The sequence below is a fragment of the Melospiza melodia genome, chromosome Z (assembly GCF_035770615.1).
Source record: "Melospiza melodia melodia isolate bMelMel2 chromosome Z, bMelMel2.pri, whole genome shotgun sequence".
Lineage (NCBI taxonomy): Eukaryota > Metazoa > Chordata > Aves > Passeriformes > Passerellidae > Melospiza > Melospiza melodia.
In genome coordinates, this window is record NC_086226.1 from 50,434,651 (window position 1) to 50,578,829 (window position 144,179).

At 39.2% G+C, this 144,179-nt stretch overlaps 1 protein-coding gene across 1 annotated transcript; it reads left to right on the forward strand.

Annotated features, from left to right (window-relative positions):
- Nucleotides 1–19,512: 19,512 nt before the first annotated feature.
- SH3GL2 (SH3 domain containing GRB2 like 2, endophilin A1) lies at nt 19,513–108,331 on the forward strand. Its single transcript, XM_063180936.1, has 9 exons — nt 19,513–19,617; nt 89,215–89,283; nt 91,492–91,564; nt 96,132–96,275; nt 98,146–98,279; nt 99,350–99,508; nt 100,913–101,016; nt 104,296–104,426; nt 106,855–108,331. The coding sequence occupies exons 1-9, from the start codon at nt 19,573–19,575 to the stop codon at nt 107,052–107,054; spliced, it is 1,059 nt and encodes a 352-aa protein (XP_063037006.1). The 5' UTR covers nt 19,513–19,572; the 3' UTR covers nt 107,055–108,331.
- The last annotated feature ends 35,848 nt before the right edge of the window (nt 108,332–144,179 follow it).

Below are 144,179 nucleotides of genomic sequence, written 5' to 3' on the forward strand. Positions count from 1 at the left end.
TTTTACAATTTCCCAAAACCAACAAAATAACTGGCTGCCATTAAAGGCAATGATCTCTCTGTTATTTCCCTGCTTTGGCTGCACGTCCTGCTACTGTCTATGGCCTGGTGCTAGCAGCTATCTAGATAAATGAAAACTCCACCTTTTTTCTTTTCTTTGGCACTTTTTCAGCTGCGTAAGTTTCCTGATCCAGACTGTTGTACAGATGCAGAAATCCAGCCTGTCATAGCAGGCCTGGGGAGAGGAAGAAGTGTCAGAAACTTTAGGTCTTAATCTTCTCACTAGAAATCTATTTACCTTGTGTTCACCTTTTACAGCAACATGCCCCATCCAGATTCAGATGTAATACAGAGCTTTTAAATTTCAGGATTTTCTATGTGGCAAGAATGAGAAAATGGACCAGATTCTTTTGACAATGGATGTAAAATATCTTTTGATTTCAATATAATAAAGGTTTCACTTTGTGCAACACAGAAATCAAAGTAGTCCTTGTTGGTTGTTGTGTGCCTAACATCTTTCAATCTGTTTGGGCATGTTTAGACTGTGAGAGTGGGAGATGATCTTGCAGGCAGAATTAGGAACCTGTAAAAAACTAATTAGTTTGTATGTGACAAAAAAAAGTAGTACAGGCAAACAGGTTCCATTGTTAAAATACTGAGGTTTATAAACATAGCCCTCAGTTTAGCCTTTGATTGTGCAGATGGCTCCACCTCTGATTCAGACCTTGTGGCTATGTCTACATTGCAGATTTTATAGGTCACCTCCCAGCAATGCAATGGTGTGCTGGGGGTTGACTCTTCGTGGATACCTGGTGCCCTCCAAAATTGCTACATCACTCCCCCTCTTCAGCTGGACAGCAGAGAGAAAATATAAAGAAAGTCTCATGGATTAGGATCAGGATGGAGAGAGATCACTCACCAATTACTGTCACAGGCAAAATGGACTCAGCTCAGGGAAACTGACTTAATTTGTTGCCAGTCAAGTCAGAGTAGGATAATAAGAAACAAAAAAAAAAAATCTTAAAACACGTTCACCCCATCCCTCCCTTCTTCCCAGGCTCAACTTTTCCCCACTTTACCTCTCCCCAAGAGTAGCACAGGTGCACTGAAATGGAGATTGTGGTTAGTTCAAAACTCTTCTGTATGGCTCCTTCCTCCTGTCTCTTCCCTTCCTCCAGTGTGGTGTCCTCCCCATGGGAAACAGTTCTCTATGAACTTTTTCAACATGGATTCTTACCACAGGCTGCAGTTTCTCACCAACTTCTCAGTGTGAGTCCCTCATGATTTGCCATCCTTCAAGAGCAGGCTGGGCCAGCATGAGTTCCCTGCGGGGTCAACAATCATGCTGCATACCTGCTCCAGGCTGGGCTCCTTCCCATGGGGTCACAGCTTTGGTGTGGGCTTTTGCATCGGTTCTAGCTGAGTATCTCCTCCACCCTGGAGCACAGCTGCCTCATCGTGGTCTGCACCATGGGCTGCAGGGAATCTCAGCTCCGGTGCCCAGAGCACCTCCTGCCCCTTTTCTCCACTGACCTTCGTGTCTGCAGGGCACCTTCTCTCACAGGCTCTCACTCCTCTCTCCAGCTGCAGCTGCTGTTGCACAGTTTGATTTCACTCCCTGCTCTGCTCCTCTTCCCACCACTTCTTAAACAAGTTATCTCAGAGGTGCTGCCACTGTCACCAGTGGGCTGGCACTGGCTCTGTCACACAGGGACAGCTGCTGACTGTTCCTCAGAAAGTCAAAAAACAGCCAAAACCTTGCCAAGACAAATGGCAAAAGTACAGCAGGAGCATCACAAAACCTTTCATGTGCCTTCTGCAAATGTAGCATCACGTAGAAATGCCCTGTGAGCTCCTAGTTCACAAAAGACAAATCTGTCTTAAATTCAATAGGAAAATTGCTGTCTCCAGGAAGTTTTAGATTAAGTAGCACCCAAAGTGCTATTTCAGTAAGTTCTTAAAATAGTGACTGGATCATTTCATTAAAACAAAGAAACAAAGAAACAAACAAACAAACACAAGAACAAACCCCCCCCATTGTTGCTACAGCAATGTTAAAAAGTACTTTGTGACACAGAGTTTCAAAATGTTTTACTCTTTTTACTTTTTTTTTACAAAAAACCCCTCTGTTTTTATCAGAAGAACTTTTCTTCCTGTCAAATCCATTTTCAAAACACCTAAGGAGTGCATTAATAAGGATATTAGAGTGCCAGGGACGTATGAAGAATTCACACCGTCACTGCAAAGATCATGACACAAAGGAAGAGTGTGCCCTGAGAGTAGTTAATGATGTTGTAACTGTTCTTAACTCAGCCAGATGTTTTAATTTGAAATCTGAACACAGGACACTGCTGCAGAATTTGTAAGTATACAGGGAATCAAAATGAAGGAAAACTATTCTTCATATAATTGTTAAAAAAGGCAGATAGAAATGTTTTCTTTCTCTATTTCCAGCTGAAAACAAAGATGCTTATCCCCTAATGACTAGTTCCTAGTGGATTCAAAGTGCTCAGTTTTTTTTCTGGAAACTTCAGGCAGATTATGATCATGATCACTGCACTAACCAAAGAGGAGACTGCTTTGGGAACCATCCTATAATTCTGTCTTTCCTTTGGAAATTACTCACTCTCACAGAGATAATATTCTATTTCTTATATTTAACAAAAACATTTTGTAGTATTCAAAATATCTCACTACTCTTTCTCTCATCCAAAATAAGGTAATCTGTGAATTTCCATCTGAAGCCTCTCCATACATTGGCTTTTATACTGAGAATTAAAAAATATGTTGATAACCATATCTGACAGAAGCACATACATTATAACACAGGCCATTATTTTTAAGATATTTGTTTGATGACTTGGACATTAATTTTTCTAGTTTCCTTTCTACTTACCATCAGAAGAAAAGGTATCATCCCAGGTGCATGTAACTTCCTTCTGCATCCTCATGACTGAAGAGAAAGAAACAGAAATATCCAAGATGGCATATAGATAAAGTAAAACATATACATTGGAGAGTAAAATAGCTGGCAAGAAGAATCAAGAAAAAAGTGTAACAGTGCACCAAATAGATAAAATATGCAGGGAAAGAACAATTATGAAAGAACAAAGAAAAAAAGACAGTTAGAAAATAGTTTATTGAATGAGGGTCAGGAGGAAAAACACAAGGGAAAACAGATTTCATGGTTGTGAATTTGTCAATGACTGCTTTGTCTGTATGTGAAAGACTGTTCCTTGAATGATTAATACAAGTTGGGTATCTGATATGATGCGCATTTTTATCCTCTTTCTACAGTGGCATAACTGAAACTATCTAAATGTGACAAAAATAATGTAGTAGATCAATCACACAGAATAGGAATTGGAAAGATTTGGATTTGGGCCTCTTCTAAGTACTCCATAGAATAACATTTGTACTTGGTCTTTTCCCATATGCTATGAATAACTTTTGAATGCACGATGTCCAGATTTTGGAAGTGATCTAAAATAAGGGTTTGTTAATAACTGTAAGAACAAAGCTGAAAATTTTTAGCCTAATGTTCTTGGAGCACAGAATCACAATATACAGTTTCAGTACTTAATTGCTCTGTGACAGTTATTCTATACTGGTTTTTGCTTTCCAAACTTGTCTAGCAATTGTGATGATAAGAGAGTTTAATGCACTGAGGTTTTTTTACTGTTAATGCTAATCCACTGGCCTTAAGCAGCTTGAACTGAAGATATTTATAGTTTGGCACTGTCTGAAGTCTTGGATGTTGAATGGGAAAGCAGTAAGTGCTTCCTTCAATTGTTTGTTTCTGACTATCAGCTTAGACTCGGCATTCCGTCAACATCTAGGAGCAGGTGGTCTGTTTTGTCTTGTATTCACTAATGTTGCTGAAGTATTTAAAATTACATTCGTGAGAATGGTGTGATGACAGCACTGTGCTACATGACCTGTGATCCAGGGTCAGTTTCCAGTTTTAAAGCATTATGACAGAGGCAAGTGCAGAGCAGTTCTGCTTTTAGCAGTTCTGAAGACCCTAGGGGGCTCTGAAAGACTAAACAATAGATGGAAAGGAGCATTTAGCATTTCTCTTTATAGCAGGCCTAAGGCAAGTCTTCTTATTCTTTTTCATTGTTCTTCTTCAAAGAATATAAAGAATAAATTTTTAATACTTGGATTAATTTATTGAAAAATCTGTGGAGTTTTTTTTCGGTTGGTTGTTTTTGTTTCTCGGTTTTTTACATTTAACTTCATGAAACCAAATGAAATTTTGGGAGATAAAAGTGATTCTGCACAATTTCTATCTCCTTTGCAGCAGGTCTGGTTCAGTTTGCAAATGAAACTGTGCGCAAAAATAGGGATTCTTAAAATACATCTTACTTTTAATATGGATGATTAATTTAAGGATAGACCAAGAAGTAGTAGGAGAGTTCAGGGCAGAATGTCAGCAATACGTTATAGTTAATGTACTGAGCAAGGACTGCACCCCTGAAAGTTTAAAATAATCTTTTAGAAGGTTCTTCAAGTCTGCAGGGAAAGATATCCCCTTATATTGGATCTCCAGACTGGAATACTTGGAAAAAGAAGCCTTCTGCAGAAGTTATGGCCAAAAACCTGCCTGATTTTACCAATGTTATACTTTGTTCTAACAACCTACCTATAAAATATGGTCTGTGTGCATTTTCAAAATATTACAGTTTAATTTTCTGTTTACATACATGTCTTATGGAAGTTTCTTTGGGACTTCAGCAAAGCATGCCTCTGTTTGTTTACCTGGGAGACGAGATACCTCCCATGTTATCCAGATCTCTCCTTCCTTCCTCCTCCCATGTTATCCAGATCTCTCCTTCCTCACTCCCACATAATATTTCCTTTAGAAAATATTTACAGAATAGTTTCCACTGTTATAAATTATCAAATAGGAAACCAAGTGTATAAGAAAATTTAGCAATGATTTTTTGGATCGTTAACAACATAGAATTTCAAGAAAAAGCCACCACAGCCAAGGCAGCATCAACCCCGGGTGTCGGCGCTGGGTGAACCCAGATCCGTCTGACAAAGCGTCAGGGCTGCCCCATGGGTTCACCCCGGCTGCTTCACGCAGTGAGCTTATACACAGTTTATTCTGCCTGAGGCAGAGATGACCAAATGTTCCTTTGTGTCCCTTCACATGCAGAACTGGGGCCATACATGCGCAGGGATAGACAAAAGTTGAGTCCAGGTGTCCAGATGGTTGTCTGAACACTTTGGAAGAGTCCGTATTCACATGTAGCAGAGTGGTGCCGGTAGGTGGAGATCCCTCCTGAGTGGTTCTGACATTCTAGGGAAGTCAGTGATCATGGCCCGAGAAGGTTTCATTCATATGTTAACGACACTTAATATTATCTTAATGTTGTCCGGGAACTAATTGAATAAACATAAAACTCTTCTCCCAGCTGGGGTGGTCAAAGACATAGCTTGGATTTTACAATATTTTATACATAAATAGCATGAATTATCTCTACCATATACTAAATCCACCAAAATTATTTTTTAAAAATGCCAAATGTTTATACCAGCATATATGTATTGAATCTGGGGTATTGTTTTGGCAGTTTAGCGAAGCCTCAGTGTAAATTGCTGCTACATTTAAAAGACAAATTGACTGATTGCAGTGAATGTGGCATTACTAGCAAAGAGGTTATATTGCAAACATAATAAACGCACAAATGATCTTTCTTTGAAACCATGAGGAAAATACATGATTAGAAAAAGGTTCTTGCTTCAAAAAGTGTCATAAATTTTTAAGTTATTGCCTTATTTCAAGAGTTTTTTTCTTTTAGAAGACAGCTTCCAAGACCTGCCCCTCTAAACTTACTATTCAACAAAAAATAAAGGTCACTTATAAGTGAAAAAACACCAAACAAGTGATTTTTTTCAACAATCACCTGCAGTCTTCTACTGGGAAATTATTAACAGTATCTTAATTAGATGCAAACTAAAAAAAAAAGGAAATGTTAATGAAAAGGGGATAGGAAATTTCAAATTACAAGGATTCCTCAAATATTATGAGAGAGGCAACTCAAAATGTTTCTGCCTCTATTTCCATAATTAGCTCTTCAGTCTCTTTCTTTTCCCCTCCATCATGATGAGGTTTCAGGTTATTTTTGTAATGTATTAAATAATCTCTTTATAGCAGTTTGCATTCTCTTTAGGAAAACAATAGCATTGGGAAAATCCTGTGGACTTAACAGGTAAGCAGTGAATTCTGTGTCTTGAAAACCTAACATTTTCTGCTATGTGAGTGTCAACGACTGGTTTAGTTACACAACCTTCAGTTAGTAAGAAGTGGAAATATCTGACTATATCTATCCCATTGTAACACTCTGTCTTCTGCATATCTTTTGTATTTTTAATACAATAAACGAATGTACTTCCCTCCCTCTACACAAGACTCTACTCTTCTACTCTGCCCCCAGTGTTATAAATTATCAAATTGGTAGCCAAATTTATGAAAAAATTTAACATTGATTTATTAGATCAATGACAAAAATAGAAGTTTTGTGAAAAAAAAGCCACCACAGCCAAGACAGCACCAGCCCTGGGTGCAAACGCTGGGTGAACTAGGGTTCTGGCCAACAGAGTGACAGCATTTCCCCAGGAGCTCACCCCAAGTGCTTCCAGCAGCCAGCTTATATACAGTTTATTCTGCCTGGGGCAAAGATGACCACACGTTTCTATACGTTTCTTCACATGCAGAGCGGGATCCATACATGTGCAGGAATAGACAAAGACAAATCCAGAGTGTCTGAGTACCCAGGCAGAAGCTGCATTCACATGTAAGAGTGATATCAGTCCCTGAGTGCTGCAGATATAATCAAGTCCAGGTGTGGGTCTTGTGAGATTCTTGAGACATTCCATTATTCATGTTCCAGGAAGGCCTAGATGTTATCTCCCAGGTGTAGATGCCAGGGAAATCATCCATGATTGTCCGGGGCTGTCCCATTCATATGGTAACAGGCCTGATAACACTGTCCAGGAACTGGTTACAATTAGAACTCTGCTCCCAGCCAGAGTGGTCAAAGGTATAATTTCCACAATATTTTATACACACACATATCTACTTATATATCATTAATTATCTCTACTATGTATAACACCCAGCAATACTAGAAGTAGCAAAATGCCTAATTTTAGGCATTTAATTACTAAAGGGTCCCCATCTAAGGTGACAATCTAGTTATCCTTTAGAGACTATTGACAGAATGGAAGGTAGTCCTGTCATTCGAAAACAGACAGATGAATCAGCTAACTTCTGATTTCGAAGTAGATTTATCTCTTAATTAAATAGAGATAGTTAGTTAATTAAATAGAGAGATACAGAGATAGGTTAGATGTATCCTTAGTGACTTTGCAGATGACACCAAGCTGAATGATGTAATTGATACTTTAGAGGGAAGAGATGCCATCCAGGTGTACAGTGATAGGCTTGAGAGGTGGGCCCACGTGGACCTCATGAAGTTCAACAAGGACAAGTGTAAGAAACTGCACCTGTTGGGGCAAACCCAAACACAAATTAAGACTGGGAAATAAGTGGGTTGAGAGAAGCTCTGCAGAGGACTTGGGCTTTTGATGAGCACAAAACTGAATATGACCTGTAAATGAGCACTCACAGCTCAGAAAACCAGCTGTGTCCTGGGCTGTATGGACAGCAGTGTGGGTAGCAGGGCCAGAGAGGGAACTCTGTCCCTCTGCTCTGGGGAGACCCCACCTGGAGCAGTCTCTTAATTCAGCTCTGGTGCCTCTGGCTTGGAAAGGACATGGAGTAAAGGACATCTGTTGGAGTGAGTACAGAGGAGAGCCACCAAGCTGACCAGAAGACTGGAATGCCTGTCCTGCGAGGAAGGGATTCAGCCCAGAGAACAAAAGGCTCCATGGAGGCCTTTTAGTAACTTCCCAGTTCCTGAAGGAACTGGAAAGTCCCTGTAAGGTGGGTTACAAGAGAGCTGGGGGGCCTTCTGACCAGGGCATGTAGTAGGTATGACAAGGGGGAGTGGCTGTTGTAGATTAGATGTTAGGAAGAAATTCTTTACTGTGAGGGTGATGAGGCCCTGGAACAGGCTGCCCAGAGAAACTGTGGATGGCACATCCCTGGCAGTGTTGGGCCAGGCTGGCTGTGGTTCTGAGCAACCTGAACTATGGAAAGGGATTGCTGCCCATGGCAGGAGCTTTGGGAAAGAATTATCTTTAAGGTTCTTTTCAGCCCATGTTATGATTCTATGTCTCTGTTGTATGTATCTAGACTTGGGTGAGGAGATTATTATTCCTCAATATTTACAATTTGTTTTTTCTTGTTTTCAATGCAATTTGCAACAGGAATCAAGAAAGTTCATTTAGTTCAAAGTTCATTTTGTTCCACCTTAGGGATTTCCATAGCCTCATATACTGCACCAGTTTCATGTAAATCAGAGTTGTTCTAAAAATATAATGTGGTTTTAGCTTTGTGACATCACACTTGAACACAATGTAGAGGAAGGCTACTTTTATTGAAAAAACTGGGAAAATGCTCATGAATTTGCTAAATACTGTCTCCTGGGAGTGTATAATGCACCAATGTCTTGTAAAAGACACTTTTCCCCCTAATTTTCTTTTGTTTTTGTGCAAAGCTTGGTGGTTCAAATATCATACACAAGACTACAAAGGAACAGAGAAATGTGATAATGGTGTGAGGAAAAAAATGCATAGTTTTCAAATAACAGGGGAAATGGTTGTGAATTCCTGCAACAGTTGGATATTAAAGCTCTGGCATAAGCATATCCATGAGAACTAGTTATTTTCTGAATTGTTCTCAGAAATAGCAGTATCACTCTCTAGGATAAAGACGATTGTTGTGGGTCTATATGTTGGAGATAAAACAGGAAACAAAAAAACCTGTAGCTTTTGGCTAGAATGTAGACAGGAAGGAATTAAAAGAGCTAGCCAGTGCTTCAAAGAAACGATCGCAGAATCCCAGAGATGATGTAATATTATAAAATATTGTCTAGGCAACACTGATGGCCCCTTTAGGCTACTCAGAAAGAGAGATGAGTTGAGGAGTTTGGAGAGGGCTCAAGATTTATTCTTTTCTCATTGATATTCTGCTCCTACTTCTTGTGGGGTGTTTACATTTATTGCATTTTAAATGCTGAAAGGCTGAAGACTTGATCCTTTCTGAAAAGATATTGTGCTCTGACAGGCATCTGCTGCCTGCTGTTATGATGCTTGGTCTTGCCTACAATGCAGTGCAAGCTTAGAAGAAACACCAGGAACTTTGCTGGTTTCACCTTGTCTTGCCTCCTGAGGTTGCATTGAGCTCCTCATGCAGGTATAGAAAAGGTTGTGAGAAAATACAGCCTGATAATCCCACTACCGTTTTGTGAGTTACTTTGTCATGTTTTTTGGGAAAATGCCTGAAAGGCCCTGCAACAAAGAAGCACAAGCAACAAAAAATAGACAAGTAATCTTTGTATCTGCAGGGTAAGACTGGTTTTTGGGTTTTTTATAGTCAGTGGAGCAGAGGGACTTGTTTGTTATCTATTTTGTGTTTGTAGAAGCAGAAAATTAATTCCTTTTTCTTCTTCTCTCTAGTTTAAGCCTTGAGGTTAGTCTAAATAGTGGTTCCTAATCAATTAAAATAAGGCAATTTCATTAATTGTATGACTTCACTTTATCCACTGGAGATGTCGGCAGTCGATTAGGCACTTTCTGTACAACTGTACAAACTCTGTTACAACTCAAGCCCAGTCATACAAATGATGGACAAAAAAACTACATGGGAATTCTGAAAGCCCCTCTTGTGTAGGGAAGAGACAGAATATGAATCATCTTGATAGCTGACAGAAGTGTACCGGTTACTTAATTAACAGAAAAGAATCTATAAAGTGAAGGCTGTGTGGGTGATGCCAAGCTGTGGCTTGGATGCTCTCCCTGTTTCAGCTTCTCTTACTCACTGAGGGGATGGAAACATAAGGCTGGGAACCTGGAACCTTCTATGCTCATATTACCAGTGGTGCTTGTACAGTAGCAAGCCTAGAGAGTGTAAAAGAGTCCACTTAATGAGGGCATGATGTATGCTGAGTAACAAAGGCTTCTTTCTTTCCAGCTTGAACATCAAGGCTAGAGAACTGAAGGCACGTGTTTTTGATTGAAGTCCCTGGCACAGTTCTTACCACGGATCAGGTACATGGTGCAGTATTATTATTAGGTGATAATTATTGCAAGATTTTTAGTGAAGCTCTTGATCTTTACATTACTGGTGGAAAGAAATAAACAACACAAGCTCAGAATGGAGGAACAGGGATCTGGATGCAACATCCAAAGCAACAGGTCAAAATCCAGATATTCAAGGATCATCTTATTTCAGCTGAAGCATTTGAGTACACCAATCACTCTTGCATTGTTTTTTTTGTGTCCATTGTCTGGCCTTTTTGATCCATTCAAAAGTCTCAGAAATTATCTTTCTGCAATTAGGTCAAACTCATGTTTATTTCAAGCTTGTGGAGCCATGGACTTGCTTTAGTGTCTTAGCATTGTTCTTTCAGTAAGGACCACTGGGAATAGCTCACAATATCTGTGAACTTTGTTGCTAATCTCTGTCAAGGGTGGCAGATAATTCTTCTTAGTACACCAAATAAGCACAGATGGGGTAGCCTCTAAATCCATGGACAGCAAGATGAACAACTGGGCACAAGACTGATGTTAACTGTATATTCGATAGTATAGTAAGTCCAGTTGGTGCCCAAATATCACACAGATTTTGGGTAATTGAAACACAAATATCTGGGCAAGAAATTGTCATGACAGACGTTAATGGCACATCAATGAATCAGAATTCATTGCTTCAGTGACTGCTGCAAACCTGAAAGATCTCTTTGTGATTTAAAGCTCATATTCGAATATCATTTGTTGTAAAACTTTGTTTGTTTCATGCTGACTGCACTTGTAGAAAGCGAAGGGAGACGACCCATCCTCTGATCAGCATCGAACTCCGATTTATTGATCCAACATGCACATTTTATAACCGTGTTAATTAAGTTCATACATATTGCAAAACCCGAGCTCATCATTGGTTACAGACCGCACACCAATCCCTCCTTTTGTTTTCAATACCTGTGGTTTGTTATTGAGACCAAGACTTGTTTGTCTCATCCTGTTATGAACTGTTCTCAAGGCCTCCATGTTTGTCACTTTGCTTTCCCATAACTATCCAAGGACAAGATATTTACTTGTTATTAAAAAACAACCTGAGAACTTCTGCTGTTTACAGAAACGTGCCTGAGAATTTTGTTGTTTACAGGAACAGGCTTTGAGAATTTACAGCTTACAGCTGCCTTTTACTTTTCAATCAGTTGTATATGATTATGGCATGTCTGAACAAAACTGTATAAGCCATGTCTGAGCAAAATTCTCCAACATGCACCGGTTATTTGAATCTCTGAATATTATTTTCACTGTAATGAAACCCCTAAAAAAGGATACATTGGAGGATTCTGCAGTTTCATTTAGTATTTCTGTGATTCCCTCCCAACACAACTTGGCTGTAGTGTTTTGTCCTTACTAAACAAGGTATGTCTCCATAAAAGAAAAGAAATTTGAAAAGTGAGCAGAATCATAGATTCTGTTTGGATTGGAAAGGACTTTAAAAATCATCTAGCTCCAAATCCCCTGCCATGGGCAGGGAAACCTTTTGCTAGACCAGGTTGCTCAGAGCCCAGTCCAACCTGAACTTGGAACCTGCAGTAATGGGGCATCCAAAACTTCTCTGGGAAAGCTGTGCCAGTGTCCCACCACCCTCATAGCAAAGAATTTCTCTTAAATACCTAATCTAAATCTACTCGCAGTTTGAGGCTATTTCCCTTAGTCCTCTCACTACATGCTCTTGTAAACAATCTCCATGTTTCTTGTAGGTTCCCTTCCTGTACTTGGAAGACTGCAGTTAGCTCACTTCAAAACCTTTTCTTCTCCTGGCTGAACAATGCCAATTCTCTCAGTCTTCCCTCATACAAGAGGCACTCCATCCTTCTGATCAACTTGGCGGCCCTTTCTGGACTCTCTCCAACAGTTCCATGTCCTTGCTGTGCTGGGACCCCAGAGCTGATGCAGCCCTGCAGGTGGGGTCTCACCAGAGCAGAGCGGAGGGGCAGAATCCCCTCCCTGGCCCTGCTGCCCACCCTGCTTTAGATGGACACAGTTGGCTGTCTGGGTCATGTCCAGCCTCTCATCCCTCAGCACCCAAAGCCCCCCTGGGTAGGGCTGCTCTGATCTGTTCATCCCCAGCTGCGTTGACACCAGAGGTTGCCCTGACTGAGGTGCAGCACTTTGCACTTGGTCTTGTTAAATCTCATTAGATTATTTACCTTGGATCCACTTCTCAAGGTTGTCCAGGTCCCTCTAGAAGGCACTTCTAGTGCCCTAAGATGTTTTTTCTAGCAAGCTGAGAAGAAATGGCCCATCACTGATTCTCAGGCCTAATAGTCTCAAGAGCCAGAATCTTCTTTAGAAGGTATGCATCGGCTTGTGTTAGCTGCTTGTGCATCATAATGAGACAAAGACAGTGGGCTAAAAGTATCTGAAATTTTAAATACTTAGAAACATCTCCACTGGGATTAAAAATAAAAGTAAATATAAAAAGTCATTTCAGTAAACTGGAATTACAACACCGAATTGAAAACCTGAGTTAGAATTTTTCAACATGAATATAATTGCAACAACTTCTCGCTCAGTATGATCTGTATCTGAACATGTCGTTGTTGTACATCTATATGTAATAAAGCTGTAAATAAGCAAACAGATGAAATATCTCACTATGCCCACATTAGATTAAGTCATTGAAATATGTCTATCCTTTCTGCAGTGCTTTGTTTATGACAATCTTGCTGATATGGCGTTGCGGGGAACTGCTTACCAACACAGAGATCAGAAGGAGCACTCATTAATTTAATGAAGAACAAATTATGCTTACCTTTTCATGTGCTGGGTTTCCCTGGAGCTGGGGATGTGGCCGCGCTGGCATCTGTGCAGCTGTTATGGTTTGGGCCTGGCAAAGCCAGAGCCCCCATGAGTACACCTACTCTCAGGTGTCTGCTGTGAGATGTGGCCAGGAATAAGCAAAGCAGGCTCCAACTTAAACATAAAGAAAAGTTTATTAACTAAGCTACACACAAACAATTACTAAACTACACACAAAAGAAAAAAAAAACACGAGGAAAATGAAAACCTCAGAAAAAAACACCCTCCCCCTCCTCCCCCCTAAATTCCCAGTACAATACATCCTCCAAAATCAGCAGTTCTGGGTCCAGCACCACCCTTTAGAATGCTCAACTTTCAGCTCCTCAAGAGGAGAGGGAGTCCTTCCATGTGTCGTGGTGGCCTTTTCCGTCCTTGTTCCGGTGCTCTCACCACCGAACAGGGATCAGGACTGCTTCCAGGGTTGTCTTTTTAAGGATGCTTTGTCCAGTTCCAGAAAAGCACAGTATCTCACCTTCCCACCTTTGGGACATCTATCCCCCCCATATTTTATATACCCCCTGGGGCCGAGGGGTCCCCACACTGAATCTTCTCTGGCACTGGGACATTTCTCCCCCTGGACTCAGTCTCTGTATCACATGGAAACATGGCTCTGTCCATGGCTACACGAAAGAGTCCAGCATAAAATGCCACTCCATCTTCTCCATTCTTTCAACATCTCTCACTCTCTCTCTCTCTGGTCCAGACCTCCATCACTCGCTCATTTCCTTTGTCCTCCTCCACTCTTATCCCTCGTCTAGGAAGGGTTAATGTTCTGTAAGGTTTTCATTGTCCAAAAAGGGTTAAAAACTCCTCCAGGCGGCTGGACTCCTGGCTGCACCCCCCCCCCCCATCTCCTCAGCTGGGTTGCCTGCTGCCAGCACATGTTTACTGAATTTCAAGGTAATGACACAGGCTGCACACTTTCTCTCTCTCTCTGTCTGTCTCCAAGGGGGGGGGGGGCGGGGGGGGGAATGGCTGCCCGATGTCTCTTGGGGCTCCTCCACCCTTCCATTCTCCAAGGCCTCCTCACCCCCATCTCTGTCCAGGCCCAGGCCTACCACATGGCTGCCCCTCCCCCGCCCAGCAGCAGCGGCTGGACAGGGGAGAGCTCCGACCTCCCTCGAAGTCCCAAGAGAGACTACCAGGGCCGAAGCTCTGCTTTTAACCCCTGTGTGTTCTCGGAGGTGTGTCCAAAATCTCACTGGCTACACCAGGTGCCAATATCAAAATCCAAGCACCCATTGGTTTGACCACAACATCCCAGAATTCCCACTTCTTCCTGGTCAAACCACCACAGCAGCTTAGTAGCTCATCATCTGTTGCAAAGAGACAAGGGACAGAACATGAGCAATTTAGTCTAACCGTTCTCCTGATCAAAATTTTTGATTCAGAAATCTAAGTTAGCTGATCACCTAAGGCATGCTTCTTGCTCTTCTGTATGCACACAAACACGGGCATATGTGTGCATGCATCTTGTCTGCACTAGAAACAAGGTGAAGATGTCCAAAATCCACTTTCAAAATCCACTCACAAAATCCACAGAACTTCTGGCCTAGTAAGACAACAATGCCTAGACAATGCATCAAGTACATAAGCAACTGTGTAAGGTCATCCAGCATCTCTGAAATTGATCCAGCTTATTCTGTGCTGCTAGGTGCCCTAGCTGTAAACTGGTGCTAAAATTATTGGCCAAAGACTCTGCCTTGTCTGCAGGTATTTTTCTGATATTTCTTGGCTGTTATGCTGAAGTGGCTGCTCCTACAAAACATAGCTAATAATTCCTGTTTAAAGAAATGAAGGTGGCTGAAAATTACTTTTAGATGAGATTCTTAAAGATCTATTTATTATCCAGACTAGGCAGTATTCAGTAAATGAGAGATTTAACTACTTATTTAACTTCTTGCAAAATTGAAATTAAAGGAAATCTGAAGCTTGAAAAGAACCAGTCCATGCTCTTTTCCTAACTAATGGAGCAATTAACAAGAATTTACTAGCTTACTGCTGGTGGTTAACCAGAAAGACAAAATTCATTATTGCAATGTCCTGTATTTTTCAAGTATCTAATCATAATGGACATGGTACGACATTCACACAGGACAGCAGGATTAATAGCACACCTCATACAACATGGACTAGAAGTAAATATGTATCTTTGGTAACAGGCAGGACAGAGCTCAGCAATGATTTTATTTAAAAAAGTATCCAGTCAGAAAAGGCTCTCATCAATTAAAACAAACAAAAAAGTGCTTGTTACTAGGGTAGATGGAAAACAACACAGACCTTGTTTTCTTTTGATCATTCAGACAAAAGAACCTGTGGAGCTTTAATGAACAGTGTTTGAGGAAGAATACCATGAGAGCAATGGTATTGTGTCAAGATTTTTCTACCTTTATAAAGAAGAACTCTTGGACATTGTAGGAAATCTCATCTCTTGATCATCTATTAAGAAAAAAAAAGACATTGTAAATTCATGAGGCTGGAAATAGATGACTGGGAAGGGTGAATCTACCAAACCTGGATAATCTATGTCATGCTTGAAACACACAAAAATTCAGCTATTCAATCTATATCTACTGTGGTTAGAAGAGTAATAGTACTTAACTGATAAGAACAACACTGTTAATCCTTCTTAATTTTATTGGTTTGTGTGAAATGAAATTAAAGGGTTCTTGTAATTCAAAAAAAATGCTAGGGGTTATTGATATTTTTCTGCCTTGATTCATTCCTTGTTAGGCGTTTCCATCTTCCCTTGCTTGTAACTTATTGCCTATGTTTTGTGCACATTTTTATCTTAATAAGTTGACAAAATATTGCCTAATCAGTGAAGGAATTAATTTTTTAAAGAGATAATAACAGATTTTTTTTGTTTGCTTCCTTTATGTCTCACACTTACATGGCCATCTTTCACCATTTTTAGAAGTAAGCATTATTTTCATCTTCATGCAATTATTAATTTCCTGCTGTTTTACACCGATTGGATTTAGATGTCTTTGCCTCTGACGTGTAGTAGTGGGGCCCAGATTAGATTTCAAATGAGGGTTCTGATTTTTAATTTCTGGCATAATTTCTGACTGAGATACACAGTTCCTGATCAGTTGTGGGTGGTTAACCAAACCTTTTGTGGAGCCTTTCCTGTCAATAAGGATGTTTTTCTGTCTTACTCAAGTATAGTGAAAATATAAAAAAATATTTCATGTACAATTTTTGACATAGCACCATACAGAACTCAATACGGCTATTATGTAACTTAAGATGTAATTTAATTTGGGTATTAATAAATATCCAAATTCTTCCCCAGTAAAATATGAATGAATGCTCTAAGAATATTAAGGGTTTTTTTGGTGTTACTTACCTGGAAAATTTTGTATTCATGATGCTGTCTGGTTTCCTTTTTTAGGTTTATTATATTTACCTTTGGTTTTCAATGTGATTTTATTACCAGAGTGATGAACAGAGTGATTTGCTTCCACAGCAATTTCTGCAAGGACTTAGCATCCATGCCATCTTCTCCTGGAATTAGTTTTTTGGTTTTGCAAACACTTTTTACTAATGTTTTAATTGTACTTTTTGCATTTTATTTTATTTTGATAGGCATCTTATCAAGTGGATTTTATTATGCTTTACATGACTTTGTGCAGTTGAAATATTACCTACCTGATTTTTTAAGAGAAAAAAATTTGAAAAAGGCTGTATTAATTGAAAGATGAATCAAATTCTTGAAGGCCTATTGAAGTGAATATTTCCATTTTTCATTTAATGAATCATTTCACTAAATGACTGTCAGAATGAGAATGCAGTTCTAAATTTGCAGATTCAACTTTATGTTATGTAAGAACTATAGTGATTCACAACCTTATGGCATAAGTCCATGAAACAAAAGGATTAGGCTTGCACCTACAAAAGTCTTTGTCTTTCCTGCACTTGATTATTTCTTGCAGCTGCAACAATGGCAGTATTCTTAGGTTATTGTTAGAATTTTTCTTTCCATATGAAATAAAAAGAAGTGTTTAGCCTATCATAATTATTCATTTTAAAATAGGATTTGGACTTACAGATATAGATCTCATAATTACATAAAAATATTTTAGAATCAGATGTGATACATTGTAGGCAAACATTTGTTGTTTGCTATAGTTTATTAAAACCAGAAGTTGTCTCAGTAAAGCAGATTTCAAAGTATTATTTAGATTCCTCCAAGAGAAGAAATCACAAATGACATGATATACCAAAGAGCAGTCACTAAATTAATTTCTCTTTTTCCAAGAAATGTCACTATTTAGTTTATATAAAGGGGTTTTAAGTCCATTGACACTGATACACAGGAACTATGCTTTAACAAAGATTAATAAAAATTTCCACTCCCAGGAATATAGATATTCTAGAAGAAAAAGAAAAGAAGTGTGAGCAGAAGTAGAAGTATCAGATAAAGCTGTGAGAATACACAGACAATAATATTGCTGAGTCAGGGCATTCAACTACGATTTAGGTAATGATTTATAGCCAGGTATCATTTTAATCAACAGGCAGTGGGAGCAGCGGGGTTTCTAATACCCTTGAAAATGAGGGATACTTTATATCTCCAGCTCATCACCTGGATACTGAATTTGGCAGACATTTAAATGTCCATTTATTTATTATTTATTTATAACATTTTCACATTAAATTTGTAGTGGACAGGAATGTACTCTTTTGAAATAGCCAACAAAAGTTAGATCCTGAAATGTTACCTGAAAAAGCCAGTTATCTAGTAATATATAAACACTGAAAGACAGCTATTTAGTAACATACAAATATACTCTTAATTTTATAAAAATAATTCAAAATTATGTTGCATTTATCATAGGTTTACTTTTTACCTCTCACTGTGTTTCCAGACTGAAGCGCCCGTTCCCAAGTACTAGGTACAATGGGAGTTTTCTATGAAAAGCACAATGGCTGGCACAAGAGACTCCCACTCTCTGCCTAGTATCTCCATATGGTCTTATTTTTCGTCCTTTAAAACAGTATTACTACTAGAGTGGATGGAAGTGTTTCTGTGGGGCCCTGGGACTAGGCCAGAAAGCAGTGCCTCCTACTTGTGCTCAGGATAAGGTTGTTACCATCTCCCACCCTCCAGTGAGAAGAAAGGTATTCTTATTTTGCCTTTCTTGACAATGAACAACTTTGATAATGCTTCCAAAAGTGCCCACAGGACTTCCATTTCAGATCCTTTTCTTTGCCGCAAGTAACTTCCAAGAAGGGCACTGTGTCAGTGATCTGGAGGCCTGGCTCTGCCTCTGGGCACCCAGAGGTGTGCTATCATCCCTTTACCCATATCTGGTAAGGCTGAGATGGTACACGTGCCTCGAGACTGCAGCAGTGCAGCTTGGTTAGGTGCAACAACCCTGCGTGGAGCACCATGGCAAGCCCTCACAGGGTTTATAAACAGCTTTAGGTGCTTCTGAAAATGCTAACTAGCTTGAGCGATGAGTGTTTGTTGTGATGGAATCAAATGCCAATGTAGCATGGCTGCCTTCAAACAGCTGAGGAGCTGTGAGTGTGCATCTCCGTTGTGCTAATTTGCAGCACACATATGCAGTGACTGGTTCAGCCTGCAGAGAAGGATCATTGTGTTTGGATCACATTGCTCATGTTGTTTAGTCTTTTGCTGGCAGAGCCTAATAATTGCTAATTATTGCTCTGCTAGTATTTGCAACACTGAACTGCTAAAGTACATGACTTTTATCTGGGTTCTAGGCTTTTACTCTCCAGCCAACAGCCACACCAGAAGGCTGGAACAGGCAAAATTTAGAAGTGCTTTTCTATGCATCACTGACAATCTGACGGGAGAAGAAAACAGCGCTTGTTGAGAGAATCCCAATTAGCCACGGTTTGACTACCAACTGTGCTTCAGCGAGGCACGATCAGGCCCAAATAAACTGGCCTGGGCAGAAACGTCTTTTCAGAAAATCGGCCAACATTGACATTCTCTCTGCTTTCCTCTCTTGCCCCCGTTACTGCTCCGCCAATTTTTTTTCGGGTTCATTGCCGCGGATGATATCCCGCGGGGACGAGTATCCCGATCCCCGCCGGGAAGGCTGCTGAGGCGAGACCGAGCTCCGCGCAGCGCGGAGAAGACCCACGCCCGTGGCCGGGACCGCGGCGGCGGGGGCCGGGTGCCCATCCCGGGGGTGTCCGCGCCGGACGAGCGCTCTGTCCGCGCGGGTGCGAGCGCCGTCGGCCACAGGAGGGGGCGGGTGCGGGTCCCGGGCCGGCGGCCGTGAGGCGGCGGTGGCGGCGCTGCGGCGGCCCCGGAGCCCCGCGGGGCCTCAGCCGGCGCACCTGCGGGGCGGGGGCGGCGCGTCCCGCCCTGACGTCACAGCGCTCCCGCGCCGCCGCCGCCGTCTGACAGCCTGCGCCGGGCGCGGTGCGGTGCGGTGCGGGCAGGCAGAGCGCCCCGGCGGCTCGGCTCGGCTCGGCTCGGCTCGGCTCGGCTCGGCTCGGCTCGGCTCGGCTCGGCTCGGCTCGGCTCCGCTCCGCTCCGCTCCGCTCGGCTCCGCTGCTCCGCGCTGCCCTCGCCATGTCTGTGGCCGGGCTGAAGAAGCAGTTCCACAAAGCCACGCAGGTACCGAGCGCTCTCCCCAGGCGCGGAGCGCGCTCGGCTGCGGCCGGCGTGTGCGTGGGCATGCACGGGTTTGTGCGCGGGTCTTCACTCGAGTGAGAGCGGGGCGAGTGGGTCTGCGCGGATGCTGTGCCCGGCCGTGCGCGATGAGCGAGCGTGCGGGGCGCCGTGTGTCTGGCCGGGTGCGCGCAGGGATGGATGTGCGCGGAGGGCGGGGGTCTGCAGGGGTGTCCATCTGCCGAGGGCCGCGCTCGCCGCGCCTCCCCGCTCGGGGCTCGGGGCGCGTTGCGGCAGCGGGCAGCGGCTCCCGGGGTGCCCTGACCGCCGCGCTGGGAGCCGCGGGGCAGCCGCTGCCGCAAGTACCCGCCCCGGGTCGGACCTTCCCTGCCGAGGTCTGTGCGCCGTGTTGCGTAGGCGCTGTTTGTTTTAGCCTGACTATGGGAAAACGGCAATAAACGTGACCTTTTTGTTTCGTGGGTCTAGACCGCAGCTGAAATCCGAGTAATGAGGTTTGGTTCTGTTGCTTTAGGCATGGTGTGATATTGCAGGAAGGTCAGGGTGAGTGTTTCACCAGTAGTTGAGTTGTTTCATAATACAAAATCTGTGTGTTAGAGTCTGCGAGGGTACAAATTCTGACTTAGTGACTTAGTGTGCTTTAGGGCTAAATCTAAAATGATTTCATGTAAGTCAGAGGAATTAATTTAGATCTAGAGAGCTGACACCAAGACCTGTGCAGTGTAGGTGGGGGTTTTTTTGTGATTTTGGGGTTTTTATGGATTTTTGTGTGTGTGTGTTTTGGGGGTTTTTTGGTTGTTGTTGTTTGTGTGTTTTTGTTTTGTTTGGTTGTTTTTTCAAGTTTTGTTTTGTTTGTAACTAAATACTAAATCTCCAGTTATTTCCAATTGCTTGCCATTGCAGGCATCCTCAGCTAGGAGTCTTGGTCACTGCAAGCAATCTGTAGATCCAGGCACACAAGATACATTCCACTTTTTGACTTTTCAACACCCATGTGTTTCCCCTTCTCATGCTTCTCATCTCTTGAGCACTATGGGGAAATATTCGCCCGAAAAATGATCCTTAATCCAAATATTTGTCTAAATTCTGATTTTCCATACCTTGTAGCTGCACCAGTACACACTATAACTCTGAATGCAATGGTTTTATACCAAGTCCTGAGTGGGTGCATGAAGACATTGAATAACACTGTGTCTCACCTTTCATGCCACATTGTTCTGCATCATTGGTAAAATAAGCCTTGCAAGAAAACGTCTGCACTCAAAACAGATGGCATAAGGAGCAGGTAAGTGTGCCTGAGCCCATCCAGCAGTGCCCATCTGCTGCTGCTTACTTTGCTGTTTCTTCCCCTGCTGCCCTTGGTGCTATGAGCAGCCTAGGAATCATCATTATGGCAATTCTTATTTTCTGATACTGAAAATAAGAATTTCAGTGTCTCTGCTGTCCATGTTTTAAGAAGCAGGCAAGATGAAGTTCACTTTTTAGTATTAGAAATTTCAGTTCTCCATTTTTGTAAGCTAATGAGAATGCATCTGCAGCAGCAGAGGTAAACATCTTTTTTTGAGGGAGCATGGTGTGAAAGGTCTGTGCCTGCTGTTTTGTCCTTCAGATGACACTCTCACACTGATTGTCAGCAGTACTGTCATTTAGAAGGAAGGAAGAGTTTTAGCTGTCTGGAACAAAAACATTTAAGTCTCTGATGCCAGATTTAGCAGCCTGACATCTGATGACCCAGGGATTTTTGGCCCCAGCCTTGACTTTCGCAGTTTGTTTTCATGCAGGCCATGAAGACACATTCATGTATGAGAATCACTCACAAGTATGTTGAAGAGTGATCTGCTTATTGGATTGTGTGCATTATGAGTGAGAAATCTGCGACATAGTTGTGCTGACCTTGCTCCAGGGAGTAATCCTTTTGACTAGCGGTTAAACACCAGGTGAAATACAGATTGACATTGCTGGCATGAATGAAGCTTTCCAGATAGGAACAGACAAATAGGAAGTGTTTAAAAATTCTAAATTATTCATTTGGTTCTTACTCATGTTTATTTATATGATGTGCTGTTTAATAGAGTCCTAGGTCATATCAAGAGCACATCTAGATTGTTTTATACAATGCAAAAACTTTATTTCATTTCCTTTATTGTTTTCTGACTTGTGAAATGTCAAGCTAACCTGCATGAAGTACTGCCAGTTTAGCAGTTGTGCTGAAGAACTTAATGCCTGGCAACTTTCATGGAACACCTGCAGCAGCAGTGAGACATTGACGAGCAGGAGGACACTTTGTACCTTCTGGAATGAGTCGAGTGTTCACCCTTTTGCCTTTCAGAAAAACTAATGGGTTTACCTCTGTGCAGCAGATAAATAAAGTTTAGAGAAATCTTCCTGAGTTTGTAAAAGCAGGGTGAGTCTGGAAGCCCTGGTATTAATAGAGAATTGCATTAATACAGATGTTAGACTGACCATGTGGAGCAGGTTAGGTTGTTCATTTACTTCTAATATTGACAGAGCACCTAAGAAGGAGAAATTACCCCATTTGAATGTTAACATGGTGCTGCAGATCTGTCATACATCCTGAAGCTGGGAAGAGCTAAAATGTTTTTTCCAGAAATGGGCAACAAAGTGCTGTGCCACCAAATGGTCCCTTTTTCTTTAGGCATGCAGACTCCTTTGCCAGTAGTGTTGTGCCAGTGTGACTGACAGAATATGGCTTCCTCCAGGTTTATGTACAGTTATAAAACTACCACAGTCACTTTGGGTGATACAGATTTGACAGTCTGGGGCATTTAAACACATTTGTTTTAAAATAGCGTGAGCTTTGTTTCCACATGACTGCATTCATTGCATAATATGGCTCTTGTGAGGCACAGTCAAAACAGCTTTCAGAAAGTAATAATTTCTTAGGGAAAGAGCTTAACACAAATTCTGGGAATGACCACATCTGATGTTCCATTTGAAACAACTGAATAAATGTGACTGACATTTAAATAGTGTTTAAATATTAATGTGGTGATTTGAACCAAAAGCCTGCAGTATGGTTTATTTTCTACCACTGCATTCTGCTTTCGTGATTAACTTTGTCTCAATACCCAGACCAAATAACCCAATTTACACATTTCTATGTATATGTTTGAAAAAATGAGAAAAAAATGTTTGATATTGGAAGAAACATCTGAAGAAATGACTTCCACTCCATTCATCATTGTCAGTAGATTGTTAGATGCCATTACTTTAGGTGGAAACTACTATGCTTCTGTCTTTAACAAGGCAACCTGTGAATGGCACAGTAAGAGAATGACTGCTGGTGAATAAGAAGCAAATGAGACTCCTGCCTAGCTATGCTGTTGTCCACAAAGTTCTGTGGTCTTCCTAGGCCTTCTGTGCTAATTCAGAGCCTGTCTACACAGGTTCTCATGTGAAAAAGAGAATATTTGGGTTCATCTGCCAGAATGTTTTTTTTTAATTCCTTGGTCAGAAGTATGTAAAATGTTTTTCTCTGTAATGTATGACTCAGTCCACTTACTAAACAAACTGCAACTAACCAATTTTTACTGTTCTCTGTTGATATTAATATTTTCCGTAATCGCTAGCACACTCTGTATTCATAACATGTTCCTGACTGTCCTGCAGTGTTCTGTGGCAGCTGTGTTTGCTTTTCCAGTGATAGGCCATCACCTGTCTTTTCCAGCTGACTGTGGTTGAATCTGTAGCAGTGGGTCTGCTTTTCTCCTTCCATGTTTCCTCACATGCAAAGGTACATGTGGGAATTCGCCTGGAAAGCTGGGCGGCGTTATATTTTTCTTAGTGCAAACGCTGCACCGTGTGTTGCTTTTGTGGAACTTAAAGATCTCCCTTCTCATGTAGTGTAGAAACTTGTGAGCAGTGTGAGGATGGTGGAACGAGGGTAGTTTGCAGGGTGGTGTGGCTCTGAGGATAGAGCCCAGACAGGCTGCTAGAAACCTCTGTTTGAGAGGCAGGCCCCGCTGGCAGGCTGTTGGCTTCTCTCAGTGTGGAGCACTACCTTTTGGGATTAAGGAAAGGGAGCAAAATTTTGATCTGGAAATAAAGACTATTTTTAGAAAACAATACTCAGCTGCAGAGGGGATTATTTCCGCAGCAGGTAGGGAAATTCCTTCTCTTTGTGTGCTCTAGCTGATTGCCAGATACATTATTCACATTTGGCATGATTCCCGTGCGTCCTTTTATTGATATTACATAATTGAAAGGGTGAAAATTGACTTTAATCTAAATTGCTCTTTAGTTGGATACTGTGTAACCCTTCTGAGTTGCTGATGGCTTAAACAGTCTGCGCCAGTTTTAAACCCTATTTCTAAATCGGATTGGAGGAACTGCTGCTTTTTGTACTAAAAAGATCATGACTTTTTTTTTTTTAAGATTTCTCAAACATCTGGAAAGTTCCTGTAGTAGCTTTCCAACTGATTGATACACTTTCCATTTTTATATATGTATATAAAAGTTGGAGCACTAAATGACACCCATCTCTAAGTTTTCTCCCAGTGATGTCTGGAGGCAAAGAATACCCATAGATGCTGTGTTCAAAACACAGCATGCACCAAATTTTTGTTTCATATCTTGACTCCCATCTTAACTGGAATTATTGCATAGCAAGGAAGAACTGGACGCTCTTGGTCACTCATGCAAAACTGTCTTTGAGTTTTAAATGTGTCCTCATGACTAGCATACTGATTGATAGCATGCTGCATAAAGTGCTGGAGCAGCATAACCAATTCTAATTGAAGAAGATTTTGCAGAGGTTACTGTGCAGAAAATTCTGTACTTTTACGTAGCTCCTAATTGCAAATGGAAGGGAGGTGCCGAGTTGGTCTGACATATTTCTTGTGAAGGATAGAGGCTTGAGGAGCTGGAACATTGACTCTCATGACCTAGTAGTGTACCAGTGAAGTCTTTGGCTTTTAAAAGCTCGACAAGAGGGACAGAGTTGAAAATCTGCTTTGTGGGCCCCAAGGAGCTGCTGCTGTTCTGTGAGAACATGTGAAGAGAAGCTGTATGGGCAGCATTTAGTGGGATGTGCCCTGACTCATGGCCCTCTTACCAGGGAAAGTCTGTGGTATGTTCAGGGACAGCCAAAACATCCTCCAAACCTCTTACCTTAGAACTAAAAGGTCTTCCTTCTGCTGCTTTCCAGAAACTTCTGTGGCTCTGATTTTCTTCTCAGGCAGTGGCTCCTGATGGACAATGGTGGTGCTTATCCTTTCTTAAGTATATGTAGATAATCAGACGAAGGAAAATTGAGCTACAGTGTGGCATTATTGCGATGATGTTTGCCACAGCACAATTACCTTGCTTTCAGTGCTTATCTAATCCTGCACTTAATCTTGGAGACAAAATAGTAGCGTTTTTATAATCTGAGGTTATAGCACATCACAGGAATCCATCCAATCTGTCATAGAAGTGCCAGAAGTTAAAATTAATTAATTTTTCGCTCCCCAAGCAGAGAAAAAAGAAATAGCTATTTACTGTGCTTACATTTTTCATAAAATTTCCCTTTACAGAGGCTCTACAGACCTGCATGGTAGAAAATTAAAAATTATAAGTGGTTGTTTGAAATTCAGCATATTTTCAGTTTGTCTGTAGATGGAAATCACTGTGATGGACCTGTAGAGAGTGATCTGTGGGTATGTATTTGCACTTGATGTAATAGTGATAATGTTCTTGTGTCCGTGATGGAGGACGTATCTTTATAAATAAACATATTTAAATTTTTTTTTATTCTGTAGACTGAAATTGGACTGACGTAGTTGTTGCAGCGTCATATGGTTCACACTGAGTGCAGCAGTTTGCGCTCACCTTCTTTTCCCATCATCATTTCTCCACAGAAAGGGAGTGTTATTTGATCCCAGCAAAGGTGCTGCTGAGGCAGCAGCAGCATAACCTTGTGGTTTGGTGTGATGCCAGAGGACCTTCTGAAAGAACAAGAAATTCTCATTTGGCGATTGCACCTCTTACTAGAGGAAGGCTGGAGAATGGAATGCATATCTATTTCAGAGTAGATAGGTCCCACTAGCTGAGATCCTTGTCAGCATTTATGTGATTTTCATCAGGCTGTGTTTTGGTCTTGTGTTCCTTGGATTTGTTATCACTGTCAAAAGGGGTTGCTATGCTGAATTCTTTGTAAGCAGAAATTTTAAAATAGAGAAAAATTACTGGTTTTCCCTGCCTTTTCCTCCACAATTCTATGGCAGCAGACTGTTAAAATATTTATATTCCCCTCTGCCTCCATCATATTTTTTGTGGATTTCAGTTTGATGTTTTTAATAACTTGTGTTATTTATACATCAATTGTTACTCTTTTTGATTGCCTAATTTCCAGTTTCTATTGGCTGCAAAATGTCTGCATGTGAAGAGTTTATCTAAACATTTTGATATAGAGCTTGTTTTTCACCTTTGGGATATGAAATTCAGTGGCTGTTGTGAAGAAACACCAGAGATACTGTTTATCTTTCAATTTAAAATGCCATTAAGCACTAGACATCACTTTGTTCTGCATCTTTGCGAAAGAGTGCAGGAAACAGGTTGAAAGGAGAGCAAGTTTCGTTAGAGATAAAAACTGGGGTTTTTTTCTCTAGAAAGAAAATTTTCCTGCAAATGTTCATTTAGTCTTTTATGACTTTCAGTAGACTAACAGGATTTGCTCTTTTAAGCAACACTTAGACAGATAGATATTACTGCTGAGTTCTTTTCCAATCTGTACACTTTTCAGCTTTAAGGTCTGTGCCAGAAATTCCTTTTCATGCAAAATCAATCTAGATGCAGAAAACCAATTAATAATTCATAAGGTATAAATGTCAAAAATAAATGGTGTTTGCCTTTCCAGATGAGTCACTTAGAGCTTGTCTGCCTTGGAAAGTTATGGCATCGTAATCTAAGGGCTGAATTGGAAATGCTGCAATTTTACAAGTGTAACTCTGCAATGGATGGGTTTCTTTCTGCTTGTAGAGGAACAGCTTTTCAACTTAACTGGGTTTTTTTGAAAAGGGAATTGAGGGCATCAGACTAAGGCCTATCCTTCCACTGCAATGAAAGTGTTTGCACAGAACTGGCTAAAGCATGAGAGACAACCAACTAGTGTATTTTTCTCTACTGTTTCACCATATAATTTTTTTCCCCCTGGGAATGTTATCTTTGTCATCCAAACGCAGTTAGCTAAAACTGTTGGTTGCTTCATCCCATTTCTTGCACTGGTCAGTAATGGATGGAATTTAGTTTTATTTTCTACTGTTATGAAAGGAATTAAGAACTTTTAAAACAGAGCTGAGGCATGAAGAATGTTCTAACCAAATGCAAACATTTTTAGGAATCAGAATGTTTGAATGTGGAAATGTGCCTTGATGTGCACAATAACCATGAGTGCACATTTACTGGCTAGACTCCATCATCCAAGGAGCCTTTCACTAGTATTAACAAATGGAAGTTTGTCTTTCAGGAAGAGTGGTTGGATCTTATGTTATTATTTGTAGTCTAGATTTGGGTTTTAAATATGCACATAGTATTCTGAGGCTGGCAGGGAATCTTCCTTTCTTACAAAATTGCTGAAAAACGTATTGCCAAATATGAGACGAATTCACCACTCTCGGAAGTGGATGTGACTGCTGCAAGTTGTAAACGTAATATACCTTTCTTCTAGACTGCCATAAGTATAAATAGGCAAAATATGAATTTTTGAAGGTGTAATTGTCTCAGCTGAAAGCTGAGGGAAGCTTAGGTAACTTATATAAATCTTTAGCTTTTCAATGCAGAAAAAATATTTTTTTCCTCTATTAGACTCTTTCTGTTTTGTTTCACCTATGTAAGGTGCTGCAAAAAAAGGCATACAGGAACAAAAGTTAAGCTTTGCATGGTAGCAATGGAATTTTCTTGCTAGAGAGAGTCAAAAATATGTATGACATCAAAACATATAAAATACCAAAAGAATAATAAGGGGTTTTTTTGTTTTATAATATTGTCATTCAGAATGTGTAAGTCAGGGTGGTTTTGGACCTGTGACTTTTCAAAGGCCTGAACTGGCATGTTTTAGGAAGGCTGCTCTTTTATAGCCAAAAATCTGTAACACTTGAAATAGAATAACAAAAGCTCTACAGCTTCTGGAAAGTATCCTATTTTTTTATTTAACAGTAGACTTGGGCAGAAGTAAAATACTAGAAAGGAAGATGAGTGAGGATGAAAGACTGGAGAGGTCCACAACAGGGATCCTTGAAAACTGAGCAGAGGTGCACTGTCTGGTCTGGTATGTACGGGTGGTGACTGACTGGAGGGAGAAGGAATGGCAGATGTTCCTGAAGGAAGCTAACACTTGCTGTTTCCTGCTTCATTATCCGGCTAGCTCCAGGATTCCTGTTCCTGATCTGGACGCAGTGATAACGTGTACTGTTCCAGCCCAGGAGCAAAGATAACTGTTCCCAAAACACACACAGCTTAAGTATCACCAATGGGTTAATGAAGTCAACATGAATTTAATGGTGTCCGTCAGTATAGGTGGAATCAAATGTCACTAACGAGGGAAAAAGGTAACATTGTTTCTAAGCTGACAACCCCAGCTGTTACAGATTTCCTGTCTCACAGGGAGAAAGAATAAGGAAGAGGCAATTGTCCTCTGCTGCTCTGATTTCAGGATGGTCTTTTAACCAGAACTGCTGGACAGCCACTGAAAAATAAGCTTTCCATGACTTAGTGCTTTTTTCTTTCCCTAGGGAGAGTTTGCTGTTCTGAGTAGACTGACAGAGCCTTTATATTTTGTGTGTGGAAAGTTTCCCCAGCGCTGGCTGCCAAAGGTTCTGCTAGGTTTCTGCTGGATCAGCCAAGTCGCTGCATCAGGCCGGTGACTCATTGGAGCAGTGCGGTGCAGGCCCCGGCCCTCGCGGGCAGAGCCGAGCTCCGAGCGCCGGGCCAGCGTGCTCCGAGCTGCGGCCCAGGGGCTCCCGGTGACCCCAGTACCCGGCCGGGCTGCAAAGTGCACTAACACATACTGGCTATGCAGATGTATAGCTTTTTGAGATGAAAGGCAAGGTCCCAGTGTGTCTTCCTTGTCCATAACCATAAGGAGGGGAATGAGCCTTGTAATTCAACATGAGAAAGCATTGTTGCAGACTCTTGAGGTGAGTTTCAGTATATCTGCAAAAAAGGAGCTATCCTTCTGCTCTGTGCTGCTAAGTGACTAAACCACATATGATCTTTTTGACAGAAGAACATAAGTCTCTGGACATGTGTGCAGTTGTGGCTCTTGAGGCCCAGAGAGTCTCGAGGGCAGAGCTGGTGTTTAGCTGTCTTGTTTCTTGATGCACAGCCTGAATGTATTAGCCAAGAAAGGAGACGAGCATGCTTGGGTTGAGCTTCTGACTGGAGCTTGCTGGTTCTACTCCAGAGTCTATTCTAAGAATAAAAATAAGTTTTTGAGATTAAAACAAGTCGAAGTGTCGACGGACTTCTATTTGAAAATGTCTGCCAGACTATACGAGAAAATTTATGCGGTGCCTAATGGCTGACCTTACACTTATGTCTTTTGGGCTGATAGGATAATTGCTCATTTACCCTTCTCATCTTAAGAACAAGACCACTTCCCAAATTATGTATTTAAATCAGCTATATAAGATTTCTAGCAACTTTTATAAAATGTAGGCTGTCTTCCTGAGCAGCTTTGAAAGCTTCTCTAGAGACATACAGATATGGTGCTGTTATATCTTGCTCTTTGTAAAAGACTCTTTCTCTCTTTCCTTCCACAGCACATTGGAGCAAGAGAGATTTGAAAATTTAATGAAGCTGCAATAAAACAGTCTATTCTAGTTCCATATTTTTCTCATTTCTGTTTGCAGATTAACTATATGTGTGCTCAGGGAAACTTCTTGATCTATAAACAGATTGACTGCTGTAGACTTTTTTCCCCTGATTTCCTCCTGATATTTCTTTAAAACCTTTGGAAAGTATTGTTACAGTAAATTGCATTTCCTTTAAATGCTATATTAATTTTCTTGCAGTAAAATTAAAGTTGGGAAGGTAAATTAAGCAGCTGAGGGAGAAGCCATGGATGTCAAATGAGCTGTTTGTTAAAGAATGAAGATCAGATCAGGAGTATAAGTGACAGCCTTCTGGATGGCTGAGCCAGAGGGCTCTGGGATAGGAATTTAGGGCTCTTGGAAGCCCTTTGGAGCATGTGATGGAGCAGGTAGCAGGGAGCTGCAGTAAGTGGGGAGAGTGGGATCAGGTGTTATCTTTGTATGCTGTGTTTTAGTAATTTTATTAACACTACACTGAGGACTTAACAGAAGAGAATGGGATTTTTTTCTCCTATTCGCTATTGCAAGGTCATGAATTTAGTCATGGTACCACACCACCCCGTGGCTGTATCACTATCTGAAGTCATCAGGTGTTTGGTATGTCCCTTGAAAGTGACTGGGTCTGTGGTTATAGGTTTAAGATGTGAAATATTAAGGCTTTAGAAGCATTAACAAATATGGACAAGATAATGCCAGCTTGCTCCTTAGTATTCCCAGGTCAGAAATAAGAGTGCTTTAAAATGCTGTTGCCCTGTTTTTGCTTTTGAGATTTCTTGCTATACATTGAAGAAGAAAGTAGTAATGATTTCTGGTGCCTGTGCTAAGCTACAGAGAAGACTTGAGAGAAAGGTATAGGAATTCTGTTCTGTCATATCACAGAGGAACCTAAGTCTGACAGAAAGTCCCAGGGAAGAGTGGAAGTGGCAGGACAAAAAGATAAATTAAAGTGTGTTTACAGATACTTTGGTTTCCTGCCACAGCCCTCCTGAGCCTGAGCCAACAAGCAAAGCTCTGCAGTGCCCTCTTCTGCAACCATTTCTTTTCCCACATCTCTGCTGCCAAGTGACCAGGAGGGCAGGAAAAGTGACTTTTTGCTCATTTTCTGTGCCATTCTTCTATATCTGAGGAATTTCTGGTAGGATTTGTGGGCCTAGTTTCCTCTGCAGCAGGTCAGGGTGATCAAGGAACTGAGACTTAAGCAATTAATTTATTGTTTCTATTATTGTGAGTCCTTGGCTCTACTGAAGTAATGTGTTTGGTTAGCAGGCTGGAAAAGGTTGGGTTTTGTTTTGGTACCTTATTTGTTTTTAAACAGCAAGAGTCCTGGCATTAACTATTGCTCTAAATTATAAAACAATGCAGTGTAGCTCTTAATTCTTTAATGTAATATTTTAAAAGATGTATAAATCATTTAAGGAAAGCAGAAAGCATTTATGTATTATCACAGGTTTTGCAAGCAAGCAGTGCATAGTCAGGATTTACAAAAATTTTCCCAGTATTTTGTTTGCAAAGGAGACTTTATACAAATGTACTATGGAGGTGACCTTGTTTTTAGTATGAAACATTCACTAATGCATGTGCTATATGCCTTTACTCAGCAGCAAAAAACATTCTGCAGACTAAATTCTGCTGATCTGCATATTTTTGCTCATTTATCTTAAACATTCAGAAATAATTTTTATCCAAGATTTTCATTATTATTATTAATAACAGTGTTTTAGCAGCCTATAATCCCAAAAATTAAGGAGAAATTACAGAATCCAGGTGTTTTAAAATTAGTAACGCAAGAGAAAAACCTAGGGTTTCGTTATAACTACATGGTTATAAGACTTAAGAGTTTTGAGGGGGAAACCACACATAACAGCAGACAAATGACAGGCACTGCAAAGAACCATCAGTAATTCCTCTGAGCCATTTTGTCTTCAAGTTTACCTCCTTCGAGAGCTGTTCCAGTTTGAAATGTGTTCTAGATCTTTGACAGTGTGTGATTGTGCCCCTCCCTCTTGCTTTCTTTCAGACAGAGTGAAGTAGCAGCTGACCTAAACTTCTGAGGCAGTGTCTATATTGGAAAGTCACACAGTGCAAAAAGCTTGTGAAAATTGCAGGAAATATTCCAGTTTTAGATAGGTTTTTCTATGTCATGTGAATATTTAAAGTTTTTTTTCAGACAGTTGTGAAGAGCTCTCTGTTCAGCTGATGGGTTGACTTGAGTTTTAAATTTAGTAAATTGATTGACTACTACTAACTTCCTTTGCAAGCAAGGTGGTGGAAGATGTCAGAAGAAAAGTAACATCATCCACACAGAAAAGAAATCATGTGAATTTATGAATCAAGAGGGCATTTTAAGAAATGATGTAATAAATTAACGGATGTGGCAGAGCAGGTTTCTTTACCTTTATCTCATTTTAAAGAACTAGATTGTCCTTTTTGAGACACAGAAAACACGGGACTTTAAAGAGATGAGGATGGAACTCCTGAAACACGCCCTGTGATCTCTGGTGATCTTGGTAGCACTGCTGAGTTGCCATCTAGGAGTGTCATCTTCTGGAAATCTGAGCTACTGGGTACCCTGCTGCAGCCCTGATTGTTCACATCTCCAAGGTTTGAGTAACGCAAACCAGGAGGCTGGTGATGAACCACTTCTGTGCTCCATCATGAGTTTTGATGTCTGCCATAGACGGCCTTCACTAAGAAGGTGAAGGATCCTTAACCACTTTCTTTCTGTGCACCCAGACATAAGCCAGGCAGTGAATGGTTGTAGTAACCAAGGGATCTGCACTGGCAGTGCAAGCTTTGCTCAGAATTCCTCTCCCTGCTTTGCAGCACTTTTGTCTCACCACTGTGCAAAAGATGTGATAGAGGAAAAGCAGCTGTAAACTCATGAGGAAACTGTGAATTCGTGATCTCTGGGTATGCCAAAGAGGGTAGCTGTTGTAAACGTGTCCCTGATGGCAAATGTCTATTTATTCTGCTTTTTTTGCTTTGTATTTTTTTTTGTATTTTCTGATCTGAGCCATTGCTACCATGCAACCAGAACCCAATGACTAGAGTGGTGTATGATCTTGGCTGATGCTGCTCTTGCTGAAGATACATACTGCATAGATCTAACTTGCTAATTTAGTGTGCAGTTCTAGTGAGTAATGGTACTGCCATACCTGTTTATTGTCAGGTTTGAAATACCTGGTTTTAAAACCTCACTTTGGAGACAAAGATAGACTTGTGATTTCTCCTTGACATGAAAACTTTGGTTTTGCTGTTGATCAAGTAATCAGTGGGACTGGAAGATCTGAGGACTATAATCCACACTCAACAGGCGAAGCTCATTGTAGCTCACTCATTTTAGGTGAGTGTGGGGAGACGCTGGATTCTGCATCCCTCTGAAGAGTCAAGAATATGATGCCCCCTGGCTTCTGGAGGCTTATCTTTCCAGATACTTCCAGTAAAGCAATGCACTTCATCAGAGCCATGTGCCATGAATTTTGGTCACCTTCAAATTCTTTGTTTCCACCTCAGTCTTTTTTTGATGAGTGGTAGGAGAAAGATGTATATGTGTATATATATATATATATATATATATGTGTGTGTGTGCGTGTATATATTTATATGTATATGTTCATATATATATGTGTATGTGTATATATATGTAAATATGTATATTTATGTTAATTTTAAGGTATTTTATTTAATTTCTTTGAAGCGTTGAAGATTTAAATGAAGAAAGTATTGGAATGGTATTGGAAAGGTAAATTTTAAGCACTGATAATGAGTTGATCATAATTCATCATCTTTTTTAAATCTGGGCTATTCAGCTACACTTCCTGAAGTTCACACAAAAGCTTGATAAATTGTAATAAATACCGTTTCTCATGAATAATAATTGAATCAATCAGGGAATTTATAGTTTTGCTAATATATGTGGGTGAGAGCCATTCTATATTTAAACTGATTGGTGTACCCCCTATTTAATCATAGCTTTGCTCATGTCATTATGTTTCTGTCTGGTTCTGTAGAGTCATTGTGATCTCTGCAGTCTTGCTTGGTAGGGGCATGTGCATGGCAAAACTTCCATGCTGCATGGACTTTTGAAGTTTTCAGAAAGCCCTCTTTGTTACAGAGAGCCATCATGTAAAGTGGATAGTCTGGCTTTTTTCTCTTTAGATCTTCCTAAGGCAAATGTCATCATTGGTGTACTTTACTGTCATGCTGCAGAAAGAATGCTTATCTGCACTTACGCAAACAGCCTTTGTGAGAGCTCTGTTCCTTCTGGTAACCTGTGTTTCTAGGGCTGTTACAACTTTTATTCCCACAAGAACTAATGACATCACTGAGCGGTGTTACAAGTGATTTCATCCTTTAGTATGAACTAATCAGTAACACAGAGTTGTCCAAGGAGTAGATCACAACCTGAATAACCTGTGTTGTATTTTTTCGGCGGATTGTTCAACAGAGTTGCACACGGCAAGATCCAAGATCATACATCTAAATAACAACACAGAGATTGCTTTGCCTTCAAACTGCTGCAAGGGACTGTAAAGATTGGTGCATCCCAGTGGAATCCTACAGCCCTCTACCTGTGTCCTTACTGCGGTGAGGACAAAACTAGATGGTGACAGACACTTTATACACTTCCTTCAGACTGAACATACATGTACACTAACGTGGTATGCACAGTTTTATATTTTGATTTCTTGAGTGACATCATGAAAAGCTGCTGTCCCCCTGGGACTAACCCAGTTCTGCCTGTGTTCAGATGACTTTGTGTTTGTCTGCTTCTGGAGTGATGTGTATGTGGCAAATGCTCTTCCTCTGTTCTGGTCCTCACCCTCTCTCAGGCACTGTGAAACTCTTAGGAGCCATATAAATACATTACTTTTACTTGCTTTTTTACACTACAAATGTATTTGGGTTTATAGCATTTCTTCTACCCACATAACCTGAATTTTTCCTGCTAATTTCACATATTCATTCTCTATGGAAAGACCTGTGAGTCAGTCTTCGCTTTTCTGCATTTGGAGATGAATTTGAAATTCTTGAATCCAATTAGAGTCTCCCCGTAGACATGCAAGCCTTTTTCATTTCATGTTCTTCTGCTTCACTTGTCCTTGTGGAACTAGCAGTGAAATTATTATGGAGCATCCCTATTCACATATCTGTATATGATTATGTATCAAGCAGTCCCAGCTATCAGGAATGTGAATGTAGCACTCAGACAAAGGAGATAGGTTATTTTGTGTGTATGTCCATATTATTTATGTATCAGCATAGGAGATATTTAGATATAGACACCGTACCCCAGTAATCCGAAGTTCCTCTTTAGGCGATGAAGTGGTACGTCAGAGAAAATGACTAGCTATTGTTACCATCTGACCAGAGCAGAATACTTGAAAATGGTGCAGCCACTGTATATATGTGTGCTGCAAACATAAACACAAGGGCAGATGTGGATACTAATAGAAAAGGTATCATCAAGCTTTTTGTAGCAATCTTAAGCTTGAGCATTCAAATTGAGGGATGAAAGTGCCTTCTGAAGCGATAATTAATATTTTATGTTTTATATCCAAGTAGAAAATCATGGTAGTTTAATGAGACAAGCAGTACTATTTTTACATATATAGTGTAATCAGCTGTGAACATTTTAAAATCTTTAGGAGGGCCATTATGATACTGAGAAGCTGAATTAAAAGCATGATTTAAAAAAATATACCAGACTGAGTTTGCATTGTTCTTGATTTGAAACTTTGTGTTTTGACAATTCCAAACCTTTCAAGAAATGCAGGGGCTAAATGTTTAGTTTAAAACTCCATTAAGTAGATATTTTCAAGTAAATTGTTTGCCTCCAAGTTCTGAAGCTTTTATGAAAATAATAATTAAAATTGCAGGATTTAAAAGTTTAAAAATCACAGACATTTCATAATCAAAGTGAATTCCTCCATAGACTAAGTGTAATTATGTGGTCTTTTCTTCCCAGTGTTGGCATTGGGATAATGACCTTCCCAATAAGTGACATCAGCCGCTCACTGTAAGTCTCTCTGAAGATCTTGCACCCCCTTGGTCACCTCCCTCTGGACACGCTCCTTGAGCTTAGCTCCCAGAGCTGCACACAGAACTTGAGGTGAGGCTGCACCAGCACAAAGAGGGACAATCATTTCTCTTGCCCAGCTGGTGATGCTGTGCCTGAGGCACCCCAGAACACTCCAGTTGCCTTACTGGCTGGCAGGACAGTGGTGGCTCATATTCAACTTGCCATCTATCCAAACTCCCTCTTGTTTTTCCATGAGGCTACTTTCCAGGCTCTTGTCCCCCAGCTTGTACATACAACCTGGATTACCCCATCACAGGTAGAAAATCCATCACTTGCTCTTGTTCAGTTTCATGTAGCTGATGATTGCCCACCTCTCTAGTTTTATCCATATCTCTCTGTAAGGCCTCTCCACCTCTGAGGAAGTTCACAGGTTTTCCTCCTTTGGTAACATCAGCAAAGTACTTAACAGACTTTCAATTTCTGTGTCCAGGTAATTTCAAATAAAAACATCAAAGAGCACTGGCCCTAAAACTGAGCCCCATGAAGCCTACTGGTAACTGTCTGCTAGCCTGATGTGATGTGATTTAGTACCCATCTACCCATCAGTCAATTTCTCACCCAGCGTGTTATAGACTTTCCTAGCTGTGTGCTGGACATTTTGTCCGGCAGGCTACTCTGAGAGATGGTATTTCAATCATGCATAATGAATCTTTCATTAAGTGCTGTACATTGCATCCTCTCCATTATATAACATGTTTTAACTATTTCTATTCACAACAGAGCGTGAAACTTCTTTATTCAGTACTTAAGACTGTGAAATAAAGTTTTCCTGAGTTGTCTATAAAATTTGCATTAAATCTCACTTCTTATAGTTCTACTCTGTGAATTGTTTTCCTATGTCTAACACTGCAGAGATGACTCACCTGTGCTGGGTGATAATCTTGACCCCTATGAAGTAGTTTTATAAAAACAAAAGTATTTCATTTATTTTCTGCGCTGAGAGACAGACAGCTGCCGATGCTCTGTCTGTAGGGTTTTGTTCAGTGACAGAGGAAAGGGGAGGCTCTAGCAAATGAAGGATCACTGTACCAGTATGGAAATATTAGCATGTGGCACTGATAAATAACTGTGATTGCTGTATTAAAAACATGCTGGGATTAAAGCCATTATGAAGCTCTTACAAGTAAAATCAACTGTAGAAGAAGAACTTGCTTTGCTGCTTCTGTGTGAATGGCTTCTTTTGGCAGAGGTCTTCTGATCCAGAGTCAGGTCAGTTCCCAGCTAACACTTAACTGTGTTAGGGCAAGTATGCAGTATAGATCTGCCTGAATGGAGGGTGTGAAAAAGGAAGGACAAGAGTGTAGTCACATAGTGTTACACGTGCTGGCCAAAGAGCCTGAAGCAATAATGAGTTACGAGACCAGGCTGCAGGAGGCTGCTGAGTGCTGTAGTGCCAGCCTGTGTCATGGGGATCAGCACAGATCCTCAGGTTCTTGGAGGATGCAGGGCCTGGGCATCGGGTACTGTGCAGTTAACAAAAGAGGAAGCTTTCCGAAACATTCTGTTATGCTTTCAGATTTCTCATTTAGGTTTAAGGTTTTGATTTAAGGCTAGGATAAAACAATGAAGCATAACAGGTGCAACAATGTAGAAGCTTGTGGCTAGATATTTATACATAACATATCAACGATTTATGTATAGGCACTTTCTCTAGCTTAATTAATTCCAACTACAGAAAACATGCGGACGTTTTAAGTTCTTAGTATCCTAATTTTTATTATTAATTTATTATAACGCATAATAGGAACTTCTGTTTTACGTAATTGGGGAAAGAAAATACATTATTTTTCTGACTCAAGTTCTGCGCATTGATTTTCTTTGAACTTGAATTCTCCAGTAAGTGGTTCTTAAGCTACTTCAGACGTGTTAAAGAACATTCAACATCCAAATACTTTCAAAATTTGGTAAGGACATGAAATAATGTATCCAGTAATGATGCCAGCTATTGTGATTGTAATAGAAATAACTGTCTATGGTTCTGACAGAAAAGTTATACAGAAAGGTTTATGACACTTTCACTACTTAGTGATAATTGAACCATAGATCAAGCCTTGTTATCTTGTGGTATATTTAAAGCACAGATATGTACACGAGATTAAGCATGGTTTTTTTATGTCTGTATGAAATACAAGTTGACTGTTAAGTTCCTTATTCAGTGTTTCTTTTTCTGGTGGAGCCATTGGCTGATTTGTCTTGTAGAGATGATTCTTGCTAGTGACTAATCCCATGATACAGGAGTAATGTTTTAACACCATCTATAGAATGTAGCAGTTTTGCTAAGAAATACAAATTTTCACAAAATTTTTGAAAATTATTGATAAACTGCAATATCTATCAATGAGATGTAGAGGATGTAGAATAAAATCTGTACAAGAATTTTATTGGAGCGGAGCAGAAATTTCTGTTTGTGTTTCAAGCAGTTTGTAAGCCAATGTTTCACCAATTTTCTGCTCTTCTTTCTTAAGCAACTTCAGTTTCTTAGAGTAGAAGAGGTAACTTATAAGTGAAAGGCTCTGAAAGCAAGAATGATCTCCAGTGACGCAGCCTACCTGTGAGCAAGTAGGGGTGTAGGGTGTAGTGTTTTAAGAGAAAAGAAGCTTACCTGCTGAAAATTTCTGTCTCTTTTCCACATTTGCAAAGAGGACTATATCATCTGTACCTTTGCCTTCATGCTGCTGCCATCAGCAAAATCAGTTTTGCTTCAGAGTCCAAGTGAGGCACCCCCTCACCATTAGGGATGCAAGTGGCTGCTGAATCACCATTGGGAGAAAAGAAGGAGAAGGCTTCATGGAGTATCATTCTGGAAAACACTTGTCAGGAGACAAATGAGGTTAATGATGAGCAGAACAGTGAGGATTAGTGGACAAGGCTGGTAAGTTAAGCCTCACTGGATTTCAAACTAAATAACAGTATTTACTATCCTTCTTCTCAGCGCCTCGTGGGGAAGCTCTCTAGTTGTGCAAATAGGAGAACTAGGGATTTAATTCTACTAAAAAAGAGATACTGAGTAAGCCCTTTCATGTAAATAATGGCTTTTTCATAGGAATGGAAAAAAGACCTTTTTAAAATTTATGTTTCCATTCTAAGGTGACTAAAAGGGCAACACAAACATTCTAAACACAAATGCTGAGATTAAAAAATACATTTTTTTCAGTTGTTTTGAGGGGGGAAAAATGCTGATGCATTTCCAAATAGGGATGCAGTTTTTATAGGAACTTCTGACACACCACAATAATCCCCTTAGTGTTCCATTCACGCAAGTAACTTTAGGAAATGGTAGTTAACAATTAGTTAAGAAATGAGTAATGTGTGGTGAATAGTTTTGACTGTATAGTCCAAACTGTATTGATAACAATTAGTCTTTCAATAAGAGTCTTCTTTTGTGTGATAAGAGTGCCTTTGTAATGTGATGATGGCTAAAGTTCTGACACATACCTTTGAGACAGTCAGTGATGCTCATTATCAAAATGCCACAGCACAGCTAAGCCACAGTGACTGTTGTACATTTTACTCTGCAACAGGCCCAATCCAACTTAATTTGGTAAATTAATGTAAACTTCCTTTGAGTACTTTGCAGAATCAAGCACTGTCAAAGGGATTGTTCAAGGCTCCACTATGCAGAGGAAAATTCTTCAGAGGAAATCTGAAGAAAGCAGATAGATCTGGATGGGAGATTCAAGATAACTGTGTTTTGTAGGAATGGCATATCTAATTAAGACATAAATGGAAATATTTTGCAGGGAATTTTGAATGTTCAACAACATAAAAGAGTAATGACTTTGTAATTGAACTATATATATAAAATTCCATTTGACATTTCAGTCATATTCAAAATACCTGATTCTCAGTGTGCATACTTGAGATTTAGGTACTTGCTATGCCAAGTAAAGGAATTACCAGTGAAGTAAAAGTGAAATGAGCTCTGATTTATTGCAGTCCAAAGGTAGAGGAACACTAGAAAAGGTTACCACATTTGTCACAGGAGTTTTCAAAGAGACAGTAAAGTAATGTACATTGATTTTTGGCTTTATGGACAAGACTATGAACATATGAGCTTTTTATTTTGGGCTTTGGCAATTGAGAAATCACCGCAAAAGATATTCAGCAGAAAAGCCAATACTGGCTTTAAACTTGCACCATTATGCTAATGATTCCTGTCTGTGGTACATTTCAAGAACACTTTTCTTCTAGGATTCCCCAGAACATTGCTGATCTGAAAATTGAGTCTTCCACTGTTTTTTGTTTTCTGCTTGCTTGTGCAGACATCAGTGACATTGGAACAGTGATGCCTGTTCTGGCACTCCCATCAAATCCGTGGTTTTCAGAATAGAATGTGCTATGTATTGGAGTCCCAGATCATATTGCTCCCCTGTGACCTCTCCTTCAAAGAAGCTTTGCTTACTTTCAGCTCTTGCTTTTGTTTATTTCAGCCTAAGGAAAAGTTCTCTGTGGAGAAGTTTGTCTTTAGTCTACTTTTTCCTTCCTTCCAGCAGAACATTATTTTACATTACTTTTCCATTCAGATACATTTAGAATGTCCACTAAAAGAGGGACACTCAAGGAGCTGCTTTCTTGTTTTTCTCTGCTCCATCTTTCCTTTGAACTCCCTTGACACTAATCATGAGGAGGCGGTGAAAAAGTACTGATTAGCAGGAAACATCATGCACTAAGAGAAGAAAAGTCAAACTTTTTGAGAAGTCTATCTAGACATAATAATGTTGTAACAAACTGGAGCTAACTACAAGTGTGGCTAGTGCTTTGGACAGCTGTGTGAATTGGGGCTTCCTGAGGGAAACAGTGACGTGGTCAGTGTAAGTGAGTTGTTCAATATTATTTTCCATTCTAACTTCACACTCTTGCAAAGGCATAGAAAGTTAAAAACACTTTGCTGTTCAGACATGGAATTTTCAGGATACAGAGAAAACATCTACAGGGCCTTATCTTTGCTATCTCTTGATCTGCTTGAAAGCAGAAGCATTTGGGAATTTGCAGTTATCTGGTTCCAGCAAGATGTCACTAAAGTGAAAGGAGTTCTTTGCATTACTTTGCCTCTCTTTGCCTTTCTGGCTATAAATGGATGAACACCACATTCAAGACTACATTTTGAAATGAAAATATCACTTTATCAGTGTTAAGTGGTCAATTAATTTTATATGCATCTAAACAGAAAGACTTATTACAGTCTCAGCCAGAAACCTTGGCTCTGACTCCTGCTTAAATGGTGATTACTGTTGTGGCTGACTGTTGGGTGACTAAATGAGGAACATCCGTCGCTAAAGGTGCAAGAGGGTTTAGGTTAATCTTGGATCTGTAGGCCCCCTGTCTGGGTTTATTGTCAGTTTGCATGATGCAGAGATAGAGGATAGGAAGGAGCCATTATTATTGGATCAGAGCTGATTCATTCTGTTCATCCCTTCAAAAAAAATTTGTACTCTTTGTGGCTGGCTCAAGCCAGGATGCTGACAACAGAAAAAAAATTGCCATTGTGTTTCTAAGAGGCACAAGTCATTCAATTCCTGATGAGCTGTTCTTAAAACATATTTCTGCTGTAAAGAGTTTGTCAGCATCCTTATCTCCAGACAGTCAGATATGCTGTTCAGGCTGTGTCAGTAGCCTAATTAACATATTTTCTCCTGCTAGGAGTTACAGCAACCATTCTGAAATATTTTAAACTCATTTCTCGAAGACCCACATTGGTCCATTTTTAGAGTGTTGAGCAGCACATCAGCATTGCTAGGAAAGTTTTAAAGATGACACCTCTGGTGCCTGCAATGTCTGTGCCTGTATAAGCTTTATTTCCTGTGTCTTGCACTGCAGTTTTGCCCGTGTTTGTGAGGTGAGGCAGCAGGGAGCAGGGGCTGATTGATGGGGAGTGGCACTGCATTGCCTGGCAGCTGGGAGCTGCTTAGTGACTTCAGCACAGCATCGGTTCAGGCCCCCACTTAACAAATTTCAGTTACCATCAGTTACGAGCGCTGAGGGAGAAGGGGGGCACAGGAGACACACTTCACCCTGTGCCTGGCCTTTTCCAGTTCATTTAAGAGTATTACAGTGGTTATATAATGCAGTGTCCCAGGAGGCATGGGCAGCAGATAGCGTGCAGGAGGTTTCCTGACCGGAGAAATTCTGGCTTATGAGCCATTATTGGGCAGCCTTGTCCCCTTCCCTCCTGAACTGATTTATTGTCAGATCACAAAGCAGCACAAGCTACTTTTATTCTCTTGATTTTTCTGATAGGATGTTAAGATTGTATTTAGTCACAGGGCATGATAAGCTCTATATGGTTTATCTGTAGGTTATGTAATGCTCCACAAACACAGGCTGCGGTCTTGGTTGGTCCTGGGCTGGCTGTGCAGGGCTTGTGCTGTAGCACTATTGCCATGGCCCATATTTATCCATTTGTTTAGAAACAGCTCATCCATTTCCATGGTCTTTATAAAAGGTGCTAAGGACAACTCTTAAGAAGCCAAGGCATCTGGAATAAGTCCTTTTTTCCTTTTTTATTTTTTAAGCTATAATGTTACATACATAGAAAGTGAAAAGTGAAAATGAAATAGTTGTTATCAGTGTTTTGCCATTTCTAAACTTTCATGTACCTTGGTGAGACCCATTTTAAAATATTTAAAATCGTCTTTGTTACCAAAAGCTGACACAGTATTCAGTAATAAAAACCTCAAGCAGCTGAATTCTCGGAAAGCTGAACTTAAAGATTATTATTGAAATTTAACCCTGACTGAATTTTTAAGCTGTTTTCTTTGTGCTTTATAAGCACTGCTCTTTGACAGTTAAAAAATCTGTTTAATAAATGTGAACTCAAACCAGATATTGTTGTAGGTATTTATAAACTTTGTATTCCTTCTGCAGTTTATATATCTCATTTTCTTTGTGAAGCACTAGTTTTTAAGGCAACTTTAGTATTTCCTTAAGGTACTCAAAGGCTGCTTAGAAGACTTTTGCTCCTTATTAAAAGAAAGAAAATAATAGGTATGGAAAGAGAACAATAGGTAAGATTGTTTAAGATATTTTTCCTGAAAGAAACTTGTATATGGAAATGTTTTTCAATATGTGTTTTTCTTCAAGTTGATACAAACTGCCTTATGATTGTATACCTTTTGTAATATCACTGTTTCTGAAATACGTTTCTTGTTAACACAACATCTTATGACCTAGCAGTACTATAATGATGATGAGGAAGAGGCTGTGGATATTGTGGATGTTGTCTGCCTGGCCTTCAGCAATGTCTTTGACACTGTCTCCCACAGCACTGTCCTGGAAAATGACAGGTGCAGCCTTCATTTTTTTAAGGTGACCAGGCTGGATGGCCAGCCCTAGAGGGTGCTGGTGAATTCAGTCTGCATTCAGTTGGCATCCAGGCGCTGGCAGCATTTCCTAGGGATCAATGTTGGGCCCAGTCCTGATTAATATCTCCTTTGGTGATCTGGATGAGGAGAGTGAGTGTGTCCTCAATAAATTCACAGATGACACCAAGCTGGGCAGTAGCGTTGATCTGCTGTAGGGCTGGAAGGCTCTGTGAGGGGACCTGTTTAGGCTGGAGACCAGCGCCAAGGCCAAGTGCTGAGATCTGCTCTTGGGCCACAACAACTCCAGGCTGGGGCAGAATGACAGGAAAGTGGCCCAGCAGAAAAGGACCTGGGGGTGCTGGTGACAGCAGCTGAACGTGAGCCAGCAGTGCCCAGGGGGCCAAGAAGGCCAATGGCATCCTGGCCCTGGCCTGTGCCAGCAACAGTGTGGCCAGCAGGAGCAGATAAGGCATTATCCCCCTGTCCTTGGCACTGGTGAGGCCACACCTCCAATCTTGTGTTCAGTTTTGGGCCTCTGAGTTCAGGATGGACACTGAGATACAGGAGTGTATCCAGAGAAGGGAAATGGAGCTGGTTTGGAGCACAGGTCCTGTGAGTAACGGCTGAGGGAGCTGGAATTGTTTAGCCTGGAGAAAACTAGACTCAGGGGCGACCTTGTCTCTCTAACTACTGCCTGAGTGGGGGTCAGCCTCTTTTTCCAGGCAATTAGTGACAGGGTGAAAGAATGTAGTTCTAAGGTACACCAGGGGAAGTTTAGGTAGGGCATCAGGAAGAAATTCTTCACAGAAAGGGTGATCAGATATTGAATGGGCCGCCCAGGGAGTTGATGGAGTCACTATCCCTGCGGGTGTGTAAGGAAAGACTGAATGTGACATTCAGTGCCATGATCTAGTTGACATAGTGGTGTTCAATTAGAGGTTGGACAATGATCTCAGAGGTTTTTTCCATCCTAATTGGTCCTGTGATAATACAAGTATCAACCTTAACAATGTCCTTTTGAATCTGGTGGCTCTTGCCATTCGCTTGAGTAATTTCTCCTGTTCCTGATCTAGTAGAAAATGATGCTTCAGCCACCGATCACAATACCAATGTGACTATTGTGGAAGATCAAAAAATTTGAGAATCCACAACTGTAATGCAGTCAATTAACCAATAGTCTACAAATTACCTGTGTGCAGCAAACATTTATTTCTCCCAGGATTATTTCCATTGCAGCCATGAGCAATGATAGAGCAGTGGCCCTTCTTGCAGCTACTTATAGATGGTGAATAGTGTTTCAAAAGCTTTCAGGTCTTGTAGAAGTTCTTTTCATCAGGTTTTGACAGACAAAATTTTGATAGCTGTAATGCCTGTATGCATTGGGAAAGTACAATATTTAAATAGAAGTGAATTGCTTACCTTTGAAGGCTTACCTGTGAGCTTTCTGTGATGTGATTTAAGTGATTATTTATGTTATGAATATACTACTTTCTGTCTGAAAGAGAACGTTCCTGTGTTGTGAAGCTTCTGTTATGCAGATGCTATTAAAATCATAGTTTCCAGAGAAGTGCTACTAGAATTCAAACATGAAAAATAAGAATTTGTGATAAAAATTATTATCATTCTGTAATTTAGATGATTTTCAGATTCAGACCCAGAAACTAATTTATACAGGAAAGACTATTTGTTTCCATTTCTGAATACATCAAAACTTTGCAAACTGCAACTGCACTAAAGTGACATTCTAACTGGTCATGAACTCTGTACTCTGATTCTTAGGGTACTGGCTTATTAATTGATGCTCTGAATACAAGTTATCAGTTTGCAAGCATGAGGATATAAGATTTACAAATAAGATCTTCCAAAAGTAGCTATCATGACAAGATAAAAGATGAGTAAGCAGTGAAGATGTGAAAAGTTAAAGAAGAAGCTCAAGATGTCACAAAAATGTTCTGTCCATATAAGAAAAGGTGCCATTAAGTAGGCTTTGATCAAGTTACAGGAGCCAAATTTTTCTGTGGAGCTATTGCTTTAGCCATGCAATAGTTTTATCAGTCACTCCAGCATTTGTAAATAATTTCTACAGATAAATTAAACTGTAATAAAGAAGTTGGATAGCCTTGCAACAGTATTGCCACTTTTTCTTTCTTTCCTTTGACTTTTCCATGTCAAAATATTCTGAGGAGTTACCTGTGACAGGATGTAGACTACATACTAAAGTGGACTCTCAATATATTAAAATGTCTAGTGAAGACAGACATGTGGAAAATATTTGGAACCAAGTATGAGTAATCAATGAACACATTTTACCATAAGCTGTTTCAGCAGAATATGGTATCTTGCTTACTGTGTTCAGATGCTGAAGGAAAAATCTCGCTAAAATCAGAAATGAGAAGATTTTAATAAAAAGCTGATGGACTCATAGCAAACTCTAGGACTTGTACTTTGAATAAAGATTTTTTTTTCAAATATCCCACTGAAAATATGGCAGTGAATCTTCTGCTGTTTTTGTGTAAGCCAGTGTCTAACCACTTGAGATTTCTTATAGGAAAGGATGAGATACGCATTAAAATTGAGAGAGCTAGAAAATGGAGGTACATAGATTTGGAGGCATGTATTTTACTTGATAGAATACATGATGATTACAGAGCTTGGGATGTGTCTCGAGTAAACCCATTTCCTACCAGAACACATTTTTGATCTAAATAAGAAAAAAAATTACACCATTGTCTATAACAATTGTTCCTTCACAAAGTGCATTCCCTGTGTATAAAGATTTTAGATGGGAAATAACTCCATAATCAGTTATGGAGTAAAATATAGACAAGGTGTGCTCTACAAAAGTTGAGAATGTAAAATTTCTATGCTTTTAATCTCCTTAAGAGAGATTAAAATGGATGTTAAGAATAGTAATTACTTTTGATAAAGTAATTTAGAAATAATATCTTTTTTCCACTGGAAAACAGTAGGCTTTTAGAAATATTTCCTTAATGTTCTAAACATTACTCAAGCTGGACATAGCAACGGGTTCAGTAATGGCAGCAGTTGAGGCTTTCACCGGCCTTACAGTGGTTATCTTTTTGCGTGTATGAGTAATCCGCAACCTAAATTGAACCCAGCTGTCTTAGCTGGTTATTTAACTGCTGCAGCTTCTGGAATAAGCATGTGTTCGGCAAAGGCTTCCTGGGGATTATCCATGGCTGTGAAAGGAAATTGCAAAACTCTGATATGTGCCTCACAGTACTGGAAAAATTAATTTTTGTTTACTGATTTGGGCCAAATAGGTGAATTTGATTCAACTGCCTTTTAATTTTGATGTGTAATGCTTTTGCCACTCATCTTGAAAGCTTTTCTTTATGTGCCTTCTTCATGGGTACTTTTTTTTTTTTTTTTTTTTTAGAGATTAAACTTTTAAAAACTGTGCTTATTTTAAAAATATAAAAGAAAAAAAAAAAAGAAGATGAAAAAAGAAAGGATAAACTTTGAAATCCCTGCAACTAGCCAAAAGCAAAATTCCTGGAAAACTAATGTCTTAAAGATGACATTCCCTTCCCTCTCTGGTTCTCTGTGTCAACTGGTATCAAAATGGAACATTGTCTCCAAATAATTTCTATGATTCTTTTTTAAACTAAAGCATAGATTTTGGGGAATTCCAGAAAGTCCGTGTTTTAGAATAATTTTGCATGCTTTCTATACTTAAAAATGTATAAATTTCTTTTGTTTTTATTTTTGAGTCTGTGGAACCTGCCATATGTATGAATAATGTTCCTCCAACCACGTCATATCTCACCTGCAGAATATGCAGTTTAAAAGAACATTCCTTTAGAATGGCTTTTGTAGTCTTCCTAAATTCCTGTCTGTTAATATTTTGAAAGGATTTTTCCTATGGTTGGTCTTCATTTTAGATTTCTCAATGGAGCTTCATTTTGAAATTATGTTTTATAGCAGGAACTGTATGGATTGCGTGTCAGTCCCTTATCAGTTCGCGATGATTTCTAGTTGTTGGCAAAGTCTGACTCTTCTACTCTGTTAAATTTTTAACCTGCATATAAATCAGGACCACAAGAGGATGTTTTCCCTTCTTATTTTCTAGGAGTCTAATTTCTGTTTCTCTTAATTAAAACCATAGCCAGAGGGGAAGTTAGAAGATCATGACCCATACAGGTTTTCCACTTTACGGTAGTAGAGTTTTTGTTCTTTACTTGGTGGAATACATGGTGATTATAGAGCTTGGGATGTGTCTCTTTTATAGACACAAACAACTTTCTTTAAGAAATATTCGTTGTTTTGGGGTTTTTTCCCTCCCTCAGCATTTGAATAGAGGTTGTATTTTGAACTTTTGGGCTGGTGGGAGTGCAGGATTCTGTTTTTCTCACTTAGTGGAGGGTCTGCTCTTCTCTGGAAATTAATTCACAGACCCCATCTTCAGTCAAGCTGGTAGATGGGATTAAACAAGCAGAGTTGACATGCTTGTGGTAAAACTCCATTTCTGCTTAAGTTTTTTATTTTTCCTAAAAATAAAACTACTAGGTAATCTTCACTTTGACAGGAACTGTCAGCTTCTTAAGTAAAATTTTAACTTCTTATATTAAATATAAAAAATTATGATCAGAAAATTTCAGGGAATTTAACTCCAGGAGGTATATTTCAGACGTGTTTTTTCCTCCATAGGCTAAGTTCTCTTGTGGGACTAAGCTGTTGAAAATGGGTATGGTCTGGTATGCTGTGAGTTACTGTGGTTAAAGGGCCTTCCAGAGAAGGTGGGGCTGTATGAGGCTCTTAGATTTTATTTCTTGAGGACACCATAATACCTTTTTCAAGATTTCTACCTAGAAAAGTGTAAAGATATGACCATATTTGATTTGATGCTAATAAGAAAATTTTAAGGTAATTATCAGACAGGAAAAGTAGCTTCATTCCTCAAGTCTACTAGTTCTATTAAATTCAAGACAAGGAAAGATGAAGATGATACTTTGAAAATTATGTAGATGTTACTTCTTAATGAAGTCCTTTGAATTAAAGTGCTAATAATTTTTTTTCTTTTTGCAGAGTAATGCCTTTTATCAATCTTTATAGAGGAAGCAGATAAATTTGTTTCAGTAAAACCTTGCCAGTTAGTAACTGAGAAAAACTGTGGACAATTTATTTAGCCAAGAGCACGCAGCTCTGAGTTTAAATCACCTGATAATGTGGTGGAAACACCACTTTTATGACATAGTATTTTCATAGTATTTTACTGTATTTTCTTTTCCTTGCTGCTGATTTGTTTCTCAATATATGCAGGCAAGTAATGACTGTGTCATGTCTGCTTTCCTAAAACATAATAGCTGCTAAAATAGTGTGTAATGTAGATGTCTTTCAATGTCTGCCATCCTGTAATTTCTGCATTTATCTTCTGCACACTAACAGAAAGGGAGACATAAAAAGAGACTAGCCCATTTTTTTCTTTTACACAGTGGCTTTGGATTTACCTGCAAAAGTCAAAAAGTCAATGTGTGTATCTATCACCTTTGCATTCCCATACTCAGGTCAAGTGTATTCCAGTGTTTGGAAGCATGTTTGATTGCTGGAACCTGGGTATTTTGAGGGGATGTAGTCTTATTTTGAGTACAGAATTATTTAAATTGCCCAGATGAAGTGATTTGAAGTCTGCCATGAGATCTATTTGTTGCTTTATTCAGACACAGGTAACAAAGAACCTCAGCTAATGGGAAAAATTTCTTCCCAGCACTTAATATCTGAATCTATTATTAACATGCTCCTGACTTTTATATCCAAGAGCAAACCAAATCATCCACCTTTTGCCCCACTTTCCCACTTGTAAAAATAGTTCGATGACAATCGTTCATCATGAAATCTTTTTTGCATTACTACTTGGATGTCGTCCACTGTACCTCTAAAATGAGTCTTTTACCACTTTCTGCAAAGAAAAATATAGACAGAAGCAATTCTAAGGAAATTCCTCACTATATAACACAATGCAATGATAATGTGCAAACTTTAGGGAATACAGCAAGGTTTATCTGCTAGATAAGTAATTTTAACTGCTTATACAACTAAGCCTGAGCCTCTTTGTATTTCTCGAGAACTACAGAAAAACCTTTTGTGCTTTTTATCATTATTTTTTAATTTTGTAGGAGTTTTGTTGTTGTTGTTTTGTTTGTTGTTTGTTTTGGTTTTGGGTTTGTTTTCTTGTTTGTTTATTTTTTAAAGGGGCATTGGAGACACAGTTATTTCATTGGGCTTTTTGTTCAGACAGAAATCATAATTGAAAAGCAAGGAAAAAATAGACATTTTTACTGCAGTGTTGTGAAGTTTACAGATGCAAAACATCCTCGTATCATCTGATGTAGTCTTTTCTAGGCTTCTTGAGATCCACACTTTCTACCATTCAGAGATTTTGGTAGATGTTTATTTTGAGTTAAGAAAAAGGAGGAAAAAGTCTGAAACATTAAGGGTATTCCAGAACAGATCTCTGCACTCTACAATAAGAAAATTTTTGCCATAGCTACTCTGTTAGGAGGGAACATGACTTAACCATACTTGTAAGTTATATCAGAGGATCCATCACTCATTATGAAGTAATTAACTTTTTGGACTAAAATAAGGTGTGGTTTTGAGATATTTAGAGTTTTATCCAGCAAAATAAAAATAAAATCATCTCAAAAATAAAATAATCTCTGCTGTGGAGAAGGTGATGTGGAGGTTATTGCTTGGCTGATGGCAGTATTTCAACAAATAAAAAATAAATGGAATAAAAATGTTGTAAATCACAGTAAATCATTGTCTCACTACAAACTATCATGTTTTGTCTCACTGAAAGCTTTCAAGTTTTTTTGTTTGCTGCTATATTAAGCAGACAGCTGCTAGCTGGGATGCATATAGGTCTGTAGTTATGCTTATAATGAGTCACTCTGATTATGCTTACCTTTGGGTTACTTAAAATAAATTATCACACCTATTCATTCCTGTATCTGACACTCATCTGCTTATTATACCATTTCTTCAGTCTGAATTTCTCACTAGAAGATACATTGTAATGGCCTCATAGCAGTGAAGCTTCTTAAATTGTTATATTTTCCATTTCAAGGCTTAAATGCTTATTATTCTTTCTCCATCTAAGTTTTCTCTTTCTCATCTAAATTCTTTTACCATATAAGGTGGTAAAAATTCTGCTTTCAAACTGCTAATAGAGCAAACTGTCCACTTAAGCATAAACCAAAAATTTAGGATTTCATAGGAATTTGATAAAACAGAATGTTTTATAATACAAATTCAATGAGACCTGAAGTAATAGATACTCTGGATGTTTTGGTATTGAGGAATAAGAACAGAAAAAAATCCTGTCTCAATTACTAGGCTGGCTCCCCTTTGATTTTTCCTCATCTGTTTGGATGAGTTTGCACTGGTCTTGGACAATCGGTCATCACTTCCTTTGGGTGAAATCATGTCACTTTTGCTTCCTCCAGTCAGAAGATGAGTCAGCCACAGTTGCCTGACAGCTGATGTTTGGGTACTACTTAGAGTAAGGTCAGTCTTATTTTCTTTGACTGAAGAGCTTGTGCTTAGGCATTCATGGGGACAAAGATCAGTAATGAAAAGAGCCATCTGTTATTTTTTATTTGAGGCACATCAGGGATCAGGCACATCAGATCATTAATTTATAAGCCAGTTTTATTCCTGCATAGGTTTACCCTTCTCTGAGGGTATGGAAGGATCTTGAAATTCTCTACATAATAGGACTTCTTGGCTAGGTTTTGTGAAGGTGCCGCATGTCAGTATTAGGAGATGCTTACAGTGCAGTTGTAGTTTGAGTTTGTAAGGTAGCTAAAGTTGTCTTTTATAGTTTGGATTTTTTTGGCATCCTAAATGCAGTGATTTTTCTCACTAAAAAATGTCAGACTTATTTTGATAAATTCAGACAGATTCTCTTCTGCCGTACATACGGACATACAGTAATGTTACATGTTTTGAGGCCATTTGCCTTTGCGGCTGTATCTGAAAGCAGATGTAGCTGAAAGATGTCTCTAAAATTTTAAAATTTAAATCCTGAAAATCTCTATTCTGCCTTCTCCCAGGCCAGAATGCCTGCAAAATTTACCAGCTTTTAAAACCTTGTCCCACCTAGTCTTTAGTTTATTGACTACAGTCTGTCAGTGACTTTGGTTCTGTTTTTACAACAAACCAACTTAATTCTAAGCTTTAGGCCATTTATTAGCTGTGCACTTTGCTTATAATTCAGAAGAACAGGGTTTAAAAAGCTTGACTCTTACCTGACTGAATTAGTCAATGCTTCATGCTTTCCATGCAGTAAGAAGATTTGGTCTCATGCTCACCTTGGGAATGTCATCTTTCATTTTGTGGTGGATTCCTTGTACCACTTCTTTTACCAGGGCCTGAAACACGCATTCAGAAAATGGGAGAATTCCTTTTAAGACTAGTAATGTTCATTGTCTGTGCCTCCTGTTTTTGTTAGCAGTCTTTCAGTCACCAGAGTGGGAATATTATACCTTATTTCTGAATCAGATCTTACAAACAAAGTGATCTTTTGAGTAACTGGAAACACGGCTGTGAGATGTGAGCTTCTCCTACCTGGTTTCTCCGGTATCGGATTTGGAAGATTTGTCTAGGGACTGAGAGTAGGGCAGAAAGTCAACGTTTGTAAGATCTCTGGCTTAAGTTATTTCGCTGCCATATAAATTTTGCGAAACCATATTTTAATTTAATCCGAACCGAGACTCTGCTAAGGGTCTTAAGGGTTAGTGTTATAATTAAAAACCTAACATAAACCATAACTGTGCACAGTTAATGAAAACTTTTTTTCTGTACTCCCTTCCCTTAAACATTCTCTGGGAGTTTGGAAAGCTGCAAATGCAACAGAACCCTGGTGGTAGGCGGAAGATAACACGCGGGAAGAACAAACAAAAAAATGTAGTTTGAAAATTGAACTCATTCTGGTGCATGTGGGTGTTAGTGGAGCTTCAAGTGGTCTCCAGATGAGTGAATCAGTACATTTTCCTCTTCAGCAAAACATTATAAACAATTTATTTCACAGGACACTAGGGCCTAATGGTGTTTGTAGGGGTAAGGCAAGCAGATTTTAGTAGTAAGTACTGTAAGAAAAGGAGGATTGGAGTGTGGGGGAAGGAAGTGTAACGTTTTGGCTTCCTCACAACAATATTTAAGTGCTGACTGTGTCCTAGGCCAGCTGGCTACAGTTAAACCTGTGCATTTAGAGCAATAAGGTCAAACATGTTCTGGAGACATCTGCTGCTGTGTATGAGCAGGACAGGGGGACAAGGAGGGAAGTCAGTTTACAGAATATGCATCAGTGTGTCCAGGTCCTGTGACACAAAAGGTACCCTGTCTGTCAAACAGTCAAACAAAGAATATATGTATCTTTCCTAGGCTCTTCTATCATGCTCATATAACAAGGCCTCAGAAGTAGAACTCGACCGCTTTTCCTCTTTTTCTGAAAGTGCTGCACCACTTTGCAAAGTTCTAGAAATCACATGCAATCACTTTTGTACAGGCTGTTTTTAAAAAAATGAGGGGAAACATGGAGAAAATGGATCAAAGGAGGCTGGGAGATTTCATTAAACCAATTCTCTTTCATAGAGCAATAGCACTTTTCTCTTATAGTGCCTCCTGTGACAGTGTCTGAAAGATTTTTATCTCTTTTCAAAGATAAGGAAACTGAGGCAATGGTATAGGCTATTTATTTGGCTCTCCTGTGCAAGTATCATTTTATGGGATATGTATTTTAAATGAATAAAATAAAAAGCTATTTTTTTAATGCTTTTAGTGGGAAAATGGGTCATGCAGAGCTCTCTCAGGATTTTGGACACAGCCTTACTGAGATTAATTTATGTGTATGTAGAAAACCCTAATAAACATGGTTTGCTTAGCAAAAGTATATCATTGCTGCTGATGTACAGGCAGGGAAAATGCTTCTTATGTAGTTATTGCTTTTACACTTTCATCTGTAGACTTAAAAAGCAGAATAGGTTAATGACAAAAAGATTACTAGCATGCTAGTTTTACCCTCCTGGACTTGTAAAGACCTTAAAAGGGAAATCGATGTTGCTAATAATGTTTCAACCATCAGTTTAAAGAGATTGCATATGGAGAAGGAAAGAAAAGGGAAGTACTGTTACTAATTCCTGGTTTTGTTAAAAAATTGAGCTTTTCTGTTCTGATGCTGTTGTCATGATCACATAGACAACCTGCACATTTATCACTGTTTCAGTTAAGCTGCATAAACTTAGCACCAGACAGAATCACTTTTACAGAAGTTTTATTTAAAGACTACCACGGGCCTCATAAAATCTGTTTTCAGAGGAATGGGACAGACATAAGAATGCAAGTGGAGGTGTGATTATCTCACAGCTACTTACATCTGTATTAGTCAAGATCCCTGGTAAAATGTCCAAACGCATTTGTTCCTTTCCAAATAAACAGACGTTGCGTGTAAGTGAACAGCTTGTGTTAAAAATGTCAAGGTGCTATTTAAATTCTGTAATAGTTTTTATGTTTATTTAGTTTAATCACTCAGTGAATATAATTCTAAGAAATATCTTCCAAGAAGGAAACTGCACTTTGTGAAACTTCATGTCCCTGACAGAACCAGAGCAATGAATGGCTCTTGACACCCAGTTATCTCCCTACCTGCTTAAAAAAAAATAGAATTTGCAAGTACCTAACCTTACATTTGATTATTCGTGTATCATCCATAACAAACAGAAGCAATAAAATATGTCCAACTTGGATGATTCTTTCTAATGTTTATGACTTCTGAACCTGGTTCCTACCTTAAAACTTTCTAAAAATAACCATTCAAACAGTGAAAGAAAGACCACTCTCTTGTCTCTGTTTTTTTTTAATTATCATGAGCTGGATCAATGAATTTGAAATGAAGTAATAGGTGGCACTGAAAACTCATTAAGAAATCAGTCTCTTTGAAATTGAACATGAGTAATGTCCACCCCCCATTACAGATTGTGCTACTTGAGCATGGCAGAGACAGACTATGATCGTAGGAATTGCCTTATGATGAAGACATAGTGCTGTGTAGCTGAAGACTGTGTCTCTGTTTCTGCAGATCACTGGAGAGTATTAACACCTGCTATCAGAAACTAAATTTTTGCTTTTTTTTTAAAGAGACCAAATATTCCAAAACAAGTCAATTGAGTAATTTTATCACATGGAATATCAAGGAGAGCATGGTGTGCAGATAATGTTATGCAGTCAGGGAGTCCTGATAAGTATTCAGTTTCTTTTGGATCTGTCTTTAGCAGAAAGACTTCATCTGTTTCCTTTCAAGGAAAAATTAAAATACCTGTCTTCTGAAAATAATTGAGGACTGAGAAAGTGGTGCTTTTTCACATCTTGCTGTTGTACATTGCGTCCTTAAAGTGGTTGTTTTTCCCTTGTTGCACTGTATTTTGAGTGTGTGTTACTCCAGAATAAAAGGAAATTTATGGGAAATTTGAAAAGCATCTTCTGTCTCGTCTTTTAAATGCAAGTGAGTAGGTATGGAAAGAATATCTGGTGTTGTGGTTTTGTATTATATATCTTAAATGAATTACATTTGTTCTTCAAGCACTGGCTTCCATTTTGGCTGGCTATTATGATGAGTGGCATATTTCCATATGGACCCATTAAGAAATAATCGTGAAACAGGTATTTTATCTTTCATCCTTCAGAGAGGAGGTGATGACATCAGATCTCCTTTGAGCAAGACATGCTTGGGAGCTATATCACACCAGTGTAAGTACAAGACCTTTGAGAGATGCAAAGCACAGTGCCCTACACTTGCAGACTGCAGATGGCTTACCTAGATGGCCAGGACACATTTCAATATGTATTTCAAATTGCTGGCTGGCTGAAAACTCAGCTGAATAGCAGTCAGCATCCTTGAAGCTGACTCTGGGTTTAGATGAGAATGACAGCAGTTTGCCTGGGCTGCATGTTTGCTAGCATTCTGCTCCTGTCTGTGAATTCCAGCTGCTGCACCACTTTGCTTTGTGGTAGGATTTTTTCTTTAATGAGCAAGGGGACCATGGCCAAAATGATCTCTTTCTGAGACAGTTTGCCTCAGTTGAATTCTTGACATTTTTAATACAAGATAATGTAGTTGTGCATACTAGCAAGAAAATGCACATTTCGTGGAGTAAGTGCATATCTACCCACAGCTTTACCACCAATAATAGCCGGTATGAACTGGCACATTTTTGTCCAGATTTATTGCATCTGGAAAGAAAAACTATTTTGTTGATGGCGCTTCCTTGTCAGGACATTCACAGCTAATTAGGATGCACACTCCTCTGATCTGTTACACAGTGAGTATCTGAGTTAGTTTATGTGTCCCGAAGATGTGGGTTTGGTTTTGGGTGCCTTGTTCATATTTGTTTGGGTGGTATCCTGAGAATGACAGTATCTCTATGTTGATATGGTCTCAGGAGATTTAAAAAGCAGCTAAGATATTACTGCTGCAGTAGGACATTTGGGACCCAGAAACTTGTATTGCACTTTACAGTAGCACCCAAGCCAGACAGTGTAAGGGGACATTGCAGGGCAGTTGCTCTCACTAGGACCAGATGGAACTGCATAATCACACTGCCGTTGCTAAGGGTAACTGTAGTAAAGGCAAATTCAATCTTTGGAGGCCTGAGTTCCATATCTCAGTATTCCCATGGGGTGTCGGGACCCAGTTTCTCTGCTGTCCTCTTCCTCCTGTGATCTATCACTCACGACCTGTGCTCCATATTCTTACAAAGTAACGCTTTAACTCACTATTACAGTATTTCAATAGCATCTGAAGGTGTTCTGCACTGATGGGAGGAGCAAATACCACATGATCGTTAAGATAATGAATGAACTTGGCACAGTGCTGTTGAAGTTGTGAAAAACATTAGAGGCCAAAATCAACTTTGCTTTGTACCCTTTGCCTTCATCCAAAGTCAGGAGTAGCAGTTGAAGTGAGGTCTTAGGATTCTTTTTTGCTATTTGTATCAGGAGCATTTACAAGGCTAGCTTTTATTGAACCTCATCTATCTGAAGCTAGATGTATGCTGAACAGGCTGCCCTTTTGATACAGTTGGTAACTGCAACATCCTGATCAGAAATTAAATTGTGTAAGTATTAAAATTTATCAAGATACAAGATGCTAAGAGTCTTAAACCAATGAAGAAATAAACCTTTGCTGCACCTTTGGGGCATTGTCTCCTAAATCAGAAGAAAACAAAACAAGAAAGGAAACATAGCTTCTGCATGCGATAGTTTCAAATCTCCACAGCTTTAAAAAGCAACTAGTACAAACATTTTTTAAAAAGCATACTGCTTTTTTGGGTTAATCATTCCATTAATCATATCATTAATCATATGCAGAAGCGCAGCTTGCTTTTCAGCCCTTTAATGCTGAAGTTAGATAGTTCTGGTAGACCTTCCTGTAAAGTCCAACATGGATCTACCAAATTTAACAAAACCTTGACCACAGGTGATTTGTTTTCACCTCAAATTGCCCATCTTCTTTTTTTTGAGTGGTATCTCTCTGGCTTTTCTGCAAGTTGATGTTCAATATCTCTATAACAAAGATAATTTTTACTGTAGAGATTGGTAGTTTTGTGCTGTGCATCCATTGAGTAATAATTATTTATATAAACTTGCTGCAAATTATATATATGTATAGTCACAGATCCACAATATTTCTGGAACATACTCTCTTTTAAGAAAAGCTTGTTTTGGTTTGGTTTAAATAATTCTAACTCAGCTAGTTTAAAATCCCATTAAATGTTATAAATACTGCAGCCACATATGGTAGACAGACTCTTCTTAGAGCTAGATAATCCTTTTGATTTTGGTTTGGAAAACACTGCAGACCAGGAAGCAGAGAAGAAATGTCTTGACCTTTCCTTTAATACTCACAGGTAGCCCCCCAAAACTCACAGAAATGCTTCTGCACAGCTCTTACTCATTGTTCTGCAGAACATGCCTTCAGCAGGTAAGGCAAGGAAAAATTTCAGCAAGGAACAAGAATAAAAAAACATAAATAGTAACCAGCCTAACCTAAAAAGTGGGTTTAGGTTCTCTCCAACTGAGACTTTGTTAGAGTTCAACTGATACAGAAATAGTGCAGCTGAAATTGGTATCACAGGAGATGGAGTTTCACAGAACTTCAGCTGGGAATTGAACTCTCAGATTCTAAACCCTCATTTTACTGACTGTGTATGCACTAATAATATCTTTAAGAGGAAGAATTGTGCATTGAAAAGAGTTGAAGGTAAATCAGGGTCAAGACCTAGGATAGAGTAATGTACCTCAGTGTTGTAGTGAGTGGCAAGCTTTTACGTATGCCATTAAAAGGTAACGAAGGCTCCAAAATTGGCAGTTCCATAAGGGAGACATCCCCATGACTCATCTTGCGTAAGCAGAGCTGAGTCCTCGTGCCAAAAATAGAATAAAGTACTCCCATTCTATGAAGTGAAAGCAACATAGTTGAGGAAATATATTTTTTCCTTTTTTTTTCCCCTTTAGCTTTACTTTAGTTGTGATTTTGTTGCTCTCAATTGAGCAAGATTTTCACAAGCTCATTAAGTCTCAGCATGGCATTAAAAAAAAATCAATCAGATGTTTTTGTATGTGTAAGAAATTGTTACCTCAACCAGATTGTTCAGTACCACCTATTTTAATTGTGGTAATTTTCAATTTAGAGGGCATCTTATTAAAAATATACATTAATTTCCCTGTGTTCCATCATGATTTTAGAAATTGTGTCTCTTTAACGACATTAAAGAGTGCTTTTGTTAGATGTATGTAAAAATAATCCAAGTAAGTTTTTTATACTGTATGACTGTGAGTGGTCTAAAATAAAAAAAAAAAAAAAAAAAGAACTATTTTTTTACAGTGTTTTCATAGCACCATGCCCAAAGATGTATTTTTTATCTCTTATATATTTTGTCACAATACTATTTTTAAACATAAGATGTTAGTCATAAGAAGTCAAGACTTTTGAAGTAGCAGTAGCCATGACAACCTTCACTCTTGGGGGTGCAGTGCAGGGTCTGTCGCTGTGTGGCTGGACGTACACTGCATGTGACTGGATGAAATATTGATGTGTATGGTAAAATTACTTATGACTTCATTACAGACTACTTTTTCTAGATCATGCAACAAATTAGCTGCAAGCTGCAATTCAGGAAACTAGTTGTCACTGCTGTGATTGTTCCATCAAACAGTAGATAAAGACACTGTTGTGCAAATAAGGTCTATTAAACAGGGCTTGTTTTGTGAGTTATTCTTTTTATTGGTTTCTATTTTCAGTTCTCTTCTCACATTCTGCTCACTTTTCTTCTTTTCTTTATTTCCTCCATTTTGCTTATTTCTCAGGTATTTTTTTCTTTCTGTTTCTCTGTTTTCTGTTCTGATCATCCTTTGTATTTAGAACTGGTAATTTTGTAAAACAAGTAAATAGACATGTTTTAACCCCATCTGAATTGTACTGATCTTTAACTGCATAATTCTCACTGCACTAATTTGGAATAATTGAGATGTCTTGTGATACCTATCTTTAAGTATTTCAGAATTAAACTACGACGCGTTTTCTGAAGATGTGTTTTCCCTGAGGACATGTGGGGCTCACCAAGGCAATATTTAGATGAGTGATGTTCTCTTGAGCACCATCAGTATTCAGCAATGCAGTTAGAATTGTCTGAGTGAAATTCTGCAGCCCCTGTCGCTACTACTGTACTAAAAAAAAAATTAATTCTGTGAGCAGGGTTTAAGCTTTGTACATAACAGCAAAGGTGTTTATGATCATCTGTGTTTGTCAATCTATAAATACCAGATTAAAATAATACCAGAATTGTATTTAGCAAACATTTTAAAAAATAGGGTTTTCTACAGAGTTTTTATCAAAATAAATTCAAACATGTTCTCAGGTAATAATTAACATGGTTAGAAATGATATTATGAAGAATTTAGTCTTTATGCAGGTTATGGTTTTATTGTAAGACAGTTCTGTACAGATTGCACAGTAGAGCAGAAACAAAATAAAACCCATGGGTTTTTTAAAGTAATGCTGCCCATTCTCTATAGTGAATGAGAAAATGATAATGAAACTGCAACTAGTTTTAAAATAGTAAAAGTTTATATACCTTAAAGATATACGCAGAGAGCATATTAGGAGCTAAATTAAAGTTACTTAGAAAATCTAAGTGTGCCATTTCTTGTATTTTTGAATGCATCTATAAAACCTTTATCTTCAAAACAATTTTATGCATGTGGTTTATGTGGTTTAGTTTATGTTTTTATGTCTCTAAAATACAGTTACATAGTATTTTAACAATAGAGACAGTATTTCAGAAATAATTCTAGATTGCAAGTAACTTATTAGAAATGCAATTTATTATTAAAGATACATTCATTATGGTTACATACTATTATAAAATTATATACTATTATAAATTTAAAATATTTATTTAATTTAAATTTTTTATACATTTATATAAATCAAAGAATTCGTATCTTCAAGTTAAGGCAACTGCTGCATTACTTCTCTGAATGTTAAGGAATTTTTACTTTCCAGTTGGACGACTGAAACCTCGCTAACCTAGATTTTTTATAAAGTTGCTTAGGAATGAAATAGGAAAAAATTGTATCCAGGCAACATCACCTTAATAATCTTACAGCCTCTTAGATCCACTTACTCAGTATTGAAACCAATTTCTGGTCAAAAAAGAACAACTTACATAAACTACTTGTTTTGTATGTTGTTCACGTGTCTGGATTTCTGGTAAATATGGGAGTTCCTGCACATTAATGCACAGCTAGCAAGAAGTTAACAGTTCACTTGTGCCTGTACTTTCACAGGCGTACACATCAAGCTGCACTGACATCCGTGTAAAGTGAGATGTTTTGACAGGCAATGACCTCAGTACTTGAATGTAAATATTACATTGGCTTTCAGATGGCAGGAGGAGGTTAGTGTAAAAACTGTCCTCCCTTTTAAGAATGTGGTGGCACCTGCTTCTCAGGGAAACCAGTGCGAGGACGTTCTGTTCTTGCTCTGTTGAGGTGTCAGGCACCCAGGGTCTCTTGTCCTTGTACATGGTGACCCTGACTACTCAGAGGGAGGATGATGGGGCATTTGCTCTAGTCCCCAGAAACAGTCTTGAGGGGCAGGGGGCAGGGTGGCAATGCACTGTGGGCCATGACATTCAATAAAGTTTTGTGTGCTAAGCAAAACACCTGGGAAATGCCAGACAGGAAGGGAGGAAGAATTTGGGGAAGAGTTAGGTTTCACATTATGTAGTGTAGGGACAGATTGGGTGTGGCAGCTTTTCCCCAAGGGAAATGAAGGAGACCCTGGCAATTTATGGTGGTGCTGCTGTCCAAGAACTGTCAGTACCAGCTTCTCCTTTGGCCTAGTCAGTTTGGTCTCTAATGCAAACAATCACAGAGGGGACAATCTTGCTTGTGATCCAGCACCTTCCACTACTTGCTTTTCATTTTTGTTTATTTATTCAAACTAAGGGATAAATCTGGTCCCAGGAGAGCTTCTCGTGATCAGCACAGAAGATTCTCATGCACTGCATAGGCCAGTTACATGCTGCATGTTTGTTATCTCACAAGACAGTGTGAGCAGTCAGATGATAATAGTGGTATATCTGGCATATTAAATTATCTAATCACCCTTACTTCTTTGCTGAACTTGGACCTAGTCATGTCATGTCAGTTGTCCTGATATGTTTGACTTCTTACCTTCAAGGTAGATCAGTAATTTCTGTATTTGAAGAAAATCTTCTCTAAGGTATACAGTACTTGAGAGTGTGGAAGGTGAGCAAGGACTACATTATGTTCATTATGTTTACTCTAAAAGATGATAGTTGGATTTTTCTTTTGACTGGTGGCAGATGTGACTGCTGTGTTCCTTTCTCTTTGGCATTTGTACATATCTGAAAGACAGTAATGGCCCATGTGTAAAGGTATCTGTGATAGAAGGATTACAATTTTGATATTCCAATATTGATTCCAATATTATATTTTGTCAGGACTATCCACTCTTGGTGTGTGGTTTGTTTTTTTTTTTTTTTAATACTTAAATAAAGTTCTATATTTGGTTTTTTTTTCATCACAAGACTGTCCCTTGGATTTGGAGGTAATAACTTTAATTTTTTTTCTAAACTGTAAATCCAGCTGAACCAGCATAAAAGAAACCTGTCTCATAAGCCAAAAAGAACATCAATCTGCAATGCAAAATGTGGAAATGGGTAAGTATAGGAATGTATTGCTATGCATTGTTCCTATGCTTTTTGGGGATAAAAAGTTCATTATTTCTTGAAAGGAATACTGTAGGGTTTTTTTCAGTTGGTTGGTTTTTTAGCCTTTTTGTTGTTGTTGTTGTTATTTTAAGTTAATTTATTGAAATAAAATGTTCTGAAATTTTCCTGAATGTTTCTAAATGGCTCAGGAAGCTTGTTAAACAGCCTAGAATAATGCTGGAGTACAACAGTGGAAAAAAACTTGCGCATAAATAAATTATATTTACTGACAGGAAGTCAGTGTAGTTCTCTGATAATGATTCTAGCATGATAATGCAAAGTATCCTGTAGTTCTTCAAAGTATTCTGCAGTTCCAGAATTTTCTTTTTTTTTTTTTTTTTTTTATTTTATTTTATAGCTGCTTGAGGATACCTCATTTTGTAAGAAGTCCTTATTTTGGAAGAATTTATCTGTATCTTAACTCTTGTGTGAAATACTTCTTTCAAATTTCAAAATGCTTTTAACAAAGCCACACAGTAAATTTAAAGCACAAATTATTTATTAATGATCAGGTAATGACTTCTATTTAAAAGCTGGTAAACCTTTTTCATGGCACAACGGGTAATGTTGAGGTTGCATGTCTATGTAGGCATGTGCTGTGTGCTGCACCCAGCAATCCCATGTTACTTATTTTGAATAATTCAGAGAAAACAAGGGCAGTGGAGCTGCTGAAGGGTCTGGAGCTCAGGTCCTCTGAGGAGTGGCTGAAGGAGCTGGGGGTGTTTAGCCTGGACTGGAGGAGGCTCAGGGAAAACCCTATTGCTCTCTACAACTGCCTGAAAGGAGGATGTGCTGTGGTGAGGGCCAGACTCTTCTCACAGGCAACCAGAAACAGGGCAAGCGGGAACAGCCTCGAGTTCTACCAGAAGAGGTCTGGTTTGGATTGGATATTAGGAAAAACCCGTTCACAGAAAGGATGATGAGACATTGAAAAAGTCTGCCTGGGTTGAATCACCATCCCCAGAGGTGTTTGAAAGTCATGTGGATGTGGTACTTAGGGGCATGGTGCAGTGGTGGACTTGGCACAACCAGGTTAACTGGTTTGGGCTTGATGTTGGTATTTTTTCCAACCTAATTGAATCTATGATTCTAAGACTACCTGTGAAGAAGATGTGTTTTTAGTAGTAATTTATCTAAGAGCATGGAAAATTGTTGATAAAAGAAGAAATTGTTGACAAAACTGATTTCTGGTCATCTGTACCTGCTTTCTCACTATTTTGAAGGTATGAAGCATCCATCCTGGGACAATATTTACTTCAGAGACTCCCAATGCCCACTTACCTTCTCTGCTTTGTATCTGCATGAGCAGCATTGCACTGCACTGTGTAGGAGACACATCACATGAGATTCAGGCCTGGTAGATTAATTCTCAACCTCAATGGGCCACATTATTGTTTTGCAATGTGTAGAGCTCTAGAGCAAGAGCTTACTGTATTCTATATGTTTTTTTCAGAAAACCGACTTCCTTGTGACATGTATGACCCCTCTGAAACTGTGCATAATTATGAGGGAGATGGGAGGGACTTCCATCACTGATAATATCACAAGACAGTGATTTCATCTTAAAGATAGTTGAAAACTTCAGCAGAAGAGAGAGAGCAGACCTGACTTGCTGTTCCTGGTGAGGAGCTGATGAGCTGTATTATGTATAACTGGGGCTTTTGGAAGTCCCTCTGAGCCTTGCTGAATTGCAGTAGGAAAGCTGAGAAATAGCAGGCTGTCAAATCACTGTCTCAGGACAGTGCCAAAAAGGCACCACAGCTTGAAAGCATTTTGCAATTGATTAAAGTGCTCTGCTCAGTGCTATGCCAGAGAGCTATGAGAGAGCAGATACTTCCTGCAGAAAACAAAGCAGAATTTAAAACCTCTTTAGGGCTCAGAATTCAGCATCCCTGTTATCTGTTAGAAAATTTTTATAAAGTAAGAACAAGGAATGAAAGTTTATTGAAGCAAGAATCTGTTTGAAATAAAGAGAAGATGACTAAAAGTCAATACTATAAAGAAACAAAAAATGCTTGTCTGTTTCAACTTTTTTGTCATCAGCAGTCACAGTGGGTGTCTGTAAGCAGAGTAAGTACATTCTGTATATAATGTGATCATAGTTATTTCTCTTTTTTAAAAATAGTGGTAGGAACAAAATTGAGTTATGTTTCTCATTTTGTACTTCAGGAAAACACAATTGTTTTCATTCTTACACTGCTACAGAAGCAATATTAATTTATAGTATTTACAGGAATAAAATATGGAAAATTGTTTCAGTAAGTTGAATTGAAGCTTCCATGTTTGAAGAAATTACTTCAGGAAGACTATGTTTTGGGATGATTTTGTGTTCTCTAAAGTGGATGTAAAACAAACCAATGAATCTAACCTAGGATGACATACGATCTGTGAATATATTGTTATATGAGTTATTAAGGTAATTAAATGGCCTGCCTCAAGGTGCTTAAATAACTCAGTACTGGTAATGAGGTTAACAGAGTTTGATCTGTAAGTCACCAACTTGTATCAAGATGAATTGTGTAGGTGGAGCTAAAAGTAGTGGTGCTCCTGGCCTGCTGCAGAGCAGTCCACTGCCCTACTTTAAAACAAAACTGACCATGTTCAGGGAATTAGTCTTCTAACTCCCAGGGATGTTGCTGGGAGCACTGAGTGACATAGCATCTTATAAACAAACTTTAGCTGTTACAGGTCCAGGAATTTGTGGCATCAGAAAAAAAACAGTTTCTTTGACAATTTTTATAAATTCTCAATTAAATAATAACAAAATGTTTTTTTCAAATGGGTTTTGTTTATTAATATCTCCAGAACTGTGTGTTCTACTGTGTCAAAAAGATTCAGTGCAGGTTTTTGCCTGGGCTTTGTTAGAAATAGAATGAGGTAGTGTAGTATAATTTCATGGCTATTTGTGACATGAATTTGTTTTGCATGATATATTAATGTACAAGTATGTCAATAACCTGATTCAAAATTTACAGAGCAAGGCACTGTTTTAAACTTATGTTCCCTCTGGGCCAGTTTCATAAAATGAAATCACTTGCTAATGACTTGACATTTTGTGGTTTTTTTATTCAGCAATATTGTATATAGATCCAAGGTTTCTCTGCTATGCAAACAGATTGGTATTTGCCAGAAGCATGTTCTAATCTTTTGTTTACACTGCAGAATTCAAAATATATTGTTTACTTTTGCAATTTCTCTCATAGACTTCCTTATGTTTTACCTGTGGATAGAACTGACCCTTGCTGAGTTAATTGGTAACAGTGCCAGCATTTGCTAGACTTATTCCAACAACTGGACAATTAATTCTCATTAAAGCTAATATGATTTAGGAAAATTAATCCAACTGTATATTTAATTACCAAAATACATAAACAAGTTCTAACCTTAGTATTTATAAATGAAACTGGAGCTATTCAGCGTTAAGTAATAAAATGCTATTAGACACTTCAGAATTGGAACAGAATGCTAGTACAGGAAAACAGTGGTGTTGGTGGATGTGGTGTGTGGAGGCACTGCATCATTTTGTTACAAAGGTGTCTTTTTACTTGTCAGTAGGTCAGGGGAGCATTGGTTGTGGCCTTCACTTTCCTCTCAATTTTTTGTATTAGTGTAGCAAAGTGGAACCACAACATTTATTTTCCAGACCTGAAACTGGACAGCTCTTGCATAACTTAGTTTGTTCTAGTCTATGTCCTTTCAAAAGATAACACTTGTTTCTTTGACCTGGAGACTTTCCATCCAACTCATACATAATTACTCTGCTTGTGGGAAGTCTCTGAAATCAGTTAAAATGCATTGCTAAAACCATTGTCAAGTCCTAAGATGAAGGTAAGATTGCAGATGTTGAAATACTCTTCCAGTTCATGGTCTTGAAAAATAGTTTTTATTGCCAGAAAGATGTCTTCCACCATAAGAAGAAAAACAACAAAACATTTGTATAGTGGGAAAGAGTTAGATTTAATTTCATACTCAAAAGGAAAAATGTATGTAGTGGAAAGGAAAGGGAAAAACATATGTTGTATGTACTGGTTTTTTTGATTATACATCCAGTGCAGCTACAGCAATTACTTTGGTAATTTCTCTATGCAAAAGTTCTAACATTAGTAATGCAAAAAGACACTGTTGTAATGACAAACACCTTTTCTTGCCGTTATTCAGCCACCAGTGCACACGGACATAAATCTGAAACAGAAACAATGTTGAATCCATTCAGGACATTGAATATTTGCTTGGGATATAATCCTTGCCCAGTAGCAATAGATACTGCTCAGAAAAAAATGGTGTGTTAGTGTTAGACTGAGGAAAAGTAGTTATTTGAAATTTGGTTGAAGTGGTTACTAGGAGAGGATGAGAGTTCCATTAAGAGCATTATAAAGCATTTTAACACGGTATTTATTCCTTTTAGGTCCAAGTTAAAAGAATAAAATAATTGCTGTTTCTCCAACATGTACTCTGTTGTATGTGTTTGTGCTACAGTAGTAGTAGCACAAAAAGATCCTGCTCTCTGTGGTAGGCAGATTCTGATTCCAGAGACCTAGAGATTCTTTTAAATAATAATACCCCTTATTCCTGACTCTCTGTCAACACATACCTTCCCTTTTATTTTCTACTTAATAGAATCATTTTCATTCCACTGCTACCTCTCTGGAAACCTTAACGCAGTCACAGACGAAAACTGGAGTGTGGAGCATGTGCAAGATTCAGCTCTGCAGCTCTCCCATACTTTTGAAAGTATTCTGTTAACTCCTGAAAGAACAAGCACCACATCTTTCTGTAGGCAGGTGTGACTGGGTCGTGTCCGTGGCGCTGCGGGTCCCAGGTCAGGCTGCTTGGAGCTATTGCTGAATTCCAGCCAATTCCTCCTCACTAACCAAGGCATGTAGATGCCTGCTACAAAGGTGGATTTATCTTCTTACAGAACTGTGAGTTGGAGTACAGAACTTCAATTTATAAAGAGAGGTACAATTCACCCCAAAAAATTTGCTTTGAAATGAAAGTACTTAAAATTCTTCCACCTGTCCGGTTCAGCTGAAATGTAAATTATCACAGAGTCTAGATAATTATGCATAATCTCTTAATCTAGCAGAGATCCTGATTGTATTGCCTCCATATCTAAAAAGCACCAGCTGTAATTTTCTGCACTTTCTGTGACCTTTCTTCCTCGTGTTCAAACCACCTGAACTGGTATTTTTTATGCTGATGAACAGGAGCAGCACAGCTCCATGCTTACATTGCAGTTTCACCTATTCTTTTCCATTGTAGATTTGCATAGCTGAAAAATCTCTGCATGCACTGGCGTTCTTTTTGTTTCATGCCAATTGTTTTATTCTTACATCCAGAAATTTCTCTTCAGTTTTCTGTTTCTACAGTAGTTTAAATTTTTTTGTTTTGATTGTTCTCACTCGATACTAGATGCTTTTCTTTTTTATGTGCATTTTTTGATGTTGTTTTTATTGCCTTTACAGATCTGTTCAATGATTTTTGCTTGCACTTCCCAGTAAATCCATCTTTCATTTCATAAGTAAGAAAAGGTAACATTTTAGCCTGTGTTTCATAGAAACAATGTTATTGGTGACTTCACTTACAGTTCAAGATTTGTATAATGACATTATAGATTGGAAAAGCATTATAGAACTGTCCTTGAACCTAGTTTCAGATGCTGCATATGTCTTTAATTGGCTGTTACAGAATGACATTTAAGCATCTACTCCTGTTTTTAATTTTATTTTATAGCTACTCTCTGAAAAGTCTTTACATGAGACTTACAAAGCTCTAAAAAACCTGCGAGTTTTGTAGTGTTAGATGATAGCAGTGTGGTGAACTTCAGATGAATCAGTAGCAAATCCAAGAGTTAGAGTACCCACCACCATCTGTGATGGAGAAAGAACTGTGTCCTGATGAAAAAGGCTCAAAGCTAATATTCTTTAAGTCCACCAAAGTTTGTATAGCCAGTGTAGTTGAAGCTAAACTGTGTACAGAGATATATCTACAATTTTTTAAGTGAAGGGTTAGGTTTGCCCAGGTACAAACACAGCATCTTGCAGCACAAAGCTGGAGCTTGCAAAACAGAGCTGGACTGTTCTTCCTGAACAGTCTTCAGACATAAAGACTTTTAATGTGTCTCTAATACCTACATCAGCCAATAGCAGTGTGACTTGTGTCTTTAAAATAATGAATTCAGAGATTCACATAATGGTGGTACTGTCCAAGAAAATAAGATCTTCTCTATCATCATCTTGAACATCAAAGAATACTTACAAGGTCTCCCTGTTGCTAATAGTAACTGGCAAAATTGACAACAGCCATTAGAGACTGTACATCCTTATTACGCAATTTAAAGTTCAATGAACACAGAGTTATTTTGACTGTAACAGAGATTCCTGGTAATGGTGCCCCTGTAAAGAGGGAGGAGTCAGACACTACAATCCTGAAGAATGTGGATCAGCTAAGAAATAAAATTAGGCCCTTGTGCTTAAGAATGAATTGCAGAATTTAACTCTTCAAGGAGATAGTCAATAGGATCCCCTGGAAAATTGTTCTCAGGGAGGAGAGAGCAGAACAGAGCTTGCAGATCTTAAAGGAAGTTCTTCCACAGAGCACAAGAGCTGGCAATCCTCAGGAGCAGGAATTCAGGCAAAGAAGGCAAGAGACTGGCATGGCTGAGTAAGGAATTTCTGGTCTAACTAAAGGAAGAGAAGCAAATGCAGACAGTGAAAACAAGGACCCTGGGAAGGGTATACAGATCCATAGGTTCGGTTGTGTAGGGATGCGGTGAGGAAGGCCAAGGCAATGCTGACCTGAAATTTGCAAGGGACATAAAGAATAGGAAGGTCTTCTTCACGTATGATAACCTGAAGGAAGGAAGGGAGGAAAGGAAGGTCAAAAAAGGTGAAACCACCCCCCCCCATGCCCCCCATAAACAGTGCTGGAAAACTGGTAACTATGGATAAGGAGAAGGAATTTTGAGATACTCAATTTTTTTTTTTTTTTTTTGCCTCAGTCTTCAGTGGCAGCCTATCTTCCCACAGCTCTCAAGGGGATGGACAGCAGGATGGGACTGGGGGGTGTCTAAGTACTCCCAACTCTAAGTAAGTAAATATCAGGTTCATGATCACCTGAGGAACCTGAATATATGTAAGTCTGTGGGACTTGATGAGCTGCATCCCAGAGTCCTGAGGAAATTCCCTGATGTAGTTGACAAGCTGCCCTCTCTGATACTTGAGAAGTTGTGCCAGTCAGGCAAAATCTCAGGGGACTGGAAAGAGTAAAAGATTTTACCCATCTTCAAAAAGAGTAGAAATGAGAACCTGACAACTTTCCCTCTGTGCCTGTGAAGATCATGGAACAGATCCTTCTAAAAGCTGTGCTAAGACACAGGGAGGATCAGGAGGTGATCTGAGACATCAAGCATGGCTTCACCAAGGACAAGACCCCACCTGGATGGCTGTGTCCAGCTCTGGGGTCCTGAGCACAGGAAGGATATTGACCAGTAGAAGGACTGCCCCTAAGATGATCAGAGGGATGGAGCACCTCTCCTGTGAGGAAAGGCTGAGAGAACTGGGACTGACCACCCTGGGGAAGAGAATGCTTTGGGGTGACCTAATGCTGGCCTTCCAGTACCTGAAGGGAGCTGCAAGAAATATGGAGAGAGACTCTTTACAAGACCATGTAATGACAGGACAAGAGGAAATGGTTTCAAACTAAAAGAGAGTAGGTTTAGATTAGATATTAGGAAGAGATCTCTTACTATGAGGGTGATGAGACACTGGCACAGGTTTCCCAGGGAAGTTGTGCATGCCCCATCCCTAGAAGCATTCAGGGCCAGATGAGATGGGGTTTTGAGAAGCCTGGTCTAGTGAGAGGTACCCCTGCCTATGAACTTGATTGGAACTTAGAAACTAATATCCACAGGTGAAATAATGTGCCAAAGCAATGAATGCAGCACTGATGATCGGCTGAGACTTGACATAGGTATTAAAATATTTCAGTGTCATCTTGCAATAGGTTTCCTGAATTTCCTCTATGCATGTGTTTCATGTATAAAGCAAACAACCAGAGTGATGTAGTTTTGATAACTAAAGTTGCTGGTTGCAGCATGTTTGATGCCCACTGTACATGTAAATGTTTCAGATATACAATTAATATGTATTTTTTAAGGTTAATTTTTTATTCTTTCTCTATGAAACTTCTTTATATTAAGTTCCTTGATTTGATAAAAATCATTCTGTCACATCTTTGCAACTGTCTATTTGGTGTAAATCCTGTATAAGTATGATCAAACTGCACAGCCAGTGTGAGGATTTCAGTGCCTTTCCTTCTGTGTCATATGAGCAGCAAATTGCATATTTGGAGCTTCAGTGTTTGTGATTTCCCTTTCTCTCATGTCATTTCTGCTGTACATTGATTGTTCACCAGAAGTGTAGTTAGTGAAATATTTCAGTGGGTGGGATCAGTGGCAGATAATAATTTTGGGGTTTTTTTTCATCCATTTGTTTTAGGGAGAAAGATCTTTGTGAGGGCGGGAGAGGCATGTCTGCAGTACAGGGCAGCTGGGATTCAAGGAATGGAAAAGTAAGCATGTGGAATGGCTGAAAACAGAACAGTTATGTGTGGACAGTAAAAAAACTAGAGAGGAAACTCAGGGGGAAGACTAGAGTTCCACAATCACTGGACATTGGATTCTTATTTTACCGTAGGCTAGTGGTACAGTATGGACAGCTAAGGGAGCTGCCTATAGCTGAAGCTTTATGGAGCTGAATGTCAAGTATTCTTATAGTACCTGCTCTCTTGCATCTTCTACAAAGATACCTTTTAAAAACACCCTGTGCCTCCTGCTTGGAGTAAGAAAAGGTCAGAAAACAATTACTTCAGCAGTAAGTTTGTGCACAAAACTATTCCATAATCCATTTTGTATCAGGACTGGAACTGTTCCAAGATGCTTCAAAAGTTTTCCACAGAGATTAAGCATTTTTGTTCTTTTTTTCCCCTTCATCCTGTTGTGTTGGGTTTTTTTTCCCAGCATTGTATAATATCTCTCTTATGACTCATGGTTTATCTGACATCTTCCCAAACAAAACTACAGCAGCTGAGGCTGACCTGATAATAAATTGGACTAGCTATTAAGAAATGCTACTTGTGTGGGAAGTGAGAGTGTTTCTATAAGACTGGATGATGATACCTCAGAGAATATCCCTCAAATCCAAACACTGGTGGGAAAGCTATGTCAGAATCAATGTACAGCTGACAGCATACCTGGAACTTTTCTGCTCTTTAGCTGCCATTGAGAGTGCTTGCAGAAAAACAAAACCCTTTTGTGGTGTGGATAGTGGATCTAAGACTTTATACTTCAATATCAGTAGTATATTTCTTCTCTGAGAGAGTAATATTTATAAAGCATAAAATTGTACAGGTGTAATAAAAAGTGAAAAAAATTTTGAGTGAAGACACATTTCACTTCTGAGTTGTTGCAGTAAAACTCAATGCTGAATTCTGTGCAGTAATGGGTATTAAATACATGTTAAAAACCTCTATATGATGAATGCTGTCTCCTGGCTTTGCAATCCTAACTTGTATCTAACTTAGATCTATCTGTGATTGTTTTGTTGTTCTTATGGTTTTTTAATATAAATTGGTTGCAGGTAGATTTTGAAAAGAGGGCACATGTCCACTGCTTTTCTTGAATAAGAATGGTTACATGATTTAGGAGCTTTCTGGGCAAGACTTCACCGATTCTTAAAATAATTAGTGCTTTTTTAAGAAAAACCACAAAAAAGTGCACTCTTCACTCAGTTGAGGTACCTGTCTTATCTCCTAGGGTTTACAACAGGCATCAGTATTAGGAGTACAATTGTTATAAAGGTGGTTGTTTTCAGGATTTTTCAATGCCCATAGTTTGGATCCTAGAAGTCCCTTTTTTTTGTTTATCTCTCAGTTTATAAATCAGTAAAAATGTCCTGTGTTTCTGAAAATTTATATTAACCTAGGTTGCTTAGTGATTGTCAACCTTGAAGGCCAGCAGATTTCTTTTCCTGTGTGCATTTTGAAGTGATGCTTTTGTAGCTCTGCATTGCAGCTGGAGCTTAGTTATACATTGCTTTCCTAAATCTTCTTCTTCTCTAAATATTTAACTTGATAAAAAGGTGGTGAACAGAAGTGAGATGCCAGGACAGACCCTAGATCGTGTCCAATTGTCAGCCTGTAGGTAGAGTATGAACCATTAGCCTGGAAGACTGATGGAGCCCTTTTTTCATTCATCTGCTTGATCATGCAGACAGTAGAATGTCTGATTAATTACTAGGATGATCTCAAAAATTATCAGTACCAAGATTAGGAATGATAGGCATTCTGGCCTTATCCACACCCTTTACATTTGTTCCCGCCCTGTTCAGCAAGGAGTCACCATTTGTCACCTTATTCCAACACAATGAAAGAAGCTTTTCCTGCATTTCATGGTGTTCTTTGCTCATTCTGGCTCCAGCTGAGCTCCGAAGATTTCCTTTGCTGTCCCTGTATATGCAGTGAAGATTTCTGCATTCCTTTTTGCTGCCTCTCACGTTGCCCCATCCTGTGCATAGAAGCTCGGCGGTCAGTGCCAGTTTAGCCAAGCCAGACCCCTGATGTGTTTGCCTGTTCCCAGTATGGAAACCCTACTTGTGCTCAGAGGTGGCTGCCCCTCAGGGCGTGCCAGGCTTGCTGCACTCCTCTGCCTTCCTGCACTGCCTTCTGTGTGATCGCATCTGTCACACCCTGGCTCTCAGTGATGAGCCAGCTTTCCCAGAGGCAGCTGGGTGTATTTGTCTTGGGGTACATTATGCAGTGCAGACATGCACATGTGCCTCAGTGGTGACAAACAGATATGTTTGATGCTAATTTCAATTTTGCAGCTTTGTCAACACCCTTAACTTCATCAAATTTTGTTGCCTCTGTTGGTGAAAGATTTCCTGTGGGGTAACTGGGAATATAGAATTAAAAAGAAAGCATGGGAGTGGGATATCTAGACACAAAAGTTTCACTAACTGACTTAGTAGTTAAAAAGTTTTACATATACTGGCTGTTTTAAAACCCAGCAATCCTTTGCACTGCATTGATGCAATTGTCTCAAATATCCAGGAAGCAGCAAGGCCTATCTGAAAACCCTTATAAACATTATCTCCCTTGAGAAGTTTAATAGATTTAATACGAAATTACCATTATTACTCTATCCTTCATAAAAGTAAAACCTTTAACTAGTTAAGTAGGCTACCATGCAGTAATTTTAATATTTCAGTACAATCAAAATAGATTGTTTACAGCTTTTGGTTACATACAGAAGAAAGTAAGGATTGCTATGTCTTAGCAGCAGCAAAGTCTGTAATGACAGCCAGAACGCGTTTACCTGAATATGAATGGTAGGTCATTTAACTCATTAAGATCCATAGATAAATGGCTTTTTGGTATTCAGAGGTAGCAGAGAAATTCTGTGGAAAAAGCTGACAGCAACCTGCTTGCATATGTACTGTCCATGCAAATTTCTCCTATGCTCTAGTTGATCTTAATAGTTTCTTTTGGATCTTCTCCACTTTGAGTTCCTTCTTCCCTTCATTTGCTTCAAAATTTTAATTCAATTGAGGATTGAGAAATTCTTTAACATACTTAAATCTACTCTGTAGTGTACGGGCAGTTATTAATTATAGCTATTGTTCAGGTGCCCTGAACTACAAAAATCTTTCTGCAGTTATTAATGGTGCTGATATTCTGGGTTCCTCACTGTCTTTACAAAGGCCATCTGAATCAGAAGCTGTTATATAGAAGAGATGCAGGGAAGAGCAAAGCATCATCATGCTGCATCATTTGACCTGTTTGAACAGTGCTCAGATCAGTCATCTTCTTGGCTGTATCACATGAGATGGCCAGTGTCACAAAAGCTTCAGTTTTATTGCTTTTGTCTGCAGCTTGCAGGAGGCTTTATGGCTTCATGAGGAACATGAGAGGTTTTTAAATGTATCCTTTTGCTGCATTTTGTATGTCAGAACTGAGGTGTACCTCTCCGCAGCACTAGTGCTCAGCAGTGGCAAGCATATAGTCCTGACAGATTGAACTAACATGATGATGTATATACTGTGTACAAAAATAGTCCCAATGTTCCCCAGGCAGACTTACAGCTCCAGGATACAAAAGAGAGAAAAGTTGAGGAAGTAGGTACTACTTTTCACACAAAGAACAGTGATATAGAAACATTAGCAGCATCTTTTCAAGAAATGGCTAGCTCTGTCAGTTTGTAGATTAATATATCTGGTCCAAACCCTGCAGTAATTAGAGTTAAAATTTCTAGGATTTTTTTCTTGTGCCAGGATAACAAAATTGTAACTTGATATTGTTCTGTGCTGATTTATTTTTACAGTTTCAAATTTTAGGATGATTGTAAAATTTTTTATTGATAAAGCTATGTCAGGGCATGATGTCCTTATTTTAGGGTGGGTTTTTTCATACTTAAAACTTAGGGGATTTTTGCTTTTTTTTTTTTTCCTGACACTCCCACAGTATAAGAGAAGGGTGTACTCATTTGCAATTCTAACCATTCATTTTGCTCTGCTTGACAGAAGCAACATTGTGTGTCAAGAAAAAGTGTATTGGAAAAAGCCCAGCTTCACAAAAGAACTCTATAGAGCAAATAAGAATTAGAAACTTATCAGTTACTCCTAAAGATAAGTAAAATGTTTGTTGTAAGAGCAAATTACATGTTCTTTTCCATTAAGTGCAGTAATTCTTTCTTCAATTTCCTTAGTAATTTAAAGTATCATTATCCCTCAGAATGCCTGTGCTGTGGTAAGATAAGCTTGAGAATGAAATATAAACTGTAGAGCAGAAAAGCCTTTTCATCCCCCCACTTTCCACTAAATAAAATGGGTCATCATTCATGAGAGTGGAGTGCACCACCAGGTTATCTCAGCAAAGGTTATACTGCTGCTGAAACTGTACAGAAACAAAGTCAGGGTTGCTTGTGACAAATAATACATGAGCAGATTCTACTGTGATGTATAGAGGTCAGAAATAAAAGCAAATGGTTGGGTGGCCACCAGGACAGGAGCTTGTAATGATTTTTCTGACATCTCCACAAATAGATGCTGCTTCATGTTTGTGAGGTACAGGAGAGAGTGTATAGCTGGGGGTAGCTTTTCTTCCCTTAGAAAACAGACTTCGGGCTGTGCGTCTTTTGCCATCTTTAAAAGGAGATCCAGTTGGCTTTGGTTTTCCTAATTCCACCCCACTCCCTGCACACACACATACCACTGTCCCCTTTCACAAGCACAGTGCCAGAACCAGTTGTACATTTCTGTCATGCTGGAAGGAAGGCTTCTCCAAGCTCCTGTTTTCCCACCACTGCAACAGCCACAGCTTGCTTTCCCATATGTCTCTTTTGAAACTTGTAATACAAACAGGATTCAGTGGATCATGGCCCACCTTGTCGTGGTCCACATATTCATAGTGGGGAACCTAAGGATTGAAGAGTAAGAAGTGAAAAGTAGGTCTTGAGAGCACCAATAGTGCATGTATCCATACAGGTTTTTGCTCTAATTTATCAGACTGTGTCTATCAAGCTAATTTTCACTGTGTCATTGTATGTGGTGTTCTTTAAGCTTTTGAAAAGTGCTGCTAAACTTGTGTGTCAAGAATCTCTTTTTGTACCTCTTATTTAGCATTTGTCCATGTTTATAGTGGCATAGAGTGTCTGGATGTGGGATTCTTGGACCATAATCAGGAGGCACAACATGACAGAATTGTAAATCCATCACAACTCCTGCATATTTTAAGAAGATATAAAAATGGTTTATTTTTCTGTATCTTACCAGTCACAGAGTAGCTAAAGAATTGGTTCACAGGGAAAATGTTATTCACAGTTCATCCATATTCACAACATAGGTTATTTATTGTCCACCACTCTACACAACTTCAAAGCGAGTGACATATTCAGCATAAATGGAGTATGAAAAATGAAATATTGCAAAATCCAGAATGATTTATCTGTCTCTGTACTTCTTAGTTTCATTTCTAGATCATTTTCAACCACTAAAATCCTTAATTTTAAGTTGCCATTAGCTAACGGTAAAAGAGATAATACTAGTACTTATATGTCTACATTTATATATATATTATATATACTATGTATAATTTTTTTATTATTTAAAAAACCCCCATTCATCTGTATTGATATGTATTGTAATGCCTGTATTACTCTGCCCCCAGCCTGTGGTTCGGCCTGGGATTGTTGTGACCAAAGGGTGGGAGCCAGCACTTGGCCTTGTTGAACTGCATCCACTGGGCCTTGGCCCATCAATCCAGCTGTTCCAGATCGCCCTGCAGAGCCTCCCTGCCCTCCAGCAGATCAACACTTCTGCTTCACTTGGTATCATCAGCAAACTCACCGAGGGTGAACTCAATCCCCTGATCTGTCATTAAGACACTAATGGCCCCAGTTCTGAGCCCTGAGGAATACCCACTGGTGACCGGCCGCCACTTGGATTTAACTCCCTTCACACCATTGTCTGGGCCCAGCCATCCAGCCAGTTTCTCACACAGTGAAAAATGCACCCATCTGGTTTGTCCCCAAGAATGTTGTGTGAAATGGTGTCAATGGCTTTACTAAAGTCCAGGTAGACAACATCCACAGCACAACATCCACAGCCCTTCTTCCCCCATCCACTAAACAGGTCAGATGTTTAGCACTGCATCACTTCTGCTGCCTTCCTTTTGTCAAGTCAGTGAGAATTTTTCTTCTGATCTCTGTGGTAAAAGGTTAGTACTGGCAACTACAGTGTGTTTCCTAAGAAGCAGGTTTTGCTAACTTTCTGCTGAGAAAATCTGTACGTCACAAACATTTTAACTCCAAGATGCAGTCGTGACTGGGATCCTCATTTATCGATCCTTCTACTGGTATGGTGTAGGGAAGAATGTGTATGTGCTGAAATCTGGTTGCAGGTGATTTCAGGACTTGGCTTAAGTTATGCTCATTTAGTGAGTACCTCACTGTAAAAGCATTCCAAACACAGTGGCACCCATCCACGTACCAGAAGAAGTGGTGTCTTAAGATGTCTGTAGAGGTACAGTTTCAGCTGTAATACAGGGTTTTTTTGTTTGCTGGTTTTGTGAAGACTGTGAGGATAAATGAGTTTAAAATATTTTTCAAGTTACATGTACATGAGACACCATCACAAGCAGATTACAGCACAAAGATTGTGTTCCTCATAGACTCAACAGCTATCAGGTGGTACTGTAGGAGATGCAGGGGCTTCTGCCTGTCACTGAATGGTTTGTTCAGGCTGGTGTTGGACTTCCTCTAGATGAAAGGTCCATTAAGGCAGTTCAAGACCAAGAAAACATATTAATATGTTCAAAGCTGACCATCTCTGGATATAGTTTTTGCTTGCATGTTTCTTTCAGAAACTAATTTGAATATAGTAGTTTAAATCAAGAAACAACAGTGTAAAATATTTAGGACTTCTCAGGAATTACTTTTTACTTCAGATTGTGTATACTGCTTGCAACTTCCAAGGCAGAGTAAACCAATGAAGCATTTAGTGGCCTTTCTTTCTCTGTGTTTCTTTTATAGCCGCTACATGTCTCAAGGCTGTGTAAGAATACAGTCCAATTTACTCTTCCCCTCATCTCCACAAGATGAAACTTTGGGTGAAATTGACATGCTAATTGTCTGCAAAATGGACAGTAGCTTTGAACACATTGATAATTAGGCTGCTTAGTCTCGTTCATTAATTACATTAAGAGGCTACTGCTGTATTTTGATTTGTGACTGTGATGTTTAAATTCTGACATTTGAAAACCTCATCTGGTTTCCATTTTTGTTACTTTTTGCTTTTACATCACCACAGAATAATGTGTGGTAAATTTCATACTGAACATAAATGTTCTCTATTTAATTAACAGATTAACATAAAGGATCATACATGCTTTGATATCATATGCACACTGTAATGTGTTTTTACCCCAAAATTCATGACATGTTTTAACACTTGCCACTATGGAAAACATGGCGAGGACACAAGGAAGATAAAGTTCTACTTTCTGCTCTAGTGTAAGGTGATTGTCTTCTAAAACATTTCTCATTAGTTTATTTCAAATGGAAAGGGAATCCTATGCATTTCAGAGCTTTATTTTGCATATCCCTTTCATCTTATTCTGTAAAGTACGAATATTCTTTTTGCTGAAATGTAATACCTCGGGGATAGAACCTTGAATAAAGCAAATCAGTGCCTGGCAACACAAGGTACATGTTTTTAAGAAAGCAGATGAAAGAAGAAGTGAATCTTCCACTGATAGGGTAGCGTGGAGCATCTGTTAGAATAACTTGTGTCATAAAATGGAAGCTGATTCATGTGTGTTACACCTACTGAAGGGCCTGTCTCCATTGTGCTCTGGTTTCCTTGCTTTTTTCACATGCCCTCTCCTCTCCTGCCAGGTAGTACTCTTTCACAGGTAGCAGATAGTAACCTCCATGTGTTTTACAGAACCAGTAAAGTCTCTGTGCATGTTGCAAGGACTGTATGACATGTCTTATGTCAGCTTTGTACTATAAAATGGAGAAAAGAAGTGTCAGTGAGGTGCCTGTAGATGTGGAGGCAGGCAGAGTCCATGGGCATGGGCCTTTCTGAGTCTCTCAAAGACAGACGTGGTTTTTCTAAATGGAATGAATTAAATGAAATAAACTAATCTTAATAAACTATTGCTGTGTAGCTGAATTTGACATGAATATGCAGCTGTTTTTCTAAAAAGAAACACTCTTACGATAGCTCTTCATCTGCATTAAATGCTGAAGGAATCAGGTGGGGCTTTAGCACCAAATAATATATTTCATGTCTACATTTCTGCACTCCTAGTTGAGAACATTGTTCCCTTTATGTAGGTATGGTTTTATTCAGTGTGCCCTGTCTAAAAGATGATTTCTCATTTTTCAGAGGAACATGCCTCTGGTGTGGTTTAGGAAGGATGAAATGGCAGCATTTATAAAATCTTACCTGTATTTTTGTGAAGACTTCAGTATTTTTCAGACTTATTTTCTCTCATCTCTGAAAGTAGCCTATTTACCTGTGCATGTGCACATTAGAATCTACTTTGCTTGTTTTATTTTCTGCATGTGCTAATGGAGTTTAAGTACATTTTCTTTATGGAGTTTAAAAACACTTTCATTGTCAGTGTGGACTTCCAGACACTGAAGGCAGGAAGTGGCCATAAAAATTAACTAACTGTTAAAGGCAATTTCAAAAAGAATCTGTTGTCACTTTTCATATTTTTGTAAAAATTAGAAAATGTAAGCAGTTCCACATTTGCATCTTCCAAGTCAGTTTTTAAAATTCAAAGTCCTCACTTTTTAGTGAGCTTGCACAGCCAGGTCTTGAAGACTTCATAAAATGCTATAGTTTATTCTCATAAACTGTTAAAATTACAGGGGAAAGGCAGAAGGCAGCAAATGAATTTGTGCATGAAGAGGAATGTTCCTCTTTTCTGTGAAACTTCAGGTAGTAGTATATAATTAGATCTGCAGTGGCTCAGAGGTTTGACTGTGATGCAAGCCTGAAGGACTGATTGTAGAGGACTGCAAATATCTTGAGATACTCAATGGTGTAAATTTTTACCAGTTTTGACCTGGCCACAGATCCTTTGAGCAAGGACCTGTGTCCTCTGTTGTTTGGGTTTTTAAAAATTCTGTTATTTTTTTTAAATCACTTTTTCACCAGGAGTCCATCAAACAAGTTGTGAATTAACATTAGCAAAAATGACTTTTTCAGTTTATCTCTCAAAAATCTGTATATCCCTTTTAGTAGTAAGACTCTGCTTTGTAAATTAGTTAAAAACTTACCGAAAGGTTCTAACTTTCCTTTGTCAGAGGAGCATTGATATCTTGAATACAGGCTAGAACCGTAGACCCATTACTGCAACTGGGCAGAGTTTGCTTGTTGCATTGTGATCAGATGTGACAGTAGTCATGAACCAGTCAGTGAGATCAATGCTACTGTATAATTTATTTTGGGGGGATGTTATGGTCATCTTTCTCATTCCTTTGGTGCCTCTTGGAGAGCAGTACCCATCAGAGAGCAGCAGACTCAGCTCTGCTTTTGCCTAAAGCAGATATGTTTGTGTAGCTGCAGGGATGTCAGAGGTGCTTCTGGTGGGTCTCTTGTTGATTTATGCAATTATAGTTTCCTTACATTTTAAAATGACCTTTATCATTGGTAGCTAATACACACAGTGTTGAAAGGAGGAAAATTATCATCTTCAAATTTAGATATTAATGCCTAAGTCTGTGGTTATGCCTTCATTTTGGGAGGAAAGGTATGCTCTTCCTCCATCTTCCTCCAGGGATACTGACAGGGTCCTTCTGCTGACATTGTTGCAGAAGAAAAGCTGCCTCTGCTCTGTGTAGCGTGCTTATAGCACAATACAGTGTCAGGCTAAGTGGTGTCTCCAGTCATTTTCCTCTTTTATCTGGGTATGTTTCATCCAGTCCTAACTCACTCAGTCCCCCCTTTCTTCTTTTCCTCTTGCATATATCTCAGAAGCACAAAAAGGCACACCACCATTTCAGTCCATCAGGGGCTCACCCCAGAAATGCCCAGTGGCTCACAGAGCTTTACTGTTAAATTGTGGTGCTCTCCAGCCCCAAGAATAGGCCAGTGCTTTGGGATATACTGTTCTTACATGGTGAGTTGAGACAGAGGACAGCAGTTTAATGGGAATGCATTCAGTTTAATTTAAATAGTGCTCCTGTAAAAAAAAACAACAACAGAGCTTAAAGCAGATCTCAGCAATTTCTAAATGTGCCGCTATCAAACTGAAAGTGTTGGGTGGGTTTGGCTTGTTAAGTATGTAGTTAATAAGCTATCAACACTGCCTGCCAGCAACATAGGAAAATAGTTTGGACTGGCACTTTGCTGAGCTGTGTAGACTGCCTTTTAGATGTAGTGGCAATGGGAAAACCAGAAATAAAATGCACATCAGTACTAGCAACAGATTACGGACAGGTTTTTCCTCACAAACTTCTTTTAATATCTTCTCCTAGATAGATAAAAATTAATTCAGTGAGAGTTTCCAACAAACTCTTTTCCAAATGTAGCAGGAGCAACTTCACAATGGCAGAGTTTGTATGGCTGCTAAATTGATGAATCATATTTGAGCCATGTTCTCTTATCCTCCAGCAGCTTCTGAATGTTCCCTGCATTCTCACATTTCCAGATGTTAAAGACTAGGCTAGCTTTCACCCAGCAGAAGGCATGTAGACTAATATACATTATATGGTGGTGTAAAATATGCCCTAAATTTGGTTGCTGTGAATTTCTCATTCTGTTATTTTGCCTGCTCTCTTCCTCTTCCTCTTCCTCTTCCTCTTCCTCTTCCTCTTCCTCTTCCTCTTCCTCTTCCTCTTCCTCTTCCTCTTCCTCTTCCTCTTCCTCTTCCTCTTCCTCTTCCTCTTCCTCTTCCTCTTTTTTTTTTGGCCAGGTTATGCCCTATTTATTTCTGCTAGACTTTAATTCATTCTTTTATTGAGAGAAAAATTACAAAGCTTTAACACTCTAGAATAATGGGCTGTTGATTTGCCTAACAAAGTCATGTCTGCTTGACCAATCAATATTGTTTCATCACTGCTTGCATAATGCTGATCAAATACTTGGACTCTGTATTGTGGAGATTTTAAGAAGCTGTATACTGTACCCTAGCACTCTTTACCTGCTATGACTGATTTTCCCTGCCTGTGAAATACTCCAGTGTTTTTCAAAGCTGATGTCTAGCACATGTAAATCTGCTGGATCAGTAGCCAAGAGTAAACATCCTTCATGAAGAGTGAGTATGAGCTCAGCCTCCCAGCTGGCAGCTTAAACCACTGCTGCAGGAAACACAGTTTTGTGCTAAAATGGAAAAGGTGAGGACAAGCAGTCTGGTGACATAGCTTAACAAACCATGGGATTATTTAAATTTCCTGTCACCTGTGCCCAGATTGTGTCTACTTTGTGGTAAAGCATGTGCCAAGTGAAGCAGTGGGATGGTAGAGATCATTGCTCCTGCTGAATTTAGAAGCTACATGGATGAATGAAACATGTTAATGTGAGTAGTTTAGCTAGGATGGATCATGATCCATAAACATGCTCCAGATTAGGATGCTAACTGGATGGATATCTGTTTTGTGTTCTTTTCCTCTCTTTTTCCACTCCATATATTGTCATACTGTACATGTGCCACTCATCTGCCCTAAATATTGCTTTAGAGACATGACAGAGGTATGGAAGTTTGAGTGAATATGTCATTTTAAGGTGTACACTCTTTCAAATACAAATCCCATTTACACATGATAATAGAGCATGATAGGTCAGGAGCTGGCAACTGGTGGCATTCCAGATAAGAAAGCCAGTGCTGTGTACTTTTCTAAGAAAGAGACATGAGAACTTCAGAAATTTTTAGTGGGTTTGGACTTTGCCCCTCTCTTAGAATTTCCTTATCACCACTCAGTGGAATGAGCTGCTTACATCAAAAAATAGGCAGCTACCAAAATTTTTTTGGCACTCTGAGAAATATAGCACAGGTGTCTTCTTTCTTTGTGGCAGTGCAATGTAGGGCAGGGCTTCCACTGCTGATGTAAGAAATGTGGGTCTGAATCCAGGTCTCTTTACACAAAAGTAAAAAACTTGTGGGCATTTTATTGCCCACATATTCACTATAAGGACTGACAGAATCATAGTACTGTTGTCATTGGAAGTAGAGATGTCATGTAGGAATAGATTCTCTGCTTCTTTCCTGTACTGCAAAAAAGCAGATATTGGCATGTTTTCCAGCTAACACAGCCACCTTTTAAATACCAATTTCTTCCTTTTTTCATACCGGTGTCCTTCTGGGCACAGAGGGTGTTGAAAAAAGCACACAGTGTTCTGACTGTCTTCAGCTCTCTGTCAGCTTTTGAGCTTCTGCCAGCTTCTCTTTGTCAGCTCCCAAGGCCACTCTAAACTTCTGAGGTGCTGGGGTTGTGACCAGCTTTCTGGCTGAACTTAAACTTTGCAGAGAGCCAGTCTCCTGAAGTGTGTGTTTGGTAAACAGGCAAGACTTCAGTAATGAGTTTAAATTTGTGAAATTAATTCTGTTATCATTGCAGTGTCTCTGCTATCAGCCCACTTCTGTCACTGGAATGCATAACACTGATTTCAATTTTTGTCAGCCGTAGGGTAGTACCTTCCTCATCTGTCGAGGTGTGGGTGCCTCTGGACAGGAGCTTCCCTTACAGAGATACAGCACTGAGCAGTACTGCACCAGTACTTCCCCAGCAGTTCCTTCCCTGCCCTCAGCCTGTTTTATTTCACTTGCCAGAGGACAGCCTCCAGTGTGATGCAGCAGCAGCATTGCAGCAGAGTCTCTGCAGTAACTCCTGTCAGTGCAGAAGCTTGCGGCATACTTTCATATGGTGCACTAGCGCTGAATGCAAATGACTTCCCCTGCATTGCTGGAGTTGCAGAAATTCTGCAGTATGGTCCTTGGTAGTATTTGGAAAGCAAAAGGCTTGATCAGATTGAAGAAATGATTGCTCTAGCCACCCTCGTCCCTCTCCTTGGAATACTCTGGCTGAAGATGAAAAATCAAAAAAGAGATTGAATCTAAATGAAAGGAGTAAGAACATGGGACAGGTTCACAATGCATTTTTCTTACCATGTGGCAATGCTGGAGGTTGGGATCCTTACCTTTGTGTGTCCTTCTTAAGGAGAAATAGTTTGGCTGAGATATTTTCTTTTGCTGCACACTGGCATCGCTGGACAGCCTGTCCCACAAGGAGTTTCATTCATGGCTTGACAGGCTTTAGCAATGGCCTGTCTTTCACACTGGCAGTTCTTGTGTCTTACGTATGTCCCATCTAGAGCCAATTTCCCTGGCTTTCTGACCTGCCTTCAGAGTGTTAGTGGAACTCATAAACAGGGCCGTGGGCCCTACTACTAGCAGCTGTGAGGACTAGCAAGGCCAAGCTATTGTGGGTATATATAAAGGGTATTTAGACGATGCTTTGTGAGAGAAGAAGGCAAGCCTTTTAGAATCCAGTCATAGCCTTCCCTGCTTGAGTTTCTAAAACTCAGTTTACTTCCTGGTCTTTGAATAGCACACTTTATTGTTCACACTCTGAATCCAACAGCAGAGTCGAGGGAACGTTTAAGGGTGAATAAAGCTAGCCAGCCTGTGGCTAGTTTGGTGTTGTGGTAGAACAGGCCAGCAAACAAAAATTTTCTAGCAGGAAGAAAGTGATTTCAGTGCCATCAGGGGACAGAGTATATTATTCCCTGATTAAATATATCTACTGAGTGACAGAAGGGGAAAAGAAAATATAATCTCAGGCTTGTCTGGCAGATGCTTACCTAAAATACATCACGAACATTTCTGCTAGATATGCTGCTGATGGCAAGCAGTAGCAGGTGTAAATTAATGCTAACTATTTTACCATGTGCTTTGCAAGTGCATTTCTTCATTTTGCCATGGAGAAAACAAAGCCTTAGTGGCATAATCAGAGTCTCAGTGGAAACAGAACGTAAAAAATTAGGTTCTCTGGAGATTCTTAGTTCTGTAAGATTTTTTATTTTTCCTTTTCACGCTGACTTCATGGCCCTTTACAGCTTCTGTGATAGTAGTGGTGTCACTATGCTCCTCAGTTCCGTATGGGAAGGATCTTCTGGCGCTGAGCTCCAGCTGGCATGGTGGCCTTCCATTGTGGCTCTACAGCTGAAGAAGAGAAATTCACTAATTAAATGTAAATGGGCATTACTGTAACTCCAATGTATGTAAAATTTGGATCTTATTTTCATTTTACAACTAAGGTGGCTTTTTTATATTCTCATGTTGTCTTTTATTGACAGTCTCTATTTCGCACAAGTTGTTTACATATTTAAAAGAAGAATAGAATAAAATTCAAATAATGTAAAATGCAATGCTGAGTGTAACAAGCTTTCCTTGTGAAATCTGATGCATTTAATGGAAGTGTGGGGTTTGCTCAATTTTGCTAACAAATAACTACTGTATGGATGTAAGGCTTATCAAACACTTCTGGCTTCTTGTGAGATTTATCACATTTGTTGAGTTTCCTGAAGCTTTCCAAAACTCATGATACTGGGTCATTTGGCTTGTAAATGAGGACTACCTTATCTAGATGGTTATTCTGGAAAAATTGAGTGAGATTGCTCTACATCTGCTGAAATTATTTTCAGTATATGATAAGGTGCTGTGAATCAATACTAATGTTTTCTATGGCCTCTTAATGTTTCTGAGATAAAGTATCTCCATACTGATCTGGAAAAGTCATTTTTTATTCTATATATTGATGCCAATTGAAAAAGAAGAAGTCTAAAATGCAGCTAATTTACATATACCTTTGTGGTGGGTTTTTCTTACAGTTCCTATTCTATTTTATCTGAATAAGCAGAAGAGCTCCTCTCTTGCTGACTGTTATTGCTGAGAATGTGCCATGAGATGTTTCATAATCCACAGAGAACCAGGGCCATGATCATTAATCTAAATTTCAGATGTCACTTGTTTTCTGTGGTAGTAAATTCTGATACCATAAATGCCAAACAGTGCAGGATCAGCCAGACACAAAAATTAGCCTGCAGGTGGCAGTTTTTTTCTTACTCTAGTGTGTGGACAGAATTAAAAAAAAAAAAAAAAAAAAAAAAAAAAGTCTTGGTTAGAAGACTGTGCTTTTTGAAAAATAGATATGTTTCTTTTCAAATACTTTCTCCTGAAGAGCCTGAAGTGTTGGAAAACCATCACCATATATAGACAGACCTCTTCCATTGAAATGTGTACTTCTTCCTTGTCTTTGAAAAGCTTACAAAGCATCACAGCATTTTAAAGCTGATCTGAAAATTTTTAACAAACCTGAAGATAATTCTGTCACTGTGCTTCCTTATTGTGAAAGAAAAAACTCAAAATGGCAAAAACAGCATAGAAGAACTGTAGAAACCTGTGGAAAAATACAGAGCAATCAGGAATGAGAAAGCAATAGGGTGACTTGAACTTAATGAGCATGAACTACAGAGGGCATTTTCATTTTCCATTGTGAATTTGTAAGCTTCATTTAATAATCTTTCTCCCATTGCTTTCATATTAATAAAAATTTTCTTTCTACCAGCCTGTCCACTGTGTGACAATTTGGTAGAACTCTGCTGTCAACAGCCTTCCTTTGAGGAATAGAAAATTGTGCTGTGGATATGTATTTGGAGTTAGAAATGCATGGAATAAGGAGACTGTTACTTTTCAGTAGTACTGTGGTATGACCACTTTGTGAACGGGGCATTCAGTTTGCATCATATGGAAATGCAGTGTATTGTGTTGGTAATCTATTTTAAACTGCTTTCCCTTCATCTGTAGAGACAAAGCTGCTACCTACACTTGCTGCCAAACTAGTATGCCATTAAATTAGTTGAGCTGCAAACTCAGGTGACTAGAGGGCAGTTTAATGCAGGTCTTACTGCATTTTCAAGTTTGGGTAGTGTCATGTCATAGTCTTCAGGACTTTCTGGTAGCGGGTCTTTGACCTGTGAATTGTTCAGAACCTTGGTACAATTCAGTGTCCTGGAACAGTTGTATAATGCATGTTTGATTTATATTAATATTTTGTGAACAGTGAGAGATGACAGCATCAAAGACCTTTAGAGGACTGCTGCATGAGCTATTAAGTGATCATCCCTGTATTCTATAAAAGTTTACTGGAATTTTCAAGATATTCATAGTGACTGTTCAAGCATTCTTTTGTCCCTTGACATATGGCATCGTAACACAGCAATACATCAAAAAAGAAAAAAAGGGTTATTTGCACAAATGCATGAAAAATGGAACAAATGGCTTCATAACTATGACTTAACAAGTTTTGTTGTTTCACATGAAATCCATCTACCAAACCTCATTCCTGTTGCTGTGGCTTATGTTCCAGCTCCTGTAAACATTTACCAAAATCTGTGTTCTTAATATTAACTGCCAGGGGAAAAAAAGTTTATTTTTTCCCCTAAGTGTAAGAGTCATACCAATTTTTTTGTTCCCACTGAAACCATTCTGATCAGAAGATGTGAAATTCGTGTTCTACCTGGGTGGAAATATGATTGTTATAAAATTGGAATTTACTCCAAGAGACTGTATAGCACTGGTTTTCAGTCAAATATAGTATGAAGATACCAACAGTAACACATGACATTATTAAGGGTAGAAGAAGTCTGTATATTCTTGATTCATAGAAATGTTTTCAGGATATCTCCTTGTTCCTTTAAAAAGCCCAATTTTAGATCTGTTGTAAAGAAAGAATCAAAATGTTGATGCCTTAAAATGACATGGCCAGGGAGCCTTTCAGTTTCTGGGTAGCTGTAGCTGTTAGCTGATGATGTTCCTGAGAGCTTCTTAAATCTTTGGCATGAGAGCAGATCCTGAGCTGATGGGAGCTGGCATGGGTTCATGACCTATGATAATCAGATCTGACAAACTTAGATACTGATGGAGGGGTAGTCTGAGTGAAATGCTTTAACAATTGATTTGGAGGATGAATATAAACAGGCTGAAAAATATCTCCAAATTTAGTCAATAGTACTACAATGGCATAGATGTGGGCCCTATTGCAAATGCCTTTCTCAGACTCAAAGGTCCTACCTGACATCTTCTGATTTTGGCCTTGAAAAGGAGGTGTGGTACCCTCTTTTGAGCAGATTATTCCCTTCTGACCCAAGGGGAAAGAACTGTTGAGGGTTTTATTTTATCCTTAAATCTGAATTCTTAATTAGAGTTCTCATCTCTGACTGCTTGAGTAACTGTGGTCTTCAAGGAAAAATTAAAAAAAATCAAAACCAAACAGTACTTACATTTTAAGTGGGATTTTGGTTCAAGTGTTTTTTTTCCTGAGGTCTGTCAGTGCTTCTCCAAAACAGAGGTTTGTCTGCACAATGGAGTTGAGCACGGTTCCTTGAGGGTATGTGATGTAACTACCCTGAGAGAAGACACTCCCAGCCCCAGAAAGGCTGAAGACTTAACAGCTCATATTTCTCTCTCCTTTGACTCAACCATTTGTAACAGTACTAGTCACAGAGCTTTACAAATTAATTTTCTGCTTAGCACATAGTGTTTTTAGCTACCCTAAATGAGTGACTCTGAATAGTAACTTCGAGCCTAATATTGACAAGGTTAGCAAAAACTGAAAGGAAGTCTAGAAGAGAGGGCTGACCTGCCTTTTTGACTATGTAGTGACCACTCCAGAAGACTGCTGGGCTGTGCTTTTAAGAGTGTCATACAATTCTCAGCTGGAGTAGTGATGAATGTGAAAGAAAGGAGCAATTGCTCTGGTTGATAGATGTGAATTAGGATATTTAGGGCATCTGTGGGAATAAAAAGACACGTCTTTGCAAATTCTCATCAACCATGAAAATATTTCAAAATGATGAAATGTAGAGCTACAGCTCAAAAGGGCTGGGAGATTAATTCCTTTTGAGTACTTTGTTGCCTTGGAGTTGAACTACAGATATGAAAAATCTATTTTAAATATTTAAGTGCTAGCATATAAGCATACTGTTATTTTCTGGGATGTGAAATCTTTATAGTAGGAAGCTTCTGTGCAGATTTAGCCATATTATCTGTAGTAGGATATCCATTTGCAGAAGATTCATTCATGAAACTAATTAATAAATCTTTTAAAACTGAAACTATCCCTTGTCCACTACTCCTAACAGTTCTGTGTTTGATTCTGTTGTGGCACTTCACTTATCTCTGTAGATCACAAGTTTAGTGATACAGACCACACAAATTCATTCATATTCAGATTATTGATAAGAGGCTGTCTGTATGATTTTGCACATCTCTTTTGTACAGGAAATACTGGGAAATACAGTTCCTTGTTTTTGTCATAGTATTGTTGTTTCATTAATGCACCATTTTGGCTACTAATTTGTGAGATGCTGACAGAAAACAAACAGAGCTGATAGCTATTTCCTATTGCACAGATAATTACAGCCTGCATTAGTAAGTGCTTGGCCATGATGCACTTGCAGCTTAGTTGTAGTGAACTGAAGTGAATTTAAAATCATACAGATGTCTGGATTTTACTAATGGCATGTGAGTGACTGTGGGTATTCCTCCTCTTTATACTAAAAAAATAAAATAGAGGACTTACCACAGTAGTCCAAACCAAAAGGGGAAAAGTAAAATTGTTATTTTCTTTCTTCTTGTTTATTATTGGAATCACTTCACTGAAATCAGTAATTAATAACTTATATAGTGATTAATTTCTTATGACAAATACCATCCTAGTGAAAGTTTAATACATTCATTGAATCATATGCACCTGATTTCCTTGAGGGAGTATAGTAGTAAAAGACTTTGTGACTGACAATGCAATTGTTAAAATCCACTTTGAATGGTCCTGTAGAGCAGTTACTCTTCAAGTCTGTTATTGTCAATGTTACTGACTGTAAAAGGAAACATAGTTCAATGTATTACATTGTATTAGGGAGACGAAACAGTAACACTATTCCATTTTCCAATTAGTTTTCAAACGTAATATTTTGTAAAAAAAAAACAGAGCATTTGTTAAAGTCATACTAACAGAGTTCCCTTTATTTCTTTCTATCTAGATAAGTGAGTTGTGTATTTTATGTATAACATAATACTCAGGCTCTTTCATGGAATGAATATAGGGGTTTTTTTAATCAATCTTCCTGTCTCTCTGTCTGTCAAGTTTATATATAAACTCTTGATTTTTACTGGAGATCTGCTTCAGGGTGAGTCAATATCCAAAGTTCTCAGGCATGGGTGCATCTTGCTTTCTGGATGACCAGAGCCACTTTGTGCTTTGTGCTTAGGTGTGGCTTCTATCCTTGGTCAAAGACTGGGTCTCTGAGGCTTAAGCAGTAATACATTATTTCTGAATGTTTCACTTTGGAGTGTGTTGGAAATAAGTTTTTCAGAAGGAGTAATAAGTTTTACTGTTGTACTGACTTAACAGAAGAAAAACCCCTTGCATTTCTACAAGGAAATATTGTAGCTGAATTTTTCTCAGTTGTTGCTGAATCTGTTGTTCTTTTTTTTAATTACAGAAAGTGAGTGAAAAAGTAGGAGGTGCGGAAGGAACAAAACTAGATGATGATTTCAAAGAAATGGAAAGGGTAAGTCAAAATACAGCATATATTCATTATTACCATGCATTTTTCTTTCTAGGACAGGAATTTGAAAGGTTTTGGTCCTGGAATCACTCAGAGAATTTTGAAACACTTAGCTCAGCAGGACTGTGTTGTCAGTTTTCTATTTATTTTTGTTTTCTAACCAAGGGATATGTAATATGTGGCACTCTATAATGCAAATTCCTCATTCAGAGACTGGGGCTGAAGTCATCTACAAATTAGCTGCATTTAAACCTCTGTAGAGGATCTCTGAAAACAGAGTCAGTCTACAAGACAGCCATTTCAGTGGGGAAGGGTGCTGGTAATTCAAGGCTCTAGGCATGGCAATGGCATGGAGGTATTCATTCACAGGTTCAGGGGTCCTGCTAGGCAGTCTCCACTGGCAATGTGCTTCAGGTACGTGGGGAAGAACCCTCTAACAGGGTTGTTCTAACACTCTAACAGGGTGTTTGGTGAGGCTGGCACTGATAGCACTGAGTGTCTCTGCGAAAGGAAAAAAAAAGAAAAAAATCCACAGCTGTGTGTGGCAGTGATAGTATTTCACCTGAAAGGATCAGTAGGGGCAGCATTTTTTCAGGCTTCAGCTTTCAAAGGTACTATCAAATCTTGTAATAAAAGCTTGGGCTAGGAGATTTGTAACATATGTATCTGATATGTAACTCTGATTAAGCGAAAAATAAGCTATTTATCTGTACATTTATATGAGGTGGAGAAAAAATCTTGGATGGAAAATAAAGGGCATACACTTTGTATTTCTTACTAAGAAAGCACAGAGCTGGTTTCTTGCTCTCAGCTTCTGTTTAAGTGGGTAACCAGTATAGGCATTCCTACCAGAAAATGTTACCAAGGGTTCAGAAAACTGGGATAAATTGGACATTGCAACAGCCAGGTGTGGGTCCCACATCATGCTTGTGGGCAGGATGGGTTGGCAGCCCAGGAGACAGGAGCACTGAAAGCTGTGGAAGTTATGGAGCAAATCTATCGGTTGCCCCCACGCTGCCCACCTGGCCCTGTGTCCACTGCCAGCTTTTCTGCAGGTAGTGGACATGATCCTCTGCATGTCCCTGGCCTTCTGTTCCCTTGCCCCCACCATCCTCTGCAGCCTCCTGGCCATTTCTGAGTTCCCTGCCAGGCAGTTCAGCTATTTATTCACCTATGCCTGGCAGACCTCTCCTGCTTCTCGGTGTAAAGGATAGAGCAGGACCCGACAGATGGCAATGGCAACAGGAAACAGGAAGGACATAATGACAGCACAATGCAACCAGCCTATCTCAGGTGTTCTTTTTTAAAATAGGAACTTGCCATTATGATAAAGGAGTTCACTCTGTGGGACACAAGCTACCCTGCAGAGAAATGCAATGTGTCCTCATAAATACAGAGTGTAGGACATTATGGGGATCCCCCAATCTGCCAAAGCAGCATTTTTTCTCCGAGGCCTGATTCTGAGAGTAAGAATAGTTGTATACTTTGCTACATTCAGTCTAGGATCTGGACAGGGGCTGCTTCCTAAGAAAGGAAGACTTCTTACTACAAAAGAATGTAGAAGAAAGTAATGCTATTCAGCTTTAAGTTTTTTAAAATTCTAAATATGAGAATCAGCCAGGGAGAAATAAATGGTCAGTGCATTCATGCTGATAGGTTTCTTGAAGCTGGGAACTGAGTGATATCTAGTCTTCCTTACCCCAGTTTGATCAGATGTTGCTCTGGAAGAGGTATACAGCACATTTTATTGTTAGTGGTTGGTTTTGAGTGACTTCTGCTTTCCTCTCATTTTGCCAGTTTTTAGGGGATCAAAGATAGACAGCTCTCCAAAAAGCTGTCTGTGACTGTTCAAGAAATTTTCCCTATTGTGAATTGTTCCCATGGTGATATAAAGAATTAGCCCTGTACAGTAATCAAATGTATCAATAACTGTACAACGTATCAAATTCCTAACCCATTCTGAGTGGACTTACTTGAGCATGGACCTGCTATAAACTGAAATGGTGGACTCATACTTTAGTAGTTTTCCAGGTATTACCACCTGGTTCCAGGTTCTGGTTCCAGGGCTGTTCTGGTACCAGGGCTGTTCTGAAGAACATAAAAATAAAATTATAAGAGAGTTAAAAAAATCTATAAGAACAAAATGAGAGAAAAACTTCTTCCTTTTGTCTAACTTCCATTTTTCTTTTTGTTTAACCCTCTGTCCTCTAGAAAGTGGATGTTACCAGCAGGGCAGTTGTGGAAATAATGGCAAAGACAATAGAGTATCTTCAGCCAAATCCAGGTAACCTAATTTCACAATTTTACAGTTTTGCACCACTTCTTGAAAACACTTTTTTTTACTGGTATAAAGTCTGACAGATCTCATCCTCACTGGTGCAAAATTGGCGAAGTTACAGTGAAGTAAACAACGGAGACGAGTACAAGCCTCTATGTTAGGAGAGAATGGAGACTGGCTTTGGAAAGCTTTGTTTCCCTCCTGAGCCTTCTTTCTCTAGGTGAGTGGGCAGCCCATGCCCACGAACCAGGTGTGCTCGCTTGTAGGAGCCAGCGTGTCAGCACTGTGAGCGTGGGGCCTGCCCTGAAGCTGGGGATGACTGTGGCTGCCCAGGGCAGCAGGGCAGGGGCAGCTGGGGCAGCTGCAGCCCTGGCATTGACACAGATCTGTGCAGGGGCAGCTGCAGCCCTGGCATTGACACAGCTCTGTGCAAGAGCAACTGGAGCCCTGGCATTGACACAGATCTGTGCAAGGGCAACTGGAGCCCTGGCATTGACACAGATCTGTGCAGGGGCAGCTGCAGCCCTGGCATTGACACAGCTCTGTGCAAGGGCAACTGCAGCCCTGGCATTGACACAGATCTGTGCAGGGGCAGCTGCAGCCCTGGCATTGACACAGCTCTGTGCAAGGGCAACTGGAGCCCTGGCATTGACACAGATCTGTGCAAGGGCAACTGCAGCCCTGGCATTGACACAGATCTGTGCAGGGGCAGCTGCAGCCCTGGCATTGACACAGCTCTGTGCAAGGGCAACTGGAGCCCTGGCATTGACACAGCTCTGTGCAAGGGCAACTGGAGCCCTGGCATTGACACAGATCTGTGCACAGGCAGCTGCAGCCCTGGCATCGGCACAGCGCACACCTGGGGATCAGGGGAGGCATGGTGGGGAGCGCCTGCATGAAGCAGCCCTTGCCTTTACCTTCCCAGTCATTTGCCATGTGAAGGAAAAGGACCAGGCAGTCCTTGCAGACCATGGAAAAGCAAAGTTCCAAAGCAACTTTCTTTATGGCACAAGAAGAGGTACCACTTTTCCTCTGGTCCTCTGGCAATTCCCATCCTTATTACAGAAAAGGGATGGTGCAAAAGAGCTGTTGATGTCATACTGGAGGAAAGGACAGAAAATCAAGTGTTATCAGACATGTCTAATTTGAACCCTCAAAATAGAAACCAATGAGTCTTTTCCATAGGGAGATGAAAGATCAGGTTCAGTTGGGGTGATGCAGAACTACGTGTTCCTCTTTTGCCAGGGGTTTCTTACAGGAAGGGGTGATCTGGACCTGCAATAAACAGGGAAACAATTATATTGAATATTACGGAGATTTCTGTAGTGATCTAGGAACAAAAGTGTTTTAGTACTAGTGTAAGTCAATGCCAGCATCACTGTTAACGTCAATGGAGTTAGCCTGTGATAAATCACGGAATATGCAGAATGGGAAAGGACCCTCAAGGATAATTGAGTCCTGGTCCTGCACAGCACCATCCCCAAGAGTCATACCATATGCCTGAGAGTGTTGTACAAACACTTCTCAAACTCTGTCAGGCTGGTTCTGGGACCACTTCCCTGAAGGTAAAATTAGGCCTTCTGTGTACCATAAGTATCTCAGAGTTTCATGGAACTACAGAAAAAATACACATGTTTACACTGAGAAATTTTATTCCTAGTAGCTAGAAATAAATTTGAACTGCTGTGAAATGTTTCAGCTCCAGTGTGGTATGCTGAAGGGCTATTGCTACTACAGATTAATTGGTGATTTTTTTATGTTAGACCACAGAAGAGATTATTTTGATAATGCAGCAAGATAATTATTTTGATAATAATGATAATTATTTTGATAGTGGATTGAAAAAAGAAAAAAAGGAGGAATGGTATTTACAAGTTCAAGAACTTCTAGATAGAAAATAATGATGACCAGAACAGTTTTTATGTCAGCAGATGAAATTCTGTTTATGACTTGAGTCCACAGCTTCATTACTCATTGTAATGTACTCTGCAGGAAAAGCAACAGGATTGGCAAGCATTATGGGGATAGTGATAAAATTTTTAACTGCTGTCAAATTGCTGTTAAGCAACACTGCGTAGATTGAATAATAAGCTTTGGCTGTTTAGTGCTTCTCTGACTGCCTTCTTGACACATCTGAATGGTTATGGTTGCTGTGAATTGTGAAACAGGCACACAGTAAAAGCTGAGAGCCAAATTTCTGCAGGTAGCTATGAGTGTGATTTCAGGCACTTCAGGCAGTTTTAAATTTGCAGTGATGAATGAATGAATAGTTTCCATAGTCTAGCTCCATATCCCTTCGTCTGCTTCTGGCACATGCAAGTAGAATCAAAAAGTTAACATTGTAAAAGGTGGGGGAAGATTCACATTCGTCCCTATATAATGAGATCATTTTGTTCATTGCACAGGTAAGAAGAAAGGAGGACTAAACCTTTTCAGCATTCACCTGGTCTTAGATTGTTTTATGTCAGTTGCAAAAGGGCTCCCTATAATGAGAAGAATTGTAATTTATTTTTTCAATAAAATAAATTTTTTTCTCTTTTAAATCCTCCCTACAATTGTATTACCTTTTACATGGGTCATGCCATTTTCTAGTATTTCCCATTTGCTTGCCCATTTTCATAAAAATTAGGAATATTACATTGGGAAAAGGGAGGGAATTTAATTTAAAAAATTTTTAAAAAGACAACAAAACAAGCCACAAATAGGAAAAAAAACCTCCTTTAACAGCAATATTTTAAAGAAAATTAAAAGTTTGCCTGGGTTTGGAAGGAAGAAGAGGAGTTGAGATGTAGAACACATTCCTTGATAAATAACACGTGCCTGGAAAACACTTGGATAATATAGTACTGTGATATTACAGATCAGCTAGTCCATGCTGTTTTGAAACATCAATTAAAGAAGTATGCATCATTGTCTAACTTTTACTTTCTACTCTTACCTTGCTGTCCAAAATATAGCCACTTCATTTTTTCATATTCCCTCTTATATTTCTTTCTTTAATTTATGAAAATACTCCATTTGCTCGTGATTTAATTCAGCTTGCTGCCTCTATTCCCCTAATTTTTTTTGTGCCTTATTTTCTTTTGTGTTTCTGTATTTTCTTATTGCCACCATCATTTCAATGACATTTAACTTCATTAAAATGCAGTTTCTTATATTGAACAGTCAGCAAGTCTGCTGACTGTAGTTTTGTAGTGGGTAGAAACAGAAGGCATGAAGAAATTCAGATGTTGAAAAACATAATCTGATGGCACTCAAGGGTAGTGGGAAAACTAAAAAAACCGTAACTACTAAATGTTAAAAATACGTTGCCCTTTCATAGCTGGTTTTCAGGGAAAATAAATACTGTGAGACTTGCCTGAGTTTCCTTTGTGTGTTTCCATGTTTGTATCTGTGTGAACAGATACAAAGGCTGAAAAGTGAAACCTACTCCGAAACAAGATCTCTCTTTTGATATCCACTTTTAACAATAAATTTATGAAAAACATTTGTTGACTCCAGTCTGCTAATATTTCATTTTGCTGAAGTGACTTGTGCAAGGCTGAGTTTTGACCAATGAAATCGGCACAAGAGCAGTGTGAACTAATAATGTTTTGTTGACAGGAAAACTAATTTTAAGAGCACCTTACAAAGTCAAGTGTTTGCAAGGGGGAAGGTAGAATGGTAGAATTCATAGCTGCCCTCCAGTAGCACACATAGTAATGTAGATTAGGAACATGCTCTGAGTCTGCATTGCTGGTAGTAGGATTTAGCTGGACAAATTTGAAGTCTAGTGGCATTAACCAATTCACTCTCTTCAGGCCATTCACATGGTGTAGTTGCAAAAGTTCACTAGAGCACAGCAGCAAACAAATTAATTCTTTTATATTTGCTGTCTTTGTTTCCATCAATTGCAATATTTGTGTTGTGTCATTTAATATTTGTTCTTCAGGTGTGTGTCTGAAATAAAATGCAAGATGAAGTACAGCTGAAAAACCATATTGAAGTAGGAATTTCCCTAAATCCCCATAAAAAGCAAAAAGTGTTGGAAAGGTTGTGGCATATAATGTTTGGAGATATAGGCTTTCCTTAATGTTCTACAACCAAAAAATTTTCAAACATTTAAAAAATGGGGAGTACCACAGTTTAATCTTCAGTGTAACTAGTCTGGACTTTTCCTTGAGGGTAAGGCTGGCTCAATCTGGTATCCATCTGGTACCTAGGGATTTTAAGATTAAGATTAATCTGGAGATATCGTAAAGATTTTCTTCTCTGTCACAGGTCAAACATGCTATTTTGGGAGTATTCCTGGGCTTTCTTCTGTCCAAGTCATTTCAAGGGAAGCTTTGTCTTAGAAGTTCAGGACAGAGACTCCTCTCTAATCTGCCAGAAAAATAAAAACAGTATTGACCAAGAATATTTCATTCCTTTGCTCTAAAAATAATTTATGAAAAACAGGGCTTAGTCCTGAACTTACACAGTATCTTTAAAATAGGTTTTAAGTTGCTCAGATAAACTTAAACACAAGAATGGATTTATGCCTGTGTAGGTAAATGATTGCATGCTTCTAACCTCTGTCTCTTGCCTTATTCAGCTTCTAGAGCTAAACTCAGCATGATCAACACTATGTCAAAAATTCGAGGCCAGGAAAAGGGACCAGGCTATCCTCAGGCAGAAGCCTTGCTGGCAGATGCAATGCTGAAGTTTGGCCGAGAACTTGGTGAAGAATGCAACTTTGGTAACTTGTTTACTTCCCTTTCCATTATAACGCAATAAAAACGGTAGGAAAATTTCATACAGCTTTCATTATAAAAGGGCTGCACTCTTATAGAGGAAAAACATCTGCAAGAAGCCTTAGAATTCTGCTTCATCCAGCTTTTCCTTTAAGGTTGGTCTAGGCCTGCTTTGAGTATCTTTTGAGGATTTCGACTAGAGAAACTTTTTGTATAAATGGAAGTCAAATTGTTTCCATTTTGACCCATGGACTTTAGCTCTCTGTCATAAATTGTGATACTTACTGTGGCTGTGTTGGATTGAAATATGTACATGTACAGAAATTCTATTGTTGTCTATGCATATATAGAACAAATGCTTTTGTCCTCAGAATCGTTAAACCAACTGTTACTGTCATCATTGCAGGCAAGGAATAAAAATGAATAGATTTTTAATACGCTTTGGCCTTTTTTTCTGACCAAATTCCACATTTTAAGGCACTAATGAACACTTCTGTCTTATCTGTTTACTGCTTCTCCCTCCAATGTGTTTGCAGCTGTCTGGGTTACAGATGTTAAATTGACTCTTAAAACTATGTTCTGCAGTAGAGTTCTGATTATAAAAAGATGACATTACAACAGCATACTTTGTCTTTCTGTCTTGTTTGTGTGGACTTCTCTGTGGCCATTTTTACATGAAAACACACAGGACAACACACCTTCAAACAGGACTGTGGAAATCCTCTTCTCTATTTGAACCATCATAAAATTGTTTTCCTGACAAAAAGACATACAGAATGGAAAAAGTACTTTCTTGTTTTATGTAATTCACTAGTAAGCTTGACAGATGCAGTTTGATTTGTGCTAAATACTACTGTTTTTTTTTAATTGGTTGGCTCTCATTTATTAAATTTCAAACAATTTTTAAAAGGAAAATGAAGAACTAAATAATCTACTTCCTGAAACTTGCTTTATATTCTGTGACAACTGCATTACCATGCAGCAGAATAGATACTACAACTATTTTCACATTCCTAACTAATAGCAACTATTATGACTATTTGTCATTCTTTGTCCCCATCTGGAAGGCTCTCTCATTTTGCAGTGCATTGCTGGCATCTGCTGCTTGGGAAACAAAGCTTCTGATTTCTCACACATTTTGGTTTTCAGACCCGTCACATTCTTTGAAAGTGGTTTTATTTTTTTTCTCCCTAACCTATACCTCAAACCAGGAGGTATGTTTGATCTTCTTGTTTTTCTTTTTATGGAGCAGAAGTAAAACAGAGTGGTAGTTTTTGTGGCCCTCAAGTTAGTGTTGGAGGAAATGTCAAAGGGCAGTTAGAGTTATTGAAGTTTGTGATCTTCATACACCTACACTTGAGTGGTCTGTGTAGCAGACCTCTCAAGTGTAGAAGTACTATGAAGTCTATAGTCTCATCAAAAAACCTTTCATTAAAAAAAAATTTGTGAAATTTATAAGAATTCTTACATTTGGTACTGTCACCAGTCTTACTGATAGAAATGGGGAGACCTAGATTAGAATTAAGCTATTTTTTAATGCAGTGTGGTGATGATACCACCAAATAAATACAACTCTGTTCTAGCATATTTATTTCAACAGAGTGGGGAATGAACGGACAGTAAGGGATGTGGAGGAGCCTGTCTTGGCACATCATAGAACCACAAATTCAGCTGTATTATAAGGTGTGAACTCTGGTGGCTGCAGGAGTGTAAAATCTATGTTGCTCTTTCATGTAGTGCATCATCCTCTGTGTCTTTCCTAAATTTGAGACCGAAAATGAAATACTAACTGTAGTTGCCATGAAGTTTCCATGACTCAGTTTCATTCTACGATGATTTGAAATGAACTTATTTTGACTGAATCTTTTATTTCAGGACCAGCACTTGTTGATGTGGGAGAAGCTATGAAGGAGCTTTCTGAAGTCAAGGACTCTTTAGACATGGAAGTGAAGCAAAACTTCATTGATCCACTTCAGAATCTCCATGATAAAGATCTGAGAGAAATACAGGTATTGCCCTCAATGCAGCATTTTAATAATGCCAAGTGTGTGGACTGTCTATATGTTTAGAATTTTTGTTAGTTGTGTTGCTTAAAATGGGGCATTCAGGTTTGAAAATGACCTGATTTTTGTCTCTTTTGGCTTGAATTTTGCTTTCAATTCTGTATCTCTTGATGATGCATTATAAAGGGAAAGATAAAAATTTGAACATTTTTTGGTGGCAAATTTTTCAGTCTTATGCCGGCAAGAGCACAGTACTCTAATCTTGCAATTTGAAAGCTCATTCCACAAAACAGATGTACCAATGTTCACATGCCATTTTCTAGTGTATGGCAAATGTGCATGAGTAGCTGCTCTTCTCAGCTCAGTAAGGCTTTCATATTGTTAAATGTATGTGGATGAAAGATATCTTGGACTGTTTGATATCATTTAGAAAATGGGTAGTTATAAATATTATAGTGCATGATAAATTGATTCTTCTGAGAGAACTTAAACACCTCAAGTAATCATGGTCATGCTGGTAGCATTAACTTCTGGCCAGTTGAACGTGGCAGCTGCTAAACAGAAGAACATGAACATTATGTCAGATAACAGTCTAGGAAATCTTCAGTATAAGATAGCATTAAGATAATGTAGTGATCTAGTAGAAATGATAAAAATAAATCCTGTGTTGATTTGTTTTTGAATGCTGTTACACAGACAAAATTGTAATAAGTTGGGCTTTTACAAGTATTGTCTCCTGAACATCTAGTGAAAAAACAGTGTACAGGTAATTCTCATCAGAGTTAAAAAGCAAGAAACCTATGTATCCTTTATGGAGATGGCAATTGAAGTTGTCATTCTGTGTTGCCTTTTATTAGTCTTGGTCTGTCATTTAGGTTGCTGCTTCTTAAATGATATGTAAACCCACGTATTTCATTGTTCCATATTTCTCTCCTCTGGGAAGGGATTAGTAGACAACAAACAACATATGTTTCCAAGTGTGCATGGACTACCTGCTTACAATGCAGTATCAGGAAAGTGCATCATGGGGAAGGTCCTTTATTGTCTGCTCGCATTTGTGTTTTTTGGTTTTTTAGCATCACCTGAAGAAAATGGAGGGTCGACGCCTGGATTTTGATTACAAGAAAAAAAGACAGGGCAAGCTCCCTGATGAAGAACTTCGTCAAGCTCTGGAGAAATTTGATGAATCAAAAGAAATTGCTGAGTCAAGCATGTTTAACCTTCTGGAGATGGATGTGAGATAACCCTTGTTAATCTTTGACCAGAGTCTTAGAAAGATAGTGGAGGCACTTTTCTTCCTGTTGGACACAGGGAAAGGCTCAGAACATATAGTAATGGTCAGCATGTTTTTGAAGGAGCAATTTTTTAGGTATTCTATAGGTAACTGAGCTAGAGCATGTGAGTCCTCTGTAGCATCGTTGTGCTTCCTAAATGCAAAGCATTAGTTACAAAACAGAAGTATCTTTCTTCTTAGAATTATGTAAATATAACTATTTATGTTTACTTGTGATTATAGGGTTGGGACCGAGGCTTTTGCTCAAGTGTGTGGGCTGATGAGAGGACTGTAAAGATCAGAAATTATGAACTCATAACCCAATGGTCTCTGCTGTAATAAGATGCAATAGTGAATAGAAAACCCAAAGTCACTGTAACTGTTCTTATCTGACTCTGCAGAATATGTTTTGCTTATATATTGGTTCAGATTGAGCATTTTCTAGGTTTATCTAATGTTTTATTTATAATTAATGTTGAAATTGTTAAATTTAGCAAGAGAAAACATCTCTAGAACATGTCAGCTGGGGTCTGTCTTACAGAATATGTAGTAAAAGGAAATTAATTTTATGTATTTCTGTTAATGTGAATTATTTATTTTAAGTTCACACCTATTCTAACTCCTCATTTTGTTACCAGATTGCTGTAGAGAAGCTATAACAAACCTGAAAATATTTGCATCTAGAAGTTAGTATTTCCATAGGAATTAAATATAACTACACTGAAAGGAAGGAAATATAACTTGCTTGTAGTTTTAATCTTTGTAGTAACGGCCATACCCATGTGCAAATAGTGCTGGCAAACATTCCCATTACCATTGTGGCGTTGTGCACTATGAAAACCACAAGCAATTGCACTGCCCACAAAGTGGGGATCTGGGTGTGTTTTCCCTTATGAAGTGGAATGCTCTCTGCCCTCAGTGCAATTATTCTGCATCCCAGAGTCTGTAGAAACTCTCTGTTTTGGTCTGCTTCACAGGGCAGAATACAACAGAAGCATGACCACCGTCCCTGTGGTTCTGTACCCTTCAAAGGCAGGGAGGGAGAAGGTGTATTATACTCTCATTACAGTCTCATTTTTACTTTCATATTGTTTGCTGACTGTGGTAGGTCTGTAGGCTGCTGTTCATGCAAGTCAGCCATGGAGAGATGATCAGCAGAGAAGAGTTGCAGTTACCATTCCAGATCAGGTCATAATCAGATGTGGTAATGAATAAAGACTAATATGTAAATATTTACTGCTAACTGCAAAGATGAGGTTTTAGAGAGATAAGTTGAACTACCTTTGCAGTGGACAGTGTCTTTATTCTCTATTGCCTGAGCTTTTAGTATTCACCTAAGATCTGATGTTTCAATGTCAATCCTCAGATTGAACAAGTGAGCCAGCTTTCCGCTCTTGTGCAAGCCCAGCTGGAGTACCACAAGCAGGCCACACAGATCCTACAGCGAGTTACTTCTAAACTGGAAGATAGGTAATGCACTTTTTGTAAGCTTCTTGAATAGTTTGTTTTACAGAGGTAGAAAACCTATGACTAGAATGCAATGCTGTTATCCTTCTCAATTGGTACTTGCTCTTTAATGAAATCAATGACTGTTTCATTAGATCATTGCAAGCTGATATTCAAATGTTCTGGAGATGCATCTACTTCTGAGTTCAGGAAAGCACCTCAGCTCAGTAAAGCTATCAAACATGAGTTAACTGAAAGTTTTTATAAATATTGAACTCAATGAACACTCGCAACTTTGGATTCCTTACGGTTTGTACATGTATTCGCAAAGTGTGCTGATTCTGAAAGAAGATGTTAAAAATTGATTTTGCAGAAGAGTATCTTGTTGCATTCTTATTTACCTGAAGGTCTTCCTGAACCAGTAGTGAGACCCTCATTATTAAAAACTTTATTAAATATTCCTCCTATCATCAGATCAAACTTGATACAGCACTTGAGCAATCTCTTCCATCTCCATTTGTATAACTGCATATGCTATCAGAATTCCTACAACATCTTTTTTTAAGAGTCTCATCATTTTTACTTTAGAATTTTTGTTTCCATCAAAACAAATTTATTAGCTTCTCACACACACATCCTTCTTAAAAGAAATTTAACATTCAGGGAAGGTTTCTCTACTAATATGGTTCTGGCAGACTCCTAGAAAAAGCTGGATATAATTCCCAAGAGGAGATAATGTTCACGTACTCTGCAAAGGCAGCTGTTTTCTGATGTCATTAGTATAGATCAAGTTGCTAATACTGCCGGGTCTGTCAGTATTCATTTTCTCAGAGCATGCATCCTGAAAACCTCATTCACTTCTGAGTCTTAACGTCTTTGTGACTAGGAGCAGCACTTGTTTTGGTGGGTAAGCTGTCATGCTGACTGTTCATGGATACAGTTTGCAGTGCTGTCTAAACAGCTAACAGAACAATTTTTAGCACTTGCAAAAGAGAACTGCAATTCACTTTCTTTATAGAAGCATTAAAAATTCCTCAGGGACAGGTGTTTTATCTGGTAGTCCATACATTATGCCATTAATTTAATGTAACTGTATTGTAGACATGCCATATATGTCTACAATAGATTTCTCTTCCTGTACCAATTCAGGTGATCCTTTGCCATTTTAAAATTTCTGCTAACTGGTCAGTACTAAGTTTCAGCTGTGAATGATTTTATCTTTGCGAGGACCTCTCATCAGAATGTTATGGTAATTCAGTTGAACTAAACATTTTGCATCCCTAATTGTAAAGAGGCTGCTGGCTAAATCATACTTTGTCCACACCTCTGGACACAAATTGAGCACTGTGATGTGTTACTATCCAAACTACTAGTCTTTCCCTGCTGGTGATAGGCAGGTAGCAACTAATGCATAACGCCTGGAGGTTGGTTGTGGGTTTTTGTTTTGTTTTGTTTTGACTATATAGGCCAGAAAAGAAATCATTATTTACTTTTAAGCTGAGCAAATTTGTTGCTGTTCACTGTCAGTGATGTCTACAGCACATACTGCCCATTTTCTAGGTACTCTTTGAAAGAGTGAATGGAACCTGTTTATGCTGGCTCCCAGCATGGACAATGGCTTATAAATACCAAGACTGTGCAAAAGAGTCACAAAAGAATGTTTTAAAAGTATGAGATAGACTGCAAAAACTATGAAAAATTTAAAAATACACTTATCTTCTATTTTTTCTTGGCCATTTAGATTAGACTTCAAGATTTCCTTCAGGAAGTACAAGTGAAAGAATTTCATTTCTTTTCTACACTTTAGTAGGAAGTCATAAATGTCCTTAAAATGCCATGATTCCAGGAACTGGGAAATATTAGGAGCTTGGCAAACATTGGGAAATTTTCAGTAAGATTAATAAAAACTAGAAGGCCAGCAAAGACTATTTAAAACTCTCTTTTTCACCAAGTGTAATGAGGATGCATTTTTCCCAACACAGTATCATGACAGAGCAGCTGGGAAGCAGGAATGGTCTCCTTGGAGGTATTTATTTTCTTAACAAACATGGCTCATGCTGAGCTTCTGGGTAATTTTTAGCAAATCACTAGAACTGTCACCTTATAGTTCATAATCTGAAAAAAAATGGTGTTTCATGAAAGCATTAAGTGTAACAGAACTAGTTTAAGTATTTCTTAAAAATTTTACTGTCGTGAATTTTGCTAATGAGTGAAACAAAAAAAAGGCTTTTTATTTATTTTGACCACTTCAATTATTTAAGTGGGGTTTTTTTGGTTTGTTTGGTTTTTTGGGGGGGGGGGTTGGTTTTTTTGTTTGGTTGGTTTTTTGTTTGTTTTTTTTGTGGTGGTTTTTTGGTTGGTTTGGTTTTTGGTTTTTTTTGCTTATGGATTTGGTTTTTTAATGTGAAAGAAAAGCACTCTCTAGGAACTGACTAACATTGGTATTTTGGATGGTGAGGAAAACCTTGTTATAGGGATCAAAAGTCAGTTAGTTAGATGAAGATCTTTGCAATAGATAAATCAAAATGTGCTACCAGCAGCAAATCTAAGGCAGATATAGAAAATGTTGGAAAAATCAACTTGTCTTGTAAGTACTTATGAAGTGTTCTTTCATATGTGGAATTAGAAATACATGTGGTAGTTGTTCTGCATAAGCTGCTCTGATTCTGTTCATCCCTTCCCTGGATTTTACCCTGGAAACTATAAATAGACCCTCTCCTAGAAACTCTAGATTTCTCAGTTAGAAGAAATAGATGAAATTAACGATAAATAAATGGTTATTTTGAGAGCAGGGAAGAGTGGACTTTTGTCATTTTGTGAAACAAGTATGCCAAACTGCAAATTAACCAAGTCTGCAGCTGAAGTCAGTACATTCCCACAGAGTCTTCTTACAAAATGACAAGAGTTGGCATCAGTCAACTGAATAAATAATGCTTGCAACGATTAGAAACAAAAAGTCATGCTAAAAATGGGGACAGGGATGTTTGTCTAGCCCTTCTCTAAGCATTGATAGTCATGTAATAAGTTTTTCTTTGTTATGAGCGCTTTGTTTTTGTTAGGCAAGAGGAAGATAGACAAATTGCTAGGTTTCTAAAGGAATGAAGAATTAACAACTTCACGGCACAGTCACATTGGCTGGTTTTGGTAATTTAAACTACTGTTGTAAACAAAAAAACCCACTCCAAATTACTCAACTTGTTTACTACGGATGAGAATTTCAGCCTTGGAAATAAAGGTATTTGGTGCATCTCGTCTGCTAACAAGATATTAACTGTTGACATTTAACCTTGATTGTTTTGGCAGAATAAAAGAGGCATCATCTCAGCCCAGGCGAGAGTACCAGCCCAAACCCCGTATGAGCCTGGATTTCTCGACTGGTGACAATACACAGCACAATGGAGGGATATCCCATGCCACCACACCCAAACCATCAGGTAATGGCAGAGCTTTGTGTCCATGCAGAAGTTGCATGCTTTGTTCTGGAGATTAGTTTTTCCATGAGGGAAAATGAGAATGGGGATAGTATATAGAGGAGAGATGTTTGAACTGTTGTTTCTTTGGGAAGTGTTCATATCCTCAGGCAGGAGAAAAGAGATAGATTATCCACTGCTTTAAATGTGTCTTTTGGTCAAAAATTTATTTTGTCCTAGAAGATTACCCTGAAATACAGATCTTTACCAAATAGGCATCTAGAAAACCAAAACAACAACTGAAAATTTTCCACAAAAATGCAGAAACCTAAAGCCAGCTGGACCCCCATAACCATATCCTGCTTTTTAAAATCAGGTATTATAACACAATGAACCTGAAAGTAAAAATAACTGAAAAGAAAAACTATGCTATATGAGCTATTTGCTTTGTCCAAGTAGGAGCAGCACAAGCAAGATTAACCATTAGTATGAGTGTACATAATTACTATCTTAAAGAATGGTTTATTTAATACCAGCCATACCACAGAAGTCTTATTTTTTGTTTCTTACACAGTAATGATCTGTTATCCCATGGTGCGGTGAGGACTGGCCTCTGTCCAGACCCTGATTTTTGTTATTCCAGTTTACCTCAGTGACAATTGCTATCACATTCCACCTTGCAAGAGTAGGTGTTTTTCACTAGATCTTTAGTCAGGGTTTCCTTTCTTTCCATCACATCCTGATGAGAATGTTTGATTTTCTCCCACATACAGACAGAAAGAAAATAGATCTCTATTTATCTCTGACAACTTGAAATAATCTTACACAGCCTTGAAAACTCCTAACAATCTCCTCACTGTGCTAACAAGGAGAAGGATATAATAGAGATTTCTTGTGCATGAGTGTGGCTTGAGTCTTGCATGCTAGAGTTCTCCTCATTACACCAGTAATTTTCCTCTTTACTTCTTTTTCGTAGTCTCATGAACACTTGTCTGTGCTAAGCCAGAGCAGACTGATGTTCATGTATCTCTCCAGCATTTATATTTCCCTCTTCAAAAGGCAGTATTTAACAGTTTCTTCAGTAGAGCTTTTGTTTGGAAGTGTATATTGGTTTTAGAGGTACACCTTCTTTGAAAATTCTTGAATATATGTTTAGAGTGATTAATTTAAAGCTTTTATTTGCTATTTCTTCTAAATGTTGGCTGGTAGCAATGAGGATACCAAACACGCTTACTGTAAGGCTTGTTGATGTCAGCACAGTAGTCTTCATGACAACGAAACCAAAATACACTCTGAGCATTATGTAAAGAAAAGAAAATAAGATTTCACTGTAGAATTTAGTAAATTAAGTCTGGTATTTGAAAAACTTGCTCTATTCAGATCCATAGAAATGGAAAATTTTTGGTATAAAATAACTCAAGCATGGGCCTTCTAACCAGAGTGAGCGTTCAAAACAAATATGCATAATGTTTTAATCTGAAATTTACTAATCTTAAAGCCAGTATTCATGAAAAAGTAGAATATATATTCTTAGAACTATCATTATAGCGAAGTGGCATGTGTTGATTCATTTAGGCCGCTGAAAGTGCATGAACTTTTACTATGGAAATTCAGGTGGGGATATGATTTCTTACAATTTAGTGCTGCTAAATGTTAAGTATTTTGACCAATAACAATTTTGGATCTGGTAGGCTTGAAGCTATAGAGACTTCAGGGGGAGGGAAGAGGGAGTATATTTGTTAATTTCTTATAACATGTGAAAGTCCAATCAAATTAATGACTTACAACAACATCCATTAGCTATCCTAAAGAGTTTATGGTTAGATGTTCCTGAATTAGCATATTAGAAAGCTCTCAATTTCAACCTTTTTCTGAATCTATCCTGATGGCCCTGCAATAAAGTGTTTTGTGGGAATGGAGAAGAAAAATCTTTGGAAGTGTGATACTAAGATTAAGAAGATTAGCAGCAGTGGTATAGCTGTACCAGTGAAATTTCCAAATAAAGGGTAAACACACAGTTATATCTTCACTGTCATTTTAAGCTACCACTTACACTGCTTACCTGACGTAAACAGACAAAACATCTCTTTGCCAGTAAAGCTGGAAATATGTTAAAGCTTTTCCCTAATTTTTTGTGTTTTATTAACAAATAAAAGTTGGATTCCAAATTGATCATGGTTGTGCCTTCAGGTCTGGGCTTGACTATAGCTTGATTTTTTTGGGATTCTCAGTCTTCTACCAGCAGGCACTTAGAGTAACTGAAGGCTGTCAGAAGCTAATAGTTGTCTTCTAACAAAGAGTGGCAGTCCAAATATAGGTATTATCGAAGAACTGTCATCAGAATATTAGTGAGAACAGAAACAGCAAAATCTGTCACAGGTACAGTAGTAAAATGGGTACTCTTAACTGTTGAGATTTTTAATCATGTTGTTTCTGTGTTTCTTCTCCTTAGGTGCTCACATGGATCAGCCATGCTGCCGAGCTCTGTATGACTTCGAACCAGAGAATGAAGGGGAGCTGGGATTTAAAGAGGGTGACATTATTACCCTCACTAACCAGATTGATGAAAACTGGTATGAGGGGATGCTTCATGGCCAGTCAGGTTTCTTCCCCATCAATTATGTCGATATTCTAGTTCCATTACCCAATTAGGAATGCTGATCTACCACCTCTAACACAGATAGCTGTGTCAGTACCACTGCTTTCAAAATGCTGCTTCTTACACCTTACAAGTGCAGTGGTTAGAGTTACCGATTCCTAATGAGCATCTTTGGTTTACGTGTTGTCATACTATGTGGTGGTGATGCGTTGTATCTTCTGAGCCAGCATAGCGTGGATTAGTTTATTGACTGTGCTGGCCTGGTAGTAACCAGAGCCATTAGTGAGATGAAATGGGGAAGATGATGGCAAGCAAAGCAGGTAATTCATAGTGAAGTAGCAGGAAGTGAAGGTGGTGTTGGGAAGATAATGCCTATCACCACTGTATTACTTTTTCAGTCTTAGTTCTCTATAAAAAGAGGGAAAAGTTCTTGCCATTCCATCTTTCCCTTCCTAATGATACAGTTCACACAGGTCTAACATTGACTAAACAGAATTGTATCTTCCAACCAAACTGGCTGGCTGTTCCCACAGAGAGAGCATAAGTGTAGATCCTCTGGTTTCTCAAAAAGTGAACCACTGTACTGTGTGTCCTGCTGCTCTCTGCTAAGTTTTATATTCTTAATTATTGTTAAAAGGCCTATTTCCCTCCAGAAGTAAACTGTAAGCTATCAAATGGGGATTCCTGTAGTAGAAATGTTGGACCACAAACCACCTGAATTTGCCCTTCAGGAACTTTTAGCATGCTCACCAAAATGCCAGTAAATGGGCAAGATGGGGAATAAAACTGGCATTTATTTAATGTTTCTTGTCAAGTCTTGGCACAAAACCTTGCTGCTTAAGCACCAGATATCCTTTGTAAACTGAGGAATACAGTAACCAACCAAACACAACCCTCATTTCATTTGTTTCTGTCTGCCATGTGTTCTTTGAACATCATTTGTGCATACTCTCTCCTCAATGAGGACAAAATAAAACATGTTATTTTTCTGTTGAGCAATTGAAGACATGTGGCTGTATATATAAAAACATTTCCCATCTGTTTAGTTGGTTCTTCTGTGTTCCTCCTTCCTGCACTTGGTGTGTACAGTGCTGTGCCTAGCTTCTTGGCATTCTTTTGGTAACAGTTGCAGAAGTTCTGTTAGTTTAGTTATCCAGAGTTCTATTTATCTAAATTGTACAGACTCTATCAGAGGTTTAATGTGCTGCTTCGAATGTGCCACTTCAGTACTGGATGATGTGAAATGAAGACAATTCCCTACTGCTTAATGTTTAAACTATATCATGGAAAGTATTGTTATTTCAAATAAATGCTGACAGAATAACTAGAATGATGTTGTTGTGGATTATTGCTTTGTTGCTTTAAAATCTACTTTGATAACTTCAGCTAACAAGAATTTTATTTTAGATGTATTTCTCATTTCCTGCAAATGTGAAAAATCTTTCCTTTTTTTGGCATTATCATTTTACTTCAGTCAAATAAATCTCATACATACAATGGCCTTTATAAGCAGGATGAACTTAACAGTGACCACATTAAATTAGTCTCCCAATGACTAGCATGCAGTCTTGTAGATACAAGTTATTGCTTATTTTGCCTGGCACCCACAATGCTAATGAAGCTTAAAGAACTTGGTAACTTATAATTTATTTATGGTTTAAGTAAAAACAGAGGTATTGTTACAAGCAAGGCAAACTCGACTTGGAGACAATTCAAGTATTTTTGTGCAGTGAGAACAAAAGGACTCACTTTTTCTAGTCCAGTTCCCAAGTTCAGACTCACTCCTGACTCTCCCCACCAGCTGCTCACTGGCATGGGTACTTTTAGGTCTACAGAATGTCCATAAAAGCTCCACTCTGCTGCTTCTCCCTCCTCCTTTTTTCCCCCTTCTCAGTGGTGAGTCAAGGACGGGACTCATTGTGAATATCTGCTAGCATTTCACGGACTGTCTGCACCTCATTGTTCTTCAGCCTTGGTGTCCCTCTGCTAAGAGTGTTTTTCACTCTTGTTTCCCCCTCTTCTGCACTCTGCCATATGATCACGTCCCAGTGCATGTGGACAGAGACTGACGGAGTAGCAGAGTCTTTCAGAGGTGGCACCTCATTCAAGGCTCAGTTCAAGGTCAGGCTGGACGGGGGTCTGAGCAAACACATGTAATTGAAGATGCACATTGCAGGGGTCTTGGGCTAGGTGACATTTTGCAGTCCCTTCCAACCCAAACTACTAAAAAAATATAGATACAGATAAAATTCCTCTAACTTTTTGTTACAGTTCAGTCGTAAATCCTATGGCTGGCCTCTAAGGAAGTTTCTGCCAGTGATTGGAAGAAATCTGTTTCAAACTCAATGGGCATGAAGTTTTTTACAATTGCATTAATGGTGCCATACTACAGTTACTGTTAGTTAGTATTACTATAAACAGTTACAGAATTAATAACTATGTTAGTTACCAGCAGTCACAAGTACTGCACTGTCATACCTCTGTTTTGACACATTAAAATTCTGTAGCATTTCTGGAGAGTATGCTACCACAGGACAACAACCTCAGAGATAAATTCACATGATTTAGAGCGAAAGGGTGGTTGGCGTGCAGTGCTGCCCCACCCTGCTGAGGGGCCCTGGTTTTTTAAGTGTAGGGAATGGTAATGTCTTTCAACAAATGGGACCAGAAGGATTGTACAAAATAGTCATCATGATGACATGGGCCTAGTCTTGACATGTTGCAGAATTCTTGGCTCTATTGTGTTGCTCTGTTCTGCGTCTCCTGCAGGTAATACCTAAATAATGCTTTATTCCTGAGGTGGTAGGATCAAAATCTGACTTGGCTAAGAGAGGAATTACCAGGGTTGACAAAAGTTTTTATTTAAACATTCAGTACTAGGATAAAGAGAGTGATGCAGAAAAAAGCAGGAGGATGTTTGCTTTTGCACAACAGGTAGTTTAAAGCTTTGACTGTGGAGCTTTGTGACTCCTTCATTCTAGAATCACATAAGATATGATGATGGTGGATGAAGTATTTTTTCTCTGGGAGGCTTACAGCTCCTGTCATCCTGCTTCCCAAGGTGTATGTTTTCAGAAATATTGTAAGAATATGACATGGGTTCCTAGTTACCAAACTTGGCTACAGAACTGCTTGTCACAGAGGAAATTAGGAAGCCTGCCAGCACTGAGATATCAACTGCCAGATATAGCTAAATGTTTTAGGTTTGATGTTGGTTTCTTTTTTTTCTGTTGAATTGAACTGTAAGATTACTAGCCAGCTTTATTTATTGCAGGGTGAATCTTTGTGAAAAACATAGCAAAATACCCCATCAGTTCCCTGAACAGTTCTCCATCCAAATAAAGAAGCGATTGAAAATGTGGGGTTTTTCTTCTTTTAAAATAGCCTCTTCCCTCCAGAAAGAAAGAAGATGGGAGTCACATCCGGAATTTTGTATTCAAATCTGGCTTACAGACAATTCTCCCTTTGAAGATAGTCGTACTGCTTTTCCCACATGAACTACTCTGACAAGACTTAAAATCTGCTATGAGGACTTCTCTTTTAGTTTCACACTTGTAGGTCTTGCAAATCTTTAGGCCACTTGTACACTCATAGTTCTGTTTCAGAAGTATCCCAAGCTTCTCATCTCCCAAGGATCAGGTACGTGTAGATCAGTGGAAATGGTTCTTCCCAGCACAGGAGCAGGCTGACTTTGTGATAAGTAAATCATACAATGAATTTGGGTGTGTAATTGGATAGCACTGTTTAAAAGCAAGTACACTCTATAGATATGTTTATTGTTTTGCAAAGCACAGTAGGTTGTCTTAGACTTAAGCTCAGAAGGTCTAGAATGTTCTGTAATTATTATTTTATAATTTCTGAACTTTTAGCACTCTGGTAGTTGAAGCACAGACTTGGTGAAATTTCCAGAAGGCTTTTCTGTCTTTCCTTGCCATTTGATCTAACGTGTTGCAGAAGATGGGAACGGATTTGTCGTACATATTCTTGCTGTGCACTGTAATGTACAGAAAATTTCTAAGCTGGTTATCTTTGTTAGTATTTCCTCAGAGATGCAGCACAGTGGAGCAGTCAAAGAAACAGCAGCTTCTGCTATGCCTTCCTAGAGCTGCTGGCTCTTGAAAGCTCTGATTGCTCTGGGACACGCACAGAAAACATCTCCCTTTCAGGTGCCTCTAGGGCAAACAGTGGACAAACTGAAGTCCTTGTAGTGAGAGCTTTCTCCTGGCCCACAGCTCATTTGGTGGGGTAGTGGCAACCAGCCTCAGGCTTCTTGTTCTCCCTTCTACTGTGCTTAGGGTTTGTGTCTTTCACTTTCTCTCTGCCTGTGGTAAAACATGGAATTGAAGCGCTAACAATGCAGGGAAAGATAAAGGGGCTCAAGCTCATCTGTCTCACTGTCATGATCCTCTCATACAAGTGGGGGTCACGATGGTTCACTAACTGATCTCAGAATGCAAAAACAATGCAGAGGGGATTTCAATATTAATCAAAACAAATGCACCTTTATTGAGTGCCCACAGCAAATGGGATAGAAGGATTAAAAAGGAGATGAAGGACAGAGAAAAAGAAGGGAAAGGTATAGCTACCAATCAAGAGACTAAATCCTTGTGGTCCAGCCAATAAATCTGCCTTGTCATGTCAGGGAGAGTCTCAGAATCTTTGGATAACTCAGGGGTCTTTTATAGTTCTCCGCTGAGAGGGGAAGAGATACAGGACAATGGAGAATAAGTCCTTTGAGAACAAGTACAGACAGCCCAGTTTGGGACCCATTGTTTCATGACTGGTTTCTATGGGAAATCAGTCTTGGTCCAGTGAACACATCTGCAGGCAACACTTGGCAGGCATCCCGCCTCAGTCAGCCCAGTACCCCTGTGTTAGAACTTTAACACAGTCTCAGTCCTTGTTGGGGGCAGGGGGGGGAATTCAATCTCTGTCACTGACGACGGTCATGAGACAGATGAAGAAGTTTCCATGGGAGATCACCTCGGAAAGTTAGACTAAAGCAGGCAGCATCTGGCCAGGAGGTGGGGAAATCCATGGGTTATTCTGATGAGTGGGGACTGTGCAGCAGGAGGTGTAAGGCCACGGTGACACAGCAAGCACACCTGCAAACAATCACTTGGCAAGCGTCCACCCCTGCCAGGCCAGGACTCCAGGCACAGTCCTCAGAGTCCTGATCTCCGCCCTTGCGACAGCTGTGAGGCAAATGAGGGAGACTTCGGACCATCTCTTACACTCGCCTCATCTGTTAATGGAGAGGCTCCAGGAGAGGCTGGACCTTTCTCTGATAAGATTTGCTTTAGCAGCACCTGCAGATACAACTGTTACTTATTCATGTCACTGTCTGAAACTGGAGGATTCAGCAATTTATCCAACCACCATCAACAGTGCTTATCTAGGGACTTTCCTGTCCCTCAGCAGTCACTGAGGGACACATCCTGGGACATGTCCTGCGCTCAGAGCCTTCACATGGGCAGCAAGATCCTTCAGTGGGCACTAGCTGTAATGCACATCACCAAGACAGCTGTTTTAGTAGAATTTCTAATGAACATATATAAGTTGCAGGTGCAGTTTTCCCAATTTAGTATTTTTCTCTTTAAGAGAGGTAGAATTTTCTTTGTTTCTGTTTGAAATAGTAAAATCATCACATTGTAAAAGCTGGTATCTGCTATGCATTATGATTCTGTGTTACAGACTGTTACAGCTATAATGGCTGGCTGGCTGAAGTATTTGAGGGGTACTGAGGCATCTAATGGTGTATGTGACAATACACAACTTGCATAATTGCACCAAGCTGACTGCAGAAGAAGAATTCCACAAATACCTCGGCAAATTTTCAAACATTTAACATGCATTTAAAGTACCTGTATTTAAAGTTTGGTTCCTGGAAGTGCCTATTGACTTTTTACTTAGCTGAGTTGCCATCACGGGTTTTGTTGTAAGGTTCCTCAAGTATTTGCATTTATTATACAGAAGCAATGAAAACTTGTCAAAACTCATCTGTGACCTGACCCTTTACAATTGATAAGCTAGATAATCCTCTGCAAATTCTGCAAGTAAAACTCAGTGCAGTATGCACTTAAATTTTCTTGACTTATGTTGAGATCTATCAGGTGATTTGATCTTCAATACATCTAAAATGTTGAGCCAAAATTGGAGCACTTAATCTAACTGGACAGTCCCACTCAAACATTTCATATCTGCACCTGCCTGGATCTTCCACAGATCACAGTAGGAAGAATCCAGAAGGTCCTGGTAGGAATGTAAGAGGTACCATACGCCTGAAGCTTCAGCCCATGTATGGGTTACAAGGCCTTCTTAGCTGTAGAAGAGGGTGAAAGGAAGTTCAAGCTGCTAGTAGGAAGTTCCACCAGAACCATCCTCTCTTACTGCTGAATTTTCAGGTAATACTGGAAATGAATACTTCCTAAATCGCAAGGGAATGGCAGAATAAGAAAAAGAGGGAGGCATTTTATTTCTTTTCTGTTCTTCTAGATAAAGCATGTGTATTCCTGGAATTTCTCTGATTTTAGCCTGGAAGTGAAACATGATCAGAGCTGAACCTAGAACAAATACTGCTCAAAGAGAAAAAATAGCCATAAATGGAAAACCTTGCAAGCATAATTTAATTCTTAAGCTTGAGAAAAAAAGTGGCTTCTCGCAGTCCTTTTGCATTAGGCAGCAAATAGCTTGTAAGCAGCTCCAGTTACTGTAATGCAAATTTGAACCATGAGGAAAAGATACAGCATGACGACAGCATCAGTCATGATGTCTAGAGGAAGCTGCAGATGCATTGGCTTCATCAATCCTACAGTGATCTTCTGATCTAATGTTGCACCCAGGTTCTCTGTGGGGTATAGGGAAGAGTGGTGCTAAGGCAGCAGATCAGTTTGTGCAACTCCTATAATCAGGTGCTTTAAAGTGTCATCTTCCAGAAGCAGAACTAACTACAGATTTAAAGTAAGTAGAAAGAAGCTGGCATGTTTATGCCATCATTTTAACACTTCTGATCAAGAGGATAAAAAGCCTGGGGCACCACAATGTCCAAATGACAGAGCAGAACTGATATCTTGGCTATGTGTAAATCTGAGATAGCTGTTAAAAATGAGTAAGCTTCCACAGACAGGGCATTATAGATCATTTCACCACATCCTCGCCATTCCTTCTCCCAGAAACTGCTCCTTGCTTTCACTTTGGAGCATCATGAAGTTATTCTTTGCTTTGAGCTGGAAGACTAGCAGCAGGTCATGGGGCTCCCAAAATCAGAAGGTCACATTCTACCTGATGAGTTTTAGGTTCTAGGATGGAACTCAGCATAGATTTGATTTCCCATGCTGATAGAAAATTGTTGCCTGGGTAATGCATTTAGATTTAATCCTCCAGCTATGCAATAGGGATGATAATAATTCCATATTTCACAGAGTGGTTGAGGATAGACATAAATGTGCATAAAACTCTGAGTTTTCACTGTGGAGTTGAGAAAAAAAAATAAAAATATGTTGTTTACTTTGTAAAACTATGGTATTAATCCAGCCAAAACAAAATTTCTGCTTTTATTGAAGGCCAGATATTTTTCTTTTGATAGCTTAAGAATATTTACAAAGCATTAATACTCTAAACTTTGGCGGAGAGTCTGAAAACAGAATTAAGCTGAAGGTGTCTTCCACTGAATTGTGGGATTGTGTTCGGCAAAAAGAAAAAGTATTAATGCACTGCAATTTCATAGTTATCTGGAGGTCAAAATATTAACACTTCACTAAACTGTGCAGCTAAATGGTGAGGTGCTTGCCACACCTTCATGTCCAAGGGCATGTCAAGTAATACTGCAACAAGTGTTGGTGCTTCTATTTCTATTCTGATTCTCAGCTTGAAAAAGTAAAAAATAATGCCAAACTTACACATTTTTCATGTCTTTATAACTAAAGGAACTTCATGCAACTCCAAAATTCTCTGTAACCCAAAAAAACCTCTCATTTCCTGCTTCTCTGCAATACTGAAGTATGAGGAGCAGTATCAAGAAACAAGTCTGCTTATCCGGCTTTTATACACACTTTGAGAGATACTAATACTAATAATAATATTAATACTAAAACCCTGGTAGAAACTGGAATCACAGATACATGCTAAAATCTTCCTCCCCATGTCAGACACTGGATTCTGATGGTCAGCAATCACCAGATGCCACGTTGGAGCAAATGTTTCCATTTTGCACAAGAAGCTTCTCACTTGATATCTGAGGCATCTGTTTACTTGGTGCTTGTCTCCCTTTTGATAGTGTGCTACTGTCAATCTTTTTCTAAGCTCAACACAGGCCAGTAGCCCATTTTTGTCACAGCTCCTGTGGGAAACTAGAGCAGGGAAAGATCGTGCAGAAACAGAAATTTCACAGTCCTTGCTGAACTTGTAGGCTTTCATGAGATGTAGAAAATTTAACAGAACATTCTTAGTTTCTATTTTCATAAAATGCTGGAAAGCATTTTGTCAATGATGCACAACCTGGTAGCCTTGTTGATGCATTATGATCGTGGTTCATTCTGACATGCACTCAGCAGCCACTGGGGAAGCCAGTCTGTTTCTTCAAGCTGCATACAGCCTATGGTACCACCACCTTTTCAAGACGTGGGAGGGATGTAAATCTGTTTTTAGCGAGTGCAAAACGTTTGAAATGAAATACAGCAGTCGATCTTTTGGATTTTGGACCATGGTGCGTTAGAAAAGCCTGATTTTTGTTGCTGTTAGGTGCTAGCACTGTGAGCCGGTAGAGGGCACCCTGACATTTCATTTTACTAACTTTAAAATACATATGCTCTCTTTCTGAAATTTAAAGTTTTAAGGGACACTGTTAACAGACGTAGTTAACTTCTGTAGATTATGGCTACTATACAAAGACAATTTTGAAAGTCTGCTTTTTCAATATCATCAAAACTTGAATATTAGAATTTTAAATTCCCCAAACAACACAGAAGCCCAGCTGTGGAAATTGGTAAAGCTCATTTATTTGCTTTCATCTGTCCCATTGTCATAATGTAGGTGATTTTTTTTCCATATAAACCTTCAGAATTAGTTAATAAAATACACCTAAGTTTTGAAAAGTCCTGTAAAACAGTTGAATAGCATCCACATCACTAATCTGTTCTGTATAAAATTATTTTTAGCTGTCAGCTTGCTACAGATCATTCCAGCACAAAATGTTTTTTATTTCAGTCAGGTACACACACACTTAGACTAAGATTTTTTCTCTTCTCTGCCCCATATAATAATAGAATTGCAGATACTCACCTTCAGAAAACATAAAATTAAAAAGAAAAATCTGAATAGGTTCTGAAATTGCTTATTCAACACAAACTATTTATCACAAAATCCATCTGTCAGCCTGTAGCTAGAAGAAGAGCAGCTTACTTTGGGCCAAACTGTCTTAAAGAATATATTAGAATGTGAATATTTTGACAGGTCATAGCATCTTTCATCTGAAGTTCCCTAAATATTTCACATATATTATTTGAGGTTCCTTCTAGTAGCAGAATTTTTAAATTATAACTAGTTTATATTTGAGCCCTTGAGGAACAAGTGATAAAACCTCTTTTTGCAAAGTGTCTTTTGAAATCGTTTTTTCAGTGCTCACTGTGAGCATAAGGTAATTTCAAAAGTGTTCCATTTTGTTTTGTTTCTCTAAAAATGCATTAAGAATAAGAGAAGGTGTGGGAACGAACACTGTCTAAGAATCTAATTAATTTGTAACTTGACTGCCAGATATAAGTGAGAGAATAAGGAACAATAAGCGTTTTTAGGAGTAAAGTTTTATTCTCCAGGGACATTCCAAATGTTATTCCTATTGGTAAACAGCAAAGCTGAAAATACCTCTTAAAAATGCTGAAATAGGTACTACTCTTCATGAGAAATCTGAAAAACATCCACACAACTAGATTGTAATCATATCAACCTTATGCTGATGTGCAGAAGGAGAGAGTGCACACAGTGAGAAGGTAATAAACTAAGGCACTGGGAACTTGCTATAGATGAGGCATACAAGAGTCAGGATTTCAAAGGTACAGGAGCAATGATGGCAAATCATTGCCATGTGTCCCTGCATGACTCCACCCGAGATGTCATCATCAGTGCCAAATGTCATCATCAATGCCAATGCTTTGTAAAATGTGTCTTTGTCCGGCATCACACAGAGACAAGTCTTTTCCTTGGACTTTCACTATTCCTAGCTATCATTTTGACCATTCAGAATTAATTGAAAAGAAAAGAAAACAGTCTGACAAAAAGAAACTAGGTCTTTTTATGTCCTTATTGGAACAGAAAAATAAGTGAAGAGCACAAGAGTGGGGATAGAGCTCCTTGGATACAGGCTTCTGTTTCCATCAGCACACCACTGCAGGAGGGAAGGCTTACAAGCTCTGCTCCAGGCATGACAGTGTCAGCACATTCCTTGCAAGCATCATGAATGTGCAAAGTAGAAATGTTTTGTTGATGAACTCTGGAAAATCCCTTCTAGCAACCAATCTTTGCTGTCTTTATCCCTTGGTCCTTTCAAAGCATCCTTAGTGACAGCAATTGTATCAGCTAGTTCTTTGCTCCTAAAGACCTAAGGGAATTCCCTACAGTTAAATCCATCTGGATTACAAAACACAAGGTTTCCCAGGAATGTTCAGTCTCAATGCCAAATTATTTGGGTATTCTGTCCTGTGATAGATTCTCAAAACTTCTAGATGGCAAAGTATCTTGTGATGGCTGAAAGCAAATCCTTTTCATAGGGTGTTTAAATTTTCATTCTTCTACAAATATTTGATATTTTTGTCTCAAAGGATTTTTTATTTGCTGCAGGATTATTGCAACCATTTCCCTAAGGTACTTAAGCATAATAAGCCACAGGTGACAGGCAAGCAAGCGAGCAAGAACTGAGGAATGAGCCACAGTAGGGACCATGGATCAAAAAGTGCCAGGAGAACAACCCCTGCAACAGCTGGTAAGGCCTAGTCTGATAGCATTGTGTATCTGAGACAGCATGTGGCTGCAAACATTCCCAGCAATAAGAGTTTGGGGAAACAGGTATGTGGATATCTGGCACCCCAAAGAAACAGAACATCCGGAACTCAACTGTTAAAGCACTGTCTGCCAAGCCCTCAGGCAGAGCCCATCACGGAGCCACCGGACGGTGTCACTTCTTCTGCGTCCTCAGCATTCTAGCATGAAACTCTGTGCATGTGTACATGTGTGCAAAATCCTTTACCTAACACAATCCATCCTGCTGGTTTGGTCCACATAATAAAGTAGTCAACTCATCTGTGTCATGCTATCCGGTGTTCTTCTTTTCCCATGAGATTATGTTATTATCAAAGAATTGAAGTTACCTTGCCTCAAAATATTTTCTCCCTTTTTGTGAAAGATAACTTTTTCTTACATTTAAATGTAAATTTTAATTTCTTACATCTCAGCACTGGACAGTTTTTCTTTTCTTTGTTAAATTCATGTTTTTTACCCAAAATGGAGACTGAAAAGACTTAATGTTCTGCTATCTTATTTTTAAGTGTTCCACTGAAGCAAAATGCGTTTTTTTCCTGCTTATGCATTCTATATGCCACATTTTTCTTGTGTTTCAGTAGAAAGAACAAACAAATAAACAACCCCCTTAAAAAACTAGTATTTCTAGCTTTATTCTCTTCAGGTGTTTTACTCTGAGTCAGTATTCTAAGATAGAAGGCCATTGGAGACAGTTTGTAACTAAATAAAGCATAACTTTCTCTGAGAAAAGTAAGCTTCATCAAACAATTTTCACTAAGTTCTTGAGTATGTCTGTAATTAAAGATGCGACCTACAGCAAGACTTCCTAGACCCAGATTAAAATATACAGGGTCTTATAAAACCACGGAATCATAAAATGTCTTGGGAAGGGACCTTAAATATCATCTAGTTACAGCTCTCCTGCCACGGGCAGGGACACCTTTTACTAGATCATGTTGCTCAGAGCCCCATCCAACTGAGCCTTGAACTCTTCAAGGAATGACGTACCCAAAACTTCTCTGTCCCAACGCTGTGTTTCCCTCTGAATAAGGAATTTCTTCCGGATATACAGTCTAAGCCAGCCCTCTCTCCATTTAAATACATTGCGCATTTCCTGTCACTCTCTGTCCATAAAAAAATGTCTCTCTCCTGTTTTATAAGGCACTTTAGGGTACTGAAAGACCACAATGAGGTCTGCCTGGAGACTTTTTTCTCCACACTGAACAGCCTCAGCTCTCCCAGCCTGTCATTATAGGAGAGTTGCTCCAGCCTGCTGATCATCTTCATGGTCCTCCTCTGGACATGCTTAAAGAGATCCAGGTATTTCTTGTATTAAGGACCCCAGAGCTTGACATAGCACTCCAGGTGGGAATCACAAGGGCAAAGTAGAGGTGAAAATCCTCTCCTTTCATCTGCTGGCCACACCTGTTTTGATGCAGGCCAAAGACTGGCCTTATGGCCTGAATGTGCACACTGTTGGCTCATGTCCAGATTTTCATTCATAAGAACTCTCAGTCCTTCTTGACAAGGTTGGTCTTAGTGACTTCTAGCACTCCATATTTATATCTGGGATTGTCTCAAGCCAGCTGCAGGACCTCACACTTGGACTTGTTGAACTTTTTGCGGTTCTTCTGGGCCTCTTTTGAAGCTTGTCTGGGTTGCCCTGTATAGCATACCATCTTTCTGTGGTGTAAACAGTACCTGTTAACTTCAGGTCATCTGTAAATCTGCTGAAGGTATGCTCAATCCCACCATCAATGTCATTGATGAAGATATTGAAGAGCACTTGTCCCAAGACAGAGACCCAAGGGACACCACTTGTCACCATCTTCCACTTGGACATAGAACCATTGACCCTAGCTTTCTGGCTTTGTTCATCCATCATCAATCCATCCACTCATCCATCCATCCATCCATCCATCCATCCATCCATCCATCCATCCATCCATCCATCCATCCATCCATCCATCCATCCATCCAATTCCTTGTCCACTGAATCATCCATCAATCAACTCTGTATTTGGACATGACGATATGGTGTGGGACCATATTGAAGTCCTTACAAAAGTCTAGACTGATAACATCTATTAGTCATCCCTGCCTGACTGTTGCCATCATTCCATAATAGAAGGCCACTAAATAGGTCAGTCAGGATGTGCCCTTAGCAAAGGGCTGTGCTGGCTGCCTCACATCACCACTTTATCTTTCATGCGCCTTAGCCCATCTTTTGGCAAGATCTGCTACATGATCTTGACAGGCTGGTGAGGCTTACCAGTCTGTAGATCACTGTCTCCTTCTTTCTACACTTTTTAAACATGGGAGCAATGATTCTCTTTTTACAGTCACTGGGAACTTCACTTGACTACCATGGCTTTACAACTGTAATAGAAAAAGTCTTGGTTATAACATCAGCTAGTTCCCTCAGGATCCTGTTACATAAAATGGTGTGTATAGATGTGTTGATATGGAAAATTACTGTACAACTTGCACCATTGTAGAGGATGCACACCTACTTGTTAAGAAGCTTGCCCTGAAGGAGAAAGTGTTGATAAAATAATACCAATTTCTGAATGTCTGTTACCAAGACTATTCTTTTTAATTTAATTTCTTCTTGTTATGACAACTCTCCTGCGTATTCAGTGTAGACCTTGAGAACTCATGTTCCAGAGGACACTGAAAATAGTTACTACATTTCATCTCTTCTGGCTGTATTTCAAAATAGCATCAGCCATCCTTTTCCATTTGGCCTTTGTTCTTATCTGCTTAACATTCTGTAAAACTTGATGTAGCTTTTCTATTTTTGTTGTGGATACTCAGACAACAGATCTGAGTTGAACTGGGATCTAGTTGAAAAGCACTTTTTAAAAATTCCCTAAATCTGTCTGCATTTAGCGGTGCACTGCCTCAGGCTTTGTGCCTCTCCTCTCTCTTTCAACTATTTTGATTCTATGACTGGACAACTGGTTACTTATTTCTACAGGATTCAGCACAGAAAGAGGAGAAAATTCTCCATACTTTTTAAAGAAAATAAACTTGTTGTGGTTCTACAGTAATTTTGCATATCAGTACTTAAAGGCTGTAGACATAATCCTACATACTACCCATTACAGCTTAAACTTGTCCAGAATAGGTTTTTCCATCTATTTTCTATAATATTATAGTGTCCAGATGTGCTTTAAAAGGTCTCCCTTACTAAGGTCTGTAATGACAATCTAGAGTGAAGGACCTTTAGGTGCTGCTGCTCAAAAGCAGAGAGAAAACAACTAACAGCCAAAGTATCTTGCATTAGCCATGTTCCCTAACAGCTAATCCCATGCAGTTGGTATCCTTGGGGTCAGCACTTCAGCAAATTGGAACCCACTAGTGGGGGTATCCACACACACAGGGAGATGGAAGGAATACTGAAGCCCAGGAATCTGGTGAGAAAAGGGTAATTAGAGATTCCTCTCTGGTTGTTATCAAGAAGAATGTCATGCAATTCCTGTTAAATTTGACACAAAGGAAATACAAGACACAAGAAGCTTCTGACTTAATACTTTTCTCTCAAAGTAATAAGAGGGAAATTATAATATGTTCCTCTCTTTCAATTAGGTCTGAAAACATTTTCTCATGTGAACATCTCACCCAAGGTCCTGCTTTTAGTATTTCTGGTTAAGAGCAAAAAAGCTAAGACTTCTGTCTTGGTTTGAAAGACAGGTGTCTGCCAAGGAAGGCAGGAACCTACCTTGATATGAAGAATACAACCCCCCTCCCTCCGAATTATTATAGCTTTGAAATTAAGAGGCTTTCAGCAAAGATATGGGAAAAAGAATAACAGTTCTTTACTAGTAGGTATGTGTATAACAAGGCAAATAAACAACAACAATGGCAGCAACAAAAACAAAAGGAAAAGCCCCAGAAACCCCCATGAACAGTCCCTTCCTGCTCTTTAACCGCCTTCCCTGCCGGTGCAGTTCTGCTTGCAGCCAGCAGGGGCGCTGCTGGCTCCCGGCGGGCAGGGCTGGTGCGGTGACCCCCCCGCGGCTGCAGGGGGCGCTGTGGCGTGAGCCCGGGGAGCACGTCCATGGTTATGGTGGCTGGGCCGAGATGGGAAGGGATGGAAGAAAAAGTTCTTTACAAAACCCCAGGGACAACCAATCCCGGTGCCCCAGCAGGTCCTTGGAAGCAGCAAGGGTAGAAGAAAGGCAGCAAGAGACAGAGCCTGGCGGTGGTGGCAAATTCTCACAGTAACCGTAGCCTCTCTCCCCAGTGAAGGCGGAGAACAGAGAGAGGTAGGAGGTGCGTTCTACTCCTTTTCCCAGCCCAGTTCTCCTGGTTTGTCCACTCTTTTCAGAGAAACACCCAGCTTAAAATGAAGAGTAGCCAGCTGGAATCCTCCCCTCAGCTGTAGCCGCTTCTTTTGTCTCTCTTTATGTACCTGGTCATTATTGTGTCCTAACAACACACATGGGAGAAAATTCCTTGAGAGAAAGAAACAAAAGGAAGAATCCTAAACCCCAACACCTTCATATAAAATATATTTACAAAGCGTTGATTTACCAGCCAAACTATTTTGTATAAGCTTCTGTGTGGATATGTTTAATATATTTCCGACATATTAAAAAAAAAAAAAAAGGCTAGATTTTCTGATCAGCTTCTCTTTTGTTACAGCTTCAAACATCCAGAAATCTTTCCTTGTAATTCTGTACAGGTGATCTTACATTTAGAGGAATTTGTGGTTGATTTTAAGAAGGGATCAAAACTCAGTTCTTGGTATGTGCTTAGGCTATCAGAGCAGTCTAAAGAGTAGTGAACTTTTTAATCCCCCATCTTTTACTCTCTGTACTGTTTTTCCTCTACAATCTGTTCGTTCATGGACAGAGCTGAGGAGTGCTCTCCACTCAGAATTGTTTTTCATTCTGGTCTGCTGTTAAAGGATAATAAACATATCATAAAAACAGTGTCATGTTTTATACTGTTAAGCTGCTTCCAGTAATTCAAAATAAATCTGCACTTTCATGCTAACAACAATGCATCTAACTTTCTGAAGTATGTGAATAGAGTAGTAATCAGTAGATGCAAAGATGCAAAGTTTTTGTGAAACTGATGCCAGTACAATACATATACCTCTAACATCAACACCTACAAAAAAATGAAAAATGTAAATGGTGGACAATACTTGTTAATTGTTTGAAGGTGAGGGAAACACCCTGGTAAAACTCAATCCTTGTTTAGCTTACTAAGAAAAAGAAATAAATTGATTTTTGTAGAAAAATGTATTTTTTATATAAATGGAATAAAATAGAGAACATATTTGGTCTACTAAAGCTCATAAATACAATAAGGCAATTGGCCAAAATATAAAGGGAAAAAATACATTCCTGGTCTGTAGGTAGCTGGTCCCTTCCAAAATTCAAAGCATATAACAAGGTACAGTGTATAGATGTAGTTACGAAGTGACAAATGGATTGACGTCCTGAAGCTTGAATAAATTTGTCTGTATGTTTAAGAGCCCTTACCAAAGAAATTGACTGGGAAGAAATCAGTGGAATTGGACAGCAGAGAAAGAAGTGAATACACTATCAAAAAGGATGTAGATAACGGGAAAATAGAGCCACATGGCAGTAATGACTTCCCTTGAATAATTAATCAGCACTATTGGTTTACTGGTAAGAATTTGTGTTTGAAATACATGAAGACTGTTTTAAGTGATACATTATACCAGGCTTTCTTTCTAAAGTCCTCTATCCTTTCTTGAGATGATGCTGAATGGGTCACTAACCCTTACTACAAACAAGTCAGACAGAACAACAGTGTAGTTGGAGGGGTTAATAGAATATGAAAACCTAACATCTCTCTTGTATACTGTCAAAATCAGCATAAAAGCTAATTATAATCTTCCATTATGGTAGCTAATTGATAAGGTAATGAAATCCAGAAAAGTGTGTGGTGGCTTGACCCTGGCTGGATGCCAGCGACACACCAAAGCCACTCCTCTCCACAGCTGGACAAAGGAGATGAAGTATAACAAAAGGTTCCTGGGTTGAGATAAGGACAGAGAAAGATCATTAATCAGAGACTGGCACAGGCAAAACAGGCCTGAATGAGAGATATTAATTGAATTTATTACTAATAAAATCAGAGCAGAATAAAATGGAAATAATAGAAGAACTTCAGGAGCACCTTCTCCTCACCCCAACCTCCTTCCCAGCTCTACCTCCTTTCCCCCAGCAGAGGAGCCTGGGGGGATAGACAGAGAATGGGGGTTATGGTTATCACATGTTGTTTCTCCCACTGCTCAGGAAGAGGATTCCCTCCCCTGCACCAATGTGGAGTCTTTGGAAATTTATCACTAGTTCCTCCTCACTTGCACTTGGCCTTTTCTAGTGCTCTTCAAAGTGGAAGTTTCACACTTGTGTAGTTCAAAAAGAGAATATAGCAAAATGACCTTTCTAACATATTCCATTTTTTAAAGAATTTTATTTGGTATTATAGAGACAACCAGCATTTCACTTCCACAATCCCTGTATTGAAAATTTACCTTACTTCATCCATTTTCTTTGATGATATATATATGTTTCTACACTTGAAAAACAAGGCAGTTCATATTAATGATAAGTAATTCAGAAGTTTTTAATGGATGCTTTAGCCCTATGTAGACCTGAAGAACGTTCTTCAACTGTGTTTGGGTACTTGTAACTGCATCCTAAAACAGCACAGTGCAAAAGAAGCATTATCACATTGAAAATCTCTGCCTAGCTGGCACACAAATACTTTTTCTTTCTATTTTCTGTTACTGAAAACATTCCTAATGTCAAGCATTACTAGAACACCTCTGGATTCTCTGCACATTTTCATTTTACAAGAGAAGCTGCATTGTCCTCTTTTTTTTATATAACTAATAAGAGATTAATTCCTTGTGCAGTAAGTACCATAAAAATAGTTGAGTAACCTTTGACATACATCAAACAGCTCCTTCAGATAGTGTAAGTGAAGTATATAATGTAAGTCTCATAGAGGCATTTAGCTAGAGATGCAGAAGACAAGCTGATAGATGACAACAACAAGTCATTTAAGAAATTATCTGTGATTTCTTTTTCATACACAGTTAGGAAGGCTTTGTCTTACTTTCAGCTCTTCAGCAATTTTGAGCGATTTGCACCAGGCCAAGGTAGATACCTACAAGTACATTTAATCCACTGAGAAAGGGTTGCACAGCATTCAGGGAAACTGAGAACAATCTTGCTGAAGAGGGAAATGCTGTTCGCATTTGGAAGTGTTCAATATACTCCTTCTTTTATCACTTGTTCTGAGAAAGCACCTTTTGATGGATTTTTGTTTACCTCACCATTAATATCTACAACTCAATGCATCCAAAAGTGGTTTGTGAAAAGGTAAATTTGAGTCATAAAGCTTGGAGATAGAGAGACATCAACAGAGAGGAGGAGGAAAACAATGCCCAGAATTTTTGCCTGTTTTAATGGCTGCACCAAATTTTCTGCCAGAGCTTACATCACAGTATCTGTCATCTAATAATTAAAATTTTATTGTCTATCTCTTTGAAAGATTTTCAAGTTTTCCCATGCACCTTAAAATTACAATTCATACTTAACTGCATGGATAGTAAAAAGTAAAAATCCACATTTTGGCACATTGCCAGTTGATGCCCAAATTTTCATCTACCAACACTCAAAAAACCTTCTTGGCAGGGCTGTTCTTTATCTGTTTATTGCCCAGCTCCAGCAGTATTGATACTGGGGATTGCTATGACCCAAGTGCAGCACCTTGCTCTTGGCCTTGTTAAACCCCGTGAGATTCCCACTCCTTAAGCTTTTCTAGGTCCCTCTGGATAGAATTCTCTCCCTCAGGCATGTCACTGAGGTTGTTGTTGTCTGCAAACTTTCTGACAATTCATTCAATCCTACTGTTTATGCCATTGCTGAAAATATTAAACAGTATTGGACCCAACACAAATGTCTAAGGGACAGCACTGTGCGGCAAGGTGTACCTGGCCTGGGAGGTCAGTGTCTGGCTAGCAGAAGGTAGGCCAACACCCAGCTGCGATCCAATGCGAGCAACCCTCAGTGTCTGAGGGCCTCGGGCTGTGCTCGCCTGCGGACTGGTCTCGCTGCCAACACGACGGGGAAATAAGGAGCCGGACTCTCGATGGGGTCAAGTCAGGTCTAACGTGAAGCCCAACCAGGGAGAGACCAGGAATGGAGGGTGGAACAAGGTTATGAAGGGAGTGGGTGTACAAAGGAGGGGTTTACAGAGAACCAATAGGGGAAGACAAAGGAGTGAACTTAACATAACTGACCTTAGGGAAAACCCAATCAATACAAAGGGAGGGGCCCCGGGACCACAGCCAATCACAACCCCCCTAGGGAAGAAGATTCTGGTAAAATAGGAGGAGTGGGGGTGATTGACTGGGCCCAGGGAGAAGAAACACGTGTACATATAAGGGTGTTATGGGGAGGAGGAGTTATATAACTAAAAGGACTGACAACCCCAGTGGCGGGAATTGCCATGGGAACAACATAATAGACAGGTCTATGGTGGGAAAAACAGGGAGGGCAGAACCATTATCAAACGGGGGGGGAACAATACAGAAAATGGGGGAGCAATTAAATAAATTAACAAAACACACTACAACAGCACTGATCTCCATTTGAACATTGGGCTGTTGACCACTGGTCTCTGGATACAACCGTCCAGAAAATTCCTTAGATATCTAGTAGTCCATCCATCAAAATCTTCTAAATTTAGAGGGGAGGATGTTGTGAGGGACTGTGTCAGAGGCCTGCTTAGAGAAGTCCAGATAGGTGACATTTGCAGCCCTTCCCTTGTTCATGGATGAAGTTGCTCCATCATAGAAGGCAAGATCCCTCTACCACCATGTTGGTCAGGTAAGATGTGCCCTAGGTGAAGTGGGGCTGGTTGTCTTGAAATACTTAATTCCATGTATAAATTGTATTTGGTGGCCAATAGCTAGCAGAATCCCTGAGGGGTCAGTACTTGGTCTAGTCCTGCTTATTGCCTACACAAATAAGCTGGATCATGGAGCAGAGCGTGCCCTCTGCAAAGGTACACAGAGTTGAGAAGAGTGGCACATACACCAGAGGGTCATGTTGTCATCTCACATGGATTTTGTCTGGCTGCAGAAATTGGCTGACAGGAACTTCATAAATTTCCACAGTGAGAAGCACACAGTCCTACGCCTGGGCAGGAGCAGTCCAGCAGTGTGCCATTGCATAAAGAAAATAAATGGGACCCCGGGCTGCATTAAGCAAGGGACTGCCAACAGGTAGAAGCAGGCTATCCTTCTCTACTCAGCACTAGTGAGGCCACATCTGAAATCCTGTGTCCAATTCTGGGTTTCTCAGTCTAAGAGAGACATGGATGTATTGAGACACTCCAGTAATGGGCAATGGACCTCTTGGGCAGCACCTCATCAACCCCTCTCTCACCCTGTCCTGTGAATTAGTTGGACAAAAACGTAACTGGCCACCTGAATGAGCCTATTCCTACATTAAATTCAAAGGCAAATCAGGAAAGAACCATGAATGATGAGTGAAATAGCCCAAACTTTTACCACCAAGTTGCACCCACTGAGAAAATTACACTGGTTTTCAGGCCTCCTGCACTCAAGAGAGTATAGTGTTCCCAGTGGAAACTTCTGGCTTTAGACTTTGCAGTTTACATCAGTCAGAGATAAATGGCTGAAGGTCCATTACCTTGAGAATATGCTGCTGGAAGTACAGAGCAGAAGTAAGCAAATCTCCCTGTCACAAAGACAGGTTTCTGTGTTTAGAGTTTCAGCTGGAACCTGATTGTGTATTGGGTTTCAGGGTGGAGGAGTAGTGGCTCCCTTAAAGACAAGCAGAAGGCAGAAGTGAAGGGTAGTGCCTGTCTCCAGGCTTAAGGTGCCATCTGAATGGAATGGGCCAGTGCTTTGGGGATTATGACCATCAAATGCTGCCTGGCTCTGATGACTCTTTCCTGGGGTGAGATGGAAGGAGTACCTCTCATGCTAAAGGATTTTGCAAGGGACTTAAGCAGAGAAAGTGAGTGAAAATAGCATAGTCTTGTGTGCTACTACCCTACTATATGTGCTGCAGGACTGGAGAGAGGAGAAAGGCTCTTACCATGGAGAGCTCAAGTCAACTGTAGGCTGCTCCAGCAGCATCTGGAAAGGAAAGATTCTTTACTTGAGTCCCAGGCCTACCAGGGTTTTTCAGAGCTGGTGACTCTAGGAAGGCAAGACAGCTGCTGTTGCTGCTTCTTTTGCTCACTGCCTAGGTCTGGAAGGACAGGGCAATTTACCCGCCCATCTCCATCAGCGATCCTCTGGGGGAATTTCCTGTCCCAGATTGGCAGCCACTGACCTTTGGGATACATCCTTTATCTGCCACATCCATATTTGCATTGAGGTGCTGTAGCAGGTACCAGCTGTAATTCACATCACTGCCAGAATTATAAACTCAAATAAAATTAGGCTTTCTAATGATTCCTAGACAGTCTCCTCCCTCATCAAGATGGCAGGAGGTTGACTGAGGATATAGGTTAGTTGCACACAGAGATGTTTTAGCTCCAGGTGGAGACTTTCTCAAAGGGCTAAGGGGCTCTGCACACCCCTGGTTTCTAATCATGCTTGACCATTTCAGCTCCTTGGTGCAGTAAGCAGCACGTGTTTCCATGCCTTAGCTGACATAGAGGGGCAGCAGCTGGGAGTGGGAGAAGAGGGCCAGCCAGATCCCCTCATGGGCAGAGCACCGACAGCGTTGCCTGGGGAAGGAGGGTACCATAAGTCCTGGGTACCCCACAGATATTGTGGAATCCTGCAGAGACATGGACAAGGCAGTGAGCTCCCTTGCAGAAGGGTGGTGCTGGCTCTTCAGGGCTGTCAGGCCCAGGCAGGCTTGGTGCAAACAAGGAAGCTGGAGAGCAGCCTGCCTTCACTCCTTTCCTGCAGCCCTGCAGCATGCACAGCCTTGCTGGCTGGTGTCCTGGGACTCCTGAGACCTTGCCAGGCTGCTGTTGGCTCCTCTCCCTGCCCAGGCAGTTCCTTGTCATCTTGGAGAAGCCTTTCTCCTCCTCCTCCTCATTGTGGGAAGTGAAGCTCTCCTGCAAGATTACATGATCTCCCTTGGCCACAGAAATATGGCCTGTCTGGCCTGATGTTCTCCAGGAGGTATCCCAGACAACAGTGTCTGACAGGCCTTCCTATCTTCCCCTTAAATTTGATTTGATTTGCCTGTGCACCTGTGCAAGACATGTACTTCCTGCAATCCTCAATAGCTAATCAAATGTCATTAGTTTTACCCAACCTGGTAAAAACCTGCAGTTTCTGGATAGTTTCCACAGCATTTATTCATCTTGCTCTGAGTATCAGCCTGATATATAAAATCATTTTGGTGGCTGCAAAAACATAGAAATTGTTAAAATATGCACTAATTTATTAATTGTAATAAACAATTTTATAATACACAATTATTAAATTATTATTAAAAATTTAATAATACACAATTTTTTGCACTATTTAAGGAAATATGTATATATTTATAATGGTAAAACTGAAACTGAATCCTAATGTAGTCTTGCAGTTGGTTCAATAGGTGTTGTATCAGACCTGAAGTCCTGTAGTGACCAAATTGATGACCTCTTCTACCTCTAGCAGCTTTAAAAGGAAGAATTAAGCACTGTCACTGAAGAACTTGAAACACACTTAAAAACATAATCTCCCATAATCTTCTAATAAAAATCCTCTTTAATCTGTTTATTATACTTCATCTTCTGGTTAGGCACAAGAACAAATAAGTGAAGAAAAATGCTACATGCTTCAGCCAGCATAAATGAGGAAAATACTTCCTGTGTTTCTGTTCTGACCTGACAGAGTCTGAAAAGAGCCTGGATTACTGATTGTTTGTAGTCTGGCTTTGCTCTATTAATATGTGCTTTGAGTTTTCTGCAGTTGCTATGGAGGGTAATTTCTTTGCCAGGGAAAGAAGACTCTCTTCCCTCTTTCACTTCCTCCCTCCCTTGCCCCACTCAGTGAACACTTAAAAGATCTACTGTTGGGTACTGTCAGACTTCTCTGAAGCACTGCACTGAAAATCAAATAAATGTAGACCAAATGTGACTACCAACAATAAATTTTATCTGGTGTCTGACTGATGAGACAACTAATATCCTCATGATTTAACCAGTTATGAGATTTGGAATAAAGAAATATTTTTTCTTTAAATCAAATAGGAGCAAAAATTGTAATTTTTTCTTTCTCCTCAATAGCGTAAACATGCTGAGGATCGTCTGGGAGGTTCTCCAAAGTAGGGGTCCATGTAGGAAACTGTGAGATTTGTGAGATCTTCTGTTCTTTCTGCTCATTTCCTAAGTTTTTTTATACTTGTGGATTTTCCTCATTTGGCTTTGACTTTTCTGTAGGTTATTGAGAAGTGTTGTGGGTTCAGTGGTGACACACAGAATAGAAATCCTATAGCTGGGCCTTTTATATAGTGTTTTTTTTTCTTTTCAACAACCAGACTAAAACAGACTTGTTATTGTCTTACTGACTTGCTGCAACCATGGATTCTAGGGCTATATCTAAGGGTGTGATTAAATCTTCATTTACTAATCTTAAATTTCTACTAAGTCTGTTGATTGATTTTGATTGTTATAATTGCTTTGGAACAGCCCTATTGTTTAGCTGTACATAGCAATGTATCTTATTACCAGGCCTGTGAGATTTGAGCTTTTTATTTGACATTAACTGAAGAATTTATTCCTGCTGCTTGCTTAAAGGTTTCCTGTGATTCTTTTCAAAGAGAATTTATTCCTTTTCAAAATTAAGTGGCTGCAGAAATGAGAGACATTCATTCCCTGACCACCCTTCTTCTTTCTGTGTCTACCATGAAGCAAGCTAGGTAGAGAAATTTAATAGCTAGTTACTAGGGAACTATCTGTTTTACCAACACCTTCAGTGGGCCAATATGAGGAGATCCCTGCCAGTGTAGACATCTGTTCTCTTACCTTGATTATAATTAATGATGACCTGGATTCCAGTTATCTAAATAAAGCTTCAGTGCAATAAGTGTAAGTGATATCCCATTTCCACTTCAGTGTGGCTATCGTCCAGTGTCTTGAGCTGACTGACTGAAAATCTTGGGAAGCTAAGTAGCTGGTTCATTGCTCTTTTTTAAGTCACAGGGCTGTGACTGCGTTTGCTCACCTTGGCTCACACCAAAATTTCAGCCTATATAAGAAGTCTGTGTTGATATAGAGCTCCGTAACACTGGTTTTAAATATAATTCACAAATGTGTGATGAAGGATGTGTAAAAATGAAGAAGAAAGTAGTGTGTTTAGGATCCAATTTTGCATTGCTGATAAAGACTTCATCTTTCTATAATTACTGATAGTAGACACAGAGGAGTGTGTCAGAATTAAATTATGTTCATGGCTTTTTACATGGCATTGTTTCAGGTCTCTTGACCAGTGCAGTCAAAAGGCAAAGTTCAGTGTAAGAATTTCTTGCAATATCTCCAGTTTCATTTAAAAAGCTCTAATACTTGCACATGACTGGGTATATGAGAAATCTTTTAAGTATGCTTCCTGCCCTCATAGAAGTTTAAAACACTTAGAAGATTTTCAAATGCTTTTTGGAATATTAAAAAAAAAGGTGGGGGGGAGACAGCTAAAAAGGAGCATTTACAATAATAACTTGAATCTAATTATTTTTAAGAATCTTCTGGTTTTGAATGGCAGTTATGCCTAATCTTATGGAGTGCAGTCTGATACACACATTTGAAAAATCACAAAGACAAGAAAATGCCCCATATGAAAAGGAAATTCTACATCCCCAAATTCTGCACTGAGAGAAAAAAAAATGTATTTCAAAAGTGCTTTTGTTATCATGCTGGCCTTCCAACCTTTTGGGTGAAGCTCTCTATAAATAAACACATGCTCTGGGTTTTTAACTGCAGATGACTAGTTTTAGCAATGCATCTCCTCAGTGAAGGTGTCATTCAGCCTCCTGTAGAACAGTGGTAAAGGGTAGTTGCACTTCTATTTCTGCTACTACTGAAACATGCTGCTTCTGAAACGCAGCTTCTGGTCGAGGTGAGGCACGTGTACAATGTGTGTGGAACCTAAGGAGAGAGGCCCATACAGCCTTGGGGAATACCAGACACCAGGAGCATTTGACAGATTTCTGGATTTTGACAGATTATTTTTTCTGTACAGAGAGAGGGAAACAGGGAGTGGTCAAGTTGAACAGGTTACTTTTGGGCAGGCAAAAAAAGAGGGAAAGAAACAGCAAATAGTAGTATAAGCAGACCCTGAGCCACTGCTTTGTGGCAAAAACTTAACCTGTTCTATTCGTCCATTTTTTGGCCAGTTATTTAAGTCAAGTCTCTTTATTGTGGGCATCTATAGGTACAACATTTTTTATAGTGGGACTCAGGTTTGGTTTTGCAATAATTATTCTCTGAAAAACTGCTGTCAGGTCCTTTTTGTCTCAGTGTTTTTATCTCACATTATATACGTGGAATACTTAAAATATCTTTAAAAGCAGTGGCATTTGAAGGCCACAATTTATCTTTCTGTGATACAAAATGAACTGGTGTGTGTATGGCAAATAAGGAAACAAGGAAGTGGTGCTTACTCTGATTTTTATTCAAACCAAAAAAAACCTCTTATCTTTCAAGAGAAAATATTCTGATGAATACCAGAGATCTTCAAGATTTGCGGATTACTTTAAAAATGTTAAGAATTCTGAGCGATATGTAAGAAACCATGCTGTGAAGAAGTGAGCAGTTCAATAGATGGTACTTGGTGCTTACCAAGCAATGCAATACTGTATGCAAACAAAACTGATAAAAGACATTTTGATGCTTCTTAAATATCCAGTACATCTTTGTCATATAAAAGGTGGAACTTACAGACACATAAAGCATATATATATATTTTGTGTGACTATTAAAGAATGCACTGTTGAAATTTTACCTAAGTGAATATGTGAATAAGTTCTAAATAAGAAGATTTAAAATTAGTTGATCCGGTTCCCTAATATGGTGAAGCACCTCTTAACATACATTTCAAAATAGTTTGGTTTCTATAGGGCTCATTTTACTTGCTCAGAAACATGCATACATTGTAACTCAGCCAGAGCTCCAAACTAAGGCCGAAATCCAAACATCTTTAAAACTCGGATATGATCAGATCCAAAGTTTTGGTTCAGCTCATTATAAGACAGCTGCAAAATCTGGATTCTGATGCAGTAACTTCCTCAGAATTTGTAGCGTCCAGATGTTTGGTGGGGAGCATTGCTTGTTCAGGTCATTCCAGCATTTATTCTTTGTCTTTAGTTTTTAATACATTATTATATGTTTATGTTCATCTTTTTTCTGACATATCTGTTGAGACAGTAAGCTTTACACTGAGTTTGAAACACTGAAGTGTCTTTAATCCTGGTTTTCTTTTATTTCTTATGCAATACAAGCAGTCGATAAGCATGATACTGTAGAGAGACCATCTTGCACAAATTTGTTGTGAGATTCTGCTGCTGGACACTGTCTTGAATTCAGCCTTGAAGTGAACCAATGTATCATTTCAGTGGCTGGAAATTCTCAAAACCTTGCTACTTCCTTGTAAGACCAGCTAAGTTAATCACTGCAAATTTAAAACCGTGGAGTAAAAGTAGTTTAGAAGTTTTATCTCACTAACACAATGGTGTCATGTTCATACTCAGTTATTAATGTCATTTAGATTATAATATCCAAGACAAGTTCAAATCCAGGACTGTATAGCTGGTGAAAACCGCACTGTTTGTAATACACTGGTAGATCAAACATTTACATTTATTATTATGAAGTTTTTGTTCCTCCTTTTGGAATTGCTTTACTCCGACATGTCAACTCCCCCATTGTTACTGATTTTTTGCTTTCTTTACATACGATGATTATTCCAACGAGTTGAAAAGTGACATTTTTCTTGAATTATTGTACCTTCTCTGAATTGTTCATGGAAATGAATCTGGAGGGGGTAATACTTTTTAATTTCAACTAATGATATCACTGAAGTAACTACCTTAATCACATCAGAATACACTTCAAGAGACTTTGTTTTCCTTTCTGAGGAAATTAAGCCCAGAGGCCAAAAGCAAGGATGGACTTCTAGGTCAATTTATCTAATTTAGAAAACAAGTATCCTGTGACAGTAAGTAACTGGCACTAAAAACAGTGACTGTTCTCCTGACTCTATATTGTAGGCCGTGCAATGTGCAAACAAAATCTTTCTAGGAGGGGCTGTAGGCAACAATAATTTGCTCTGTGATAATTTTATCTAGACATAAAATGAATTCTGTGCCCCACAAACGTACTTCTATTCTGCAACAGTGTGCTGCAGGCGGTGACCAACTGGCAGCAGAGCGCTGGCAGATGTGACACTTGTGCATGTTCTCCCTGCTGACAAGCCCTGGGCTGTGAAATGGTGTGTGCTGGGGCGGGGAGGGCAGGGCCATTCTCTGCGTGTCTCCCGTGCCCTACGCTCAGTGCTCACTTGGAGTGCGCTGTGCTCAGCCAGTATGACTTCATTAGCAGGGGACAGCTTCAGTATGTGAAGGAAGGAGGAGCAGTGCCTTCTAAGTCACAGGGATGTTGTCAAAGTGAGCTGCACAGGAACAGCGTGCAGACAAATGTTTGGCACCAGAATTACACTTGGGCTCCAGCAGTTTAGCTTCTCAGGTCTGGTTACACTCTGCAGCCAAAATCAAAATGCTCTGATTTCCCAATTTATAGAGACCTTTGTGCCTTCGTATTAGGCTTCAATCTCTGCTCAGTTTAACCTACTTCATGGTATATTAGGAGGAACTACTTGCAGTAGCCTGAAAAGGTGTAAATATTTACTTACAAGAACAGCATAAGGTGTGTATTTTTCATAGAAAAATTGACAAAATTATTGTACTGGGACCTGAGCAGGACTTCCAGCTTCTGCAGCTTGGGAAGGTCTGAAAGTATGTACACTGGCTAAACTCCTACTGAACTGTCTAATAGCAAGAAATTTAAAGGGAGGACTCAGGGACTCTTTTGTGTGCCATCTTTACTGGCAATAGTGGTTTATTTCATAAGTAGCCTTATTGATCTCTGAGATAATTCTTGGATGGCAAATTACTGTTTAAAACACGTGAGAAAAACAAAATTAGATCATAAAGCAAAGTTACCTTTAGAATCAAGGGGAATCAAAACAAGTGGTTTTATAGTGGGCCAAGGAATTCCTGACCTTTTTTTAGATCTCTGCTCATCTAATCCATCTCAGCAAGCAGGGCTCACTTTCTGGCATTTAGCAACAGTGTCAGGGAGTGTACAGAGTGTACTTCCAGCACCAGAGAAGAAGTTGGAGGCTCTTCATTTGCTTTCTTTATGGTTCTTCTTAAAAAGTCTTTCTAGTGTATCTGGCAATCTCCATTCACCTACATGTAGAGACAGAGGCATGTTGTACTGCTTCATTCACATTTTCCTGGCCATTTGCACAGTAAGAATTTGTGTATTCTTTCTAGCACATAAACAAGATCTAAGGTGACATTTTCCTTATTTCTTAAATTAACTTTTAACTCTTGTAATAGTAGATGTTAAACATTTTGCAGAACAATCATACATGCATGTTAGTGCTATGAGAAAAGGATCCTTCATTTTCCTGACACATGTTAATTACACAAAAGAAAGGATGGAGAACTGCTTTGTGTTGTACCATGGAGTAGAGCTGCTAGTACTGGAGTCAGATGATAATAAAGAGAAATTAGCATAGGCTGAGCAACCAGAAAAAGTACTTAATGAGTTCACATCCCCAGAGGCATAGGGAAAACTCTGTCATATGGAATGCTTAATATTTCATTTTTAACATTAGACTGCAAAATGCATTGAATGAGGGACTAATCCTGCTCTGGCAGACGAAGATACTTATAATGCAACTAATAATTTCAGGGCCAAATTCTCTGCTTGCATAAATAAGCCAAACTCTGCTTAAGTCAAAGGAGACCCACCCTTTCATGCCAACAAAGGATATAGACTTCCTTGCACTCTGAATGTAGCACAGTTTTGAATGGGGATCATTAATCCCCATGAAGCAAGAGGCCTAGTAGAGTACTTGGCTTTCCAGGAGAGTTTTGGGGTTTTGGTTTAGTTCTGTTTGGGATTTCCTCCCCCCCTCCAACCCCCCCCCCCTCCCATGATAAAGGCCTGAATAAGAAAAAGCAATCTGTGGCATGCTTTCTTTAACCCCCAGCGTGGTCTTTGTTGACTCTCGCAGAAGTCTTTGTCATAGTTGTGTCTCATTAAGCTGTGTGGTTTTTCAAATCTGGTACTGCAAAAAAAAATTGCATTGAACTAAATATTTTAAATTTTTTTAACAAATATGTTTGATGCAGATAAGGGCATCAGCCCAAAGAACAAGCATTCTAACTGCAGGCACATTGCTAAACAACCTTTGTTGTTTTGTTTTATGGTTTTTTGGGGGTTTTGGGTTATTTAAGGTTTTGGTTTTTGTGGAGGTTTTTTGTTGTTGGTTTTTTACTTTTGTGATCCTGATCCATCAGTGCTTATACCTAGTTTAAACAGCTAAATCTCTCTCCCCTCTCACTTCCCTCTGCTTCCACCAGCTTCATTCCAACAAATAATAGGCTCAAATGTGGTATTAAGACGTACCCTGGGAGATCATCTAACCTCTCGCTTTTAGACTTCCAAGTTTCACATACTTAGCAGCAATTCACAATTTATCTTCTCTGCTAACTGCTTTTCAAAGCCTGAGAGAATTATCAAGACTCACTAGCAATTCCAGTGGAGCACTTTTCGGCCCAGAATCAAAGCTGTTGTCATTGGATAAAAAAAAAATTCTGATCAGATTTAGTCAGAAATAAAAACAAGGATGGCACGAACATGCTGGACTGTGATCCCCATTTATTCATAAGAGCCATAGGCATTTAGAGCCATAGATAGCAGAACGCTGCTTGAAACCTAGAGTGAAAGGGCTAAGTGTGATTCTGTGCACCATGTGGGCAGAGGAAGCACAAAATTTTTGCAAGCACATTAGTATGCTTTTACCTCAAGATTCGGGATCAGAATGGGCTTGATTCTTCCTTCTGTTCCCTTTCAGGCTGGGCAGGGCCAATGCATGTGAGGAATTAAGGGAAATCTTGCCACCAACACTGGCAGCAATATGCAGATGTGCCCTGTAGACAGACGTGATGGAAACTGCCAGTAGTAGCCTTGCAACAGGAGTTTGCAACACGGCTTTGCTGCTCAGGATTTTGGCATCTCTGCAAACCTTTTTCAGTGTGTGTATCACTTGGGGTGTTAATGCGATGCTCATCTTCAAAAATACTCTGTTCAGTTTCAGAAATGGCCTCTCTCAGGTCATCAGAGGTAGTGTAGAATATTGCTTTCCACTGCCAGAAGAAGGACTGATTTACAGGTCAAGAAGGGACAGACCTTGTGACATCCTATTTCTAAGTGAGCACTGATAGCAACACCAGATGTCAGTCCAGGTTCTCTCTATTTACAATTGAACACCAACCTGTTTTTTTTATTTATTTTCACTATGTAAAGAACTAGCTGCTCTGGCTGGAAAATACCATTTCTTAGTCTGAAAGATTCTGGGCAAGAAACATTTAAATTATCAATCAGATACTTATGTAACATCTTCAAACACTTCTAAAAAGAACAGGGCTTTGCAGGATAAATCTGCCTAGAGGTGGAGCCGGGAGGTAGTTTCTGGGGGTGTCAAATAATACCATCTATTTTGTTCAGAGTGACTTTTACCCTGGCAAAAAACCCCTTCTGGGCACTGAGATTCCTGTGATTTGCATATTTAGTAAAAGCTTCCTCAGTTTCTGCTCTCACAAGCACAGTTCATAATTGAACACAACCGTATTATTTTATTAGAGGGAAATAAATGGTTGTCCCTGAGACTTCCACATGAGAGCCAGACAAATTTGATAAACAAATATTTAGTTCCAGCCTGTTGTTCCAACAACGGTCAGACCACACCTTATTCTCAGGCATTATAGAGAGGCAGTGATTTGTGTTCTCCAAAAGACATTTTACAAAATAGATTTTTCACAGGGATGTTAGGCCATGCCAGAAAAACAGAAAAGGGGTTCTTCCAGCACATGTCTGTGGTCAAAAACTGAAGACTTTTAAAATATTGTTAAGCACTCTTTGTCATAGACTACCTTCTGCATGTTCTGAAGGGTTCTGGTTTCTATTGCTCACTTCTCTTATTTCTGATGATAGAGCACTGCACTATCTCACTCTTATTAAGGTCAATACTGGCTGCATTTATAATGCAGTCCATCTTGAGACACCTCAGTGCCCCAAATTTATATTTTCGCTGTTTGTTGCAATTACAGATATCATTAACCTTTAAAGAAGACTTGTCTCCAGACTGCAAGTAGCCATTGAATTTGGAGCCTGATTACACAGATTTCCTAATGTCCTCATCTGGAGACACATAAATACTCCCTGAGCAGTTGCATCCAGTGCCCCGGGTGACTACTCTCAAATGTCACAGAACCTGTGCCATGATAAAGGCAGCAGTGTTGCAGGGCACGTAAGACATGGTAGAGTTGGAGGCCTGATGCCATGATGAAGTGCACTGTGAAAATGTTAGTGCTGGACTTCAGAATCACATATCCTTTGGCAGTGTCCACATCCTCATTGGTAAAATTCACATGGGGACACATGGCAAGCCAGAGAGGAGATAACCCTACAAGTAATCTCATTTTCTTACAATGGTAGTGTTGGTTTGGTTGGATGTCTGTGTCAATTTTTTCAGTGGAAAATTTAAAAATGGTTTTGAAATTTGGTGGAATTTTTTTAATATGCTCAGGATGCATCTTCTTTTTGCCTTTAATCTGCAACATATTAGCCTTTTTGTCATCATCTGTTTATCAGCCTGTGTAACCTGAAGCTTCCTACTTCTGGTGGAAGTGTACTTTTAAACAATCTCTGGAAAGACTTCTACCCACTGATGAAAATGTCAAGCCTCATAAATTTTACAGCCTTTCTTCAGAGACTTCTTCAATTCCAGGTGCCCATAAGGGCTCCTTCATTGCTGTGGATGCAGAGGGTGTGGCAGCTTTCTTTTCGAGCATGGCATAAGGGAAACAGCTGACTGCTTTTTACCTTGATGGGAAGCACAGAGAGAAAGAGCCCATGGGATGGGTAGACTTTTACATTGAACATCCAAAAGCAGCCTGTCAGGGTGTCGAAAACTAACTCCAGGGTGTTCTGGAGGATAATGGTATTTTTGCTGGTGAAGAAGTAGAGGCTACCAAAATCTTACTGATATATTTTTCTGTCAGTGACTGGTTTGTAATAAAACCAGAATTTTTTCCTGTCACCAAAAATCACTTTCCTGGGGCCTAGAAGTGTGGACAGTTCAGCAGAAAGTTTTCTACCTCCGACTTTTTCCAGTGTACCTCTCATGAACAGTTTGGACCTGATGTTAAAACCTACTGTTTTCAGGTAGTTCATTTTTCATTATGTTGTGTAATTCACATATCTAAAGCTGGCCCCTGACAGAGCATTCTAGTTATTTTCATGGCAACATTCAATGCAGACGTGGATAAACATCTATTAAATTAAAAAGTAGTAGGCACTGCAGGACTGGATGGACATCCGAAAACTTAGGATCCTGCTTTACATTCGCCACATTGTAACAGGTGACAGATTAAGCCTTTTTTTTTTTGCCACATACATAGGTGGCCAATGAAAAGGGCTGAATGCCTCTTTTTTTTCTTCTGTTTATAGTCATCTGGAGGGAGGAGTGTAACTGTGCTATCTTTAAGGAACATAAACTGATACACAGACTTGCAAATAGAGGTCAGTGTAGTGTTGGGGTCCTGTACAGCAGTAAACTTTCTCCTTTTCACTGTTTTTTTTTCAGAATCTGCAGTGAGTCATCACTGTATTCTTATTTTTGCATGATCTACAGGCATCTCCAAACATTTTTACATATTTTTTGCAATAATAACTGTTTATTTTGCAAGTCAAAATCCCTATTGATTAGAATAGTGCTGTGCCTAGAACTGCTGAGGTTCTTTTTTTCTTCAAGAATCATGCTGTTCCCTCCATAATATCCAGTGATAGAAGAGGGCCTACATAAATTCAATTTTCAGCAGTGTTGGGAAAAAAATGGGGGAAATAATAGATTTCCTCATAGACTGGGGAAGGCTACTTAGCTTCACAGGTAAAAAAATTAAAAGAGTATGTGAAATTTATACTCATGCTGGGCACTTTTGTGCATACAAGTTCACCACCTTGGGTGATTAATTGCTTATGCATTTTTCATTTAGGGACTGACTAACACTGAAGTAGCCATCACAACCTTTGGCATTATATGCTAGTAAAATACAGCCCTAAAATTTTTATGTCCATAAACAGCTGAATGAATTTGCTGCAATACTTGCAGTGAAGAAGAGATTACTGTCACTGTTGCTTAGACCAATTAAATGTTCCAGGCTTTTAGTCCATAGTTTTGCATTAGGGGATAGGTTGCAGGATTCTGGCAATGCTGCCACAATATTTTTTTTCCACAATAATGACAGCCAGAAAAAAAGTTTGATCAAAGACTTGATCACTTTGCAGGAGAGTACTCACCCAATTTAAAAAATCTGTTGCATTCATTGTGTAAATAAATAGTGGAGGAAATAAAGAGTAGCTCTTGCTGACAGCTTCAAGACGGAGTTGAGCATAACTAGCAGGTTCAACAATAAACAAATGTTTAATAAGATTCAAGTACAGATTTTGGACCTAAAGTAACAAGTCTGAATTGTTCTACATTGTGTCCAGCTCCGAGGTCCTGAACTGTCCAGAGCCACAGCCCAACATGCTTCCTTTTGTCACCACTTAACTTCTTGCTTCTGCTTGGTGCTTCAGAATAAATAATCATGGTTTGTGCATGCTAAATTCTATTTCTGCAGCCCCCACAAACTGGCTTGGCTACCTTTTTATCAGCAACATCCTGCTGATGTTCTCTGAGAACATGGGAACTGGGATCTTCAGACAGCATGCTCAGCCCTCCACGTTATTTGCAATATGAAACTATGGATATGAAGAAACATATCCTTAGATGAAGAAGCAACCCCCACCCCATAATGGTGTTAGAGTTATAATCACAATTACAGAGAAAGAGAGCTTTCCACCACTACCACCTTTTCTGTGTGACACTGATCTTGAAATCCAGTTTGTGGTTCATGGGCATATTGGCCATTTTTTCTGGTCCACCTGGTCTTCTTTTGGATCACTTTATGTCTTTTTGTTATTGCCTCCTCCTGCATGTTATTCTGAAGTGGGCATTTTGCTCTGGTTTTCCACTTTTGCAAACAGCATTGCCTATGTCTTGTAGCACTGAGCAAAGCCCAATTTTCCCTGTTGCCCTGTGTGCCCATCCTGCTGGACGGAATGAGGGCACAAAAGCCTCTTGGCTCATTAATACATAGTTGTTTCTAGATAAGTATATACTGGATATAAATATATGTATTTTTTTATCTTAACTCTTCATGGCCCAAAGGACAGAGGCAGGCAATCACAGGGTTGCCTGAGAACATGTGGGTATGATCGTGTCAAGAAATGGCCTTCAGCCAATCCTGGTGCAGTATGAGAACATGTTAAACACACCATGTTTAACTACAGGTGCCATAAAATGTATGAAAACACATAATTTTCCTGTAACTGTTCTGGTACTGTCAGGTCCCTTTACACTATGTGGTGTTTGTATCCCAGCTCCTTGAATTAGGTGTTGACTTTGTGGAACATGCCAGACACACATATATCTATATATACTCACCTTTTTTTTCTCTCTTTTTTTGAGTTGGAAACAAGCAGAAAAGAATGGAAGGGTTTGACACAAACATGCAAACAACATCTCTCTCAACTGTTCTACAGCCTTAGAAAAAAAATGGGGTGTAGAAGTTGAAACTGCCTCCAGGCAGCTTGAAGTTTTAGGATTGGCACTTACATACTGATCATACTAGGCCTTACTGAATTTGGCAGCCATGTAGGGGTTGTGTTTTTCACATGGATGAACTGTTCTTGAACAATTTCTCCAATGTATTGAGCACAAACAGGATTTTCTTCAACACTGAGGATGCAAGTCTCTCCTCTCTCTCACCTGTTCCTCCCCCTCCCATTCTCCCATTAACAAATGAAGGTATTGTGACCACAGTGGTGGTGGATTCTGTCTAACAAAAAAAAAAAAACAAAAAAAACCCCAACAATTTCTGATAGCATAGTGCTGTTAAGGATGAGGAAATGGAAAGAAGTAAATTCACTTTGGGCTAGGTTGCAACTCAGGCAGTTGTGCCATAGCGGGAACACACACCACTATTGCTTATATACTTTGCATCCTCATATACTTTGCAGATCAACAATAGCAACAATCCCTGGGCAATGCTCCAGAATCAACAGCTGAAATCCCTGACACATTGTGGGTTGCTCACATGCTGTGCACTGCACCCTCTAACAGAAAACACAGATACTGCTGCTCTATTTCTGGGAGGGGGGAAATGCAACTCTGCCCTCCCCATGCAGCATTAGGATTCAAGCCTTCAGAGGAGAATGGAAAATCTTTCTTTTCTTTACATCCCAGCATACAACAGATATGGGAAGGGAGGGGTAAAATATCTATGATGTGCTGAGTGGCTCTGAATCCTTGACCCACCTTTTGTCTAACTTTTGGGTTATTTTCAAAGTAGTTTTAGTAGTTTTCACCATATGGGCAACATATAGATACAAAAGACCTTTCTGAAATTGTTAAAAAAGGGAAACCATAAATACTGTTACATTTTTAGAGTGAAATATGTTCTAAAAATAAGCCAAATAGCTATCTTAGTAGGAATAGGGAAACTGGTACATTCAACAATGGTATTAAATAAAAAAAAAAAAAAATCCTTTTTTTTTCATTTGAGGTCATATCAGGAATACAGATTGGCAGAACATTGATGTATAAATTATTTGTTCTTGCTGAATTAGTCTGTGAGGAAATAAAAACTAACAACCCCCATTTATTATTTTAGAGTTAACACAAATGGTAAAAAGCCTTCAAACTCTATCTCTCAGAATTTCCTTTCAAATTGTTTTATACTGGTTTTTTTACTACTCAGGTATATGTGAATGAAATTTTGGATCTACGGATGCTTCATTTTTGTTATAGTCAATCTGATTTTTTTCTCATGTAATAAAATTTTATATACCCTGCCTTATTTCTTATGGCTCCTTTTTAAATCTCAAAGTTTAACATAAAATATGTTTAAATGTGATGATTTTACTTTCTGTGTTTATGTTTTAGCACTTTCAGCAGTGTTTACTTTGAATGCTTATGTTGCCCGTGTTTTCTGATTCTGAAGCATTAAGGCATGAAATTACTTTTTAACATATGGAGAGTCTATTTTACCAAATACTGAAACCATTTTACAAGGCTATATCGTTTCTCAACTTGTTGATTTTTTTTTGTTTGTTTAACAAAAAGCAGCAGCATTGAAACAGTGATGAACTAATTATTTGATTATCAGAGAAGTAAGCCACTTAAAACAAGAGCAGAAGGTTTGTCTGTACTTTCCAAAATCAGATTGTAAATGGATAAGAAACAAAGCACAGCACTTTAAAAAACATCTGAAAGCCAAATGAAAGCAGGGAGACACTTCCTACAAAGCCCCATACAGTTGTGTTTAAATAAAACTGTTCCTCATTGAATAGTGAATATTCCCCATAGGACATTCTAGCAAGATGATGTAAAGTAGTTCGGGTGTGGGAGGCCATACCATGAAGCACAGGAAATAGTTGAAATCTTTTGATATGTTTATAATACTAAGTAAATGGGAAATGGCTACAGCTGAGGTTGTCAACTGCTTCACAGTCTGGCAGATGGTCACATTTCACTGTCAAAAATTCTCTGAAATTGCATACAGAAGCAAGGTGTGCAAGCAGTTCTGCAGCCAGTGCTCAGAATATTCTCTTAAAGCAATTTGCTTTCAGTTTATTTGTTTTTTTGCTTTGGTATTCCTTTTCTCTTTTTTTGAGGCTCCTAAAAAGTCCACACACACTTGTAATATGAAAGTGGGCCTTTTTTTTTTCATTAATAGGGTAAGGATGCTCTTTATTGAACTGAGCATGCTTTCAAAAGAGCCTGCAGCACCAGCCATGAA

Bases quoted from the DNA above. Each gene is read 5' to 3' on its own strand.
- SH3GL2 (XM_063180936.1), top strand. From the start codon at position 19,573: ATGTCTGTGGCCGGGCTGAAGAAGCAGTTCCACAAAGCCACGCAG. The intron at 89,284-91,491 runs GTAAGTCAAAAT...TCTGTCCTCTAG, and splicing joins ATTTCAAAGAAATGGAAAGG to AAAGTGGATGTTACCAGCAG. The intron at 104,427-106,854 runs GTAATGGCAGAG...TCTTCTCCTTAG, and splicing joins CACCACACCCAAACCATCAG to GTGCTCACATGGATCAGCCA.